The sequence below is a fragment of the Muntiacus reevesi genome, chromosome X, assembly GCF_963930625.1.
Source record: "Muntiacus reevesi chromosome X, mMunRee1.1, whole genome shotgun sequence".
Taxonomy (NCBI): domain Eukaryota; kingdom Metazoa; phylum Chordata; class Mammalia; order Artiodactyla; family Cervidae; genus Muntiacus; species Muntiacus reevesi.
In genome coordinates this window covers 122,267,316-122,411,494 of record NC_089271.1, presented here as the reverse complement: position 1 = coordinate 122,411,494, position 144,179 = coordinate 122,267,316, and positions in this window count along the sequence as shown.

The following is a 144,179-nucleotide window of genomic DNA, read 5'->3' as shown; positions in this document are numbered from 1 at the left end:
CTGTCACCCCCTTCTCCTCCTGTCCTCAATAAACTCATTTAATCTTCACAACAACCATATTTGCACATACTATTATTATATTCATCTTGTAGAAGAAGAGACTAGGGCACAGAAAATGTCAAAATATACCTTAGGTGATCGAAGTGGTAAGAAGATAGAGGTGGAACAGAGGCTATGCTCACATCCCTTATACAAGAGGTCAGCGAACATTTTCTGCAAGTGGTTTGGATAAGGCTTTGTGTACCACATAAGTCTCTGCTGCATACTATTCTTGTTTTTGTTTCTATAACTCTTTAAAATGAAAAAAACACTCTTTGATCATAGGCAGTACAAAAACAGGTTTGGGGGTCAGATTTAGCCTTCAAATTGACTGTTGGATTATACCAGTTTGCTTCTTACAAGAAGACTGGTGAGTCATCAAACAACTTAATTAGAAAGTCACCAGAGTGATTACTTCTTCTAACTCCATCCTTTTATAAATGAGGCACTAAGATATCAACTCATTTGCCAAAGGTCATACTAGCCACCAGATTAAGACCCTGGTCCTCTCACTCCTCATCCAGTGCTCATGGAGCACTATATTTTAGGTGCATCCTGAGGAAATTCAAACTATGCTATTAACTTCTATTTGCATTTATGACCACTGAAAACTGATAACTGACTTTCAATCAAGCTAGAAAGCAAGACTTACACAAAAGTTTTCAATAACAAGTGTCACAGTTATGTATTTAGCTATTTAAATTCAAATCAATTCAATATCTTTCTGCCTAACATTGAGAAGAATAAAAAGAACCAAGTGGACTCCACGTTAAAAAAAATCTTGTGGAGAAAGATGAAATTGTGAGCAAAGGACAGTAAATTGAGATGGAAAGGGATCAATGAGGGTTTCAGTGATCCCAGGAGTTTCTAAAATACATAGAAGTGCAGATAGAGCTAGAAGGAATGAGGCAGGCCCTTTGGGGAAGCTCCTGCAGCTGCAAGGATTTCAACTCAACCAACATCAAACCAAGCCTAAGTGAAAGTATATCTATGGGATACAGTGAGAAAGAAGATGCTGTCTCTGCCTTCAAGGACCTTAGTATATGGTGAAGCCCATATTTTTATTTCCTTAGCAATTTGAACACATGCCTTACAGTAGTTTTCCCAAAAGCTAGTTACTTGACATCTAATACAGAAGACAGACAGACCTAAAAGAGGAATGAAATTTACTGGTTGCATAGGAAAATGGTGACTTCAAATAAGATTGATAACCAAGTTATCAGTAGCTCCCTCCAGGGCCAGATCTAGCTGACTTTTCAGGGTTGTTTTCTCTGAGACAGGAAGAAGTGTACAGATAACAGAGAAGTTAAGTATCTAGTCCAGTTGAGCTGAATCTCCTGTCACTATGTAAAATTCAATGTGATGTATATTTTCTGTCTTGTTATTTACTTCCAGTATAAATATCAGCTAATTATACAGAGTGAAGTAAGCCAGAAAGATAAAGAACATTACAGCATACTAACACATATATATGGAATTTAGAAAGATGGTAACGATGGCCCTATATGCAAAACAGAAAAAGAGACACAGAAGTACAGAACAGACTTTTGGGCTCTGTAGGAGAAGGCAAGGGTGGGATGTTTCGAAAGAACAGCAGATGAATGGATAAGGAAGCTGTCGTACATATACACCATGGAATATTACTCAGCCATTCAAAAGAATTCATTTGAATCAGTTCTAATGAGATGGATGAAATTGGAGCCCATTATACAGAGTGAAGTAAGCCAGAAAGATAAAGACCAATACAGTATACTAACACATATATACGGAATTTAGAAAGATGGTAACGATGGCCCTATATGCAGGGCAGAAGAAGAGGCGCAGAAGTACAGAACAGACTTTTGAACTCTGTGGGAGAAGGTGAGGGTGGGATGTTTTGAAAGAACAGCATGTATATTATCTGTGGTGAAATAGACCACCAGCCCAGGTGGGAGGCATGAGTCAAGTGCTCGGGCCTGGTGGGCTGGGAAGACCCAGAGGAATCGGGTGGAGAGGGAGGTGGGATGGGGGACCGGGATGGGGAATACATGTAACTCTATGGCTGATTCATATCAATGTATGACAAAACCCACTGAAAAATAAAAAATAAAAAAAAATTAATTAAAATAAATAAATAAAAGAGAATGAACTGGCTAAAAAAAAGAACAGCATGTATATTATCTATGGTGAAACAGATCACTAGCCCAGGTGGGATGCATGAGACAAGTACTCGGGCCTGGTGCACTGGGAGGACCCAGAGGAGTCGGGTGGAGAGGGAGGTGGGAGGGGGGATCGGGATGGGGAATACGTGTAACTCTATGGTTGATTCATGTCAATGTATGACAAAACCCACTGAAATGTTGTGAAGTAATTGGCCTCCAACTAATAAAATAAAATTTTAAAAAAATAAATAAATAAAATAAAAATATTACTTTAACACATTACAAACATTTAAAACTTAAAAAAAATAAAAATAAGTAAATAAATAAATATCAGCTGAGCATATTAATATATATCAAAGCAATGTTTACCTATCACAGTCCATTAGCTTTCTTCAGCCTTACTTTGTTCAAAACTTAACCCCCAAATTATCTTAATGCTGACAGTAAAATTGATGTAATATCAAACACACTAAAATATTCATTAGTTGCTCTTATCTACATGTTACTGTCATGTTTTGTAGCCTTACAGTAGTCCTTGTTGGAGAAGGAAATGGCAACCCCCTCCAGTATTCTTGCCTAGAGAATCCCATGGACAGAGGAGCCTGGTGGGCTGCCGTCTATGGGGTCGCAAAGAGTCAGACCCGACTGAAGCGACTTAGCAGCAGCAGCAGCAGTCCTTGTACGGTGTAGAGATGGTACCAATATTTAGTAGCAGCAGCAGGAAGCAAAGTGAAAGAGTCAATCTGGTGGGTAAAAAGGGAGAGGATGGGAAAGTGTTAAGAGCTTTGAAATGAGTGCTGTTGAAGTATGAGAGTATGATACAAAAAAAAAAGACTACATAAAAATGAAAAGATCCAGGTTTTGGTCTTGGTTCTGCCACTAATAGGAGCTCCCCTGATGGCTCAGATGGTAAAGAATTCACCTGCAATGCGGGCGACCTGGGTTCGATCCCTGGGTTGCAAAGATTCCCTGGAGAAGGGAACAGCTACCCACTCCAGAATGCTGGCCTGGAGAATTCCATGGACTGTGTAATCCATGAGGTTGTAGAATCAGACATGACTAAGTAACTTTCACTTCATTGCCACTAATAAGATACAAGATGATGACAAAGTAAATTTTGTAGCCCTCAACATTCTCATCCGAAAATGAAGGGCTGGATGAAGTGACTGCTAAATGCCCTTTATTTTCTAACAGTCTCTTATTCAATGGATTATGCACATGCTGTGTAAATATGAAAGTTGAAAGTGAAAAAAAAGTGTGTCCATTAAAACTACAACAAATCAACCAAGTACTAGAATTTGTAGACTGTCAACCTTGAAAATGACCCAACTGGTCACTGAGTCCATCTGAGACTGCCAAACTCTGTGAAGAACAAGATAGTAAATATTTTAGGCTTCAAGGACCACCCAGCTCTCTCTCAAATAGTTCTGCTTTTTATTTTTAAAATAAATCTTTAAAAAAAAATCCTTATCTTGCAGGTTGTACAAAAAGGCCAGATTTAGCTATGAGAAATATTACCAACTCCTGGTCTAGTCTAACACTAATTTTATAGATGAAGAGATTGAGGTCTACAGACGATACGTGACTTACATAAAACCACAAAGCTAGTGAATAACAGAATCAGGACTTGGTGTCAGGGTTTATAAATCCCAATCTAGTGTTCTTTTCTGCCTGCCTGAAAAACAGACTTATCATAGACTTTAAAAGCATTTTCTCATTGTAGAATTTGTTGGGTCTTTTCTACACTAATCTCCCTTTCGGCACAGATCTTCATGACACGTGACCTCATGATACTTTTTGATTACCTAGGATCCCCATATGGTACTATATCCACACCTGCCCTTTCCCAGACAGTACCTTTTGAATCAGATTTGGATTATTTATTCACTATATCATATCTAAACTAACCCACACAGCATTCCTTTCTCTCAAGGTACTATTTTATACAACAGGATAAACTTAAGATTACCATTATGAGAATGTGAGTTACAAAGACAAAGTTGTTTACTTTCAATTTGCTCTGACTACAGTTGTAATGGTAATTTGAATACCACACACATAGAAATATCATCTGATGCTCCCAGAAAACTCTATTAGATAAATACTATTATTTTCATTATACAGCTGAGAAAACAAGAGTTTTGGTGAATTGTCTAAAGTTACACAACTAGTATATGGTGGAACAAGGATTTGCAACTAAGTCTGCCTGACTCTAAGCCTCTAAAGAAATAACGCTTGTAGATTCAGAGCAATTCACTGACAGAAGGGTGGTAGGGTATGTCACAAGGAATAGCTTCTCTAGAACCCCCAGGGAGCATCAGCAGTAGTTCCAGTTTCCTTTCCTTAAGAAAACATCAATCGTGAGGCTGAAACTTTGGCCTGAATAGTTACCATGTCACCCTTGTCCCGGTCTGGATTTCCCAATCAATATGGTGGGTCCAACAACCGTGAATTGCCCTAGTCTAACCCAAAGCAGTGATGGATAGTGATGGCCTGTGGAAATGGAGTGCACTGGGCCGCCGAGTAATAGAATATCCATCAATTAAAACAGAGGGATTCTAGCCAGTGCAGCATTTGGAAATTAAAGTAAACCACTGAGCAGGTGGTGACTGGTACTTGATCATTCCCATCTAATGTCGAAATTTAATCATCTCCCCAGCTGGGCCACCCACGGCAGATACAGTATAGAAGGTCTTCTTGTTTACAGAGGAACACAGTGCCCTGTGGTACAGCTCTTTATCAAAGCAGTCATTACCAGGTGTTTGTTACCCCCACAGCCCTCAGGCATTACTCCTGAACATCTGTTAGTAAGGAATTCAGTCTAATGTATGACTTGCCCATTTAAATAAGTATGTAATACCTAAAAGTGCAAGTACCATTCTGACCTCATCTCTTTCATGATATAATGGAAAAATACACTGGACTACTAATCAGAAAGCTTCAGTTCTCTTCCCAGTTATGCTGTAAACTGGCTGGGTAAACATGAGCAAGATATTTCTTCTCTCTGGGTCTCACCATCCTATTCCAAAAAAAAAAAAAGTCAGAGTCAGATTTCATGTCATGCAGAATACTTAGCCAGGCTCGAAGATGTACATCCTTCCCTTACACCAGACTCTCTATAGATAAAAATCAAACCTGATCTGGTAGTCAAGTTCTCTATGAGTCAAGCTAACTTTGCTTATCCTGTTCCATCTTCCCACCTTGTTTGAAAACAAGGTTCACATGAAGCTGGCTGCTCTACTTCTTTGACATACATCCTATGTTCACTGCCATGGCCATGCCTTAATTCAGGCTCCTCCCCCAGTCTAAAATGTTTCCTATAATCCAAAGTCTGCCCACCTTTCAAGGCCAAGCTGATTCTAATGTTCTCATGAAGGCTTTCCTTCAGGAGAAAGTAAGAAGAATGTAACAGTTAGAGGACCACCAACACAGAGTTCATTTGGAAGCCTATAGCCCCATATTGCACTGGCTTTAACTCAACTCTCTGACTGCTCAAAGTTAGCAAAAAGTAAACAGATCATAATTGTGGATAAATCTCAGTGTGTTTCATGTGGTGATACCCTGATCTTACAAAATTTCCCACAAACTTTATGGTATACCTTTTAAAATATGGTATAAATTAATCTTAAAATCCTCAATATAATAAATCTGTAAGAATACTAGGTTGTAGATATTATAATACAGTATTCTCACAAGATCTCAGACATCATAAAATATCTGAGTTCAAAGGATTCCTAGAGGTCACCAAAGAAACATTACTAGCTAATGCAGGACCTTGTGGATAGATGGTCATCCAACCTCTACTGACCTCTACTTAAACACTTACAGAGATGAAATCCATTACTTCACAAGATACCCCAGGAAACACCTGTGAAATTATTAATTTATTAATTCATTCAATAGACAATTATTGAGAATCTACCATGTGCCAGGTACTAGTTTAGGTACGATGGAGATATAGCACAAAACAAGACAAAAAAAATCTTTAAATTCAGGGAGCTTCCTTTCAATTTGTAAGGACATAAATAACAACCAAGCAAGCAAGTACAGTAATAAGACCAAAAATGTTCTGTAATAAATAACAAAAAGTGGAAGTCTTAGGGATTTCTTTGTCAGGGAAGATCTCTCCAAGCTGGTGACTTTTGAGTTAAGATCTTAAAAACTAGTAGGAGAGAACTATGCAAATATCCTGGCGAAGAGTGTTACATGGAGGAAGAAGAGACAGCAAATAACAAGGCCCTGGGGTAGAGGTGCAACTATTGTGCACAAAGAACTGCAAGGCACCAGTGAACCTGAACAGCAGTGAGCAAGAAGGAAACGTAGGCAATGAGGTGAAAAATAGGCAGAAGCAAATCATGGTGGACCCTGTAGGTCACAGTTAAGAACTTGGTATTTATTCTAAAGGCAATACTGGAAATAGAACTGCCATATAACCCAGCAATCCCACTCCTGGGCATACACACCGAGGAAACCAGATCTGAAAGAGACATATGCACCCCAATGTTCATCGCAGCACTGTTTATAATAGCCAGGACATGGAAGCAGCCTAGATGCCCATCAGCAGATGAATGGATAAGGAAGCTGTGGTACATATACACCATGGAATATTACTCAGCCATTAAAATGAATTCATTTGAATCAGTTCTAATGAGATGGATGAAAATGGAGCCCATTATACAGAGTGAAGTAAGCCAGAAAGATAAAGACCATTACAGCATACTAACACATATATATGGAATTTAGAAAGATGGTAATGATAACCTTATATGCAAAACAGAAAAAGAGACACAGATGTACAGAACGGACTTTTGGACTCTGTGGGAGAAGGCGAGGGTGGGATGTTTCGAGAGAACAGCATCAAAACATGTATATTATCTAGGGTGAAACAGATCACCAGCCCAGGTTGGATGCATGAGACAAGTGCTCAGGCCTGGTGCACTGGGAAGACCCAGAGGGATCGGGTGGAGAGGGAGGTGGGAGGGGGGATCGGGATGGGGAATACATGCAAATCCATGGCTGATTCATGTCAATGTATGACAAAAACCACTATAATATTGTAAAGTAATAAGCCTCCAACTAATAAAAATAAATGAAAAAAAATAAGAAAAATAAAGGCAATAGGATGTTCTGCCTTTCAGAATAATAGAGACCAATGTTCTACCTCTTCCATGTGACAACCCTTTACATATTTTAATGTGTTGTCTATATCCCCTCTAATTCCTCTCTTTTATAGACCATAAGTCATCAAATTCTTCAACCACTCCCTCCTAGATTGGTTTCAGATTCCTTACTATTCCCTTTGTCCCCCTCTGGTCATGCTCCAGTTCGCTAATGTCTTTCCTAAATTGTATAGTGACACATAACAGGTGAAATATAAATGGTACTTGAAGTTATAGACAAACAACACCACACTCAATACAAAGTACAGAGGATAATTTCTTTCCTTGTACTGGACACTATGGTTCTGTTATTTTAACCCAAGTAGTATTCATTGTGAACATAACACACTTCATTTCTCAAAGCATCAACAACCTGTTTCATGTGTATCAAAAACAAGATGGAAGCTGATTTTCATTGGTATATGAACCATCAACGACATCCATGGATCCTCATCAATTTTGCTTCAAAAGATTTTACCATTTCAAACTCTACTCAGTCCCCTCTGCTGACCTTTTTTGGAATAAAATAAAAAAGGGGGGTGGGGATATATGCATACATATAGCTGATAACACTTGGCTATACAGTAGAAGCTAACAGAAAATTGTAAAGTAACTATACTCCAATAAAAATTAATTTAAAAAGAATATAAGAGAATACTTCCAAATTAAAGTTCTGTTTCAAAGCAACAGTAAATTTCTAATCATTCTTTATGGATCTACTTTGAAATTTTGCAGACATCATATCTTTTTCATTATTTATATTTGATGCCCACTATTGGTTCAGTTATGTCTATTTGTAGTATACTAATACACCTTTTAAATATTAGGACAAATAAAAGTTTAAAAATTAAAAGATGTTAACTCTTTATACTTAGTCCCCCAGATGTTAGTTCTTTATACTTAAAGAACATGGTAGATGGATTGCAAAAAAAAAAAAAAATGGCTTAAATACTTCACCCATCAGTGAATCCATATACATTGCTATGGAACATTGTGGTATGTGCCCACTTGAGGGCATGTGTTCTTTCGCATGCCTTCATTTTGTGTTTGGAGCTGTAACTTCCTTTCCAAATAGATTAGTAAATGTGACACAAGAGGAGTCTTTACTCATTTATATTTTCTCTAATAGACCCTCATCATCTTATGAAAACACCAATGCAAGAGAATGTGGTAAAGAGTCCAGTCATCTAAACTGAAGTCATCCTAAACAAACCAACCTCCAGAAAACTCATATAATTGCAGATATATAAATGAGACCAGACTAAGTGCTCCACCAATTAATTTACTAACAAGCCTACAGCTCTTGTTTAAAGCCACTAATGTATAAGGTGTTTTGTTACACAGCAATGACTTCCTGATACAAAGGTTTTTATTCTATGGTGTTCAGTCTTAAATCCCCTTCCTCTAACACATGTATGCCCATACATACATGTTCCAACAGAAGAGTTCAAACTTTGGTACATCAGGGTTGGAAGGTTTTGTACTTTTGGTCTGAAACATCACAGATATAAAGGGATTTTGTGTCTGTGTAATATAGGTCATATTCATTAAGTTATCTAAATATCACTACCTCTCTTGAACTCAGCTGAATCCTCATTCTGTATAGCATGGAGACTTGTATAGTATGTAAAATGCTAAATAAACCAAAACTAAAAACAAATTTACATGCACTAAGCCTACACCTCCTAAAAATGTGATTTTTCTCTATTTACCCTCAGATCTATATGAAATTATGGACCAATTGCAGAGAAAAAATGATTTCTTGGAAGAGCTTGGTTACCCATTGTATCTAAGGTAACAGAAAGGATATTACTGCTCTGCTAAATCTTCCTATAGCTGATTTGCTGTGAATTGCTACAGTAAAATAAAAGAAAATTATTAGGGTTCAAAAAAAAACAAGCTGTTTTTTTTAACAAGTTGTTTTAAATAAAGTTTACATTAATCTGCAGACATTCCACACCACAAAACTCATTTACAATTCCCAATAGTTGGTCAGGACTTAATAAATATTTTTATATCTGGATTTACACAGTTTAATACATTTTTACTTTTGGTTATTTTGTCTCATTGGGAAATAAATTTAAGACAAATTAAATTCAATCGTGTTGCCAGTGATGTGTCTGGACTGCAATAATGGACTTTTAAAAAAAATATATGCCATAAGAAAATAAAACAAGACAGCTCCATCTTAAAGGTTCTTTCTAGCTATAAAAATGGGAAATGTGCCACAGAAGAAATAAGGACATGTGTTCTCAAAACCAGCTTGTGAAAAGTACATACATTTTATTATCTAGAACTCTAGGATCCATTAGAAAGTCATGAGTATGATGTGGAGACAGACTGCTAAGAAGGGATTAGAAATAGAAAAATCACTACTTAGAGTAAAAACGTAGAGTGTGGAAGAGGAGACCTATGCTCATTGCACTGTTCTCCTACATCAGAATGGTGAATCCTGGGAAATTTTCAGACAGGAGGATGTAGTCAAGATGACATATTTTTACTTAGAATACTACCACCCATGACTAGGCTGGTTCCTTAAGACATGCTCTGCTCTGCTCCTCTTGGGAGGACCAAGAGGTCCAGCCTGCTCTGATCCTCTGGGACCCAAACTTCCTAAGGATTTTTACCATAAAAATCCTTTTTATAAAACCTAGTTTAATATTCAAGCATCCCACCATTAATCCACCTTTACTAGTCATATTTGATCTCTGGTCCCTCTGCCTTTTCTAAATCCAGCCTGAACACCTGGAAGTTCACGATTCACGTACTGTTGAACCAGGATCAAATTGCCAACATCCACTGGATCATGGAAAAAGCAAGTGAGTTCCAGAAAAATATCTATTTCTGCTTTATTGACTATGCCAAAGCCTTTGACTGTGTGGATCACAAAAAACTGGAAAATTCTGAAAGATATGGGAATACCAGACCATCTTACCTGCCTCTTGAGAAATCTGTATTCAGGTCAGGAAGTAACAGAACTGGACCAAATAGAACAGACTGGTTCCAAATAGGAAAAGGAGTACGTCAAGGCTGTATATTGTCACCCTGCTTATTTAACTTATATGCAGAGTACATCATGAGAAATGCTGGACTGGATGAAGCACAAGCTGGAATCAAGATTGCTGGGAGAAATATCAATAACCTCAGATATGCAGATTATACCACCCTTATGGCAGAAAGTAAAGAACAACTAAAGAGCCTCTTGAAGAAAATGAAAGAGGAGAGTGAAAAAGCTGACTTAAAACTCAACATTCAGAAAACTAAGATCGTGGCATCCAGTTCTATCACTTCATGGCAAATAGATGGGGAAACAATGGAAACAGTAAGAGACTTTATTTTGGGGGGCTCCAAAATCACTGTAGATGGTGGTTGCAGCCATGAAATTAAAAGACGCTTGCTCCTTGGAAGAAAGGTTGCCAACCTAGACAGCATATTAAAAAGCAGAGACATTACTTTGCCAACAAAGCTCCATCTAGTCAAGGCTATGGTTTTTCTAGTAGTCATGTATGGATGTGAGAGTTGGACTACAAAGAAAGCTGAGTGCCGAAGAATTGATGCTTTTGAATTGTTGTGTTGGGGCAGACTCTTGAGAGTCCTTTCAACTGCAAGGCAATCCAACCAGTCCATCCTAAATGGAATCAGTCCTGAATATTAATTGGAAGGACTGATGCTGAAGCTGAAACTCCAATACTTTGACCACCTGATGCGAAGAACTGACTCATTTGAAAAGACCCTGATGCTGGGAAAGATTGAGGGCAGAAGAAGGGGACGATAGAGGACGAGATGGTTGGTTGGCATCACCAACTCAATGGACATGAGTTTGAGTAAACTCTGGGAGTTGGTGATGGACAAGGAGGTCTGGTATGCTGTAGTCCATGGGGTCGCAAAGAGTCCATCACGACTGAGTGATTAAACTGAACTAGTCATATTCTTATCACACAGCCCCAGTCTAGGGACTGAACTTCTTACTAAATTCCTCTGTGCCTCAGTTTCCTCACCCAAAAATATGCGATGGTGGGAGACTTAGTGCACATGCCTGACACAGAGTAAGAATGCAACAAAAGACACCAGCTTCTAGCATACTCCTGTTACTAGTAGTGTGGTGATAAAATTTCTCTCTAAAAAACATTTTTTAAGCCTTAATTTATATTGTTTGCTCATCCTCATGATTCAAGTACTCTCATCATAGCTGATGTCAAACAACTAATATTGTTAGGGAAAAACACTGACTGAAACTGCCCACCCCGGGCAGACACCACAGTAACCATTTGCATGAGTTATTTTATGAAAGGAGTTTCTGGTAAGGAACTTGGAACTAATAAGCCATCACCAACCAGAAGAATTTGGCAAAGATCAACAAGAGATGACAGTTCATATGTTCTACCAAGTGAAAGTGTCAGTCACCTTGTTTTGTTCAACTCTTCGTGACTACATGAACTGTAACCTGCCAGGCTCCTCCATCCATGGAATTCTCCAGGTAAGAATACCAGAGTGGGTAGCCATTCCCTTCTCCAGGGGATGTTCCCAACCCAGGGATCGAAACGAGGTCTCCTGTATTGCAAGCAGATTCTTTATCATCTGAGCCACCAGGGAAGCCTTATGTTCTAACAACCTCCCAGAATCCTCCTAGCTAGACACCAGGAAGGACTCTGAATCAGAAATGATTGGCCAGAGACAACCCAGAAACTAATCCCATCACATGAAACCCAAGACCAAAAGCCATGTGGCAGAGCAGTTCTCCTGGGTTCCCTTACCCTCCTGCTCTGCACCTGGGTGCCCCTTCTCAATAAAGTCTCTTGCTTTGTCAACACATGCGTCTCCTCAGACAATTCATTTCTGAGTATTAGACAAGAGCCCACTCTTGGGCCCTGGAAGGGGTCCCCCTTCGTGCAGCAGTGGGAGGCCACTGGACAAGGAGTCCACAAGAAAAGTTCACACAATCAGCCCTGGTGAGCCACTGCCAGCCAGCTCCTCACCAAGGCTCCACTTTGAAAACCACATCAAGTAATGGCTCCTATTATTTTCCCCTGTACCTTACTCCTGATCAACAGAAAACTTTGGCCTTATCTTGTTGTCAAACTAAAGTCCCTTTCTTGAATCTCAGAAGTGACCCCAGAAGATGCTATCTATCAGAAATCCCTGATCAGACAATGTCCGTGCTCATTTGGGTCTTAGCATACCCGTTGCTTCCAAAATTTCTGTCATCATGCCTCCATGTTTGCCAAGCTATTCTATCCTTGAGGGATGTGTTTATATTAATCTGTGTGGACTGTCAGCATCTTCAAGTTATGGTTTCAGTTAGGGCTGTATCTGGGGCCAAAGACAGGGTCTACTGAAATAGGGGTACACCTCATGACTAGAAATAAGGAGTTCACTCACCTGTAGAAATAAAATCTACTCCCTTGGTATAATTAGCACCTTGTTTTCATTATCTAGATACTAAGCACAACCTCCAGGTACAAGTCATTGAACATACTGCCATAAACACAACCTGGAGTTTCAGGATGCTCTAGACACAGCCCACTCATAAGTAAGAGAGCAATATCTATTTAACGAACAACTTATAGCATATAATCACATGCATACCATGAACTCTGAAGTTGCTTCATCATATAGACTAAAGCAGTGCCAGTAATTCACTCATACACTCATATGGCTGTCAAGTATCTTACTTGGTAACTGGCAAAGCTGAAGGCATATTGATGTAATTATCTGTGTGAGTGGGTAAGTGATCCAATTATGTGTATAATTATGGCACAGCATTAATGCTGATAATGATGAAAAAGATGATTCCATAATAACTACGCCAGAAAAGAGAAAAAAGTAATTTGATTTGGAAAACATGAAGCCACTGAGAACATCTGTTGGCAATGGACATCGCTTGAATATTCACAAGAGAAAAAGGTCAAGAGGCAAAGAAAAGGACTCAACTAGCCCAGTAAATTTTATATCTCAGTAAACAGAAAGCTAATACCTTACAGATTATATAACAATAAATATTTGACACTTTGAAATGCATGTAGAAGAGAATTCGATTATGATCATGCTAGTCTTCTTCTAGCATCTTGAAAGTTCTTGGAAATACCATATGTATCTTGAAAGTTCTTGGAAATACCATATGCTCAGGAGTTTCCCCCTGAACTGTAACAGTAGAAATGCTGAATGATTACAAAGCTCCTGGATTTCTCTCTCTCCTGATAATATATGCATATATCCAGCGTGTTGCATCTTTTAAGACAGCACACTAAAGTGATGAAGCTCACTGAAGTCCACATAAAAAGAAGGCTCTTATAGAAACATAACTAAGTCTCACCCACAAAAGACATCTTAGCTTCTCCTATTTCCACTACAATTTATACTATTTCCACATGGTCAGTCTCCCTCTTCATTTATCTGACAAGCCAACCTCAGCCCTGAGCCTGGATCACGCACTTGATTGCCTATTCCTCCACCTATTTTACTGTTTCTTAAATAATCATTATTGAACATCTACCAAGAATTGATGCTTTTGAGCTGTGGTGTTGGAGAAGACTCTTGAGAGTCCCTTGGACTACAAGGAGATCCAACCAGTAAATCTTAAAGGAAATCAACCCTGAATATTCATTGGAAGGGATGATGCTGAAGCTGAAGCTCCAATACTTTGGCCACCTGATGCAAAGAGCTGATTCATTGGGAAAAACCCTGATGCTGGGAAAGATGAACACAGGAGGAGAAGGGGATGACAGAGGACAAGATAGTTGGAAGGCATCACCAACTCAATGGACATGAGTTTGAGCAAGCTCCGGGAGATAGTGAAGGACAGAGAAGTCTGGTGTGCTGCAGTCCATGGGGTCGCAAAGAGTTGGACATGACTTAGCAACTGAAAAACAACTATGTGATAGACACTAAAATGCTTGGGATTAAATACATACATACACATAAACATACATATCAGGGTCAATGTCCTCAAAGCACCAACAAATCTAGTGCAAAAGCAGACAGGTAAACTGGCAATCATAAAGGACTGTGAAAACTCTTTTTTGAGTCATCATGGGGCAAAAAATGGAGCCCAGAAGAGAAACACTAATCCAGAGGAGTCAGAGGTTTTCTGGAGGAAATAACATTGGGGACAAAGGACTAGTAGGAGGTAGATAAACAATACTGCAGTGGACAAAGCAAAGGCCTTGCCTATGTGGATCTTCAGTGTAGGGAAAGTTAAATAATAAAAACTGCATATTGGGTTGGCCAAAAAGTTCATTAGTGACTTTGCCTAAGATGTTATGGAAACCCCAAACAAACTCTTTGGCCAACTCCATACATAGTAATGTATCACTTAGTATCTGGTATGAAGAAAAACAGACCAAGGTGTAGAGATAGCCTAATGGGGGTGCACTTCAGATTGAAGGATCAGAGAAGGCCTTGTTGAGACATTTGCATAGACTTGAATGACATGAGGGAGCAATACATGTGGATATCTTAGAGAGGAATATTCTGGGTCCTGAAGTAGGAGCATGCTGAAAGAGTTTCAAGGACTGATATAAAAAGCAATGTAGTAAGTTGGCACCTTGCTAAAGCTAAGTATACAAGGTAAAAGAGGAAGAAAATTAAATCAGAAGGCAAGCCAAAAGCCAGGTCACATAGCACGTTACAGGTCATGGCAAGGTATTTGTTTGGGACTTTTCTTAAACTTTGGGTGTACAGAATTTAATTAATCCTAATTCCTAGTTCAGGTTATACTATGATTGCTTTACAAATTATTCATCTATTTTAGTGTCTTAAATATCCATGAACCTGCTGCCCAAGCCTGAAACTGGATCTTACCTGTATTTCTCCCCTAATTCACAGTCTATGGCACGTTGAAGGTAACCACTATCCTGAATTTTATGTTTATTATTCTTTTTCCACTTTACTAAATTGATCAAGTATGATATGTGTATTCTTTTATAATATTTGTTATAAAATATCTTTTATAATATTTGTTTTCCTTTTATTCGTTTTGCAAAAAGGTTGTTATATTCTATGCTGTCTTCTAAAAAGTGAACATGCTAGTCGCTTAGTCGTGTCCAACTCTCTGCAACTCCATGGACAACATCCCGCCAGGTTCCTCTGTTGATGGAATTTTGGGGCAAAAAATACCAGAGTGGGTAGCCATTCCATTCTCCAGGGGGTCATCCTGACCCAGGGATCACACCTGGGTCTCCTGCATTGCAGGCAGATCATTTACCATCTGAGTCACCAGGGAAGCCCAAAGTAAATGCTATAGTTACCCCCAGTATCATATCACAAAGGTTTATTCACATTGCTTTACACTGACATATCACATTATGTGACCATACCACAAACCATCCATTACTCATTTTCTTGTTAATGAGCATTTAGTAGATTCCCCAAATTTTGCTATTACAAATAATGCCACTACACATGTTTCCTTGGGTACATGTGTTAAAATCTGTCTTGGAATATGTTAGGTCATAGGATATGCAAATGCTTGACTTTACAAGATAATAACCAAATTGTTTTCCAAAGCAGCTATAGCAAACTATATTCCCACTAGCAATGCAAAAAAGAACTCACATATGCATTCTCCCTAGCACTTTGCATTTGCAGGCTACCTAAATTTTATCATTCAAATAGATGTAAAATGGTTTCTCCCTGTAGTCCTGATCTGTATTTCCCTAAGGAACAGTGGGGTTATCTCTTCCTACTCATTAGCCATGTTGCCATTTCTCTGAAATGCTTAGTCCTCTTTGTTTCTCCATTTACTTCTTTTATATTTATTAAGATAATGTTGGTTTATAACATTATGTGTTTCACGTGTACAATATAATATTTCTGCTTCTGTATACCTTACAGCATGCTCACCATCCAATACTTATTTTCCATCGTTATGCAACCTGTCTTTCAATTTCGCCTGTGGTGTTTATTGATAATCAAGATCTTTAACTTATCAACCCTTTATACTATGGCCAGGGTCTATTTTCTCACTCCAAAGTGAGAAACATAATCACCCACATTTTTTTTGAAAGTCTTAAAATTTTGCTTTCGGCATACAAGTTCTTAATTCTTCTAAAGTTGATTTTTTAAAATACAGTATAAGGTAGGCATCAATTTTCATTTTCCCCTATATGTAGTTTTCCCAGATTCACCTGTTGGATAGTTCCTCTTTTTCCCCGTGATCTGCCAAATCTCTTCTGTTATGTGTCAAAGTTCATTGCATACATAGATCTATTTCAGCAATGTTCTATTCCACCATCAATGTGTCTGTCCATGTTCTGATTCTATACCTAACTCTTGTTTGAGGTCATATCTTCTTGCCAAACATGACCCACAATCAGTTATTAGCAATCTTCTGTTTGGCTGGCCATAGAACCCCCTTCTTTTTATATACTTCTTTATAAAATAAATGTAATATACCCTCATTGGTTGTAAATGGCCAGGTCATGGCAAAAATCCAAGTATCAGGCTCATATAGTGTATGCGTCCTCTCACAGTGACATGTACTATTAAAAGAAGGGGCATTCCTTTCCCTTCCTTGCCCCTTTCTTACTTCCTACAGCCTGGAATGAGGGTGCATTATCTCGAGGTGAAGCAACCATCCAGGAATATGTAGAGACTTTGGGAACAAACACTGCACACAGCTGAGCAACAAGATAGAAAGATCCCTGGTCTTAAGACCGTGGAGCATTCTAACAGCTCTGTAAGACCTAGCTCCAATGTCTCAGATGACTGAAATTATTCTTGTAGTTGTAAGCTACTGTCTTGGAGTTTGGATTTCCTGCAAATGGCAGCCAGACCTAATCCTAAATTAAATAATTCCCATTAACTAAACTCATGCACCTTGCTTTATTCAGCAATACAAAACCTCTACTGGTGAGACACTTGCCAGATAGCTCAAGCTTAAATCAATAGCTATCCAATTCCTGCCAAAAGCCAAGTTAAAGCAACTAACAGTCAAGAACTGAACAAAAGACGTGCTACTCATCCATTCCTCAAGGCCTTCTACACCACCTACATCCACCTAGATCACCAGAAAGGAGTATATAACCTGACTGCAATTTCACCTCTCTGCCAAAATGTTTTAACTGAAGTATGAGTTAATAATATGATCTCTCATCTGGGTGAGTAGGGATCAAAAGGAACTGCATATTAAGCCTCACAACAAAGCAGGAGAATTCTTGTTTTGTTTTTTTTTTTACAGATTTTTTTTCTATGTTGGTTGGATCAGGATTGCCTGTGGTACTGATATTTAGGGCAAATACAATTTGTTTCCAAGTCACAACACTTTTAGTAGTGAAAGAAGATGCTACTAACCCGTACATCATAAAAACAGGCATAAGCCAGGAATTTCCTGGGCAAACAGATGTATGGTCACCCTGGTATGGATAGTTAGCTTTCTTGGTCAAACTTAGATCAAGTGAGTATACATTTTTTAAGTAAGATACCAATGACAATACCTTAGATACTACCTGCAATTCTTATACTCTTACCAAAACACTGTAAACCAAAACTACCAGGAAAAATGATCTGGTCAGTCAGCAAAATCCAAATGAGATAGGTTTCACTACAACTGTTACATAACGAATGATTCTAAGGTTGAGAAGAGAGGCTTCTCACATGTATGACTGATGCAGTATAAAGACTTAAGCATTTAGCATCTCCAACAAGCTATGCAAATTCATTCAAATATTATTACATTCATTTACTTGCTATTCTGAAACTCCCTCAGAAGCTACTTACTAAGGGCCTGAGGGCACTAGTGGTCAATTCCACACAGGGTGAAGTGAAAGAAGGTTCCACAGCTCTTGGCTGCAACACATGTTTATGAAGTCATCATTTCTTCTTTATTCTTCCCCTTTTTTATCCTTCCCCTACTCTTCCTTCTTCATCCTTTTTTCCCTCTTCAGATGGGTCCAGTTTGAGCTTATTTCTTTTTTTAATGCTATCTAGCATAATCTGGTTATGACCACTTATTAACTCTATCTTCAGAGACTAAAAAATAGGCTTATGAAACGTGTTAGAGGGGTTATATGATTCTGGGTTTATGCCCAAGTAGGCTGCTGTCCAATTGCATTTTCATCTTGCCCTACAGTATGGCAGAAAATCATCCACAGACACTGATGTGCATGTTTCTGCTGATGAGCTCATCAGCAGATACAGCTTTGTCAGGCTTTATTCCCTATTATCAGCAACCCTCCATTCTATCCATACATATTTGGTAACCAGAGTATCTTATGTACAAATGTACACACTCCTAACTATCCCATGTACAATGTTTTTGATTGAATCTATACTTAAAAGTCCTTACATAAAGACCTGTGAAACATACTATGATTAACTCACAATTCAAAGCACCTCTTGTGTATTTAGCATCATTTAGCCAATATTAATAGTGGAAGCTAACCCATTTGATAGTTTATTATTCACTCTTTGGAAATAGAGGCCTCCATAGAGCTCAGGCTTCAGGCCCACAGAAAAATAATTTAATGGGAAATATTTTCTGATGCTTTAACTTTAAAATGCTCTCCTCTCAACCCCAGCCTGTCAAGCAGTTAATGATCATAAACAAATGCTTGAATGCACTCAGAAGATTGCTATTTAAAGCAAAATTACAGTCAATCTTCCGGTAGAGCAAAAGTTTTTCTTGAAATGGGAATAATCATTCCCTAATTCATATGTTTTCCAAAAGTTTTGTATCTATGGTTTGCAAAAGCTCCACTCTTCCTTCAATTCAGGTCAACAGGCATTTACTAAGTGTTTAGAATAATCTTTTCTCTCTTGCTCATGTAAGTGAGCAGAGGAAATCTCCCACCCTGGATTAGATGCCAATCCTTCCAACAATCCACAGTGTCCAGGAGGTGAGATCCCATGGTAACAACATGGTGATTTCTGTAGAAACCATGTAGATGTGGGTGGGGTAAGGAGAGGAACATATTCTAGAAAAGAGGGTGTTCAAGGCATAAAACAATAGTTGCCCACTGCAGCATAATGCACACAAGGTTACAACACAGTTTGTCTTTGAGAAACTTTTATCATTTTCCTATGCCAGAGATTTTAAAATTTAAAAAAAAATCATAGTCAAAAAGGCACATATCTTGACTTGTTCATTGGTAGAATCAACTTTAGGCTCTTCCAAAATTCAACAAGGTGGCTATTTTACCAGGGATTCACTTTCTCATCCATCAAAACAAGGAGGTTGGACTATATGATTTTTAAATTCTGCACCTACTTAATGATACTGCACCACCATCTACCTAATGGCTCATGCCAGGAACCTAGGAGTCACCCTGAATTATTTCCTTTCTCTCACCTTCTAAATCTAATAACCCTCCCCACCAAAACCACTGCCCCCATTCTCCCTCCTCTTAGCCTGTAACAACTCTAATTCCTTCTGGTTGCTCAGACTATATCATCTTTGACTTTTTCCTTTCTCTCATGACCCACATGAAACTGATCAGTAAACCCACATGTAATTGATCAGTAAACTCTATAGACTTTACCTTCAAAATTTATACAGAACCTAACCATTTCACAGTACCATCACTACTGCCACCCAAATCCAAACCACCATCATCTCTAGCCTAGATTATGTAATATCCTCCTAAATGGTTTCAGTGCTTCCTCTCTTGCCCCCTTATTATCATCAACAGAGCAGCCAAGATGATCCTGTTAAAATGCAAACCGTTATATAAAACTCTCTTGCTCAAAGCCCTCCAAGGGTTTCCCATCTTATTATCTTAAAAACCAAGGTCCTTACACTGGCCCACCATGAGTGTCCCCACTGCAGAACATCCCAATCTCAGTTAACTCTCCCCCTCACCCACTCTAATCTACACACACTGCCCTCTCCACTGCTCCTCAAGCTGCCAAGTACCTTCCTGATATTTTATTCACCTAGAATTCTTCCCCAAGATAACCATACAGATTGCTACCTGATTTTCTTCAATATCTGCTCACATGCGACTTTTAAGAACACATTCCCTTAAACCACTCTCTGTATAACAAGAATCCCAAAGGCATCCCAGTGTTCTCTAAAAATGGCTTGCTTTATTAGTGTCTATCACTCTTATCACCCTTGGGCATATTATATTTTACTTATGTGTTTATTGTCTGTATCTTCCCACTAGACTGTAGGCTTCACGAGGGCAGAGATTCTATTTCGTTTATTTCTCTATCCCCAGTACTGACAACAATGCCTGACACAGAGGAGGCACTCAAATTTGGTAGATGAATAAATGGAAAATCCAGTTCATCAACAATCCTGTCAATTCTACCTCCAAAATAGAAGTCAAATTGATTTATTTCTCTCCTATACACTGTTGGGATTTAAGTTCATATCGTTCTCATCTGAATGGAAGCAGCAGTCCTCTACCTGCTCTTCCTACCTCCACTCTCACTCACCCACTGCGTTTTTCAGAGCACTCTTCTAACAATGTGCAGTGTATCAGATCACATTCTCTTCCACGTAAAACTCTCTAAAAGTTTTCCATTGCTTTCGGGATTAAACTCCTTCAAAGCCTCCTTCAAAGCCCTTTAATTTCCACCAAACTTTCCAACTTCATTTTATATTGCCCTTGTTAACACTTATGTGTTTCCATTCCTCCTAGAAAGAACCATCTCGAAATTTTGCATATGCAAAATTTTGTTCTATCAGTCTATCTTTAACTTTTCATGTTTCCATTTATCACCTGCTTCCTAATGAAATATCTTCACTTCCTCTATTAGCAGGACTTTTTACATCATTTTCTCACAAAGAAACTTCTTTTTCTTCTTCTTAAAATGTAATAAAATTTGTAACAATAATTATATCTCAATGTCCAATGCCTGCCTGCCCAGTTTCTCTAATCTCTCTGAGGTCCTTATTTGGAACTTATTTGCTTTGGTCACCACAAGATACCCAATGCTTAGCAAAGTATTGGGAATACACTGAATGAATAAGCATGAAATGATTTTGTCTAAGCCAATAAATTTAACTCTCTATTATTTGTTCACGTATATAAATATGTTTCTCTTTAAGTTTCCGGTTTTGAGGTAGAGCTCCAGATAACGTCTCATAAACACAAAAGAACTATAGCTTTCTTATTTGACCCTGCTCTTCACAGATAAATAAAGACCCTTCTGGGAAATAAAGTGCAATATTGAAGGTAACAAGCAGTTCAAACTCTTAACTCTTTAGTCAGGGCCATCCCTGGAGTGTGAAAAAGACTGGAGTTTTTGTGTTTTTCTTTCTTTTTTTTTTTTAAATGTGGCTTCTGTCCATATAAACCATTTAGTTTAAAAAATAGATCACAAAATTAATAGGCCAATGTGAACTATAGTGACATATCAATGAAGATGTAGAATGATGGGTAGAAAAGAGGTACTTGTGTATTTTTATATTCTTATCTAATCTATGCACATGAAGATTCTTCTTAGTGTTTGGGCTCCATCTCCTCATGTACTTTATTGTCAAATATGCCATTGTTGGCTAATTTCATATTGGCCACCATGAGAAAAACACAGTGATATAGTTCATAATGCCACAGCTCTTCAGAACCCATTTGTATTGAAATGATGTAGATCTTGCCTCTGCAGCTCCTTTAATGTTGATGACATCATTACTTATGGCACACTATCCATGCTCCACACCCATTGACACTCATTCCCTTTGATGCTAACTCTCAATTACTCTCAGAAGTTTTGTGTCTCATTCATGATGACTACAAATGCAAACCTTGACCAGCACATGCAATAAAATGTGAATGATGATTTATTTTCTCTGGTTGCATTAAATTTTTTACTATTTGGGGTTTCATAGCGTAAATGTAGAACAGCATATCTTCCCATCAAGTCTTTTGAATATGTTCAGCCATAATTATTGCATTCCTAGTATACGCTTGCTTTCAGTGCTGACCACATCTCTGCTTTTATGCACTCCCACCAGCTGGGGGAATATGCAAGGGGCACATGGACAGAGAGTGAGAGGAGCTGTTCTACTTATGCAAGGAATGTCGGCCCCTCATCTAGCACAGCTTGAGGCCCACCACAGAGAGTGTGACATCCCTACCTCTAACCCCATCAGAGCCAAGAGGTAATGTCCATGGGAAGAACCCATTGGCAGTATACAGCAATAGTCTCAAAAACCCTGAGAGATAGGCATGACCAGCCAGAGAGGACTGTGTATCACAAGACACAGAGCCTACGGAAAGGGAAGAGGTAGTGACTGTCTCAGGTGCCAGCAGTAACAGAGGGGTTAAAAGATACCTGAAGCTACTACCCTCACCACTCTCTGCTGATAGAGGCAGAAGGCCGAGTCATGGTTAGAATGGAACTAGGAGAGCCAGCACTTAGGTCAATGGAAACATGCTCCTCCCATGTTCAGTATGACTAAGTAAAATGTAAAGGTAAAGTGTTAGTCACTCAGTTGTTAGTCCGACTCTTGTGACCCCACTGACTGTAGCCTGTCAGACTCCTCTGTTCATGGGATTTTCCAGGCAAGAGTACTGGAGTGGGTTGCCACTTCCTTTTCCAGGGGATCTTCCTGACCCAGGGATTGAACCCAGGTTTTCTGCATTGCACACAGACTCTTTACCATCTGAGCCACCAGGGAAGCCTATTGGGCTGAGAGTCATCCCAAATCAACATTGCAGTAGGAGTCTGGCAGCCTCACAATCCTGGGAAAGAAATATTGGTTTGTCAAAAAAGTTCACTCTGGTTTTTCAGAAAGATGTTGCAGGGAAACCTGAATGAACATTTTGGCCAACCCAATACTTTAGCAACCTAAGGGAGCTAGTGGCTTACTAGGCCACCCTCTTAGGCTGGGGTACCATTCACAGGTCTGTGAAAGGATTTTATAGGAATGAGTCCTGGTGCTCCTTGAGGCATCTGATCAACCCCATGCCCAGACCAGAGAAGGAGGAAGAGTCCTAACCTAGAGAAACAGTGACTGAGATTCACAGTTACCAGCCTACACTGAAGACAGCTCACTGGACAGCATTCGGGGTGCTGCCTCAGAGAACTGTGAGGAACTACAGGATCCCCTGAGGTGTGGGCTGTAGCAAGGGTCCTACTTGCCTGGTCTAAGCGGGTTGGGGGAGGCTTTGTTACATACATATGTCACACACTCACACACACACACACACAAGCTTCTTTTTCTCTAGTCCTTGACTGTCCTTATTTCCCAGTGGCAATGGTATTCTTCAGGGTAGCCCGTTTCTTCAGCTAGTCCCTTGCCTAGTAGCCTGAAGCAAAGCCCAAAGGCTTTCACTGTCCCAGTTAAAAAATAACAGCAACTTTCTGACATATATATATATATATATATATATATATATATATATATATATATATAAAATATACATTAAGTACTGTGCCCAAGAGACACTAGGGTTCACTTGTAGGTACATATTATAGATCTTTGATATTGTCTTTTAGGAAATATACCAAAGGTGACAATAGGCAAGAAACCACCAGGATCTTCTTCATTTCTAATTCACAGGCCTTCTTTTGAGCCCTCAATAGTTGGACAAGGAAAGCTGCTCCTTCGTTAACAAAAAGCCAAGGACGTGGGGATGGAATGATCAGAGACATCTATACCAGTTTAAAAAAACAAACAGACAGAAACAAAGCAAAGGAACTAAAAAGCTTGGACACCCCAATCAGATCGCTTTCTTTCCAAGATCACCGCCTACACGGTAAACTTATTTTTATAAAATGTTAAGATTAGCAGAAAAATCAAGCTGTCCCTTTGAGTGCATTTTCCTCTTTTGTCTAAAGCCTATGAATTAAAACCACTATTTTGGGCAGATTTGAAAATAGGATGTGAGTATTAGAAAAGATGCCATGGGTTTTCTTCTTGAACCATTTGAAAGGAAGTGCTGAGGAAGGCATCATTTTTAGTGTGCTCTTTTAGCAACTCGGGAAGAATTCAACTGCTTTACTGCTTCTGAACACACAGGCCCCAGGGCCCTATATTCTTAGGGTAAAATGAGCTTTGGGACCTGAAGAACCTCCACAGAGGCCTCTTTTGTAGCTTCCAAGCTTCCTCTGTGATTAAGATCCATCCTAGACCTCAGCAGTGAGGTAGCACAGACGACCCCCGCATCTGCATATCTGCTAGTCAATTTCCTCTCACATAGGGGTTCCCAGACAAGTACTAGAATTGGGTGGTTTTATTCCTTTCGGAAATGAACTGTAAGGTTGATATCCGGAATCTATTATAATGAACACCTTAGGTCGGCTACATAATGGTTCTTTGTAAAGTGGTTTCTCTTTTAGGCAAAGGCAGTTGTGGCTTTAGAAAGTGTGGGTTTTCTTTTTTTTTTTCCTTCTGTATATATACCTTTGCAATATACTATGCGAACAGGAGAAAAGTAGAAATCTTGTTTTAATGCAAATGAAGGAAGAGGAGCAGGGTGGTGGGGGAGGGGAATGAAGTCTATACTCTCTTATACCAGCATCTGGATGCTGTGAAAATACTACACACTTGAAAAAAGAAAATTTGCATTCCACGTGAATTTCCATGCCTCACATGTGAGTCAGAGATAATAAGAGGTAACTTAGCTTTCCTCAGGAAGACAAATATAGAAGTGAGTTTCTTTAAAGAACTATTCAGCAATGAAAATGCTAACAGCATTTCATTAAAGGCAGGTAGAATTCACTAATCTATGATTAAATTTTAACAAAGATAACCAAAGGGTATGTGATTTGATTGAATTATAAATTAATTAAAAAGATCAACTCTCTTCTCTCTCAAGCCCGTAAAATTTTGTTTTCTTAGAATGTGTCTACATGGGTACTGAGTCAGTGTTTGCAAGGTCATCCAGATAAGCCGTGGCCCTTCCTGTCTGTGACACAACTTCACATGAGCAGTGGAACATTTGCTAGCATGGGTATGCAAGATCAAGTCTTATTTCTTCGTCCAAACTGATCATGACCTCATCCCCTTTGCCAATTTTAGAGTAGGGTGGGTACAGAGGACAAGGGAGCATCTAGATCCAGGCAATATGGCTCTGTCCTCACCTTTCCAGCAAAGCAGCTGTGATCAAAGTTCTCAATGTTATCTCAATTGCTAATTCAACTGAAACCCAGCTGCACTTGAAGTTATTTCTGACTGCTTCACCTTTGAAACTCTTTTCCCTTAGCTGTAGTTAACACTTACCACTAATTTTTTTCCATCATAACTTCAAAAAAAATTATTTATTTGGCTGTGCCAGGTCTCAGCTGCAGCATGTGGAATCTAGTTCCCTGGCCAGGATTTGAACCCGGGCCCCCTGCACTGGGAGCATGGAGTTTTAGCTACTAGACAACGAAGGAAGTCCCTTGCCCTCATAACTTGACTCTTCTGAATTTTCTTTTCCTTTATTCTTCTTCCTTTGCCTGTCCTTTAAATGTTGGTGTCTTTGGATCCCATTCTCAGTTTTCTTATAGTTTTACATGCTCTTTTTGGATAATCTCACCTAATACTATTTCCTCGAGTACATTTTCATCAACCACAACTTATTTCCATTAGTTTCACTAAATCAGGAGAGACAGAGAGAGAGAGAGAGAGAGAGATCACACAGGCATATAAACTTGACAAAACTTCTCATAATGGACTCAGCAGTCCTCAAAAAACTCCTCCCGCACCTAACCTCTTATAATCCATATTTCAGTTAAAGGAATCACCATTCCTCCCGAACTCTCAGAATCATCTGTGATTTCATCTTTGACTTTAATTGTTCTTACCTCTGTGAATCAAGAGCTCAGAGGACAGTCCTCTAAATTTCATTGAGCTCATCCCCTCATAACTTCCCTGTTAAAGAAAACAATGATTCTGACATTTGTTCATTCATATAGTAAGGCAGACTATTCAAAACTATTGCAAAAGGGGTATTGTGATAGAGACAGAGATCAGAGTCAACTCTAAGTGCACCAAAGACAGGTGGGGATTTTTAGTTCATGAGCAGAGTCGGGGGTGGAGGGGGAGGCAGCAAATGGAAATAACTAATAGGAAACATCAAGGGTGGAGAGATTATTGCTGAAGGCAGGCCAGGGTGACCAGATATCAAGGGTGAGAAACTCTCTAAACTGGCCTAGCAGGATTTTTACTAAAACTGAACTTCACAAGTATGGTCATGGAAGTTCAAGATTGAAGCCTAGTTGAGAACAGGGATCAGAGAAGCATAAGTAAAGTTTAGTCAGAGACAGCATCTTTGGTACTCTGCCCCCCCTTTTTGTCCAGGCCATTGTTATCTCTTTCCTTAACTGTTGTAGTAGTCTCCTACTATGAACGTTGCCTCTGGTTTCCAACCTGTAAGATCATTCCTCCTCTTTCTAGCCAGAATGGTCTTTCTAAAATAAATATCGAATCAAGTCCCTCACCTTCTCAAAAATCTAAAGCCAATAGATTTCAATTGCCTAAATATATAATTCAATCTCCTTTACAAGAAAAACAAGTGTTTCAACTTATTGAACATGTACTATGTCTCAGGCCTTACGCTAAGCACTTGGCAAACATCATACTTTACATAAATTAATCCTCAGTATAATCCCACAAAGTTGTTACAATTATTATTCCCATTCTATAGGAGAGGAACTCAAGACAGAGGGATTCATTAACTTGCCCAAAGTCACACATCAGTCACTTAGCAGCAAGTGGCAGTGCCCAATTTGAACCTGGTCCATCTGATCCAGTAACATATGGTTATGCAGTTGCTCTCCCTCACCATCTGGCTTAATCTGTCTGTCCATCCTCACCACCATGATATTCCCCTACATACTGTCACCACTCCAGATACCCCAAACTAGTCACAATTTATTTCTTAAGGACACCTTATGTCCATCTTTCATGTTTCTCTGTCTTTATACATAATATCCATTCTGCCTAGAATGTATTCTTTCATCTCCTGAACTTTATGAATCTCTACTCATCCTTCCAGATCCAGCTCAAAAGTCATGATCAGTACATAGCCCTGCCCAGCCCTTCCAGTTAACTCATTCCCTCTTGGGTCGGATAATACTGCCTTCTACACAGAAGAGAATGTAAGGTCAATGAGCTTGTCTTCTTTACTCATTGCTATTTCTCTGGTATCTAGTCACAGGGCTTGACAGATGGTAGGCAGTCAATAAATACGTGTGGAACAAATTAATTAAAAATACATTTCTCAGGAGACAGGAGGGGGCTCAACAGGGAGGGGATATATATGTAATTATGACTGATTCACATTGTTCTATGGCAGAAACCAGCACAACATTGTAAACCAATTATCTTCCAATTAAAAAATAAAATAAAAAGGAACACTTAGAACTCAAGAATTAGAGAAGGTTTTAAAAATACATTTCTCATAGTGCTTCTAATACTACATAGAAATTTTTTCACAGGGCCATCCCCATGCTACACTGTAAGCACCTAGGGTGGAACCACATTTTATTATCACATCCATTATTCCTAATGTAGTAAGCATGTATTAAAAACTTATTAAAAGAATAAATGTCTGATATTCATACCATAGAGATCCATGCCCTGGGATAAGGTTTCATGGTGCTAACAATTTTCTTATCAAATGCAAATATGCCTGAGGGAAAGAATAGAAGCCGCACTTTGGCAATTATCAGGTATTAGGACCATAGCAGAGATTGATTTGCCAGACTGATTTCTGTGACAACTGCCAGCAGGTGAGTACTTGGATAATACAGAATACGGTGCAGTACAACAGGTCCACAACCATGGACACGGTTTAAGGTCCCTGAGCTGTCTGAGGGTTGCCTAAAGGCACTCCGTGTGTTGAGGAGGAAGAAAGGCCCATGTACTTGTAAATGTCTCCACGTATAAGGTGTCTGAAAGTGGAGAGTGAAGCAGATGGTCAAATAAATTGGTTGCTAGTTGGATGAGGAAGATATTAGTCTGGAAAATTCACAGATGGAGAAATAGTCTCCTAAGGCTTTCCCACTCTGCACAGATAATTCTTACATGGAAACACAGACAGCATGCACTGAAGAACAGATACTAAGTGGTTATTCTGAATAGAGAGTAAAGTGTCTCCATTTTGCTTTTGCGGATAGGGCTTTGTGCCACGTTAGGCTCTGCATATGGTGAGCACTCAGGCCTGTGATTACTGGCAAGGGCCCCAGACACTGCTTGAAACCAACAGGAGCATTGATGCAGTCCCCACTCCCTAGAAGGTGCCTATCAAAAAAAGCCCCCCTTGACATTTACATTCCTTAGTGAGCACCTGGAGTTCTTTGGCTAGGAGAAAGAAAATAGATGGACAAAGTCAAGTTTCAGCCAGTTCAAGAATTAGATTTATCTGATTATAGAGTTTTTCATGCAGAGTTAAAACCACTTAATGGGTCTATTTTCAAAGCTTCTTTTCATTGATTTGAAGGAGAAGTACCTTTCTAAGGCTCTTTGCAAGATTTAGCTTATTTATGCCTCAAGCAGGCTGGGAGATAAAGTTTCTGAAGAGAAAAGAAAGAAAGAAAGAAAATAACCACACAATTCACAGAGACCTAAATAGATGGGCCAGAGAGTGAAAATTCAAGAAGTTGCATGTTGTTGTACCAAAAAAGTTGGGGTGCCATTACATCTAGGCCACAGGGAACGAGGGCTAATCCCAAATGCTCTGGGAAACAGAATCAGTCTTGCACCTTAGTGAAACCAGAGGCAGTTGAATGTCTTGCTGGTTTAATTTGAAGTCCAGGAAGCCCTTTCTTCCTTTTCTTCCGCCTACTCCAGAGCTTTCAATTCCCATCATGACAGTCTGGTTTTTTTCTTTGGGGTAAGGCACTCAAGTGAAATGGAAAAACCCCTGGGAGCCTGAAGACATTAACTTCTGATTAGATTTAACTACCTTAGCACTGATTCACTTAATAGCTACCAGGGGAACAGCCTGGGAAGAAGAGAGCAGGGCCTTGAAGGCACAGAATCAGGTGTCAGAATCAAGGAAGGAAAAAGTTTAGAGCGGAGTTTGACCAGGATTTGGCACAACCCTGGTGAAAGAGAAAATGTTTCCAGGGCCATAAGCACTTTGCCAAGAGGCAGCAGCACTAGGGGCACCTAGAGAAAAGGTGAAGAAATACCATGGACCATGAAACAACCCCGCCATGTCCCAGTTTTTCAAATCTAACTCTGAAGGAAACCTTCCAAAGTGAGGTTGGCCCCTTCTCTTCACCCCTATAACTCCACAGTACTTCTTTTAAAATACATTTTTATTTGTGTTTACACAAAGGCATTGGAAGGCACTGCCAAACCAGAGGAGTAGGGAATCCATTCATCATCAGAAATAGGATGGGGAGGACTCTTTGTCCTTCTCTTTGAAAGAAGGCCTTGGATGTGGGATGTCACCACTCACAAAAGTTATGCTGTCAACATGTCAGGAGCCCACACAGCCGTGTGAGCGCAGCCCTGAGCCTCACCAAGGTCTCACATGAAGTCTAGTGAGCTCTAATCAAGGACATGAGTTTCCATCCTTCTGGGGCAGGGACTGCCTCCCCCCCAACTGGGTCCCAGTGTGAAGCCTGAGGACCCTGTGTCCCTCATCCCCATTAGTCACCATCACGCTCGCTCACAGAATTGATCTGTCCCCTATGGCGCCACAGTCCTGTGCTTCCTGTGGTCCACTGGGGCCCTTGCACTCTGCCCTCTGGAGGCCTGTTCTACTGTCAACAACATTTATTCTACTTTCTACCTTTCCCCCAGATTTGGATTTCTACCAAATCCCTTCTGCCCTGGGATTTGCCTACTGCCTGCTGGCTTCCCCCCTGAGATCCCTGCTTCCCTCATGACCTATTCAAGAGGCTCTTCCTCTCCCTCTCAGGGCCAAGAGAGTAGTTCTATCAACTCCTCACTCACCCCAGCTGTCTGCTTTCTGTTGTTCTATCACCTACCTTTGACTGCCACACCTTTGAAGCTCACCCTGTAATCCAAGCACATCTGCGTCTTCCTGTCCTCCACAGTAGCATCACTCCTCCTCCACACTGTTTTCTAATAATATTTTCTTCCACACAGACTCCTGTTCAGGGTGATGTTAATTTTTAAAATTATTTTCAAAACTATTTTGTATTGGCGTATAGTCGATTAACAATGCTGTGACAGTTTCAGGTGAACAGAGAAGGGCCTCAGCCATACATATACATGTATCCTTTCTCCCCCAAACTCCCCTCCCATCCAGGCTGCCACATAATATTGAGCAGAGTTCCCTGTGCTAGACAGTAGGTCCTTGTTGGTTATCCATTTTAAATTTAGCAGTGTATACATGTCCATCCCAAACTGACTACAGGGTGACATCAATTTCTAGATGACTAATCTATATCAAACCCTGGCCTAGCAAATCCTTAATTCATTCTTCTCTGAAGATGTTCACTTCCACTATCTTTGAACCACACTCTCTTTTGACAAAAATCTGTAACTCAACCTCACCTGGAACTCTAAGACCCATCCTCTCCCACACCTCTGGACACAACTTACTTTGCTCCCCCTATCCTGAGTCCCACCAAATCTGTCTTGAACTTTATCATGAGCCCCACTCTCAATTGCTCTCCATCTTCCCAGTCTGTGAGGGCCCTCCTGCTTGCTTTTCTCCTCCCTTGCCTCCCAGATCCCCTAACCCTCCAGCTCCCAGGGAACACAACTCAAAAAGACACCGTAAGACAAATGAAGACAAATCGATGTTTCCTTTCTTCAGCTCGGCTCTCAATGCTTCCAGTCGCTTTCTTTCTTACTTGCTGCCTGCCCCAACCCTCCCAGCTTATACCCCACTCTCCTCAAGCCCCTAGATTCACCTCATCTTCACAGTTAGAAACAAAATAATGATTTTTTCAAAAAAGACCTTATGTGAACACTGCATTCTTCAAGTAATTCCCCATTTCTCATTCCTTTTACTGACAAAAATCAATGAGTACATTTCATTTTGTATACCTCTTCGCTACACACTCCCTTATTAACTCTAACCACTATACTTAAACTGTTCACTCAAAGGTAACTAATGATCTCCTAATTGCTGAATGCATCAGCCTCTTCTCCAGCTACATCCCACTCAATCTCTCAGCACCATTTGATAGTTTATCACACCTTATTTGTTAAAAAAAAAAAAAAAAAGAGACCTCTGTATCACCTCCTGTTCTTCCCTCTCCTCTTCCCTCTCTCCCACTAGAAATAGCCTTTGATATCAGGAAGACAAGGCCATCACCTTCTCCAACCTTGCCAGTTATTTTGCTATTCTCCTTCCCCAGCCCTGAGCACCCCCTCACCAGGCATTCCCACCAGATCTTCAATGATTTTACTTCCTTTGCCTTCTGCTGTGTTTGCCTTGCCAAAGCCCAAGTTTGGACACACACAACTCTCTTTTTTTCCCATGCCAGCTTCCAGGCCAAAAAGCACAGCAGGCAGAAGTCAAGCCCCAACAATAAGTATCTCCACGGCTATGTGAAGAACTGACTATGGATAAATAAGTTACAGGATGCAAGATAAATGAAGGTAGGTCATTTCTCTGTTCCGGAAATTGAAACAGTTTTGATATTCTCATATATAATGTGAAAAGTCGACTGTGATTAATTTCCCAACATATCTGCCTTAGAAACATTTTTCTCATTGTCTCCCGAAATAATATTCTGAAGGATATCATTTACTAAAATACTGCAATTTCACATTCAGCATTTTCCATTTTCTCTTCTCAAGTTTGCTCCCTCAACCCATTCTCAAATTACCAGAGGTATTCCGGGTTTCCTTGCTCTTAGCTAATGATTTTTGCATCCTGCCTCACTGAGAAAAATATATTTAATGTACATGAAATTCCCAACTTTTACATTGATAATTGTTCTCTCTCCAAGGTCTTGCTTTGCGCTTCTGATCTCTCATCATTTCCATAATACTGGTTCTCCCCACTACTACCACATTTTTTTCCTTCATCCTCCTGGGACTTAACACCTTCTGACTTAGACATGGGCTCGTTCAAGTTCTCCTGTCCCTGAAATAACCAAACCGACTTGCCCTGCAAGGTAGCATTTATTTCCTGTCATTGCCATCTGCCAGCTCCTTAACGGAGTAGTCAGTCTCAGGGCCCTGCCTCCTTTTCATCATCTGCTCACTCTTTTACTCCTGCAGTTTGCCTTTTGCCCTCACCATGACCACTGTGCTCATAAGTCAACATGGTTTTCATAACTGAAAGGCCTCCTCTCAATACCCATCCCAATGACTATTGTAAAGCATCTAACAGCTGTCATCATTTATTCCTCTCAAGGCTTAGACAATCCTGCCTTCTTTCAGTTCTCCCCTTAAATCCTTGTCCACTCCATTTCAGTCTCCTTTGCTGCCTCCTCTCACTGAGCCCCTTCCTTTAGTGTAGTGCTTTCCCAGAGTTCTGTCATTCCCTCTTCTATTTTCTCCTTCTACAACTCCCCCCAAAAGTGAGCTCATTCTGTCATGCTTCTCCTTGTGACCCTTCTTCTGAGCTTCAGACTCGACTTCCAAATAGCCCCTAAGTATCTAAATGTCATTTTCCTAGTCAAGGTGCTAACAATTTCCCACATCATTTTTGACTCCTCCCTCCCTCATGATCTCCAAACATGATCCCACCCACATGCAATCCAAAGAGTCACTGAATTCTAATTCTACCTCCAAAATGTCATTTGTATTTGCACTCAATTCCAAACCAATTTCTAGGACTCTAGGTTAAGTCTCCATCATCTCCTGCATTATGTGAAGGCACCCCAATTCAGGTAGGAGTGGTATGCTATTCACATCACAGGCACTCAGTTCATTTTGTAATTTAAGTGCACTGAACAATGTGATGAAACTGAAAGGGCAGGCTGTGGGCTCTAGACATGGAAGCCATTTTGACCCCTGCCCACCCCACCCCCCATTTCTTGTAGGTAAGATTTCAGCTGGCATGATCTTCTCTGAGTTCCAAAGGGTGAATTCTAACAGTTGCTAATCAAGAGAGAGGCAGCCCCAAGCCTAGATGGGAGGGGAGTTTGGGGGAGAATGGATACATGTGTATGCATGGCTGAGTCCCTTCACTGTTAACCTGACACTATGACAGCATTGTTAATCATCTATGAAAGTGAAAATGAAATTAAAGTCACTCAGTCGTATCCAACTCTTTGTGACCCCATATACTGTAGCCTAACAGGCTCCTCAGTCCATGGGATTTTTGAAGCAAGAATATTGGAGTGGGTTGCCATTTTCTTCTCCAGCAGATCTTCCCAACCCAAGGACTGAACCCGGGTCTCCCACATTGTAGGCAGACCCTTTACCATCTGAGCCACCAGGGAAGTCCCTCTATACCCCAATACAAAATTAAAAGTTGTTGTTTTTTTTTTAAGAGGGAGGCACAGCCAAGAAACACCTGAGGCAAGATTAAAGGTATCAGAGAAGCTCACCAAGATTAGGAGAACAACCAACACACAACCTGCACACACACCCTAATCTTGTCAGCAACCCCACCCTTATAAAGCTCACCAAATCCTCCAGGGTTGAGGGAACAGTTTTGCAAGGTAGGATTGTGCAGGATCCCCCTTTGCCTGGCAAAGACTATTCTTCTCTACTTCACCCCAAACTCTGTCTCTGAGATTCAATTCAGCGCTGGTGCAAAGGTTGAGCTTTCGGCCTCAAAAGTGTTAGCTGTTCAGTCACGTTGAACTCTTTGCAACCCCATGGACTGTAGCCCACCAGGCGCCTGTCCATGGAATTCTCCAGGCAAGAATACTGGAGTGGGTAGCGATTCCCTTTCTCCAGGGGATCTTCCCAACCCAGGGATCGAACCTGGGTCTCCCATATTGCAGGAAGATTCTTTACTGTCTGAGGCACCAGGGAAACCCTTAAAAACATCTGCAAAGAAAGCCCATCTAGTTAAGAGAAAAGGCTTTGGAGCCAGGCTTGCCTGAATTCATATTCTGGCTATGAAAGGGTAACTTATTAGCTTTTTGAGCAATTTAAAGAACTATTTCTTTGTAAAGTTTCCTCATCTGTACAATGAAGATAATAGCACCTACCTCATAAACTTATATGGATTAAACAAGTTAAAACATTTTTAAAAATGCTCTAAAACACATGGCAAACAAATAGTAAGCAACCCAGAAGTGTTCATAGTTATCATAATTACTTCCTTACACATTCATTGCAAAACAAGCTGATTCATAAAACATTTCCAGAGAGTCTCCAGTTCCTATTTAGTATTGTCCCTGCCACAGGCTGGTATCCACTTTAACAGAAAAGTCTCAGAACAAGCTAATCAAACATACTGTTTCTGTCAACATGTCACTTAAAGTGACAACATCAATACTGATTTGAAAGCAAGATTTGGCCCAGATAATTTCTAATCCACTCAAACTACCACTAGAGGATCCACTGTTGAATGCCATTAAGAATTGGATTAAATTCTTTGTGTGATGTTGATTTATCACAGAACAGAACAAGAGTTTTTCCAGTAGTCATGTATGGATGTGAGAGTTGGACTACAAAGAAAGCTGAGCACTGAAGAATTGATGGTTTTGAACTGTGGTTTTGGAAAAGACTCTTGAGAGTCCGTTGGACTGCAAGGAGATCCAACCAGTCCATCCTAAAGGAAATCAGTCCTGAATATTCATTGGAAGGACTGATGCTGAAGCTGAAACTCCAATACTTTGGCCACCTGATGCGGAGACTTGACTCATTTGAAAAGACCCTGATGCTGGGAAAGACTGAAGGTGGGAGGAGAAGGGGACGACAGAGGATGAGATGGTTGGGTGGCATCACCAACTCAATGGACATGAGTCTGAGTAAACTGCAGGAGTGGGTGATGGACAGGGAGGCCTGATGTACTGCAATCCATGGGGTCACAGAGAGTTGGACACAACTAAGCGACTGAACTGAACTGATAACAAGAGTTGACTAGAAAGACCTCTGGGTCAGTGTTAAGGTATTGAGGATGGAAATTAAGGATAAGCAGCCCAGTGGTATGGCTCTGAGTCTGTGCAAGACCAGAGGCAGAGCCTGAGGGCAGACTACTAGCAGGGAAGTCAGAAGTCTACTAGCAGGGAAGGAAAAGAGGTATACAGTCAGAACTGGACTCTAGATTCAGATGGCCTAGTTTCAAGTTCTTAATCTTTGACTTGGTGAAGTGTGACATTGAAGACACTGCTTCACCTTTTGATGTCTTATCTACATCATGGGATTACAATATAATGGCACCTCCTTCATAATGTAGTTGTGAGGATGAAATGACAAAAATCTATGTGCGCAGCTTGGCACAATGCCTGACTCAAGGTTTACCTTTAGCGTCATCATCATCATTTTATTAATGTAGTTTAAGTGCAAAATGCCAGCCCATAGAGATCCAAACCAGAGTCAAGGGCAAGAAGCAGCTCTAGGGTTCTTATGACAGAATATGCTATCTTAAGACTGTATTGGACTTCCTTTATCCTGCTTTGTTCCCACTGTCAGTTCTTTTAGAAGTTAGGCTCTAAAAAAAAAAAAAAGAAAAAGAAAAAGAAGAAGAAGTTAGGCTCTTATCGTCATGAATGACTACATTGATTTGCCCTCCACAGTGGAATTCTCAAGAGTTCAAATGCCTTAACAAGGTCCTCCATGACCTGTCCCCCTGCTTCCTCTTTAGCCTCATCTGCCTTCACTCTCATTTTTACATATTATCCTCTAGGTACACTGAGTTGTTCATAGGGTCCCCGTACTCCATCATGCCTCTCTGCTTGAGTTCAAGCTCTTTCATCTGCTTAAGAACCCCTTGTCCATTTAGCAAATAATTGAGAATGTTCATCAGCATTGTTTCAGATACTGGGGACACAGCAGTGAATACAACAAACAAAACTCAATTACCTTCATGGCTCTCATATTCTAGGTGGGGGGTTGGTAATAAATACGTGAATAAAACAACACAATGACAGATTGTGCCAGTGCTATAAAAATTGGAGAAAGAGTCATATAGAAAATAGGATATTATTTTCAACAGTGGAGTCAAGAAAGGGCTCTATGAAAGATGCCGTGGACTTATTATTAGTATGATTATTATTCTAATCCTTTAGGTTTCTATGTCAATTTTCACCTCTCCAAGAAACCTGCTCTAAATCACCAACTCAAGATAAATACTTTTCTTGTGGCCTCTCACAGAATTCAGGGTAGGCTGCTCACAGTGCCTGAGTCATAACAACTACCTGGTAGAACAGGGGTTCCTAACCAGAGGACAATGGACATTTTGGGAATCCACAGGAAGAGTAAGTTGCACTCCAAAGTGAGTATACACATGCATTCATGTATTTTTCTGGCCTGAGTGGTCACAGGTTTCATATTCTCAAAGAGCAGATGACCTCATCAAAGGGTAAGACCTACTGCTATGTTGATGGTCAGTGAACCATCAAATTTCACCATCTCTTTGTGAGCTATGCATTAGCTGTCCTTGGATGAGCTCTGTCCTGTGGTATGTATGGTTTAATGCTGAATTACTCCCTACACTAATTTGTTTCTTTAATGCATTTAACATTCTTTTATTGAGGGGCAAAAATACAGCAGGCCCTCAATAAAGGGATGTTAAGCACAGTGGGGGCTGAAGAGATGAGATCCAAATATTCAATAGAAAGCAGAGCAAAGGCCTTACACCATTCCCACACATAGATCCATTTTCTATTTGGTCATAAACTCCTGTAAAGACAGAACCTCTCGCTGTGCTTTTTTCCATATCTCCCTTTAGCTCTTAATGTGAAGTCCTCATGTAGATGGTACTCAGTCAAAGGCTATTCATGTCTTGGTCATTTGTCTCAGAAGACAGGGCAATGAGCTGAATTCTATTGTATCCAGTTAACAATGGGTCTGACTGTACTTTCAGAAATGTGATTACATATAATGTATAAAAGATAACAGCTCAGAAAATACCAATCCTTCTGAACTAATGGCATGACCTCCTCTGGAACTGGAACGGTGACCCATGTTATGTTCTATAGGAAAATGAGTGAGGCTCCAGGGAGGGAACTAAAATAGCCAGAAAAATATATCTTTGGGCTAAATTTATACCCATTGGAGGTCACAACACAGCATAAGGGCATAATTCAGAAAGGAGCAGGATCATTCAAACCAAGGACAGTTTGCTAGGGGAGAGCTCAACAGCTAGAACAAGGAAGGATGTCAGGAAGGGAGAAGAAAGGAAGGAAAAAGGAAAACCTGCATTGCTGGTGACCACAGAGTATCATTTTGGTCCTTTGTCAAATGTGAAATGGTTTCATTCCAGTCCGTTAAAACTGCCTCTGACATGATAATTCTAAATTCTTCTCTCTCTGCCTAATTCCTTTCTAACACTCTGGGTCATGCCTAGATAAAAAACAAAACAAATTACATTCCTTCAGTGAGGAATAGCCTTCCTTAGAAGGATAATTAAAACCATGTCTAAAAATATTTACCTTTTTTTCTTAGACTTCACTAAAATATCATTTTTGTCTTCTCTATTTTGTTAAAACATCAGTTGGGAGGATCCAAGAAAAGGGGTATTCAGAGACGCCTTCTGTAAGAATAAAGCTTTGCCAAATTATATTATTTAGGAATAGGGTTAAATGAAATTTGTGCAAAGTTTACCTTTTGGAGAAAAATCAAAGAAAAAGAATACTATCAAGTATTATGCACAAATGTAAGCTAATTGCTAATAAACTGCTTTAGTAAAAGACTCCCTTGGACAAGCTTTAATTAAGAGATATGACTCATTTGTAATTAGAATATTATTTGTAGGAAGGCAGGTGTAAAAAAAAGGCAATTTGAGAACTGTTTTTCAAAAAGTTTAATTGCTTAAGTAGACTTGGCATGCTTCCTTCAATTTTGTTTTACTGTTTATTTGTGCATGCAAAGAGAATCAAAGCCTAGTGTTTGCCAAATGATCATGAATTCTAAAATTTAGAGGAGAGGGCTTATATATCATAGCACTAATTTTTATATCTGAAAAGGAACATGGAACCCTAAATGCTCAAGAAAGTCACAAGCATCTGTGGAACACTAACCTTCACATGGATGGCAACATTTCATACCAGCTCTTACAGGTAGCTTTCCAAGTGTAAGTTCCATATACAGGGGATGGGCAAATGGCAAATGTTCCAAACTGACAAATGTGTAGATATCCAGATAGATTTCTGTAATTCATCTCCAACCTAGACCAATTCTTTAAACACAGGATTTATGGTTAAAGTCTGTATCTTATAAAGCCATTATCAGGGGGCCCTTGTGGGTCTGTTTCTATTATTAAATATATGTGCTTTACCTTAGGTTTTTGTCACATGGTCTTACTTCATTCTATGCCTGATTACTTTTAACTAAATGTCCAGAACATCATGGGCAAAAAATTAAAAACTAATTTGAGATTTTAGATAATTTTATCTTCCTTTAGAGTCAATTAACACTTGTTTTTGGCAGGCACTAACAGTCTAAGGGCATTAACTACCACAGATCACTTTTAATCTGATCAGATGTTGGAGTGACTACATGCTAGCCTTGAGTCCCTACAAGAACTAGCCTATTTCTGGTTTGCCCTTACACCCAGGATACTGTTCCTCAGGGTCACAACCCCAAACTGGAGACTTAACCAGAAACCCTCTTCTTTGATGTGCTCTGACATTCAACTGTGGCTCCCCCAGCCTCTGGAGCTGTAATCTCTGCTCAGTTTCTCGGCCTCTCAGTTACACTTCTGGAATCAAGAAATATGTTGAAGAAAGATATAGCACCAAATGTTGGATTCCCCTCTTTGGGCTTCTCTCTTCCCTTGATCTTGGGCCACTAATTCTTCCTGGCTTGGTGTGATCTCCAGTGTTTAAAGTAGGTATTGTCTACATTTTGAACAGCTTTGTTGTTTGTTTTCAGCTGAAGGGTTGGTCCGAACTAGCAATAATGACTTGACTTCATTAGGAACAACAGACGCTGGACCAAGGCTCACAGTACTTTATGGGCCCACAAAAATATTTTCGTTTCTTTTAAAAATCAAAAGAAAAAAATGAACTTTTAGGTTAGATAAAATATTTTAACATGTAATCTTAACATATCCATCTTTAGAGCAATGAAATCATAAACTGCTGCTGCTGCTAAGTCGCATCAGTTGTGTCCAGCTCTGTGCGACCCCATAGATGGCCACCCACCAGGCTCCTCCATCCCTGGGATTCTCCAGGCAGGAACACTGGAGTTGGTTGCCATTTCCTTCTCCAATGCATGAAAGTGAAAAGTGAAAGTGAAGTCCCTCAGCTGTGTCTCTTAGCAACCCCATGGACTGCAGCCTACCAGGCTCCTCCGTCCATGGGATTTTCCAGGCAAGAGTACTAGAGTGGGTCGCCAGTGCCTTCTTTGGAAATCACAAAAAACAATGTTTAATATTTTCTTATGGAGGAAAAGAATTCATGAAGTCAAAAGTACTCACAGTCCACAAAAGTCTTAATGGCTGAAAGTCATAGTAGCCATGGCTGAAAGCAAAACTTCTTTAAAGGTATTTCAAAGGCATTAATACCACTGTATAAAATGACATGTAGATGAGATTGCCAAAGATTTTCTTATCCACCATCTTCTATGAAACTCCTGAGAATCTGGTAAGGGAGGTGAGGTAGGTGTTAGCTGTTCTATTGAGGGAAATGGGACACATAAAGTTTAAGTGAATTGCTCAAGGTCACACAACAAGTCAGTAATAGAGTCCAAATCAGAGCCCACATCTGAAACTGAGGAATGTTCCAGAAATGAAGTATGCAATATAGCCACAGAACCCTTGAATATTTTGAGAATAATATGACATGATAACCTTTTATCAAAAAGTTATGAAAACACTTTTTTACTTTAATAAGCATACTGTTCCAAAAGTCAGAAGATCTGAGTTCTAATCCTGGCTCAACACTAACTTATTGTGTGCCCTTGAACAAGTCTTATCTTGGTCCTAGTCCTCTTCTCTAAAATGAAGCACTTGGAGAGCTCAATCTGAAATTCTCTACCAGCTCTATTTTATTTATTTATTTTGATTCGCCAAGCCAAAACACTCATCCTAGAAATGTTTTAAAGACTGCTGGAAATAAAAAGATTGTGATTCTTTAAGTCAACATAAATAACCTGCTATCTAATAGCCAAAAGTACCCAGTCTTCTTTGATGCCACAAATTAAAACATACAGGGGAAAAGAGAGCCCCTAACAATGAAAGACCATATCAGATAAATACCATTTCCTCTCTTATCTGCAGGGTCTCAGAGACAAATCAATATGTGTGGAGCCAGGTCCCTGTCCGCATTTCCACTGCCTTTATTAATATGGCTTTCTTCGATTCCATTAATATTGCAGATACCAGCAAACAATTTGTGTTCAAACTTTCCCCACCCTCTTTTACTAACAGATGGCAGTTCAAAAGCAGAGAACTATGTTTGTTTAAATCCTGTGTATTTGAATGTTAGAACAGTCCTCGACAGCAAAGTCACTTTCTAGCCTCATCCCTGGGTTACTCAGGTCACATTTTGACCTCAAGAGAACGCAGAGTAAACAAGTAGAAAGAAAATCAGGTAACCACACTTTAAGTGGGGCTGCCTATGGTGAGAGTTACATTCAGTCCCTTTCAGAACTGCACACGGCTTATGTTTCGGAGGTGAGGAAACAGCACTCCTCTAGGAGTGAGGCCACCAGGGTTTAGGGCCTACTCTGCCACAGACAGCCATAGTGTAAGTTCAGTAAACCTCTTCCTTCTCTGCACCTCTGACTTCTGTTTATTACAGAGAGGCAATTGGATTCATGATTTCGAAGAGTCTTTTCGTTCTAAATGTGTATGACTCTGTTCTGGGTGTTGCAATGTAGGGAGGGCTCGCTACAATCTTCATCAGTTCCCGGCCACCAGAACCCCTCAGTCTCCTGTCCCCCTGGCTTTCCTCAGTGCGGCTGTGAGACACCAGGTCGCTGACAGGACTAACACAGACAAGACTGCCCGACATTTTCCAGCTGTGCTGCCCACGTGGGCAGCTAAAAGGATTTTAAGAGCATCATCTACTGACAAGTCCAGATCTCTCGGGGGATGGAAGTGAGAGTGGAGGAAGGAAAGAAAAACCTCAAGACACAGGGCTTCATTTTAAGCAACATACAAGCCACACATTTTCCTTTCACACTATCAAAGCCTCGCTTTGTAAGGAGCGGAATGCTGCTGGGGCGCCTGGTGGTCCCTTTTCTGAGAATACATTTTCTTTGCACACTGACGGCCCTTTGTCGTCTTTAAAGACTCAGACAGCATGGGCTGTCCACTGCCACGGCAGGGAACTGCGCCAGTTTCGGGAATGTAGCCGCCCAGAGTAATCTACATAAAGAATCTCAAGTAGGGTCGGCAACTACTAAGGGGGCTGCAGTGGCCAGGCACGCTGCTGTGGGATCACAATGGAAGAGGAGAGGAAAGAGACGAAAAGGCGAGAAGGAACAGGGGGAGAAGGAGAAAGAGCAGAAGGGAAGACGGAAAAATAATATCCTGAAACATGAAAACAAATGTAACCGATTCTTTGTTAGTAAAAGTAATACCTCTTTCTGTTCACATTAAGGGAGTTATTAAATGCAATTTGGGGAACTAGAAAATTTATGGTGAGGCATATTAACAGTGCTTAAAATTTAGACAGGAAAATGACTCACTCATTCCTGGCACACAAAACTAGACCATTGCTTATTCACTTTGGGCAACTGTCTGTTCTGAGGATTGGTGACAAGGCCTCTGTAGTGCTTCAGTCAACTTGTATGCATTGTTGCTAAGTTACTCAAGAGATATACGTGCAATCTGGCAAGGGGTTGTTTGCGTTTTCGACCAAGCCTCTGTCTGCTTTGGGAATCTTGCTTTTGGAATCCCCGGTGGCTCAGTGGTAAAGAAGCTGCCTGTCAATGCAGGAAATGTGGGTTCAATCCCTGAGTCAGGAAGTTCCCCCAGAGAAAGAAAGGGCAAATCACTGCAATATTCTTGCTTGGAGAATCCAATGGACAGAGGATCCTGAGGGCTAGAGTCCATGGGGTCACAAACAGACATTACTGAGCAAGCAAAGCACCACCATTGTCTGCTGTGGATTATGCTGTGTCGTGTTAGTCACTCAGTCTTGTCTGACTCTCTGTGACCCCGTGGACTGTAGCCCACCAGGCTCCTCTGCCAATGGGATTCTCCAGGCAAGAATATTAGAGTGGGTTGCCATTTCCTCCACCAGGGGATCTTCCCAACCCAGGGATTGAACCTGGGTCTCCTGCATTGCAGGCAGATTCTTCACCATCTGAGCCACCAGGGAAGCCCCTGCTTTGGATAGGGTGGAGCCAATGGTAGGTGGGTAGGTGGGTTCATGTGAGGAAAGCTGCGTTAAGTGGCTCCACACTTCCACATTTTCCGATGCTCCACAAAAATTAAAAACTTCTGCTCTGTGAAAGACTATATAAAGAGAATAAAGAGGACAAGGCACAGACCAGCAGAAAATATTTTCAAAAGACACATCTGATAAAGGACTGTTATCCAAAATACACAAAGGACTCTTAAAATTCAGCAGTAAGAAAACAAGTGCATTCTATATGTAACTGAATTACTTTGCTGTACAGCAAAAATTAACAGAACATTGTAAGCCAACTAGACTTGAATAAAATAAAAAGAAAACAATATTTTCCAGCACAACACAAATACCCCATATAGCCTGATGTTTCCAGGGAATTCCAAGCACACTACCTCTATGACATGACCTTTTGCCAAATGGGCAGAAGAGTCTAGTTAAAAGTAGGGAATTCCCTGGCAGTCCAGTGGTTAGAACTCTGACCTTTCACCGCAGTGGCCCAGTCACATTTAATCGCTTGTCAGGGAACTATGCTCCTACAAGTGGCACAATGCAGTCAAAAAACAAAAAGTGCTGAAAATAATATTACTCTGAACAGTAATAGACTTGAGGTGAATCTGGGCTCTACAATAATCTAGCTCTGTAACACTGGACAAATTATAGCTGATGATTCATGGCATGCATACCATTCATTCATATCTTGCACCCACCAGATAAACCAATGAATGTAAGGTCCTCTGTCCATGGGATTCTCCAGGCAAGAATACTGGAGTGGGTTGCCATACCCTCCTCCAAGGGATCTTCCCGCCCAAAGGATTGAACCCACATCTCTTATGTCTCCTATATTGGCAGGTGGGTGCTTTACCATTAGTACCACCTAGAAAACTCAATTAAGGTAAGCCCCTAGCATAGCGTAGGAGTTCAGGCAATGCTAGGTGTCACATTATTTGTTCTAACGCTAACAAATAATGACAATTGTTGCTGCCATTACTCTCTTATGGCTATCCTGCCACTAGCCTGGTTCAGCTTGTTCCTGTAGCCTACAGTGAAGTCACCCCAAAGCCTCTGCCTCATCAAGAGGGTACCGCTGTTCCCAGATCCTCTCCCATCCTGCCTCTCCTGTCCTCCTACCCACCTCCTACCAACAGAAGCTTGAGGCTTCAGTTCTGACAAACAAGTGGGCCATAAGCCAGAACTCACCAGTGGGGACAAGGAGCTAATGGCCCTACCAGCTGCAGCACCTAACCCTGGGGGAGGAAAGAAAAACGAGGGCACCAAATATATAAATGGCCCCTGTCTTGACTGCTCACGAGAATTATCAATTAAGCCTGGAGGCTGCTTTGTATGCTCATGTCTTCTCTGTTATGGGAATGATGGCTGCAATGTAACAGATCACCCTTAATCGCTCCAGCCCATCAATTACCTGAAAGGGAGGGGAGGGAGCATGACCTGCTGCCAGGGGGGACCTGTAATTGATGGTCACCTGAACAGCAGGGATCAGGTCTTGCATTCAATATAAGCAATTAAAAAGAAAGTTACACTGGAAATGGGCGGGTACTACATTGACTTGGACTCTCTCTCATATTTCAGAACTTGACCTTAGCCCTGCAACCTGGTAAGGAATTATTTGATATACTCATGGACGAAGCCATACTCGCTTAGGAGGGCTTGGGCAGCCATTGCTTAGGCCTCAAGTTTAAAGGCTCCTGACCCCTACAAAATCTTAAGCCCTGAGGTTTCATCTCAAATCATGTCTCTGGAAGGAGCTGTTGAGAAATAGGAGATGCCACATCTTAAGTGTGTGTGTGTGTGTGTGTGTTAGTTGCTCAGTCATGTCCAACTCTTTGCACCCCCATGGACTGTAGCCTTCCAGGCTTCTTTGTCTATGGGGATTCTCCAGGCAAGAATACTGGAGTGGGTTGCCATGCCCTCCTCCAGGGAATTGTCCTGACCCAGGGATTGAACCCAGGTCTCCTGCATTGCAGGCAGATTCTTTACCAACTGAGCCACCAGGGGCTTATATACATTGTAAATGTCCCCTCCCTAAGCTAGCATGCTAGGTTGCCAAATAGACCCTTATCTGTCACAGTCACCTGTATCAGGGCATCAAAGGCTCAGAATGAGAACCCCACAGGAAGCAATGTACTCTTACATTCCAATCCCTTGCCTGGCTGATATTATTTCCCATAAAATATCCCTTTAGAGCTCTTGGTGAACTGAACCAATGTGCCACCCCTTCCTTATCTCATCTTTTCTCTTCTGTCACTGCACCCTCTTCTGCCCTTGGTGCTCAGCTCAGTCTTTTACCACTTCATTATACAGCCATGTATAGCAATAGATAGAACAAGTCTGGGCCCAGGCGGCACCAGCAACCAAAGAGCACATTGACCCTCTCTGAATTCTAGCATCTGTCACAAAGAGGGGATGTTTTTCCTCCTGGGGCTATGAGCTGCTGAAGGGCTGGAAGCATGACTTTAAAAAGCCTCTACAAAAGGTTATCTTGAGCATTAGCAGTCAATCAAAAGTTTCCCCTAAGGTCTTCATGGTGTCTGGCATGGGTTAAGTGGTCTGAAATCATTGTGTATGTCATCATCACCCTTGTCCCTCCTCATAGTCCCAGCACCTAGCACAGTGCCTGGCATTTGGAAGGCACTAAATAAATATGTACTTATAGGTCCAGAGTCATCTATCTAAAACCTTTGGGCCCATGAGTACTTCCAAATTTTAAATACTCTTCCGATTTGAGGAAGATAAGAGGGGGGACATGCTGTAAAGTGTACCCCAGCAAGTTAAGGAACAGCATACCACAAATACATGAATCTATCTGTAGTGAAACAAAGAAAGAATCCCCCAACTTGGATTAATCAACATGATAAAAGCCTGTGAATATCAGATCAGAAGAGATTTTGTTTTCCAGTGAGTTTGCATACCAAATTTGCCAAAACTCAACTTAATTTTCAGACTTCCAACTTTGGAATAACAGATGGGAGTTTATGGATCTGCATGAAATAATGAGGGGAGGAAAAGTCTTTAGCCTCAGCACCCCATTCCAGGTAGGGAGACTTTACTCACTATCCTCCTCTAAGTCCTCAGGTGAGTTTGCCTTCCATGTCTTATAACATGGGCAGACCCTGTACAACCGAACTTCTAAGGAAGTCAGTTCCCTCCCCCTATCCTGTTCTCTTAGCTTCCAACATTGCATAAGCAAAGGAAAGAGGGGCATATGTAGAGCTAGTAATTCTGTCACTCACAGGGCTGCGACCTCAAGCAAAGCCTTTACCTCTCTTATTTGCAATCTCTTCTTCTGTAAAACAAGGAAAGGGTAAATTGAGGCAGTAAATGCTAATATTACTGAGAACGTTCCAGGGTATGATTATCATCTGTATTTTACAGATGAGGTAACTGAGGCTGAGTTAGGGAACCTTGGCCCTTTTCTCCTTGGTTGGGAGGGAGACGATTGAGAGAATGGAGGGGAAAATTATAGAAGCCAATGAGCTAAGTATACACATGCAAAATCCTCTAAAGATAATACTAGGGTAAGGAATTGCTAACCGGATGCCTCTGCCCACCTCCTTGCTACCTTCGTGTGTCACAGCAACTGTAACAAGGACAAAGTGGGAAATTAAAGACTAAAAGGGGAAATCAGTGAGATGGCAACACCCCCATGTGAAGGGGAACCAAGGGCCACTTAATTGCAGAAATCAAGGTACTATATTTTACTCCTAGTTGAGAATGCAAATGATGGCATCATCCATTATTCTTTGGCAATATTTCTTAGCATTCAGAGTGCAGTTGTGTGGTCTGAAAACAATTTAAACTGAACAAAAACTAGTGCTGCTTAGACTGATTCTGATACTGGATTCTCCCCTTTCCCTACCCCCAGCCCCTGCCCAACCAAGTCTCTTCTATGAATACACAGTGAGTCAATCTGGTATATCTTGATGGTTGAATAAGCTCTTTGATTTTTGAATTATTTTGAGATTAACTGAATTTGAAATGTGGGCTGCCTGCAATGTCTTGCTGGCACAAAAAGATGAGCTTTGTTATTGACAGAGAGACTTGCACATGACATTTTTTTTATCATTATTCGCCTGCACCGAACTCCTGTTCCCTTTAGCCTGGCCTGGCCGCCTGAACGGGTGCTGCAAGGCCAAGTTCAAAAGTGCAATTTACAATCTTCTCTCTCCTGTGAACTGCCACGTGACATGGGGTGACTTCTGCCTGGGAGACCAGACACATATTTCTGACCGCAATCAAGTAACACTGCCCATTATATTACAGTTTTTGAGAACTTGCATAATGTCCCGAATGCATAAAAGCTATCATGCAAGAATCATATTATGGGTAAGTTGAATCAGAATGTCACTGGAGCTGATCAAGGGTTTGTGTGTGTGAGCCCTCCAATCCTGTCCTTGGTCCCAAAGGAAACCTAGCAATTTCACAGCAGCCTTAGGGACTCAGTCTGTGGACTCCATGATAAACAAGCATCCTCTCTCTTCTCGATTCCCATAGTAACTCTCACTTTTTCCTTCCCTTTTATTTATCCCCTGTATTTTCTCGACCCAGACTTTGCTATGTACTTCACAGGATGACTTTTCCATCCACCCTACTATCCCTCTCCCTGGCCATTCACTCTTCATTTTTTTTTTTTTTTTTTTTTTTTTTAAATATTATTTTATTAGTTGGAGGCCAATCACTTTACAACATTTCAGTGGGTTTTGTCATACATTGGCATGAATCAGCCATATAGTTACACGTATTCCCCATCCCGATCCCCCCTCCCACCTCCCTCCCCACCCGACTCCTCAGGGTCCTCCCAGTGCACCAGGCCCGAGCACCTGACTCATGTATCCCACCTGGGCTGGTGGTCCGTTTCACCATAGATAGTATACATGCTGTTCTTTCAAAACATCCCACCCTCACGTTCTCCCCCAGAGTTCAAAAGTCTGTTCTGTACTTCTGTGTCTCTTTTTCTGTTTTGCATATAGGGTTATCGCCACCATCTATCTAAATTCCGTATATATGTGTTAGTATACTGTAATGTTCTTTATCTTTCTGGCTTACTCTTCATTTTTATATCTTTTCTTTTTCTTATCCCTTCTGGGCCAGCGTGTCCTATCCTATCCTTTCAACCTTCAGTTTTTCTTCAACTTATTTCCCTAGCCTTTTCATCTTCTACTTGCCCCCTAGCAAAAAGCTGCCTTGACCGGTCCTACAGACAGTGGCTATAGCACAACACATACAAAAGCACCCATGAGGTAGGCATAGCCACCTATTAGGAATTCTGCTTTAAGGCACAGGTAACAACGATTTTAAATGACCATGCAGTAATTTGCAGAGTCCAGTATTTCTGAAGTGATCCTAGTTTTGCCCTCCTATCATACAGGGTAAACTTTATACATGAAGTGTTTATAGAAACACCAGCCTAGGGATACAATGGTGCTTTAATAACAACAACAAAAAAGCAAAAGCCAAGAGGCCTCACAAAGCCCCCTTGGGAGACAAACCGGCAATCAGGCAATTCTTGAATGTGATGACAAGCAAGAGGGCAGCCTAATGACCCACACTGGATAACAATCCCGAGACCTACTGATATCCCAGCTCTTCCAGATGTCTCCCTATGTCTCAAACCTGGGGTCAGGAAGAGTCATGATGGCCCTGGGCAAGTGACAAACAGCAACTGTCCTGCACATTTCCACAGGATCTCTGGGTCAGCACTGCTGCCCAGCCTGTCTGCACACCACAGGGCCATGCTTCCTTCCTCCTCAATCTGCCCTAGCAGGCCCAACAGGCGCCACGGTGAAATCAGTAGGGAGAAATCCTTTTTCTCTACCGGTTCTATTCTGCTTTTAGCTCACACAACAGCAACAACTTGTGCTCCTAGGGCCATCCATAAACTCTCAAGATATGACGATTTGGGCTATGATCCCTACCATTAGTAAAATTGCAAGCAGCTTGAGGCAAGAGCTGTGTCATTTCTCTATCTCCTGGTGCCTCTAAATGTGATGCCTATCACACACTAGATGCCCAATAAATATGTATTGGATTGAGTCGTACTACTCAGTACCATTATCAATATTAAAATATTCCGTTTTCCACTTTATTCACTACAGACATCTGTAGCCCTCTCCTTCTACCTGGTCTGCACTTCACGGCAAGACAAAAAATGAAACTGTTACTTTAAATTCAGTGTCCTTCCCTTTATTGAAAGTTAATCATCCACCAGGTTTTTCTTTCCCACTGATACCTTATGAAGAAACAATTAGCAATACTTTTTCTGATGTCAGTAAATGACCTCAATATTAATCTTATCAGGCTTGCTTCTTTAGGGAGTTTATTCAGAAATCAATTCAGGTTGAACTATAAATCAAAAAGAAGAAAAAAGCAATTCCTAGCTTTCTCATCTACTAATGTGAGCACATCAATTAGGTAATATCCTGATTAAAATCTCAGGATTGTGTCACCAATGACATGTCTACAAATATGGGTACTATTTTTATGCCCGTGTATTTTCACATTTAATAAAAATATTTATGGTCAAAAAAAATCTCAGGATTGTGTCACCAATGAGCCTTTCAATTTTTTTTTTCCTTTTCAGACAAATACTTAATTTGCTAATCTGCTGAAATCATTGGTTCCAATAACAGCTGCTATATTTTCTGTCTGTTCACTCACTCATGCTCTTTTTTTTTTTTTTTTGGCCCCCAGAAACTGGACACAGGGACTCTTATCTTCATTTCTGCCTATGTACTTGCCACCCAATAATGAACACATCTTTTAAATACAAACTCAGTTCTCAAGTTAGGCACTTCATTAAACATTTTCATTGGAAATCCCATTTCTTTCATCTTCCTTTCAGCATCAGCCAATAATCATGGTGACTCTGATGACCTGCATAACTAATCTCTAACCCAGTTACTTTCTTTTACACATGCAAGCTCAGAATATAAAAGCCCCAACTGACTTTTGTCAGTGCACTAAATTTAGCAAATTTTCAGCCAGGTTTCTTCTAGTTATTCATCTGGATGTCCATGACCTCTGTGATTCTTTCCACAGCAGCATGTTCTACTTCAAGATTGAAATGAGCTCAGGGTATACAAAGACATAAACTGTGCACTCTCAGAATCATCTAATTAGTTAGTAATGATCCTGTTTATACCATATCCATAGCCTGTCCTTCTGCCGGGGTCCCTTTCTCCTCAACTTCTTGGCCTCTGACATATAAGACATTTCACTTCCTTAAGTCGTATCAGAGAAAGTCTATTTTTGATGACTTTGTACATTCTTTCCCTTCTCTGATCAATGTCACAACGAATTAGATCAACCTTCCTGGAGCCTCGTCCATTTGTCAAGAACTTTTGTCCATTTGTTAAGCAATAGATTTGGTAAACAGCCAAGTAGTCTATACAATAACTTGGTTAGAGACTTCCCAGTCACTGTTACGTAAGAATCCTGGATCAAATAGCTCAGCCATTGAAAGATTTTGACCCTAAGGGTTTTATGATTTTCTTTATGTTCTAACAAGATCTCTGCTTTAAGGAGAATAGATCACACAGAAGGGTATAAACAGACAGACAAGTTAATAAGCTTTGTAACAATTCAGGTAAGAATACATTGTGTTCTGCATGAAAATGCTAGCAGTAGAGGTGGTGAGAAGTGGTTAGATTTGGAATATATCTCAAATGTAAGGACCACAAGATATCTAATCATCTTCAATTACTGAAACAGGGAGAAGTATGGAACAGGAGCAGGATTCAGAGTAGGATTTTTAATATTTGAAATTCTTTTTGGAAATTCAAGTGAAAAAAAAATACTAGATGCACACATGCATGCGAACTAAGTCACTTCAGTCATGTCCAACTATTTGAGACCCTAATGGACTTTAGCCCGCCATGCTTCTCTGTCCATGGGATTCTCTAGGCAAGAATACTGGAGTGGGTTGCCACGCACTCCTCCAGGGGATGTTTCCAACTCAGGGATAGAACACAAGTCTCATGTCTCCTACATTGGCAGGTGGGTTTTGTTTTTATTTTTACCACTAGCGTGACCTGGGAAGCCCCCACTATTAGGTAGTTAGCTATTTGATTCTGAGCTTCAGGGAAGAGTCTGACCTAAAGATAAAAATATCTGGGTAGTCAGCATGTATAGATGGCAGTTAAAACCATGAGGCTGGATGAGATCATCCCAGGAATGAGAACAGATGGAGAAGAGGTCAAAGGAATGAGGCCTAGAACCCTCCAGCAATTAGACCTCACAGAGATAAAGAAGAACTATTAAGGAAGACTGCTAATGCATGACTAAAGAGAAAATAGCAGAGAATTGTATCTTGGAAATCAGGTGATAAATTGTTCCATGGAGGAAGGAATTATCAACTGTGGTGAATACTGCTGAAAAGACGAATAAGATGTGGACTGAGAATTAACTACTGGGTTTGGCAATTTATTGGTTATTGGTTACCATAATAAACCATTTTGGTGGAAAGGTGAGTATAATTGGAGTGGGTTCAGGAAAGAAGACATTACTTTTCCAACAAAGGTCCGTATAATCAAAGTTACGGTTTTCCAGTAGTCATGTATGGTGTTAGAGTTGGACCATAAAGAAGGCTCATCACAGAAGAATTGATACTTTTGAACTGTGGTGTTGGAGAAGACTCTTAAGAGTCCCTTGGACTACAAGGTAATCAAACCAGTTAATCCTAAAGGAAATCGACCCTGAATATTCATTGGAAGGACTGATGCTGAAGGTGAAACTCCAATACTTTGACCACCTGATGCGAAGAGCTGACTCATTGGAAAAGACCCTGATGCTGGAAAAGATTGAGGGCAGGAGGAGAAGGGGACGACAGAGAACGAGATGGTTGGATGGCATCACTGACTCAATGGACATGAGTTTGAGGAAGCTCCGGGAGATGGTGAAGGACAGACAAGGAAGCCTTGTGTGCTGCAGTCCATGGGGTCACAAAGAGTCGGACATGACTGAGTGACTGAACAACAAACAGGAAAGAAGCTTCCCAGAATCCCTCTCCTTTCCTTCCAGTATCCTGGTTTAGAAGAAAACACTTCTCCCCTCTTATGGGGAGGCTTGCTACTGCTAAGTCACTTCAGTTGTGTCCGACTCTGTGCGACCCCATAGACGGCAGCCCACCAGGCTCCTCCATCCCTGGGATTCTCCAGGCAAGAACAGTGGAGTGGGATGCCATTTCCATCTCCAATGAATGAAAGTGAAAAGGGAAAGTGAAGTCGCTCAGCCATGTCTGACTCTTCGCGACTCCATGGACTGCAGCCTACCAGGCTCCTCTGTCCATGGGATTTTCCAGGCAAGAGTACTGGAGTGGGGTGCCACTGCCTTCTCCGATGGGGAGGCTTAGCAGAAGATTAATTCTTAGCTTCATTTCTCTCTCCTTGCCTCTCATTATGAATATCCAGGAGTCCGGATCCTTTTTCTACCAGCTCCTGATACAGCCAAGGAGCAGTCATGTGACAAATTCAACCAATACGATGTCTCATCAGGAGTTTGCATTTTTCATAAAAGCAGCAAGGACATAAAAGTTAACAAGTGTGGCAGAAGTTGTGGTGAAAGTGGCAGGGTCCTAACCAGGTAATTTTCACTGTGATACAGTGTTTTTATGTTCACTAGAGCGTCTTCAGTTTCTATCTACTCTTTGCAAACTAGGTTTCCCAGCCTCCTTTGAATCATATGAGTCCCTGATGTCCTTCACAAATATCTCCTTTAGTTGCATATAGCCTGAGGGTGTTTGCCTTGCTCGTGGCCTAGAACCTCACCTTACAGTCATACAATCTCCTCAGGGAGCTGGACCACTAGCCATAATGGTAAGAGTTGTTATGGAAACTCATATTTTAGATAATTAGGTCCAGTTCTTTCATCCTCAAGAGGCCAATGGGTCAAGAAGTTTTTTTTTTCTCCTTAAACTTTTTGCTGAGACAGCAACAGAGTCAGCTTAGAACTAAGCATATTCTATACCATTCAGTTGAGTAAGCATGGAGTATACCACATACCTGATAACTCCAGTGAAAAGAAGAAATGAAATTAAAGAGTGACAAACACTGATGGAGGAGTGGGGGAAGATCATAAGGGGTGGCCAAGTGGAATGCAAAACAGGACTTCATCTACTCATTTTCCCTAACATGTTCTTTGGTCAGATGACATTTTTTTTTTTGTTTTAAATACTCCTGATGGAGTTAGATTTTTAGTCAATCCTTTAAAACAAAAAAAAGGAAGAAAGTAAAACTCTGTCCATGGAAGATCAATGGGAAATGAAGACAAAGTAGCTCTGAAATGGCAATGTCAATCAGCAGAGACGGATAATCAATTTCCATAGGACTTTTCAAGGCCACATTCAATGCTCATCGCAGGCTAAACCTAGGTTTAAACTGTCTATTTTATCTTCATTTCCTGGGACTATACATCTCTGTGTTTACTCTAGAATAGCTCTCAAATCTGGGGCCTATAACTGAAGACTCTATTTAGTAAGTCAGTGTGATAAACTCTAAGCTTCCTGAGGGCAGTTCTCAGAATGATGCCTGACCTATGGTAGGTAATAAAAATCTGTTTAGTGAATAAATAAAATAGACTTTAAAAAGCTTCTCCAGGAACATAAAGATGATTTTGCTTTGAATTTTCAATGTGCTATCATTTCTTAATTTGGGGGGAGGGATGTTTGCACTTGATTCAGAATAGTTTATAGTTTAGACTTTGTTAACATGAACATGAGAAGTTGACAACTTTATTCCAGCCTGAAGCAAAAGAGAATTTTTTAAATCCAAAGAAACTCTTCTTTAAAAAAAAAGAAGGAAAAGAAAGCATCTCTGCTTCTATCCCATGTGTGAACCAGCAGATATAGAAGACAGTGTTGGTTTGAGATAATAATTATCATAGGTAGAACTTTTTGAATGCTTAACTCTGTGCTGGGAATTGTTCTAAGTGCTTTACATTTAGTATTTGATGATCTACTCCAAGCATGAAGAGGAAAAGGCTAATAGGAAAAAAGATGAGAGGTGATAATAACTATTATAATAGTAATAATTGTTACAATAATACCTACTGGGCACTTACATGCAAAGAATGTTGTGTTTTGCATAATTATCTATCCCATTTGATCCTCATAAAACCCTATGAGGTAGGAACAATTATTATTTCCACTTGGATGGGGGGATAACACTTTGAAAGGTTAAGTGACTTGCCCAAGAGCATACAGCTAATGAGTGGTGGAATCAGGGACTCCAAGTACATCTGCATGACTCTAAAGCCTAAATTCTTTCCCACTGTGCTACAATGCCTCCCTTTTGGATAGTTGTTTGTCCTGAATCCAACTCTACTGATTCAAGTAAGACAATAAACGGGAAATAACTTTACAAATAGTTAACTGCTTTAAAATTATAAGCGTGTATTTTCAACATTCCTTTGCCTACTGAGCACTTCTTGCATTCTTTTTCAGTTGCTAGAGATGGAGCTGTGAGCAAGGAAAGCATGCCCCTAACCTTAAGGGGAACACAGTCTAATGGAAGAGCAGAGATATAAATAAGGAACTACAATCAAATGAGAGATATGTGCACAAATTATTATGGGACTGCAAAAAGGAGGTATTAACCTACCCTGGGAGTGGGAAGGGCAGGCAAGGACTATTTCCTAAAGAAGATAAATATAAGGTGAGCTCAAAGCTATGTTCAATTATACAGGGCAGGGAGGTATAAGCACAGGAAGGCAATCTTGACAAAATGGATAGTATACACAAAGTATAAAAGCAAAAAATGGCAGAGTATAGGGAAGGAATGAACAGCATTTCCAAGCTAAGCCTGAAAAAATAAGCAGGATAAGATCCAGAGGCCTTACATGCCATACTGGGGAGGTTGAGCATTATTTGGTAGGTAATGAGGCGGTTTTACAGAGTTTACGTCACAGAGTTAACAGAATTAGTGGTCAGATTTTCTTTCTTTTTTTTTTTCAGATTTTCTTATAGAAAGATCTTGCTGGTGGCAGTGTGGAGAATGGATTGGAAGGGAGAAGATCAGAGGTCAATTGGAAAACTATTTTTATAGTCCAGAATTTAAAAGAGAAGAAAGGACAAATGCAAGGAATGTTTAAGAGAGAGTCAACTAAACATAGTGATTTATTAGAGGTATGGCAAAATAAAGGAATGAGATAGGACTTTTCAATTGGGTGACAAAATAGAGACATCAAAAGAAAGGATGGGTGTGTGGTGGGAAATGATGAGGTCTGTTTTGGACATAAAGAGTTTGAATTGTCTATGAGACATCCAGTTGGAGTTGCTGGCAGGCCATTGAATATATAATCCTGACATTTCAGGGAGACGTTGGGGCAAAAACATCATCTGGGAATAATCAGCACATAGGTGATGAGTGGATGGCATTGCCCAGTGAGAATGCTGACCTTGACAAGAGTAGTTTTCATGGATAAAGGCAGCAGAAGACAGTTTACTGTAGAATGAAGAGGGAATAGAGGTGTGAAAGTGGAGACAAAGAATGCGATCTACTTATAAATTAGGATAAGAAGAAAAAAATAAAAAGGAATAGTACTATGAGAATCAAGGGTGAAATTTTGTTTTTAGAATAAGAGACTGAAACATGCTAATTGCTGCTTGTAAATTCTTTCAAGGTCACCGTTGAGATGGCAGCTCTATTGGAAATGGGCAAGTCAGAATCCCTAGTAGTGGATGACAAGAAAGAGGCCTAGCTCCTCCAATGTTCTGAGAAATTCAGGAATGACGATTCTGAAAGATAAAGTTGACAGGGGTTATTTTAGAATAAGACAAATCAATTGGTGATCCACTTATTGGTATTTTTGGATTGTTAATAAATGTTTAACAAAAAAGGGCTCAATAATTCAACATCACATTAAGGCAGAAAAATATTTTAAAGCTGTCTGTAGCTGCCCATAAATTGAATTGTGCAGCGTGTGATCGACTTCCTGCCAAGAACATTTGCTTGTTCCAACTTCGTCTGCTTTATCTAGATACAGTAATTATTTCATTTTGGCAAAGATGCTTGTTTGAAATTAACACTCACTGACCCCTCCATTTTCCCCTTCCTGAGTTCTCCTCATCTCCCATTGTCTGCCTAATAACTCTGTTTATGACAAGGTCTCAGCAATAAAGGCATTCCAGAAAACACTGGTCTCCAGATAGAGAGTGGAAAGGAAATAACACAATCAGAAACAAGAACTGGGCTGTCATTCAAAGGAGGCCTCCACCACTACCCTCCTATAGAGTGAAAATAATTAAACTTCAGCTGTATTCATCATTTGCATCTTACTCCCAGTGGTCCTTTCCCAAATAAGGGCAAGCAGTCAGTTGGTTTCCCTGGAAAGTGGGAGACAGTTGTGGAAACAGGTGATCTAAGGTTGGAAGAGAGAGCAACAAAAGCAGTCTTCCCAGGCTTCATCATCTTGTACTGTGCTCGGCACACCAGTGCCTCCTCTCACAGGGGTGGGGGTGGGGGTGACCTCTTCCATTAGTGACTATAGGCACAGGGCCTGAGGCCTACAATAACATTTTGCTTTCTTTTTAAATCAAAAAAAAAAGCGTGAACTTTTAGGTAGAGTTTTAACATATCATATCCCTGATGGCTCAGTGGTAAAGAACTCGCTTGCCAATGCAGGAGACGCTGGTTCAGTCCCTGGGTCAGGACGATACCCTGGAGGAGGGCATGGCAACCCACTCCAGTATTCTTGCCTGGAGAATCCCATGGAGAGAGGAACCTGACGGGCTACAATCCATGAGGTTGTAAAGGCTCGGACACGACAGAGCCTTTCACGGTGTGGTAGCAACACTTGTAGAAGGGAAGGAAAGGAAGCAGAAAGGAATAAAAGGGGAAAGCAAGCTGTAAGGCACATTCAAGGGCTGACTGGACTGGCTCCATGGGAGTTCTGAAGCTAGAATGGCCCTTCAGTGTTGTTCCAAGTGGGCTGAGATGATGGGCCTTTTATTCCCACATCTGTCGTTGGCTACAGGATGCTCCCAGGCCACATGACCCTCTGCAGCTAAAGCACACCTTGAAGGGCCGACAGCTGGAGGCTCTAAACTAACCTCACCCCCAAGTGGCTGAGCAGTGAGTTCTCACTAGATGGAGGATCTGGGCAGTGTTTCCCCAACGCCTCTTATACGCACATCCACACCACCTCTGCTGGCGGAAAGTGAGGCCATCATAGCCCCACTTCCTTCCAGTCAGTTAAGAACAGCCACAGGAAAGACATCATAAATTAAATCAAACACATTATGTTGTGCATTTATTTTTATCTCAGTCTACAGCCCTTAGGTTATTTTTATCACCTTTAAAAAAAGAAAATTCAGGTCTCCCTGGCCATCCCATCAATTTGTCAGGTTTGAATTCTCAAATCTATATATCCATATAAAATTTACACCCCCTCCAAGCATATTTTTATCCCCACATAAAGTTTATGTCAGCAGTCTTTTGCCAATATGGCTACCATAAAAGTTTTGTTTAGACTGAGAGTGAGCTCTATACATTGTAGATAACGATTTCCTTGGTGCAGAAGAGCCAGTGATATAAGTTATGGGCTAGAGCTCTTGGCTGTCTTGTGCACACATTTATTAGCATAAATGTGTTCATCTTCTGATGAGATGAGAAATGGTCCAGGTCTCATCTTATCTACAGGCCTTTCTCGAGTCTCTATTGTACAGGTAACAAAACCCAAAGAAGGGAAGAAAATCAACATCAACCCAAACACAATAGCCAGTTGAATAAAATCGGTTTGAGGAATGACAGAGAAGGAGGAGGTGCTGCATTTCGAAGTTTGGACAAAGGTGGAGGCTTTAGGGAAAATCACCTACTGTTTTCCCATTTGCAAGTGGTAGAGGGGAGATCTCTGGCTAGATTTTCTTTTTAATATGACTATTATCCCCATTATTTCAGGGAAGAAACAATGAGATGGAAATGCCTGTTTTCTTCTTTAGTGAAATACCTGTCACTTCACGCTTGGCTCCTCTCCTCCCTAGATCTGATTATTTGGAGATAACTTATGAAAAGCAATTTCAAAGTCTGTACAGTATACCAGGCTCATTTTCCCAAGTATTCTTTTTAATGGGTTTTGCACGTCCTGGGTTTCAGATTATGTCATCGTAGGCAAACTCCCATGATCTGACTCTAGCAATTGACAGACAGAGATTTGATTATACAATCCTGAACAGCTAGGGAAAGCTTTTATTCTTCTTGCAAAGGCATAATTGCCTGAGCTTTCCTTTGCAGCTGCCTGCCTCTCGGCAACCCAGTTGGGTTTCAGTTTGCAGACTACTAACTTCTAATCACAAACTCCAGTTTTTGTGATGAGGAAAACATCCATTTGGCACTAAAACAAAATGATACAACTACCCTATCCTGCCATAAAAATGGTCCAAATACCAAGTCCTATTTCTGCCTCACAAATGTCCCTATCTGGGTTTTGTGTGGCCTACTTAGTCTATATTTTTTTTTTATTTTTGGATTTTTTTAATTGAGATATGATTGACATATAACATTCTGTTGGTTTCATTGGTACATCATGATTCAATATTTGTTTTTTATTGGAAAATAATTACAATGTTACATTAGTTTCTGCTGTATAATAAAGTGAATCAGCTATATGTATACGTATATCCCCTCCCTCTTGAACCTCCCTTCCGCCACCCAGCCTACTCCTCTAGGTCATCACAGAGAACCCAACTGAGTTCCTTGTGAATGCTATTTTATATTTCATAATAAAAATTCCACTATAAGAAAATCCAAAAATTTTTTTTTTTCCGAAAATCCAAATTTATGAAGCCCTGGGGGTAGGTGATATGAGTGAAGTTAAGTTAGAAGATAAAACAGATGGGAAGTGTAAAATCACATATTTCCTTTAAATAAAGGCTCACATAATAATCCTCTTGAACAAAAACACTCCCCAACACTCATACCTGGTCCATTTAAGTGCATCCACACTTCTTGACAAGTTACCTTATAAATTTCAACCTGAGCCTTTCATTCATTTTATATAACTTTAGTTTCACCAACACAGTGCCCATCCTAGGGCATGGTAGAGTAGCCTGTACACAAAATGGAGCATAAATGGGGTCATTGATAACTAAAAGTGAGGCAATATATGTGAAAAAATGTAACAGAAGGCCCGGCACTTAATACATACTGTTTTTACTTTTTAGTGCAAAATACACTACAGACATAATTGATGGAAGAGAAGGTACAATCAGAACTTCAAATCTGATTGCTAAGATGCTCAATATTTTCTCCAAAATAATTCCAAACTAATCAGTAAAACCAGGGAACTCATTATATGAACATGAGTCATCTACCTTTCTGGTATCTTAATTTAATTGAGGAAGATGAAATAATCTATTTAAGAACACTTTAGAGACTGAGAACAATATCTATGTATAAACACATACATACACACGTGTGCACACATGCACACACACACACAACTGAACAAAAGGGATAGAATTACCACCACAAATTCAGATTCAGTATGATAAATTACATTTTCCATCTTAAAACAAGGAAAATAGACCTCTTAATCCAAGTATTGTATCTATGGTCAATTACCCATATTCTCTTAGGAAGACACTGATTACACAGGGCAAGCAGTGATAAGCAACTGCCTAACAGAAGGAGAAAATCTGCGTGAAAACTCTACATGGAATGGCTAGTGTTCTCCTTTGTCCAGTGGTTGCTGGGAAGAACAGAGATTACATAAAAAGTGAAGCAAGGTGCAGCCAGTCCACTGTTCAACCTATGAGTTATCACTGACATCTGGTTAAGAAGAGTCCTTTTCTGATATTTGGAGTTACTTAGACTATGGAAATAATATTCATGTATGCCCCACCACAAAACTCTGGACTTCCTACAATATTAAAATTTTAAGATACTGTAACAATATTTGAATATCATAGCCTATGTTCAGCTGTTAAAATAAAATATCAAACAAGAGACAGATTCTCGTGTCTACTGATTCACTAAACTAATATTTTCATGACCCTAAGATGCTAGCTAGTTCTTTCCCTGGCTGCAAAGCTACAAAGATTGATGAGATAAACCTGATGCTCGACTTTGACATTTGTGAAAGTAAGTTAAGTTTGAAGCTTGTCAAAAGACTGACAGTTCCTCTTTAAAAATAAATTGCCCAGAATATTAAATGATGTTTTATGTACAGGCGCAATTTTATTTTTGCAATATCAAAGAAATTACCAAGGATGGTGTTGAAGGTTTGGGGGTGGGGGAACCTTTCAATATTTATTCTGAAGTTGGATTCTGAACCCCTGAGGGTGGCTCCTTTTGAAATTTTTTCCAGTTATAAAGGTCTTAAAGGCTTCATTAATAATTCTGCTTTGAAAGCATAAAACATCATCCTTGGCCTTGAATCTAGTAGGCTCTCAAGAAAATTGTTGAAGTGTGCTGTGACTTTGTCTTCTTTGGAAGATTTATTATATGTGGGGAGTACAGGGAGAAAGACCTCTTGGCTCCAAAAATAAGAGATCCATTAAGGAAGCTTTGACATGAGGAACAGACTTGTGGTTGCCAAGGGGGATGGAGGTGAGGGAGGGATAACTTGGGAGTTTGGGACTAGTAGATGCAAACTATTATATATAACATGGATAAACAATGAGGTACTACTGTCTAGCACAGGGAACTATATTTGATATCTTGTGATAAAGCATAATGAAAAAGAATATTACAAAAGGAAATATATGTATAACTGAGTCACTGTGCTATACAGTATAAATTAACACAACACTGTAAATCAAACATATTTCAATACTTTTTTAAAAGAGAAACCTTGACATAGCTTTCCTATTTTACAGTTCCATGGAAGAAACAATGCTGGCAACAGTGTCAGTGTTGGTGAACCAGATGGTTCTCAATAGCAGCTCCAGAACTGAGACCTAAAGTTGAATGGAATTAAGGAGCATAGGCCACTAGGCTATGGATGGGAGAGCTCTGAACCAAACTAATGTTTACTTTATTGTGATCCATGGACCACTGCATCAAAATCACCTGAGGAGTTGTTACAGAAGCAGATTCCTGAGCCATATCCCCAGTCTACTGAATCAGATTCTTGAACAGGGAAATGCCTTGAAACTGCAGTTATACCCATCACCCCCAGGTGACTGTCATGAATAATAAAGCTCTGTTGTTTTTCAGTCACTCTATTGTCTCTGACTCTCTGCGACTCCATGGGCTGCAGCACGCCAGGCTTCCCTGTCCTTCACTGTCTCCCAGAATTTGCTCAAACTCATGTTCATTGAGTCAGTGATGCCATCCAACCATCTCATCCTCTGTCATCCCCTTCTCCTCCTGCCCTCAATCTTTCCCAGCATCAGGCTCTTTTCCAATAAGTTGATTCTTCACATCAGGTGGCCAAAGTAACAGAGCTTCAGTATCAATCCTTCCAATGAATATTCAGGACTGATTTCCTTTAGGATTGACTGGTTTGATCTCCTTGCTGTCCGAGGGACTCTCAAGAGTCTTCTCCAACACCACAGTTCAAAAGCATCAATTCTTCGGCACTCAGGCTTCTTTATGGTCCAGCTCTCACATCCATACACTGGGAAATATTAAATTGATGCTTCTGAAACTGGGCTGACATTCCAAGGTATAAATCTTCCAAGAATTCAACATTTGAAAAGTACTTAACTGTTCATAAAGTAAAACATAAAAACAACAACCAGGACTACAGAAATATATTTGAGTAGATGCATAGGAATTTGAGAAGAAGTTTCAGCACTACAGGTTTTCTTATCCCCATCAACCCAGTTTATAGATTACCTAGTGTGTTTTTTTAAAATGCTTCCTGGAATTCCCTGGTGGTCCAGGGGTGAAAACTCAAGAGCTTTCACTGCTGTGACCTGCATTCAACCCCTGGTAGGGAACTAAGATTTCACAAGCCATCCAAAAAAATGAATAATTTTTTTAAAAGCTTCCACCCATTTAAACAGAGAAACTCAGGACTATGGCTGAAAGTAGCTACCACATGACCCACCCACTTAGTGGTGGCTTCTGAAAGCTTCGTGGAATAGCTAATGGAAAGTGGGGGCTTAGGGTCACTTGTAATTTCTGGTTAAACACAGATTAAGAAGATCTAAATTAAGAATTTAGATTCAACCTCCAGTGTGGAATATATTTCTCAAATGTGATTTACTTTTTCTATCTGAAAAAAGTCTGGAGTAGTGAACAATTAACTGAATGACTCCTTGAGTCCCCACAACTTTGCTGGGCCTCAGAGGCTCCTGAACATTTCAATGGTCAGCAGCACAAGTCTACATCGTATCACAGACAGGAGCCAGGGCTAAATTACTCTAGCCCCAAAAATTCCACAACCACATAGCTGTTGGTTTTAATTCAAACAATTCTGAATGTTTTTATATCACCTATCTTTACTAAATAAAAATGTTTTCTTACAATTTCTCTTTCCATAAAGTGGGTTCGTGACAAGATAATCAGAAGGGGACAATCCAGCACAGACATTCTTGTCATTACGGGGTCTAAGTAATTGGGCTTCAGTTAAAAACAGACAGGGCTGTTTCTGAGACCTATGTGGCTGCCCTGTCACACGTTGTCCACTGCTTTCCAAAACACTCCTCCTTCCCTGGGATAGGTATTACACATAAAAAAAAGTTGTCAAATATATCTAAGAGACACTGAGATGTACAAAATTAACTGACTTCTTTCCTGCAGGACTTCCAAGAGTTTTTCTTTTACTAATCTGCATCGAGAATCTCCATGAGAAACATAGCATGCAGCTTTTCACAAACTTACATTGATTTGTTGATTCCTTTTTCATAGAGTAGCTTCAATGAGCAGTTCCCCACCCCTTCCTCACATGCCACCCCAGCCACCCAAACAAGTCATGCTCAAAGAGACTGACCTGACCATTTTCTCCAAGGGAGCCCTGATCTCATTCGGCTCTATCCATCTAATTGCCTTTATTTGCTTCCTGGCACTTACCACTACCTAATAAAAATATGGGGTTTTTAGATTATTTGTCTGATTTAGTCCATCTCCTCTACTAGATGAGAAGCTCCAGAAGAGCAGGAGATGTATCTCTTCAACACAACTGCTTTGGTTCTAGTGTCTAGAACAGTGTCTAACATATAGTAAGCACCTCATCAACATTTGTTGAAAGAAAAAGCAAACTAAATAGTTGACTAACTACCTTTTGGTCACCATACACCAAGAAACATTAATGTTGATATCAGACGACCAAACCAATATCACCACCCAGTATCATACAGAGCAGGTGATGTGAAAGAGGGAGGTGGCCTGTCCTAACTGCTTTCTGGGCAGCTCTGAACTATGCAGCTCAGCAATGTCAGCTGAATTCTCACATTTTCTCAAATCAAACTTTTGAGATTTAGTCTGTCTTGAGAAGATAGGATATTGCCTGAAATATTTTGTGTCTTACATCCTGGTACTGTATCATTTAGACCAATGGTCACCAACCTTTGTGGCACCAGGAACTGGTTTTGTGGAAGACATTTTTTCCATGGATGGGGTAGACGTGTGGTTTCGGGATAATTCAAGTGCATTACATTTATTGTGCATTTTATTTCTATTATTATGTCAGTTCCATCTCAGATCATCAAGCATTAGATTCCCAAGTTTAGAGACCCCTGATTTAGACAATAGGAAAATAAGATATTTCCATGTTCGATAACAGAAAAATAAATTGCATTGCCTGTACTATTAACTGAATTTCTAGCAGCTAATCCTCACATATCAAGGCCATCCTGGCATTGTAGTAAGTACCCTAAACCACATCACAGATTAGATAACATAGGTTTTTAACTACCCTGGATCAAGGGAAAGGGTGAAGACAAAGAACCAAGAATTACAGCATTTCATTATTAGAAATGAAGCTAGATAGAAAAATAAAGACAATACAAATGAACTCAAAGGATAAGGTGGTAGAGTTGGGCTTGTTCACACAAAATCTGTTCCCAATATTTCATGAAAACAACAATAATAAACATAAATAAGCAGCAAACAAAACAAAGTCACACATTCACGCCACAATAAAACTGAAGCTAACAGAAATGAGAAATGGAAGATTCTCAGAATTAATACAGCTCTCACCAAGCTCCTTTCTCCCATGAATTAGCACAGTGGAAAGAATGTGAGTGTATAAAAATCATGAAAGTACACTGAAAGGCAAAGATATGGAATATCTTTCAAGAAGAGAAGTTACTCCTTACCAGCTCAGAATCTTGCCAATTTACAGAGGAAACAGCAGGAGAGTCAGTAAGGCTTCATTCTGGGTTTTGTGGGCTAGAGTAGACGCAGGAGTGAGAAGACAAAACAATCATCATCATCGACAGATCATTTTTTTCTGTCAACAACTGAGACTGGACAGAATAGAAAACAAACAAGCAATTAAGTACAATGAAATTGGAGTAGTTAGGAACTCAGAAAGAAGAGGCACATGGACATGACCTGATGAATTTCCCCCTCCAAGTATGCAAGAAAGTAGTGCTGTGGCCAAAACCCAAAGGTTTGTATGCTTTATCTCTAGGGTCTAAGATGGAAGGATAGAGTGGGAAAAGTTGATTTCTGGCATTAAAGTACTTTTTGAAAGGGAAGATCCTAGGCTTCATCTTGAGTTAGATGACAACCTGGAGCTGGAGACATCAACGTGGAATAAATGGTTCTGCCACTTGGGTCAGTGGTTCCCAGTCATTAATATGCAGAGGAAATCATCACACTATATACAGAACATTTCTGAGAAGTCTTTTAACTTAAACATGAATACAATGAAATTGTGTAGAATAAAAACTCTGCAAAAATACTATAGGAAAGAGATGGGGTGGGGAAAAGCAAGGGAAAGAAGGAGGGAGAGAAGGAAATACAGATGATGAATCTGTGCCTGAAGAAAACATTCCCACTAAAGAAAAGATATATTTCCAGAGCACATAGAGTCATTGAAACAAGACATCAAAGACAAATGATAAAACAATGGAATGATAAGAATGAGATGAAAAGGGAGACTACAGAGCTAAGAAAACAAATTGAAAACCAAAACAGCATTACTGAACTATGAAACATATTACATACCATAAAAATGATGAAAGAAGAAAGCAGAGGTTATGATATTAATAACAGAGAAGATTGAATTCAAGGAAAAAAGTGTTTTGATAAAGGACACCATCCACAATAAGGATATAACTGCCATAAATATTCATACACCAAATAACAGAATCAGAATACACAGAACATAAACTACATAAAATGCAAGGAGAAATCCCTAAAAACCCATGGTAGTAGGAGTACATCTTAACACATTTCTGTCATCTAAGACAAAATACACTCAAGAATAGCAAGGAACATTCTGAAAGAAGTATAGAACAAAATTAAGAGCACTGTGAAGCTGCGAAGATTAAAAGAATTTAATAAAGTAGAAGAAACAGGTAAATCAGTGGAATACAGTACAGTTCAGAATTAGACTAATATGCATATGAAGGTTCAGTGTTTGACAAAGATGACATTTCACATCAGCAAAGAAGATATGTATAATTCAATTAATATGTTGGGAATATGTGACCATTTCAGGAAAAGGCTGAATTTCTTCTGCATTTATTATAATAAAATAAATCTTCTCTGGATTAAATATTTCAACAATGAAAAAAACAAAATCATAAAATTGCTAGGTAAAATCACAGGGAGACTAATTCATAAACTTGAGGCTAGAAGTACTTTCAAAACAGAATAGAAATCTCAGAATCCAAAAAGAAAAAGACAAATAAAACTGACTCCAAACAAATGTAAGGCTTATTTTATTGACAATTCCAGAAACAAAAGACAGATTGGAAGAGTGTTTGCAGCATATACGACAAACAAATGACTGTCTCTTCATTCACAATAAGATTGTAAAAATCAATGACTAAAGGATGAACAGCCCCCAAAGAAAAAGAGGCAAAGAATACTATCAGGCATTTCTCAGAAAATGAAACATAAATGGCCATTAAACATTTGAAATGATGCTTGACCTTATTCATGATTAATGAAATGCAAATAAAGACAGCTATGAAGGTGCCTTTTTCACCCATCAGATTCTCAATAATTCAAAAGCTCACCAAGATAAGAAGTAACAGGCACTCTCATACGCTCTCACACACTGTTGGTGGAAATGCAAATTGGTCCCACCTCTGGGGAGGCTAAATGAGCAATAGAGAAATTCTATGTATCCAAGAATAATCACTACTGGAAAAGGGGCCACTTAAAGGAAAGCTATTGGGTTGGCCAAAAAGTTCTGTCAGGCTTTTCTCAGCAGCCAGAAGAAAAAAATCAAACGAGCTTTTTGGCCAACCCAATACTTAAAATGAGAGCCAGATATCATAGACTTTCACTAAATTTAATTGGAATTTTATTTTTTAAAAATTAATGAAAACTGAGTCTGCTCAATCTTTTTTTTTTTTAAAGAAAGATTTCATGCAACTATACATGAAAATTACAATGTAATTTTCTAATACCGGTTGCAGATTTCCTTGCTGTGACTTTTCTAAAAAAAAATGGCATGATATTGCAATAGGCATCTTTCTTATTTTACAACAGGATCATAAGCAATAAGCTTTATGATTACCTCAATTTTCCCAAGGACCCTATTTGTATGAATTTGTTCTTTTCCTCAAAAATAAACTTTGCCAAGTCCTTACCTGTCAATGGCTTTTTAAAAGTCAACCAAATCTCCACTTTCAATAACTTCATTAAACTTTGTATCTTTTACAAAATTTGATATTTCACTTTGTGATTGATCTGTACTTTCAAAAATACAGAAGTGGTGCAAAAGTAATTGTGGTTTTAGGCTTTGAATTTTAAATCATTATGAAAAGTGAAAGTGAAGCCACTCAGTCATGTCCAGCCCTCTGCAACCCCATGGACTGCAGCCTACCAGGCTCCGCTGTCCATGGGATTTTCCAGGCAAAAGTACTGGAGCAGGTCGCCATTTCCCTCTCCAGGGAATCTTCTCAACCCAGGAATCAAACTTGGGTCTCCCGCATTGTAGGCAGACGCTTTTACTGTCTGAGCCACCAGAGAAGTCATTATAACTAGGCTCAAACACACGTTTACTAATCAAAATAGGAACCATTACAATCAACACATTTTTGCCAATGAGAAATATGTTTGTTTATACCTGTAGTGTAAAAATATGTGCTTCAAGATTTGATGACCTCTTGGAAAGCATTTTCTGCATCCTGCTGGTTATGGAAGCATTTTCCGTGCAAAAGATTGTCTAGATGCTTAAAGAAGTAGTAGTTGGTTGCCAAGAGGTCAGGTGAATATGGCAGAAGAGGCAAAACTTCATAGCCCAATTCACTCAACTTTTGAAGCTTTGGTTGTATGACTTGTGGTTGGGCATTGTCTTGAGAAAGAATTGGGCCCTTTCTGCTGACCAATGCCAGCTGCAGGCATTGTAGTTTTCAGTGCATCTCATCGATTTGCTGAGCATACTTCTCAGATGTAATGGTTTCACTGGGATTCAGAAAGCTGTAGTCGATCAGACTGGCAGCAGACCACCAAACAGTGACCATGATTTTTTTTTTGGTGCAAGTTTGGTCTGCGGAAATGCTTTGGAGCTTCTTCTCAGTCCAACCACTGAGCTTGTTGTCACAGTTATCATATACAATCCACTTTTCATCACACATCACAATATGATCGAGAAACGATTTGTTGTTGCATAGAGTAAGAGTAGATGACACTTCAAAATGATGATTTTTTTAATTTCTGGTCAGCTCACAAGGCATCCACTTTTCCAGCTTTTTCACCATTCCAATTTGCTTCAAATGTCAATGACCATAGAATTGTCAACACTGAGTTATTTGGCAATACCTTGCATAGTTGTAACAGGATCAGCTTTGATGATGCTCTCAACTGGTCTTTGTATACTTCCAATGGCTGGTCACTACGCTCCTCATATTCAAGGTTCTCATCTCCTTTGCAAAACTTCTTGAAACACCACTGCACTGTATGTTTGTTACCAGTTACTGGGCCAAATACATTGTTAATGTTGAGAGCTGTCTCTGCTGTTCTATGACACATTTTGAACTCAAATAAGAAAACTGCTCAAATTTACTATTTGTCTAAAATCATATCCATAGTCTAAAATAAATATAAAATAAAGAGCAAGGATTAAGTCATTAGCAAAAAAAAAACATAAAGCAAGAGGTGTGCATTAAAATGATAACCACATTTATTTAAGAATGTATTCTGATATCAAACAGCAAATTTCAACAATGCAAAAACCACAGTTACTTTTGCACCAACCTAACAGAAACTGCTAAAGACATTTATATGATGTGTAATGATAGGAACCAGTATAAAATAAGGAGCAGTATTAAGTAAAACTTTCCAATTGACCAATTCACTGAAGAATGAAACACTGTTTGCAGATGACATGATCCTATATACAGAAAATCCTAAAGCCCACCAAAAAACTATTAGAGTTCAATGGATTTAGTAAAGGTTACAGAATATAAAATTAATATACAGAACTCTGTTGCATTTCTATATACTAGCAACAAACTATCAAAAAAAAGAAATTAAGGAAAATATCCCATGTACCACCATATCAAAAAGAATAAAATACCTAGGAATAAACCTGACTATGGAGGTAACATAACTATACTTAGAAAACTATAAAACACTGAATAAATAAATTGAAGATAACACAGACAGATGGAAAGATTTGCTGTAATCTTGGTTTGGCATTTTTCACAGAACTAGAGAACAAATAATTCTGAAATTTGTATGGAAACACAAAAGACTTTGAATATCAAAAACAATATTGAGAAAGAAAAACAGAGCTAGAGGAACTGCACACCCTGACTTCAGACTATACTACAGAGTTATATTAATCAAAACAGTATGGTACAGGAATAAAAACAGACACATAGATCAATGGAACAGAATAGAGAGCCCTGAAAGAAGCCCACACATTTATGGTTGATTTATCCATGACAAAGGAGGGAAGACTACATAATGAAGAAAAGACAGTCTCCTCAATAAGTGGTCCTGAGAAAACAGTGCAGCTTCATGTAAAAGAATGAAATTAGAATATTCTTTAATACTATGCACAAAAATAAATACAAAATGAATTAAACATCTAAATATAAGACCAGATACTATAGAACTCCATAGGAAGTTTAGTCATTGGAAGACATAGGCAGAACATTCTTTGACATAAATCATAGAAATATTTTTCTGGGCCACCTCCTAGAGTAGTGGAAACAAAAGAAAGAATTAACAGTTAAGTTCAGTTCAGTCGTTCAGGCGTGTCCGACTCTTTGCATCCCCATGAATCACAGCACACCAGGCCTCCCTGTCCATCACCAACTCCCGGAGTTTACTCAATCTCATGTCCATTGAGTCGGTGATGCCATCCAGCCATCTCATCCTCTGTCATCCTCTTCTCCTCCTGCCCCCAATCCCTCCCAGCATCAGGGTCTTTTCCAATGGTCAACTCTTGGCATGAGGTGGCCAAAGTATTGGAGTTTCAGCTTCAGCATCAGTCCTTCCAATGAACACCCAGGACTGATCTCCTTTAGGACAGACTGGTTGGATCTCCTTGCAGTCCAAGGGACTCTCAAGAGTCTTCTCCACACCACAGTTCAAAAGCATCAATTCTTCAGCGCTCAGCTTTCTTCACAGTCCAAATCTCACATCCATACATGACCACTGGAAAAACCATTAGCCTTGACTAGATGGGCCTTTGTTGGCAAATAACGTCTCTGCTTTCTAATATGCTACCTAGGTTGGTCATAACTTTCCTTCCAAGTAGTCAGCACCTTTTAATTTCATGGCTACAATCACCATCTGCAGTGATTTTGGAGCCCCCCAAAATAAAGTCACTGTTTCCCCTGTTTTCCCATCTATTTCCCATGAAGTGATGGGACCAGATGCCATGATCTTAGTTTTCTGAATGTTGAGCTTTAAGACAACTTTTTCACTCTCCTCTTTCACTTTCAAGAGGCTCTTTGGTTGTTCTTCACTTTCTGCCATAAGGGTGGTGTCATCTGCATATCTGAGGTTATTCAGATTTCTCCCAGCAGTCTTGATTCCAGCTTGCGCTTCTTCCAGCCCAGTGTTTCTCATAATGTACTCTGCATAAAAATTAAATAAGCAGGGTGACAATATACAGCCTAGACATACTCCTTTTCCTATTTGGAACCAGTCTGTTGTTGCATGTCCAGTTCTAACTGTTGCTTCTTGATCTGCATAAAGGCTTCTCAAGAGGCAGGTCAGGTGGTCTGGTATTCCCATCTTTTTCAGAATTTTCCAGTTTATTGTGATCCACACAGTCAAAGGCCTTGGCATAGTCAATAAAGCAGAAATAGATGTTTTTGTGGAACTCTATGGCTTTTTTGATGGTCCAGCAGATGTTGGCAATTTGATCTCTGACTCCTCTGCCTTTCCTAAAGCCAGCTTGAACACCTGAAAGTTCACGGTTCACGTATTGCTGAAGCCTTGGTTTGGAGAATTTTAAGTATTACTTTACTGGCGTGTGAGATGAGTGCAATTGTGTGGTAGTTTGAGCATTCTTTGGGATTGCCTTTCTTTGGGATTGAAATGAAAGCTGACCTTTTCCAGTCCTGTGGCCACTGTTGAGTTTTCCACATTTGCTGGCATATTGAGTGCAGCATTTTCACAGCATCATCTTTCAGTATTTAAAATACCTCAACTGGAATTCCATCACCTCCACTAGCTTTGTTTGTAGTGATGCTTTCTAAGGCCCACTTGACTTCACCTTCCAAGATGTCTGGCGCTAGGTGAGTGATCACACCATCGTGATTATCTGGGTCATGAAGATATTTTTTTGTACAGTTCTTCTGTGTATTCTTGCCACCTATTCTTAATATCTTCTGCTTCTGTTAGGTCCATACAATTTCTATCCTTTATCGAACCCATCTTTGTATAAATGTTCCCTTGGTATCTCTAATTTCCTTGAGGAGATCTCTAGTCTTTCCCATTCTGTTGTTTTCCTCTATTTCTTTGCATTGATTGCTGAAGAAGGCTTTCTTATCTCTCCTTGTTATTCTTCAGAACTCTGCATTCAAATGGGAATATCTTTCCTTTTCTCCTTTGCTTTTCGCTTCTCTTCATTTCACAGTTATTTGTAATGCCTCCTCAGACAGCCATTTTGCTTTTTTGCATTCCTTTTCCATAGTTCATCAGGCACTCTATCAGATCTAGTCCCTTAAATCTATTTCTAACTTCCACTGTATAGTCATAAGGGATTTGATTTAGGTCATACCTGAATGGTCTAGTGGTTTTCCCTACTTTCTTCAGTTTAAGTCTGAATTTAGCAATAAGGAGTTCATGATCTGATCCACAGTCAGCTCCTGGTCTTGTTTTTTCTGACTGAAAAAAGAGCTTCTCCATCTTTGGCTGCAAAGAATATAATCAATCTTATTTCAGTGTCAACCATTTGGTGATGCCCATGTGTAGAGTCTTCTCTTGTGCTGTTGGAAGAGTGTGTTTGCTATGACCAGTGCACTTTCTTGGCAAAACTCTATTAGCCTTTGCCCTGCTTCATTCCATACTCCAGGGCCAAATTTACCTGTTACTCCAGGTGTTTCCTGACTTCCTACTTTTGCATTCCAGTACCCTATAATGAAAATGACATCTTTTTTGTGTCTTAGTTCTAAAAGATCTTGCAGGTCTTCATAGAACCATTTAACTTCAGCTTCTTCAGCGTTACTGGTTGGGGCATAGGCTTGGATTACCATGATACTGAATGGTTTGCCTTGGAAATGAACAGAGATCATTCTGTCATTTTTGTGATTGCATCCAAGTACTGCTTTTCGGACTCCTGTTGACCATGATGGTTACTCCATTTCTTCTAAGGGATTCCTGGCCACAGTAGTAGATATAATGGTCATCTGAGTTAAATTCACCCATTCCTGTCCATTTTAGTTCACTGATTCCTAGAATGTCGACATTCACTCTTGCCATCTCCTGACTGAGAGGAACAACCCCACATCCAATGTAAGGAGCAGCAGCTATGCTTTGCTGGAGCAGCCGTAAAGAGATACCCCACACCCAAGGTAAGAGAAACTCAAGTAAGACGGTAGGTGTTGTGAGAGGGCATCAGAGGGCAGACACACTAAAGTCATAACACAGAAAACTAGCCAATCTGATCACATGGACCACAGCCTTATCTAACTCAATGAAACTAAGCCATGCCGTGTGGGACCACCCAAGATGGACAGGTCATGGTGGAGAGGTCTGACAGAATGTGGTCCACTGGAGAAGGGAATGGCAAACCACTTCAGTATTCTTGCCTTGAGAACCCCATGAACAGTATGAAAAGGCAAAATGATAGGACACTGAAAGAGGAACTCCCCTGGTCAGTAGGTGCCCAATATGCTACTGGAGATCAGTGGAGAAATAACTCCAGAAAGAATGAAGGGATGGAACCAAAGCAAAAACAATACCCAGTTGTGGATGTGACTGGTGATAGAAGCAAGGTCTAATGCTGTAAAGAGCAATATTGCATAGGAATCTGGAATGTTAGGTCCTTGAATCAAGGAAAATTGGAAGAATTAACAAATGGGACCTAAAAAAACCTAAAAGCTTTTGCACAGCAATGGGAATCATAATCAAAATCGAAAGACAACCTACAGAATGGGAGAAAATATTTGCAAATAATGTGACTGATAAAGTCTTAATTTCTAAAATCTACAAGCACCTCATACAGCTCAATACACACACACACACACACACACACACATAGACACACACACACACACACATATATATATATATATATATATATATATAACAACCAAATCAAAAATAAAAATGGCCAGAAGATCTGAATAGACATTTCTCCAAAGAAAACTTATAGATGGCCAAGAAGCAAATGAAAAGATGCTCAATGGTGCTAATTATTAGAGAAAAGCAAGTCAAAATTAACAAGAAAATGAAGTATCATCCCACACCAGTCAGAAGTGTCAACATCAAAATGTCTACAAATAAGAAATGCTGGAGAGGTTTTAGAGAAAAGGGAACCCTCCTACACTGTTGGTGGGAAGGTAAATTTGTGTAGCCACTATGGAAAACAGTAAGGAGTGTCCTTAAAAAACTAAAAATGGAGTTTCTGTATCATCCAGCAATCCCACTGCTGGGCATTTATCTGGAAAAGATGAAAACTGTCATTCAAAAAGATACATCCACCCCAAAGTTTATAGCAGTACTACTTACAATAGCCAAGACATGGAAGCAACCAAAATGTCCATCAACAAAAAATGGATAAAGATGTGGTATATATACATTTGGAATATTACACAGCCATAAAAAGAATGAAATAATGCCATTTGCAGTGACCTGGAGAGACCTAGAGAGTATCATACTAAGTCAGAGCAAAATAAATACATGTCACTTATATGTAGAATCTAAAAAGTACAACAAACAAGTGGATATAATAAAAAAGAAACAGACCCATAGAGAACAGACTAGTCACTACCAGTGGGGACAGGGAAGGGAGGTGGGCAAGACAGGCATAGAGGATTAAGAAGAACAAACTATTAATATTATGTATAAAATAAGCTACAGGGATATATTGTACAACACAGGGAATATATTAATAACCAATATTTTATAGTAACTATAAGTAGGGTATAACCTTTAAAAACTTTGAATCACTATATTGTATACCTTTAATATACAACATTGTACAACAGTTATACTTCAATTTAAAAAAAAAATGATAAGCAGCCAAAAAAAAAAATGTTGTGCTCTAATGATTTTTGCTTCTCCCTAAAATCTTGTAACCTCAGTGACTCAGATAATGAATATCTGGATAATAAGGATTTTTCTGTTGTATATCAGTATTTAAAATGCATCTACCCTTAGTACTGTGCTGAGAATATTCTTTTCTCTTCTTTACTTTGATAACTGCTACTTATCTTTCAGTAGTCAATTCAAGAATGAATTTCTCAGGAGAGCAGTTCTTGGCCTCCCTGATAAGGTCAAACACCCTATTTCAGGTTGTCAAAGCACCTCTGGAGCATATGTCATGGTTGCAATTCTACTCTTCTACAATTTAATGATGATATTTCCCATTAGATCATTGATTTTCAAGAGGCAGAGATTATGTCTGGCACATAGTAGTCCCTCAATAAGTCTCAATTTAAAGAATGAATAAAGAGCTAGAATGTACACAAATGTCTATATAATGGAACAATGTATTAAGCAGTCATAAAAAAGAATGAAATATGTTCTGATAGAGAATTATTTCCAAGATATTACAATGAAAAGCAGCAAAGTGCATAACAGTCTGTAAGATTCTGCTTGTTCATATTTGCAAAGACTACATATGGATGCTTGTAGGTGCATACAATATTTTTCTGGAAGAATTACTATCAGAGGTTACCTTTGGGGAAATGGACTAGGAATTATGAGAAGGGGGATTTTAAGTTTCCTTCCCTGGTAGCTCAGTTGGTAAAGAATCCGTCTGCAAAGCACAGGAGACCCTGGTTCAATTCCTGGCTTGGGAAGATCCCCTGGAGAAGGGAAAAGCTACCCACTCCAGTATTCTGGCCTGAAGAATTCCATGGGTCACAAAGAGTTGGACACGACTGAGTGAATTTCACTTCACATATACACATATGTACTCTTTGAATTGTTTTACTATATCATGTGTTATTTTTCATTTAATAAAAGTATATTGTTTTTTAATATAGGGCAGAAGTGCTGAGCAGCAGAGTGAGACAAGAAGTTCAAGGTCCATGTAAACAGTCAGCAGCTGGAAGCCATGCCAGAGTTGAAAAAACTTACTGTATTTCCTATCTTGGTTGGTGATTTTCAATTCCCAGTAACCAAGCAGAAAACCAAGTCATCCTCTGCTGTTATTGTTTACTTGCTAAATTGTATCGGACTCTTTTGCAATCCCATGGACCGTAGGGTGCCAGGCTCCTCTGTCCCTAGGATTCTCCAGGCCAGAATACTGGAGTGGGTTACCTATTTCCTTCTTCAGGGGATCTTCCTAATCCAGGGAATGAACCCACAACTCCTGCACTGGCAGGTGGATTCTTAACCACTCACCCACCAGGGAAGCCCAAGTCATCCTGTTTTTTTTTTCTTAGCCCTCGGATGTCAGTTATTAAGTCCTATTGACCCTATCACCTAAAGAGCTCTCACCATCCTCTCACCATCACCATTACCACTGCCATTGTCCTAAATCAGCTCATCACATCTCCCGTGGACTACTGCAAGCTCTCGTTTTCTTCCTCCTTCTAGTTTCCACTCTCACAGTTCATCCTCTAGTCTGCTGCTACAATTATCTATCGGTCTAGTTAAACCAAAACAAACAGACAAAGACTATCAAACCAACCCAATCCCTCATCTACTACTCTTTCCCATGGCCTTTCACATTTCAGCCATCCTGGTGTACCATCATGTACCTGAAACAACCTAGTTAGCTTCTCCCTTGGGGATTTTGTGTCTATCCCTCCTTCTGTCTTTGATACCCTCCTTTCTCCATTTGCTTCATTAACTCATATTTTACATTAACTCATATTTTATAAGTAGTAGTATACTTCTTCAATCCTCACCCCTCCAGACTAGATTAGATCCCATAGAATTTTACCCTTATCCTTCAGAGCACTCATCACATATTTGTTTTTCCCTTACCTGTCCTCCCTACCTCCATCAAGAGAAAGATTATACCCGCAGAGCTTCACAGAGAACTTGGCACATAATAGTGACTCAATTAATTCTTATTAACTGGCTGACAGCCTTAATGAATAAATGAATGCAAACTGGTTTACTTAACTTTCTTGTTTAAACCCCATCACTGGCTCCTTTCCATATGAAAAATAGTCTAGGACACACTTCATGAGTGGGTTCCTGCCTGCCTTTCCAGGCTCATCTTCCCTAACCCAAGCCTTTGCATCTCATGCTCCAACAGTCTGAATTATGTAGAGTTCCTGTAACAAACATTGCTATTTCCCTTCCCTTTGGATCTGCCAATCCTGCCCCATCAATTACTTCTCACTCCTTCTCCCTTATGTATATCCAGTGAATACCCACTTATTCATTAAAAGCCAGCCAGAAATTCTCGAGAATTCTTCCTTGATCTCCTTAGTAAAGTTCATTCATCCTTCCTCTGTATCTTGTATGCTCTATTTTATGCATTTATCATTCTGTGAATATTCTTCACATAAAGATTTCTGTCTTATTTTTCCCTAATGTCTAACACATAAGTAGCACATAGTAAACACTAAATATATGAAGCTAATTGAACATGGATTGGTTTGTGAGTATAAACTATTAATAGTATATCTATAATACCTACAAGTCTATGTATAATTTTCCTGGGCAATTGAAAATATTATCAAGATTTTATATGCAATAACTCCATTTATATGTAGCAACCTGAAATAAGAGCAAATGCATAACTTTTTTTTACATTAAATAAATCTTCATGCTGCTGAGCAAAGAGCAGCATAAAGCTTTGTTTCCCTGGGACACTACCAAATCTAGGGCAAACGGGTCTTTTTTCCCTCAGATCTAAGGTTTCAAATCCACGTGGTAAGGAAGGAAAGTAAATGGACTTCACAGACTATGCAATTTAACAGCAGTAAACAAACCAGCCATTTGGTGCCCATATAAGCACTCCATGCCATCTTCTCAGGTCACATGAAGGAAAGTGGGCCTAGCAGATCTAATGACATGAAAAAAGAAAAGAGAAGAGAAAGTTTTTCCTTCTGCACAGGAACTTTCAAAATCACAAATACCAATTCAGAGTTAGCAATGCCTAGCTAGCCACTGCCATTTAATCCCACCATTTAGACTGAGAATCACTGGGGTCATCCTCCAGGTGCACAGAGAGGTTCATAAAATAATAACTACAGCTTATTCTTCAGCTTCCTAGGGCTCCTCCAAGGTGTTCCACATTATTCATCACTATTAGGCCCAGTCAGCATTGGATAATTTCTGTTCAAAGTTCCTTTTGGCACAGTCAAGATACAGCCCATTGAAGGATCCTTATCTTTAGTGATTCTGAAGTTGCTTGGATCTCTGCCAGGATCATAATCATCTAGACTTATCTAGGGCCTTTGAGGTCTGCAAGGGGTCCTTCTGGAAACTTTCTTTTGGAACACCATAGGTCAAAGGCAAACTCTACCTATTCTTTGAGGACAAGCCAAGTTCTGTAACCTTCAGGAAGCTTTTCCTGGTTAACCCCACTCTGACCTGAACAAACTTTTGTCAGCATCCCTATAATGCTAACAGTCTACATCCCAAGACTGGAGGTTTGATGACATGGAGCTGTGTATTGTTATCCAAGGTTTTCACATTGGTTACTTTTCTTCTTCCTAAAGTAGAGTGGTAGGAAGCTCCATTAGAGCAGAAATCAAGACTTCCCACTGGAGCCCAGTTCAACAAATGTCATCTATCACTTACTAAACCCTAGACTGTATTGGTTAGAACTCTTTTAGTGGGAAGCAACAGAAAACCAGTTGAGGGGCTTAAGCATAAATGGTGACTTAATTATAAGATATAGAAATGAAAGAAATATAGCTGGGTCTGAGGAATGGACTGCTTTAATACTCCTATTGTTCTTTTCAAATCCTATTTAGGGGAACAAATATGTTAGAAAACATAGCTTCAGGTAATCCCTAAGCACATGTTACTGATCCAATCATACAAAGGCAGAATCTCTCTCAAAGTCCCAATTCAAATTCATATGACATGGACTCTAGGCCAAGTTAGGCCAGATGGTCACCCCTAAGATTGTTAACTGTGCTGCAAACATAGGTGGGGAAACAGACATATAATTAAATAATATTAATATGCTTAAATGTTTTAAAAAGAGCTAAACATATGGTGTTATCAAAAAAGAAGGAAATTGGGGGTTTGAAGGATATTATTGAAAAAAAGAGGTAGGTAGGAAGGCATTTCTTGAATAAAGAAAGAAATGGACACACAAAACAGAAGCACATGTCTGAGAATCTACAAGCAGCATAAAATAAGACATAATGTGTTTAGAAAGAGCCTAGAGAGGTAGACAGGGGCAAGATCAAAGTCCTTGAATAAGAGATTAGGAAAACTGGTTCTATGTAGAATGTGGTATCATCCAATTAATGTTCTAGATGGCTCTGACAGCTGTTGGAGAATGGATTGGAAGAGGATGCACTGTGCCCCAGCAATACAGCATGGGGTACATTTTGGTCACATTGTATTAAAATCTGGATGAATGAATGCAATTCATATCATCTTGGTTCTGGCAAACAATTAACTTCCCGACAGATACCCATTTATCTAATCACTGCTACCCCCACATTCCCTACCTCCCAAGTTACAGGTGGGTTTGCTTATGAATCCCAGTAACTGAGTCACTAGTTTTGGAGTCCAGGCTGTTTTAGAGACTTCCATTGGGGCAGGACAAAACCATAATTAGGAGTCAGTGACCTATGGCTTGAGAAATGATCTGTAGCCTGGGGCAATGTGAGCTCAGATTGAGACCAGTTAGCCTGAGACATAAAAGAAGCTTGTCAGGTCACCTGGTAGGATTGGGTAAAAAGCTACATGATTCCCAAGATCTGCCTTTCATAGGTGCACTGCCAGTCATCTCTCTCCCTCCTTCCCATCCCACTACCCACCATCTCCACCCCATTCACCTCCATATAGCTCCAACATTCCTTTGGTAATCTAACCTCTGATGGTCAGTGGGTAACAAGAAAAGAAAGGGACACTAAGATAACCTATGCCCAGATTGAGCCTATGGAACTGGTTTGTGAGTGGATTCTCATGTCATTCTCCCAATCCCATCAGCTAACATGTTCATATTCAATAATAGTTACTGTTTTTTTTTTCCTGCCCCACCACATAAGATTGCAAGATCTTAGTCTCCCAACAAGCATTGAACCTGGGGACGGAGTAGTGAAAGCACCGAGTCCTAACCACTGGACCATCAGGGAATTCCCCACAGTTACCATTTGAGAAACTATTTTTAGCAAAGCAAACCTGGCCCTCCAGCTCTATCTGCTTAAAAAGTCTTGAGGATCGTATTCACCTCTCTCTCTTCTTCTCTAATTATCTCAACAAAACAATGTTTTATTTGAGGGGAAAAGAAAACAAGTCAGACTTCTATTAAAGTTTATTATTCAAGGGACACATTTAAATGTCACCCAAAGTTAGGGCCTGGCATTTGCTGTCACAGAGAGTGGCTTTCATGTGGAACCACACAGTGTTTTTAGGGTTTGCACTGTCTGTGATTCTTTCAAATCCCCATTTCCTGGAATAGAGTCCTGAGGACACACGTAAGAGTCCAATTCCCCGCCTGATTGCCCTTTTGCTATCTGCCTTCCTTTCTCTCCCAGGGTCATCTACCCACTGCTGATGAAGGTTCCAAGGATCTTCCTTTCACACTATCCATCCACCCCGACTCCCACCCTCAGCCACTCCTTTCCTTCCCGCCTACTGTCTCCAAGCTAGAATGGATCTCCCTCAGCAGAGGAGCTGTTTCCTCTCAAAGACAATGGCAAGAAATCCTCAGCTAACTCAGCACCCAAGTCAAGAGCTAAATAATTAGACACTTGCAACACTGTCCCTCCAAGAATAGAAATACATATGACCATGGAAATGCTGATTATATGTGTGTATACTCATGCAAACACATAATCACTATTTCTCTGGCTATTTCACAGTAAATAAATTAAGAACTGATTCGGAGAGAGAATAAGACGAGGCCAATCTAGGGATGTGGATTCTCACAGTGGGTAGTAACTTATTCTCAAGGGAAACCTTTGTTCACACAGAAAAGCATGATTCTAAGCCTACCTCTCTTCAAGATAAGTACAGGCATCTCATTGGTTAGTAATTCAAATATTTTGAGCTGAGAGCTGGCTCACATTTCAAGCCAGAACCTGGGAGAGCCTCCCTGGCAAGAGTATCCCCACTGCTTCCTCCTTCCCCCTCAGGTGCTCTAGGGAAGGCCTCTGCCCTGAAGGATGAAAGGAACTAATGAATACCTTCATCATGAACGCTTGATGACAACATTGTATTCTTTCCTAAAGTATTTACACTTCAAAAGAGAACAGAGAGTATAACCCTAAGGAATGAATCTCAAAGAGTGGAATTGCAGCAATATGATACTTGGAGAAGGAAGTTATAAGTGCTGAGAAATCAGGTTGTAGGGGGCTTCCCAACTTCCTTCAAATTATAGATACAGTTTTTCTTCCTTGCCAATATGTTAAGACAAGGTATTAACACCTTGTCAAAGTACTTCATTTATCCTCACTGTCTACAGGGTCAAGTAAATGCTCCTTAGTCTAACATTCAAATCTCATTTTTTCCTGCCTCCTCTTCCAAGGCTCCCCTATACTTCACTCATTCTCTCCCAAACATACCTTCCCTTAACAAATTTTGCTCATGAAGCATCTTCTCTCTGGAATTGCCTGCAACTCTATATATTCTTCCAACTTCAACCTCATTCATTCTTCATGGGGCAGCTCAAATCCTACCTCCTGTATCAAATCTCCTCTGAACATCCCAACCAAAAGTAATCTCTTGCCAAATATTTACTTGAATTCCTGCATTATAACTAAAATGAAGAAAAATTCAATACTACACAATAATTGGAATTGGATGGACCTGGTTTCATAGCCATCTTCTATCATTTCTACAAATTGTGTGAACCTGGGTAAGTAGCCGATCTCTTTGGACCTTATACTCCACATGTTCAAGACAGAGACAGTAAGGATAATTCATAAAAAGCGCTAACCCAGTTCCTAAATGAATAATCACTATTGTGTTATGCACACCCTCACAATAATTATTAAATGGGTTAATGCATAAAAAGCACCAGCCCAGTGCCTGAATGAATAACCACTATTATGGTATGCTCACCCTCACAACAACTCAGTGAGGACCCTGGAGTCTTTCATCAAGTCCTCTTTCTGCTTCCTTTATCTACTGCCTCCATGTTTCTTCCAGCTTGCCCTCCTAATTTGAACTACCAGAGTATATTAGACGTTATTAGCTGATCACCAAAATCTGTTCAATTTTTTCTGCAAATATGAAGAGATTGCATTATTGAAACTTTCTTACAGTTAGGTGTGGTTTTGTGACTACACATACATAAGATATGTTCTAGTTTCATCTTTCTCAGTAAATTTCTTAAAAACCTTGCAAAACCACTTTACTTCCATTTATTATAATACTCTCATTTGGGAGACAGAGGTAATAAATTAGAATTATTACAGTATCTGAAATAATCTTTTCACTTTACTCTGCATCCAAATGCAAGGACCAAGTATTTTATTTCCTAAAGACTCCCAAATATATAGAACTATTCCATAACCAATAGGGGCTCTGTAAATTTAGCCAAATAATCAGAGGCCCTAGATGACACAATGACCCTGCATAATCAGGAAAGAAAGGCAAGAACCTATCTGACTTCACCTCTAAAAGCCTACAGAAACCCTGAAGTATTGTATGAAAATGAATATCCACAAAGGTCAAACCTAATTATAACTCAAATAAATATTATAACTGGATCATAAGCTAGTCCTCTTTTTTTAATTGTTTGAGGAACTTCCATACTTTTTTCTTTAGTAGTTCTATCAATTTACATTTCCACTAGCAGTGCACAATGGTTCCCTTTTCTTCACATCCTCCCCAGCACTTGTTATCTTTTTGATGCTAACCAGTGTAACAGATGCAAGGTGATAACATACTGTGGTTTTGATTTGCATTTCTCTGACACCTGTTGATATTCAGTACCATTTTCATTTATTTGTTGAACATTTGTATATCTTCTTTGGAAAAAATGTCTATTCAATTATTCTGCCCATTTTTAATCAAGTTGTTTTTATGCTATTGATTTGTATGGCTTCCTTACATATTTTGGACATTAAACCATTATTATATATGTAGTTTATAGAATAAATATTTTCTCCCATTCTCTAGACTGCCTTTTCATTTTGCTTTGCTGTCCCGAAGCTTTTAGTTTGATGTAATCTCAATTGTCTATTTTTGGTTTTCTGGCTGATTCTGTTGGTGTCATACCCAAAAAATTGTCACCAGCACTAATATCAAGAAACATTTTCCCTATATTTTCTCCTAGGACTTTAAAGATTTTGTGGCTTATATTAAAGTCTTTTATTTATTTTAATTGGAGGCTAATTACTTTACAATATTGTAGTGGTTTTTGCCATATATTCACATGAATCAGCCATGGGTGTACATGTGTTCCCCAGCCTGACCCTCCCTCCCACCTCCCTCCCCATCCCATCCCTCAGGGTCATCCCAGTGCACCAGCCCTGAGCACCCTGTCCCATACATCGAACCTGGACTGGCAATCTGTTTAACATATGATAATATACATGTTTCAATGCTACTCTCTCAAATCATCCCGCCCAAAGACAATTCTCTACATCTGGGTCTCTTGCTGTCTCGCATATAGGGTCATCATTACCATCTTTCTAAATTCCATATATATGTGTTAGTATACTATATTGGTGTTTTTCCTTCTGACTTACTTCACTCTGTATAATAGGCTCTAGTTTAATCCACCTCATTAGAACTGATTCAAAAGCAGTTTTAATGGCTGAGTAATATTCCATTGGCATATGAACCACAGCTTTCTTATCCATTCATCTGCCGATGGACATCTAGGTTGCTTCCATGTCCTGGCTATTGTAAACAGCACTGCAATGAACACTGGGGTACACGTGTCTCTTTCAATTCTGGTTTCCTCGGTGTATATGCCCAGCAGTGGGATTGCTGGGCCGTATGGCAGTTCTGTTTCCAGTTTTTTAAGGAATCTCCACATTGTTCTCCATAGTGACTGTACTAGTTTGCATTCCCACCAACAGTGTAAGAGGGTTCCCTTTTCTCCACACCCGCTCCAGCATTTATTGCTTATAGACTTTTGGATAGCAGCCATTCTGACTGGCGTGAAATGGTGGTTTTGATTTACATTTCTCTGATAATGAGTGATGCTCAGAATCTTTTCATGTGTTTGTTAGCCATCTGTTTGTCTTCTTTGGAGAAATATCTGTTTAGTTGTTTTTTGTTTTGTTTTTATGTTTGTTTAGTTCTTTGGCCCACTTTTTGATTGGGTCTTTTATTTTTCTTGAATTGAGCTGCAGGAGCTACTTGTATATTTTTGAGATTAATTCTTTGTCAGTTGCTTCATTTGCTATCATTTTCTCCCATTCTGAAGGCTGTCTTGTCACCTTGCTTATAGTATCGAGTATTTTCTCATGGCCTTTCTTTTTGTCTTCTTTTTCTGGAACTCCTATGATTCAAATGTTGGGGCATTTAACATTGTCACAGAGGTCTCTGAGGTTGTCCTCGTTTCTTTTAATTCTTTTTTTCTTTTTTCCTCTCTGCTTCATTTATTTCCACCATTCTATCTTCCACCTCACTTATTCTATCTTCTGCTTCATTTATTCTACTGTTGGTTCCCTCCAGAGTGTTTTTTATTTCAGTTATTGCATTATTCATTATTGATTGACTCTTTTTTATTTCTAGGCCCTTGTTAAACTTTTCTTGCATCTTCTCAATTCTTGTCTCCAGACTATCTGTAACATTTTTACTATCATTATTCTGAATGCTTTTTTAGGTAGACTCCCTATCTCCTCCTCTTTTGTTTGGTTTGGTGGGCATTTATCATGTTCCTTTACCTGATGAATATTTCTCTGCCTTTTCATCTTGTTTAGGTTGCTGTGTTTGGGGTGCCCTTTCTGTATGCTGGAAGTTTGTGATTCCTCTTTATTGTGGAGGTTCCTCCCTGTGGGTGGGCTTGGACGAGTGGCTTGTCAGGGTTTCCTGGTTAGGGAAGCTTGCTTTGGTGTTCTGGTGGGTGGAGCTGGATCTCCTCTCTGGAGTGCAATGAAGTGTCCAGTAGTGAGTTTTGAGGTGTCTATGGGTTTGGTGTGACTTTTGGCTTCCTGTATTTTTGTGCTCACAGTTATGTTCCTGCTTTGTTGGAGAATTAACTTGGTATGTCTTGTTCTGAAACTTGCTTGCTCTTGGATGGAGTTTGGTTTCAGTGTAGGTATGGAGGCTTTTGGATGAGCTCTTGTCGATTAATATTCCCTATAGTCAGGAGTTTTCCAGTGTTCTCAAGTTTTGGATTTAAGCCTCCTGCCTCTGGCTTTCAGTCTTATTCTTACAGTAGCTTCAAGACTTATCCATCCATACAGTGCTGACAAGGTTAATGGTGAAAAGATTCTCCCCAGTGGGGGACACCCAGAGAGATTCCCAGAGTTACATGAAGAAGAGAAGAGGGAGGAAGGAGATAGAGGTGACCAGGAGGAGAGGAGGGGGAATCAAAAGGGGAGAGAACAATCTAACCAGTAATCAATTACCTATTTTCTCTCCTCAGTCTGGAACACTCAGTGAGGTTCATGGAGTTCCATAGAGAAGACAAGAGGGAGGGAGGAGATAGAGGTGACCAGGAGGAGAGGAGGGGGAGTCAAAAGGAGAGAAACCAATCTATCCTGTGATCAGTTCCCTAAGTGCTCTCCACCACTTGGAATACCCAAAGAGATTCACAGAGTTAAGCAGAGAAGAGAAGGGGGAGGGTGGAGATAGAGGTGACCTGGGGGAGAAAAAGGAGAGTCAAAAGGGGAGAGAGCAATCAAGCTGGTAGTCACACTCCTAAGTAAAAAATGGGTACTGAAGATTGGATTCTTAAAGGTACAGAACTGATAACAAATACCAAAAAGCAAAGATTAAAAATCTAAAGTAGAGGTTAGACTCTCAAAAATACAATATAAAAACAAAATAAAATTGAAAAAGTTATAAAATATATATATATGAAATTTGCTTTAAAAATAGGGTCTCTTTTTTTGCAAGGTAATAGTAGGTTTTAAAAATGAAAACTAAAGGAGTAATAAAAAAACTTAAAAATAAAAAAGATTTAAAATTTTTTAAAAATGATAATAGTAAAATATATCTAGGAATTTCTCTGGAGCTGTTGAGGGCAATGTGGAATCAGTTCAGTTTCAGATAGTTCCTTGTTCCAGCTTATACTACTTCTCAAGGTCTATAGGTCCCTTCCAATGTAGCCAGTGCTAACCACAGGGCTTTAATCTGTTGCACCTGTCACTTCCAAAGCAATTCCCTCTTCTTTATTTTGGCTTCCTCTGTTTGCAAGTCTCTTCAGTATCTAACATCCGCCCTGACACAAGGGGGCAAAGATGATCACTTATTTAGGCTCACTTGTTCAGTCGTGCTGTGGGGAGGGAGGAACACTGCAAACAAATCTCACTGGCGTGTGGGGAGTGCTCGCAGTGTCTCGGCCACATTGGGTTTGCCCCTGCTCACGGCGTGTGTGCTTTCCCAATCTACACTGCTCAGGCTCCAGGTTGCTCTGCAGGGGACCTGTCTAAGGCAGGCCCTGGGTTGCGTGCACTTCCCAGGTCTATGCGGCTCAGGTTCAGGTTCTCAGGTACTCCACAAAGGCACAGACTTGGGTCTGCGTTTTGTGCTCTTCCCAGGTCCGAGCAGCGCGGGTGACCAGGTGGTTGGCGAGTGCACTCTTCCCAGCTGGGCAGTGCCTCTTATCACCTCCATGGTCCCGGTCGCTCGGTTTCTCCAGGTGCGCAGTGGGGGTGCCATCTCAGGTGTGCCATGTGTCTCCTCTGGGGAGCTGATCTCTGGCTGCATCCCTCCTGGAGGATGTCAACCATCTAGTATCCCAGGAAGACTGTGTTAGCAACTGGGAGCCTGCTCGCAGTTTCGTAGAGGATGCCATCTCTAGGGTAGAGTTTGCCCCTTGCCTTCTGGCTCTGGCTGTTACCCACCTGCTTCCCTGCCTCCGGTGGGGGATGGGCTGGTCCGCAGCTGGCTAGCTCCCTCTGATATTCATTTAGTCCTTTGTTCTGTGAGCAGGCCCGGCAGTGCCTTAGGTTAGAGCTTTCGCAGGAAAGTTCTTTTTTTTTTTTTCCTCTCTGGCTATCCCTTGATTTGAGTTGCTATCTCAGGTTAGCTCCCTCATATTCCCTTCAGGGCATTCAGGCCCAGTTCTTACACTAAGCAATGCAGCCCATGCCTCCCTGTTCAGCCCCACTTGCTGGTGGTGGAGGCCAGCATCTGGGTTACTTCTCCACTGGAAGTTGCAGTTAGGTGCATAATCTGTGGGTTTTATTTATTTATTTTTTCCTCCCGGTTATGTTGCCCTCTGAGATTCCAAAACTCCCCACAGACCCGCCAGTGAGAGGGTTTCCTGGTGTTTGGAAATTTCTCCTCTTTTACGACTCCCTCCCCAGGATGGGTCTCTGTCCCTAACTCTTTTGTCTTCTTTTTTATATCTTTTATATTTTGTCCTACCTCCTTTCCAAGACAATGGGCTGCCTTTCTGGGTGCCTGGTGTCCTCTGCCAGCATTCAGAAGTTGTTTTGTGGTAGTTGCTCAGCGTTCACATGATCTTTTGATGAATTTGTGGGGGAGAAAGTGGTCTCCCAGTCCTATTCCTCCACCATCTTAGGACTGCCCCCTACATTTAAGTCTTTAATCCATTTTGAGTTGATGTTTGTGATTGGTGTGAGATAGGGATCTAATTTTATTCTTTTATATGTGAATATTCAGTTCTCCCAAACACCATTTATTGAAAAGGTTATACTATCCTCATTGATTATTCTTGGCTTCCTTGTAAAATATTAGTTGACCATATACACATGGGTTTATTTCTGGGCTTTCAATTCTGTTCCACTGGAATACGTGTTGCAAACAACCAGTTAAGACTGAGTTTCCATCAATGTCTGCTCACTGAACTTCCCTAATTAGCTACTTGTGTCAGCACCATATTAAGATAGTATGGCCACATCCTTGCTCTTTACTGTCTGAAAATTCAAATTGATATGAATCAGATGAATTGTACCTTTATTCTGGATCATTCAGCAGCACAGGGTTACAGTAACCAGTTTACCTTAGATTACCAATGTCTGGCTTCTGAGAGTGAAGGCATTGTGCAGTACTGACTGAACTATGGTACATTTGATCCAGCCCCCGTTTCCCCTTCCAAAACAAGGTTCAGGTGTAAATAAAGGCAATGCTTGAAAAGTGGGCAAGTCCAAATCACACACATTTAATTTACATGTGGGCTATGACCTCACTGCCATGCAGGGTCCATCTTACAGACTGCTATGTCTAAAGCTCCCACCATGTAATTACATAATTATATCTAAGCAAGGGATTATTATCAAATCATACGCATTCATTATGACAGTAGCTTGATTATGTAATATCACATTACCTACCTCTTTAACCTTGAAGCATCTTTCCATTCTTTCAGTTAATAAATATTTAATAAGAACTAAATTCAAGTTCTTTGTAAGGAATATTGATTAACACTTAGGGTGGAGAGTGAAGGAACTGGAGTGGGGACCACCACTTGAGGAAGGCAAGCACAAGCAGGACAGCACAATTAGAGCAAAAAGAATCTCTAAGTTAACCAGCTGGTGAAGATTTTGTAGTAATTTATCAATTATTACTCAGTGTTCTACTCAATGAAGTCCACTGAACAGATCCAAAGTTCTGCCAGACCACTATAATGGCAAAGACATGGGGCCTGACATAGTACCTGACACAGAGTAGGTACTCTAAACTTAGTATTATAATTTCCAATAAGTAAATGCATCTGAACTTCATGGAACACGTGAGAACTTATACTCGTGGAAAAAGTAGGGAGATACCTTTTTAACAATATAGACTAAAAAACTGTAGCCATTTTCCAAAAGAGCATTTATTGGAGGTTATATGAGATGCATCTGAATGGCTAATTAATTTTAAAATACTTATGTATATGTATATATGTATGTACATATATACATATACATATATATATATATATATGGTCGATTTTATACATACACACACAGAATCAGCCAATTTGCCGAAGACACATACATCATGTTTCAAGCCCAGTATCTTATTTTTTCCAATGTAAACTGTGCAAAAAGGGAAACTTCAGGGAATCAAGCCTTAAATATTACTCCTACTGGGAGTTTCAACAATTTATTGATAATATACCAAATTGTATAACTAACATAGAGAGCCAGGGACCAACATTTTTGTAAGGGAAAATGTAAGAGAACCAAATTTATGAGCCAACTTGCTCTTTAAAAGCTGAATGAGCTTCCATCTTAACTACTGTATCCCACCCCCCCCACCCCGCGCTACCAACTAGCAAACACCTTCCCCTGGTGTTAATTGTGCATATTGTCAAAATAAGTGTTCTGCCACAATTCCAGCCAGCAATGTACTCTGGTATCAATGTCGGATGAATATCACCCGGCCACCACATTTAGAAAAGAAATGTGGTTCATTCTTCAACTGCTTCTAATCAATACCTTCAGAATTTATATTCTGTAAACATCCACACTTTGCTTCTAAACAAATAATTTCATCATAAGCTAGTTCTCAGTAAAAACTACAATAAGTTTTCACAATATATTATGGGAGCTCTGGCTATTCAGTTCTAAATAATGGCTCCTTTTGCTGGACAAGTAAATTGAAATTGATTTGTTTCAGCCGCCTGTGCTAGAACACACAATGCCTGCTTACAACAAGCCTATTGACTCCTGCAAACACTACTCCAAGCCTGTTTCCTCAAGGACTCCCAGCAGGATTTTTAAATCATCCCACCTTCTCTCCCCTAACCCCGAGAACAAAGCATCTATTTAAATAGGGACTTGGCACAATGTATCTGAGAAAGGCAATGTAAGCGAACTTCCGTTGAGATCAACCGAGCAGAGTCCAAGGTGGGGAGTGAGCCATCAGATCAAAAGTGAGGGACACAAAGAGGAAGAGTGATTAAAAGTCAAATCGGGGAGAGTGAGACAGAGAGAGAGAGAGAGAGAGAGAGATGTATACTCTTTCCCCCTTGGGATAGTGAAATCATGGAGACAGTTGAGGATACAGAAAAAAAAAAAATCTCCTGAGAGAACTTGCACTTCTGGATGACCATGATTGACTGAGGAACAGTGAGGGCTTCTGGTAAATGATTTCCAAAGATGTTGCCTACAAAGTCCATGATGCTTCCTGTGCTCCAGTCATTCAGGAAGGAAGGCTCACCAGGCAGAACAGGAATTTGATTTTTATACCGATTGCACAGGAGTGTGGGATTGGATTTTGGACAGAGGTTTCCTTGTAGAAGAATCCATGTGGGGGCAAAGGCCAGCTGTAATGACCCTCCATTAATAAGCTCCAGAGACACAATTATCTTAGTAAATGCCAAAATGGTCATCCATGGTCAACCCAGGACTTCTCTATGCATTTTAGAGTTTCCTAACAGATGTTTCTTTTAATACAGTGATTTTTTCCCACAATTGTGTGACGGTGGTAGGGCAAATATTTTTATTTTCATTTTAAATATTAAGAAAATGAGGCCCAGGTAGAGAGGAGAGAAATTAACAAAGGTACAAGAGCTTGTAAATGTCAGCCCTGAAATTTGAACCTAGATCTTATGACTTTAGATTTAGTGCTTTCTTCACAATATTTGTATTTTGTTCATTCATTAAATTATTCATCCATTCATTCAGTGAACTTATATCAAGTGATGACTCTGCCAGGTAATGGGAGCCCCCACATTTTTTATTCTTTACCATTTCCTCTCAGGACCACCTCTTGGTGCTACAGAGGGATCTAGGGGAGGGATGTTCCTCTGTGGATATTAATCACAGCATAAGTAAATTTCTTCCATTAAAGCCTAGCAGGTTATTTCTTAATCCCAACAGAAACATCAAGTTATGATACGAATCAGTGTTCTTTTCACAAAAGCCTAATGGCTGGCAAGAAACGTCTCAAACAGCACACACCACCAGCCTTTTCTCATTAGAAAAGTGTCACTCACCAGACCTTCAAATGTAAGACTTCCTAAAACATTGCTGCCCTTCAGGTGTGGGGCTGCTGTGATCTGACACCTGGCAATGGCTCATAGGTCCCTAGTCCCACCCACATTGTCATCTAGAACTTTCCTGCTTCACCTTACCTCAACTTACTGGCCCCTACATTCCCATTCCCTTGAAGTGCTCTCTATGCTAAAGCAGGTAGTAAAAGTCATTTCCACTAAAGCTACTTGTCTAGACCTTACGCACTTGATTTTTCAAAGGACCCTGTGGCCTTCACCGAATGGTTTTCATAGTGAGAGTTCCAGGCTCCCTGGTGGACGAAATTTGGGAGAGACTTAACAGCTTGTCAACAAGGAGAAGGGGCTTTGGGGTGCCATGTCAATTTACAGCCCAGGAATGGGGCTTATGTCGCTTACTTTTCAGAACAATGAAATGAACACAGAGGATAGTTACATATGGAGACATACTGTAGGTATCATAAAGTACAAGGATCATAAGATCAATCAAGCGTGGGCCTCACAAATTCTGAAAGGATAAAACTTACCATTATTTCTTCCTCTTAACCTTTATTCCCACACCATATGAGGCCTTGTTCTCAAATAGCTTCTGGATGAAATCTATATTTATAGCTGAGCTCTCGTCAGTATGGTCTCCAGTTACATGTTCCTTGTAGGCAAAAATCCAGCCTAAGTTGCTGGCTTCCCTTCTGGCTCCTCCGAGCTCTGTCTCTGACCTTGTGTTTCCGCTGTGGTTACTCTCTTACAATGTTTCTCAGCAACCATTTGTCCCATCTTCCAGCATCTTATATACCATTTAGAATGTCACCTTTCCACCCGTCTGGCAATATAAGAAAGGGTTGCTTCTCCCACAAGGTCACAACAGCCATCTCGCTTTATAGTCTGCTTTTTAGGAGTTTTAACAGTTGCTTCAAAAATGCACTGGTCCCACAGCCTCACAGGCCTTCTAAATGAGGATCTGATGGAGCAGCAGGAAGATACCAGAGGCCCTTCAGTCACAGAGTCCTGCTGTTTCCCAGTCTGATGACTTGCTTTCCAAATTCTATTGCTACCCTGATCCAGGCCCCATCTCCTCTTATCAATCTTACTGCAGTTGACATTTACCATCCTCCAAAATTATCATCCCTTTATTACTTTTTTTCATTGAAGCATACTTGATTTACAATGTTGTGCCAATCTCTGCTGTATTAGCAGTGATTCAGTTATAAATATATATACATTCTTTTTTAATATTCTTTTCCATTATGGTTTATCCCAGGAGACTGGATATCCATCCTATGTACTCCTGCTAAGATTAGTTCTTTTGCAAACACAGCTTTCCATGTGTTATTCCTCTCCTCAGAACCATTCATTGACTCTGTTTACAGGACAAAGTCCAAACTTTCAAGTCAGCATTCAAGACTTTTCATGCCATGCACCCACTTTACCTATGACCCAACCCTATCCTCACCTCCTTCCTCAGATGAGACTACTGTCCTGCCAAGATTAGCTTTTCATTGTCCTTGGCAGAGATTGTGCTTACCACATCCTCAGTGCCTGTATTGCAGACTGCCTCTCCTACCCATCACACCACAGAAAGTCCCCTCACTCTCTTCTCTGACTGGCAAAGCCTTACCTTAATGCTTAATGTCCCACTCAAGACATACCTCTTCTGTCAAGCCTTGCCCAACTGCCCCGACCCAACCAGGAATGCTCAATATCAAACCTCTTCCCAGACCTACAGAATCAGAATGTGTATTTTAACAAGATCCTATGTATACTGCTGTATACATAGCAGGAGCGTGGCAGCTGCAATGGCGGCACAGAAGTGCAGCCAAGAGGAGCTACCCCACATCCAAAGTCAGGTGCAGTGGCTATGCTTTGCTGGAGCAGCCGTGAAGAGATACCCCACGTCCAAGGTAAGAGAAACCCAAGTAAGACGGTAGGTACTGAGAGAGGGCATCAGAGGGCAGACACACTGAAACCACAATCACATACAACTAGCCAATCTGATCACAGGACCACAGCCTTGTCTAACTCAATGAAACTAAGCCATGCTGTGTGGGGCCACCCAAGACGTATGGGTCATGGTGGAGAGGTCTGAAAGCATGTGGTCCACTGGAGAAGGGAATGGCAAACCACTTCAGTATTCTTTCCTTGAGCATCCCATGAACAGTATGAAAAGGCAAAAAGACAGGACACTTAAAGATGAACTCCCCAGGTCAGTAGGTGCCCAATATGCTACTAGAGATCAGTGGAGAAATAAGTACAGAAAGAATGAAGGGATGGAGCCAAAGCAAAAACAACACCCAGTTGTGGATGGGACTGGTGATAGAAGCAAACGTCAGTGCTGTAAAGAGCAATATTGCATAGGAACCTGGAATGTTAAGTCTATGAATCAAGGCAAATTGGAAATGGTCAAACAGTAGATGACAAGAGTCAACATTGACATTCTAGGAATCAACGAACTAAGATGGACTGGAATGGGTGAATTTAACTCAGATGACCATTATGTCTACTACTGTGGCCAGGAATCCTTTAGAAGAAATGGAGTAGCCCTCATAGTCAAAAAAAAAGAGTCCAAAATGCAGTATTTGGATGCAATCTCAAAAATGACAGAATGATCTCTGTTTGTTTCCAAGGCAAACCGTTCAATATCATGGTAATGCAAGTCTATGCCCCGACCAGTAACTCTGAAGAAGCTGAACTGAACAGTTCTATGAAGACCTACAAGAAATTCTAGAACTAAAACCCAAAAAAGATGTCCTTTTCATTATAGGGGACTGGAATGCAAAGTCGGAAGTCAAGAAACACCTGGAGTAACAGGCAAATTTGGCCTTGGAGTACAGAATGAAGCAGGGCAAAGGCTAATAGAGTTCTGCCAAGAGAACGCACTGGTCATAGTAAACACCCTCTTCCAACAACACAAGAGAAGACTCTACACATGGACATCACCAGATGGTCGACACTGAAATCAGATTGATTATATTCTTTGCAGCCAAAGATGGAGAAGCTCTATACAGTCAGCAAAAACAAGACCGGGAGCTGACTGTGGATCAGATCATGAACTCCCTATTGTCGAATTCAGACTTAAATTGAAGAAAGTGGAGAAAACCACTAGACCATTCAGGTATGACCTAAATCAAATCCCTTATGACTATACAGAGGAAATGAGAAAGAGATTTAAGGGACTAGATCTGATAGACAGAGTGCCTGATGATGAAGAATGGATGGAGGTTCATGACATTGTACAGGAGACAGGAATTAAGACCATCCCCAAGCAAAAGAAATGTATAAAAGCAAAATGGCTATCTGAGGAGGCCTTACAAATACCTGTGAAAGAAGGGAAGTGAAAAACAAAGGAGAAAAGGGAATGCAGAGTTTGAAAGCAGAGTTTGAATTTGAACTCTCCATTTGAATGCAGAATTCCAAAGAACAGCAAGGATAATAATAATAAAAAAAGCCGTCCTCAGCAATCAATGCAAAGAAATAGAGGAAAACAATAGAATGGGAAAGACTAGAGATCTCTTCAAGAAAATTAGAGATACCAAGGGAACATTTCATGCAAAGATGGGCTCAATAAAGGACAGAAATGGTAGGGACCTAACAGAAGCAGAAGATATTAAGAAGAGGTGGCAAAAATACAAAGAAGAACTGTACAGAAAAGATTTTCATGACCCAGATAATCACAATAGTGTGAACACTCACCTAGAGCCAGACATCCTAGAATGTGAAGTCAAATGGGCCTTAGGAAACATCACTATGAACAAAGCTAATGGAGGTGATGGAATTCCAGTTGAGCTACTTCATATCCTGAAAGGTGATGCTGTGAAAGTGCTGCCCTCATTATGCCAGCAAATTTGGAAAACTCAGCAATGGCCACAGGACTTAAAAAGGTCAGTATTCATTCCAATCCCAAAGAAAGGCAGTGCCAAAGAATGTTCAAACTACTGCACAACTGCACTCATCTCACATGCTAGCAAAGTAATGCTTAAAATTCTCCAAGCCAGGCTTCAGCAATACATGAACCATGAACCTCCAGATGGTCAAGCTGGTTTTAGAAAAGGCAGAGGAACCAGAGATCAAATTGTCAACATCTGCTGGATCATCAGAAAAGCAAGAGAGTTCCACAAAAACATCTATTTCTGCCTTATTGACTATGCCAAAGCCTTTGACTGTGTGGATCACAATAAACTGTGGAAAATTCTGAAAGAGATGGGAATACCAGACCACCTGACCTGCCTGTTGAGAAGCCTGTATGCAGGTCAGGAAGCAACAGTTAGAACTGGATATGGAACAACAGACTGGTTCCAAATAGGAAAAGGAGTACGTCAAGGCTGTATATTGTCACCCTGCTTATTTAACTTATATGCAGAGTACATCATGAGAAACGCTGGGCTGGAGGAAGCACAAGCTGGAATCAAGATTGCTGGGAGAAATATCAATAACCTCAGATATGCAGATGACACCACCCTTATGGCAGAAAGTGAAGAACAACTAAAGAGCCTCTGGATGAAGGTGAAAGAGGAGAGTGAAAAAGTTGGCTTAAAGCTCAACATTCAGAAAACTAAGATCATGGCATCCGGGTCCATCACTTCATGGCAAATAGATGGGGAAACAGTGGAAACAGTGGCTGACTTTATTTTGGGGGGCTCCAAAATCACTGCAGATGGTGATTGCAGCCACGAAATTAAAAGAGACTTACTCCTTGGAAGGAAAGTTATGACCAACCTAGACAGCATATTGAAAAGCAGAGACATTACTTTGTCGACAAAGGTCCATCTAGTCAAGGCTATGGTTTGTCCAGTGGTCATGTATGGATGTGAGAGTTGGACTATAAAGAAAGCTGAGAGCCAAAGGATTGATGCTTCTGAAATGTGGTGTTGGAGAAGACTCTTGAGAGTCCCTTGGACTGCAAGGAGATCCAACCAGTCCATCCTAAAGGAAATCAGTCCTGAATATTCATTGGAAGGACTGATGTTGAAGCTGAAACTCCAATACTTTGGCCACCTGATGCGAAGAGCGACTCATTTAAAAAGACCCTGATGCTGGGAAATATTGGGGGCAGGAGGAGAAGGGGACGACAGAGGATGAGATGGTTAGATGGCATCACCGACTCAATGGACATGGTTTTGGGTGGACTCTGGGAGTTGATGATGGACAGGGAGGCCTGGTGTGCTGTGGTTCATGGGGTCGCAAAGGGTCATACATGACTGAGCGACTGAACTGAACTGATGATATACTGGGTTGGCCAAAAAGTTCACATGGAAAGCCTGCATGAACTTTTTGGCCAAATGAGTATTATCAGTGGAGAATCACTGTCCTAAACAACACTATGATTAATACCATTAAAAGGAATGATGTAAGTGACTTGTGACTGTGAACTGTGAGAGACAACCAAACTCCCCTTTGCTTTTTCTCCCAATTCCATCTTCAATCTTTGTGATATACTCCTACCTTGTGCAGACACAAGGTGTGAAATAAAATTCCTATTTTATGGCAAAACAGGAAAAAATTAGACATAAAAAGTTTTCTCTGCCCTTCATCTCCTCTCTAACCCTTCCTATGCACTGTGAATCTGCATTATGCATCAACCAAACCTCCCTTGTCACCTCATCCACCTACAGAAATACCTGCTTGACCATAAAAAGGAACATTCTCCTAGCATCAACCAGACATCAACTCCTTAAAGACAACATTCCTTCCTGATCTTGTAAGGGGCCATGATGACCCTTAGATCTCGATTGTGTGAATGGTCAATACATCATTTGATGTACAGCCCTGTGTCTCAAAAAACTTACAGAACCCACTGAAAAATAAAAAATTAAAAAAAAAAAAAAACAGAACTGTGCCTTGACTTCTAACGGGAGGAACTGTTTCCAGAGCTTTCTAAGATACTCTTCTCAGGTTATAGTCCTCAAATTTGATTAAAAATAAACATTTGCATTTCTTTCTTAGATGAACTGATTAATTTTTCTTTGACAAAGGGAAAGTTTGTACCTTCTCAACCATATACATCCCATAAGCTGTCCCTTCTACTCCCTTGGTATCCTTTAAGGGTACAAATTCCCTAATTTGGATTTAATCAGGATTTTCTCTTCTGGGATCACAATTTCAAAGAATTAATTTGACTGCCAGCTGATTATAGGTATATTTGTCTACATCATCTCCCCTCCCCCAAAGGCAGAGTGGACTGCTGATAGGTCCTGCACACCTCAGCTTAGACATAAGGAAGTAGTCAGTAAGCCAAGTCCCTGTGCTCTGTATGAGGAGAACTACACTCAGGGTAAGGGAGGGACAGGTTTAGGATATGCTGAAAAGCAGGGGGTAGAGGATTTGCTGGGATCTGGCTGGCTACTCCTCCATTTCCAAATCTTCCTATATACTTTACCCTGGGTCTAGACTCTAAGATAGGATGTCAGGGCTGGAGAACGCTGAGGAGGAAGTCCCTAACGCATCATCACCAAAGCAACAGAAACCAAACACCTAGAAGCTTGTTCAGGCTCTCTATAGCTCCCTTTGATAATTTTTCTCCATTTCTTCTTTGCTCACTCCCAGTCCTTCTCTCCCTTTTCCTCTTTTCTGGATTTTCATGCTTTGAGCTTGATGAAAATGGAATTTTCCAGGCATGGGGGGCGTGGCACAGGACTGTAGAGATCTCTATATCAAGAAGCACAAAAGTCCTTCGGTGAAAGCCCATCTTTCTTTACAATTCAAGTACAGTTCTCCCCTGTACACCTGCCATTTCATGATCTATAATTCTACTACAGTCAAAAATTAGGCATTTCAAAAAGCTGTAATGAAGTCAATCTAGTTAACCTAAATTGTGGGCTTTTAAAAAAAACTAGAAGAGGATGTTTATTCTGCTATTCAATATTAACTTAAACTTGAAAATGAAGCACAGTATATTGAGAGGCTGTTATGGAATTTACCACAAAGGAAAAGACTTATCAGAAATGTACATAGAGTGCTAATTTTTAGTATACAAAACAATAATCAAAAGGTGCTTCCAAATGCCTAGTTCTCCTAGAATCCAAGTGTTCTCTTATACAGATAAATCATTCTTATTTTAAACTTGCTTACAACGTTCCACTGCTAAAGTGACCCACTCATCACAGACCCCAATAGAAATTGCAGGTCAAGTCACATTAAAAAAAAAAAAACCACCAAGTCCAATTCAAAGAATTTTGAAACAATAATTTGTTTCTGCAGTAGTTTCAAGCACCAGTAGCATCAGAACAACCTGAGGCTCTAATTAAATGCACAGATTCCTTGACCGCACCCTAGATGGAACAAATCAAAATTTCCACCTTGAAGGCAGCCATCAGTATGTATAAACAACTCTCCAGGTGCTTACTTAAGCCCCAGTCCTCCTGGACTGCCTGATTCTTCACCAGAAACTTGTTAAGCTGGCAGCCACTACAAGTGCTCTTGAGGAGGTATCCCCTGGCCCACACCAAGGGCATTTCTCATCTTCTTTACAAAGTGGCACTAGGCATCTGTGGTGACACTGAAGTTAAATGCCTTTAACAGGGTTTTCCTCTGAGATTTTTTACCTTCTCTGATTATCACATCCAGCAGCCACTGAGACTGGTCCTCTCTCAGGCATGAGGCCTGGCAACACACTTAGACCTTCAGGTTAAACAGCTACATGCCCTGACTGAAGTCTCCACATGCAAAGGGGTGAACTACCAAGGAGACCAAGAGACAACTCAAGATGGTTCACACTTTCAAGGTAGCCTTGGTTTCAAGGATGGAGAGGACAAACATCACAGCTGTCACTGCACAAGTGATATTCCAAAACTGCCTCCTCCTAAAATCCTATCCAAGTGGCTCAGTGGTAAAGAATCCACCTACCAATGCAGGAGACTTGAGTTTGACTGCCGGGTCAGGAGTCAGTCCTTCCTTCCTTCCTTCCCCCTAGAGGAGGAAATGGCAAACCCACTCCAGTATTCTTGCCTGGAAAATTCCATGGACAGAGGAGCCTGGTGGGCTACAGTCCATGGAGTCATAAAAAAGTCAGACACAACTTAGTGACTAAACAACAACAAAAATCCTTCAAGCAGAAGTGGGGATTCTACAGAAGATATGAAAAAAGAAGTTGTAAAGCAGATGAGGCCTGTTTCTGGTGGTTCTACATCTGCACATTCTGCTCCTGCATGGGTCACCTGGCAGGTCTTGATGCCCTTGGACCTTTCAGAGCAGCACATGACCCATGTGTTGCCCTTGTCCAGATTTGCTTCTGACTTTCCCTTCCTTCTGTCTTTTCCCTCTATTTTCCAGCTTGGCTCTCTTCCCTTAAGGCTGTGCTTTGAGTAGAAAGTGTTGGATTAAGTAAGTAAATGTCCTTTTGGGTTTAAGGACAAGTTCAAACTGGGGGTTAATCTGAACTAACCATTCCACCAAAGGTAAATGATTCAGGTTATTTTCACTATGTCCCCTGGTACCTAGCTAAATCTGGCCCTACACTGAGTGTTAACCCAGGCCATCTGACAGGTATGTATGGTTGGATACTAAGAGGACCAAAAAAATGTATGATTGATTCAGAGAAATGCCATGCCCCACCAGTAGAGACACAATTCAAAGGATACATCCTGTCTAATTGACTATAAATCAGCAGTGTTACTTTGCTGTAGGAAGCCTATCAGGTTATCAACTGTAATTTATAATCCACCAGTAAAAGTCAAGGGATGGGGGTAGAGAGAGTTAGCAATAGAGTCTATTATGTAGGTGAACAAAGTGAATTAAGCCGAGCCTACTCTACTGAGACCCCAGAGCCTCCCGGTCAGTAACATCAAGGTGTGTTTTTTAGTGTGTTTACTGACATTACCCTGACTCTGCTCATATTGGAAAAAAACAGGAACTGAGCCATGGTGCCAGAATACGCATGAAAGTAAATATTTATAAGCAGAACAGACAATAAATGTCTGAGAGCAACAACCTTAGAGGCACCCAAACGTGAAACATCCAACATCATTGCCATTTGTTGTAGCTTTGAGCTGTAAATAATAGCCCTTAAAATAAATTTCAGTCTCCTAATGGCATCATATTTGAAATATAGGAAAAAATATTTGAATGACCTCAAGGTGTTTCTGAAACAACTGTTAGTTAAGTTTCGCCTTCTATTAACTGTTGGAAATTCATTCAGGTGTCTTTTCCTAACTACCTCGAAATCCAGTCATTTCTCAGTTATTCCACAGATGCTAATCACTACTCCCAGTTCAGTTCTCCTATCATGCAACCTGCTGCTGGGAAGCCTCCCTAGGGAGCAGGTGCATCCCTGTCGCCACCAGCCTCATATGCTTGATGACAGATGAACTCAGAAGCAGAAACCATCAATGGTGAAGGAAACTACACCATGCTCCAGGACAAGAGTGGCAATTGCAGCCCTTAGTGAAACTGGGAGGGAGGTGAAGGCTGTTTTTGCTGGCATCATTGGCCTCATCTCCACACTCTTCTCAGTCCCCATCTCCTTGGCCAACAAAACAAAGTCTTCCCACCCCCCACCTCCACCTGCTCCTGCATCAGAGCAGGGTCCAAGTATAACCACAAACACGAACAAGGAAACAGATTTGTGTTCTAATCGGGACTTTAGCTCTGTGACCTTGGGGAAGTCACTTCGTGGTCTTTGTATCCTCGTTAATAAAATGAAAGGAAGGAGATCCAGGGCAGTAAAATTTATAGAGCTCTTACCATGCACTAGACACTGTGTTCAAGGCAGTTCATATCAATCATTCCCTTAATCTTCCCAAGCAGTTATTATCATGCTTACTTTACAGATAAGGAAGGTTAGGTTCTGAAGAGTTCTGTGACTTTTAATCTGCAAAGCTCAGTAGTGGTAGAAGAGGGAATTGCATTCAGATTTGTAAGTCTGACTGCACTGCTCCCGGGGGGTTTGGCACAGGTGTCTGTGAAATACTACTAGGTATTCATCTGTCCCCTCCAACTTTTTAAGGTTCCAGTTCTATAAACATTTGTTTTTAAAAAACAAAAACAGAAGACACAAAAAATAAACAGAGATACTGAGCAAAGGGCATTTGGTGTTCAAGTGTAACGGTGAGTAGACCTGAGAGAGGACACCTAAATAGCTCTTTAAAATATAATGTGTCAGCTAACTTTAAAAATAGTTGAGACATGCCCACCTCTGCCCTGTAGGAGAAAGGGAAATAAACTATAAGAGGCTAGTATTCTATAAATCACAATCCCTACCACCATTAGAAGAAGAAAGGAATTGGTTTGTCTGCAGGAAGCTTAATGAACCAAAAGGGGATACTATGCTCTCCCACCATCTGAAACAAGATTGAAAACCAGGGGCCTGGAAGGAGTAGGTTTCTGACACATGGTAATAGAAGGACGGGAGAACCATTCCCCAAAATTGGGAACATTGGACTGAGTGTCAGAGTTGGAGGGAAATTCATAAGTTGTCACAGGAGGGGAGTCTGTCCAAAACACTCCTCCCGTCCTGAGAGCCTCCACCAAAACGACTGCAAAGTCGTCACTCATGTGGGGTTTAAATCTGTAATTCGGGTCCACACTTTCTCTCCCTAGAACTATTATAACAACTTTCTAACTGGTCTTCCTGCCTCTAGCCCTGCCCTCTTCCAATCCATCCTCCACACTGTTGCCAGAGAATTCTAACTCAAAGGCAAATCTCTTCATACCACTCCCTTGATTAAACACCCTCAGTGGCTCCCACTACCCTCAACATGAAGATTCAGCACCTGAAAGTGATATACCAAGCACTTCATGAACCATTTCCACATACTTCTCCAGATTCACCTCTCTGAATATACCAAACAACTTGGAATTCCCAAAGCACATGAGAACATTTCCTGGTTTTGTGCCTCTGTTTATGCTGCTATCTCTACCAAAAATGTTCTCTCCTATACCCTCATTTGCCTGCTAAGCACCTATCCCTCATTTGCTTGCTAAGCACCTATCCAAAACTTACAAATGCATAGCATGTTTAACTTCTCTTTCAAGCCCTTCCTGACATCTTCACCATGACCTAAGCTGTGCCCCAGAACCAGTACATGATTCTATCATAATGAAGTGAAACTCGCTCAGTTGTGTCCGACTCTTTGCAACCCTATGGACTGCAGCCCACCAGGCTCCTTTGTCCATGGAGTTTTCCAGGCAAGAATACTGGAGCGGGTTGCCATTCCCTTCTCCAGGGGATCTTCCCAACCCAGAGATTGAACTCGGGTCTCCTGCATTGACAGGCAGATTCTTGACCATCTGAGCCACCAGGGAAGTCCACCGATTCTATCACAACACCAATACAATTAAGAGCAATAAAATGTGATATCAGTACTATGAGAGAATCATGTACTGGTTGTGTGGCACAAATGAGGTCACCGTATCCGTGGTGCATTGGTTCCAAGACCCACCCCGGATACCCACATCCCCACATACTCATTTCCCATAGTTAGCCCTCTGTATCCATGGTTCCAAACCCTCAGATCTAACCAAAGATCATATATTATTGTACTTACTATTGAAAAAAATTCACATATATGTGGACCTGTGCAGTTCAACCCATGTGGTTCAAGACTTAACTGTATAGTCTTCCTCCCTTACCATGGTGGCCCTTACAGACAAGCACTACACACAGAGCTTGGCATAGTTCATTCTCAGTAATAGTCTATTGAATTAATGAATGGTTGGATGATAAAACAGGTAAGCAAATGAAAGAATTGATAGAGTATATAAAAAAAGAATGAATATATGTGTATGAAGCAGGTGGTGGCACAGACATTTAACAATCTGCCTGCAATGTGGGAGACCTGGGTTTGGTCCATGGGTTGGGAAGATCCCCTGGAGAGAGAAATGGCAACCCACTCCAGTATTCTTGCCTGGGAAATTTCATGGACAGGGAAGCCTGGTGGGCTACAGTTCATGGGGTCACAAAGAGTCGGACACAACTGAGCGACTAACACAGATGACAGATATGTGTGTATAACTGAGTCACTTTGCCATACAGCAGAGATTGGCACAACATTGTAAATCAACTATACTTCAATTTTAAAAGCAGCAAATGAATGGATTTATGAACAAATGGAGGTAATACTAGCAAAAATATGTAATATAGCACATTACACGTTCACAGAGAATCACAGTTTAGAAAGCACTTTACAAGTTTCTATCTTAGTTGTTCCTGATAATACTTTGAGGCAAAAAAGACAAACAGATGACATCACCTCAACATTATACAGATGAGAGATCTGGGTGACTTTTGAAGGTCACAGATCTAGTACGTGTCAGAGTTAGGACTAGAACTCATGTCATCTGAGTTATTCCAGAATTCTCTCTCCAGTGGCTACACACATGCTCTGAGAAAGAAAATTATTAGGTAATAGGAATTTGTCTTTTAGGACCTTTTTCTTCCCCACATAAACTGTTGTCGTCATGCATTCTGGGAAACAAACTCACTCAGAAGGACAATGCAGATAGTGGAGTGCAGTCTGTTACACCGGCAGGCCCAAGGCAGTCTCCTTTTAGCCAAGGACTCCCACCAGTTTTTGTGAAAACCTTATATACTCTAAGTGTACATGCACAAACCCACCTCCCCAAATTCCCTGACAATCAAAGTTAACCCATGATTCAAATGCCTTAAGCCTAGGTAGTTAACAGTGGACAATTATCAAAAGGCCTGTAGTCATACCCCAATAAGCATAATAGAATGTATGATTCTATTCAGTTACACAGATAATTAGGGTATTCTTCCTTCCAGGGGCCTGGCTTTCCAGTTGGTATGTCATTTCCATAGATACCGGGCATATAGGTCAAAGTCCACAGTCCAGCCCAAGATGGCGTCCTATTTTCAAGATGGAGCCTGTTCTGTTTCCTCCTTCATTCCCCCCTCTTGATGCTCTTAACTCATAGTATGAGCATCATTCATAGGGATATATTGCACCCTGCCTCTCTGACTGCCAATTTGGGGGAATGACACCAACCTTTGGGTTACAAAGTTCATAATACATTGTAAAATGCAGGGTCCACAAAGCAGAACGATCAAGGCAACTATAACAATGTTCCACCAATCACCCTTCACCAAAGATAGTACTGAAGTCCAGAAAGGAATGTTTTCATTTGACATTGCTTTTACCTCGTTTCTCATGTCATCTAAAGCAGCTGATACATTGCCAGATAAATCAGGAATATATATACAATATTCAACCTTAATTATAGCATAGGTCCCTCCTTAAGCAGCTGTGAGCATGTCCAAAACCATTCTAATTTGAATTACCACTTCTGCTACTTTTATGAAACTGGTGTTTACATAATATGTAACCCCATGACCCGAGTCTATTGACTGTAGGTCTGGCTTACACCAAGAGAGCAGGGAGAGATTATGATTGACAAGAGAAAAGTCTCATTTTGTTGTCCTAGGAAAAAGAAGAGTGGTTTAAAATCTCGGTGGAGTGGTGACACCCACCAGGGAAGTTCATCCATCACAGACAGACGAATAGCCCCACATACCCAGCAGTTGGAGGTATTGTGAAGTCCATGTAGGAATGTGCACATTGATGAGACCAAGCAGCAGGAGTTGATTATGTGGCTTCATCCTGAAGGGGCTCGTCCAGGATCTTCTTTTCCCACTTCTTCTTAAGGATGATCTTAGTTTCTCGAGGGTCAATGCGGTCCCTCTGTGCAGTCCACTCAGTGTTTTTTGGGTTTGTGTGGTATGTTCTCTTCACCCTCGTATGATGGATCCAAGGGACAACACCTGCCTCTTTAACTACAGTAGGGGTAGTTAGAATAACATAAGGGCCCTTTCACTGAGAGGTTAGCAAATCATATTTCCAATCTTTGACCCATACTTGGTCACCAAGAGTAAACTCATGAATCTGTTCCCCAAAGGGGAATGGCGTCCTTTCTTGTACAAACTTAGTTACCCGATTTATTACCTTACCCAGTTCCATCTGCTGTGAAATCCTATCCCCCCTTACCTGAGGCAAATTTGTTGACACCTGTTTTATTATGGGAGGGGGCCTCCCATACACAATTTTGTATGGAGAATAGCCTTGGGACTGTGGGGTCATCCTGAGTCTGAGCAGAGCCGTTGGAAGCAAGTCCACCCAGGAGCAGTCAGTCTCTGTGATCCACTTGGAGAGTCTCTTTAAGTGTCTGGTTGGTTCATTCCACCATCTCAGAACTCTGGGCCTATATGCAGTGTGCAGTTTCCATTTGATGTTTAAAGTTTTGCTTACTTGCTGTACTAAATCAGCTACGAAAGCCAAGCCATTGTCCCATCCAATGCTGGTAGGAAATCCAAATCTGGGGAACTATTTCCCTAAGCAGGCACCAGGCTACTTCTGATGCTCTCTTAGTCCGGGTAGGAAAAGCTTCTATGCATCCCGAGAACGTCCATACCATGACCAGCATGGTACGGTAGTGTCGGTGAGGTTTCATTTCAGTGAAGTCCACTTCCAGGTATTCAAAGGGCAGCGTGCCTTTCAGCTGAATCCCTGGAGGTTTCTATCTGTGCCGAGAGGCAGCGCTGACCTATGAGCAGGCAGTGCAGTTCTGAGACTCTGTCCTGCATAGGGAAGAGAGGCGGGGAACCGAGAAATATTTTCAAATTAGCTCTTCCAGTTTATCATGGCCTAGGTAGGATGCTTGGTGTGTTTGCCTTACCAGAGTGGGTGCCAGCTCCTCCAGTACCAACAATTTGCCACTTGGCAATTCCCACCATCCCTTTTCAGTCTTGATGGCCCCTTCCAATTTGGCTAGTTGGTTTTGGGCTTCAGTGTATTTTGGAGAGTCCAGCATTAGCTCAGGCAGCTCCGCCAATACAAGAGCTTTAATAGGGGCTTCACTTGTTACCCCCAAGCCCTCGGCTGCTTGTTTAGTGGTCTCATCTGCCAGTCTGTTTCCCCGAGCCTGGGGGTTATCTTCTTTTTGATGTCCTCAGCAGTGTATGACTGCAACCCTTTCTGGTTCCCCGACAGCATCTAATAGGGTCAGAATTTCTTCTTTATTTTTAATATCTTTTCCACTAGCTGTCAAAAGGCCTCTTTCCTTATACAGAGCCCCATGTACATGTAGTGTGGCAAAAGCATACCTGGAGTCAATGTAGATGTTTACTCTCTTGCCTTTTGGCAGTTGGAGTGAATAACTCAGCTCATTGAGCAGACCAGTGTTGTGGCAAGGAGCCAGTTTCGATGATAGTCTTTTCTGTGACTTCAGCATAACCTGACAGCCATTGTCCTTGTTTTATCAGGCTAGTGCCATCAGTATATAGGACCCAATCAGGGTTGGGAATCGGTTGGTCTCAGCAACTGCAGCAAAGCTCGCAAGCATCTGGGGCACCCGGTGGCAACACTGTCAAGCCACCTTGAGAGATAGGCCACAGGTCTGTCCCACGTTCCCACAGTATGCTGGCCCAGGTCTCTATCGGTAGTGGGTACTGGTTCTTTCTAATCGGAAAATGGCGCCTGGCTTGAGTTCTATTATCACTGGGGCTTGATGTTTAACCAGCCTGGGCGGGCAGGAGGAGGGGGGCAGTTGTCTTCCACCCAGACCTCAGGGAATAATTGAGTTAGCTTTCTCTCATGCTCTTCTGGCCCACCTGGTTCTTCATCTTGGTGGGGGGGGGTGGGGGAGGTACTGAGAGAGAGAACAAATAAGTCGTAAGTCTCCTCTCCTCAGGGGAGAAAGTCACTTGTGCTCCCAGTTTGGAGAGCAAGTCTCTTCCCAACAGGAGTATTGGGCACTCAGGAATGTAGAGGATCACTTGGTGCCCCCCGTCTGACATTTCCAGGATAGGCTTGAGACACAAAGGCTGCTCACCGTCTGAGACCTAGGGGCCTCTGGATCTATTGGCTTATAAAGTCTATAGGTCTCACACAGTCTTTCATAGCATAGGTTTTTGGGCCCACCCTCTTGAGGCCTTGTAAAATAGCCACCCAATCTCTCTCCAGGTGCCCCCCCTTCCTCTGTGTTATGGTCCAAATTAGGTTTACCAGTGGGGAAGGCTTGCTCTATCCACCTTTCTAGGTTTGCAACACCTTCTGGAACCATCTCTCATAACCATATTCTGGCCTCAGTTAGGATCCTGTGTCTGTCCTCAGTGCTGAAGAGGGAGACTAATAGTTGGATTATGTCATCCCACGTAAGGCAGTGGGTTCATAAAATAGTCTCCATTAGCCTAATCTGGTAATAATAGGCTACAGGGGGGCTGATGGTAGTGGCCGTCTGCCCCCTAAACCAGAGGCTGCTGTAACTCTGAGGGGCATTTGTAGCAGGGCCCTTTTCTCTGGCTCCTTAGTGGAGCGCAGTCTCTATTTGATTATGGTGTCTCCTTTCCCCTTCCTGTCAGTACTCACCGGGAGAGGTGGGTATAACTCAGGTAGTTCAGCTGAAGCCGGATTCTGGAAGAGTTGACCAGAGGCTTCTGCCACCAGGATCAGAGCCTGCTGAGGTGGCAGCTCTGGGAGAGCTGGTGGAGGAGCATCAGCTGCTGCAGGAACTTCACCTGGCCCTGGTTCGGGCATTAAGGCAGCCTCCGGTCCTGGTGGAGCACTGGGCAGTGGGTGCATCACCATCCAGTATCAGGGAGGGGCAGGTCATCCTCGTCCAAATCCTGCCAGATCCCAGAGGGAAAAGGGGGATCGGTGTGTCTTCGCCTGCCAGTCAGCACAGCCAAACCAGAACACCATGTGGTCCAAGACTGTGTCTCCCTTAAAGTCCGTTCTGCCTTGGTGGGCTTGATCAGGTGCGGATGAAAACACAGATGGGCTAAATATCCCATGTCCCAGGCCATCTCCGGAAAAGCCAATTCGTGCTCACTTATGTATCCCCCTCCTTCTAGCCTGATAATACCGAGGGAGTCAAGAATTCCACAGCAGTCGGGACACCTCCTGGGTGAGGGCAGAATATGAGCACACAAAGACCAAGTTTCTTCTCCTAAAAATCTCCTGGCGATCATTTGGTAATAATTTTCCACAAGATGGCGTGGACACACCTCCTAAATGACCTTCACAAATTTCCTTCCTAAGCCCTAACACACTCGTCAACCTGTGTACCAAGCAAACGTTGCCACCTGCCTACTCCAGGCTCCTGTGGGTCCGTACCCCTTCTAGTCCCTCCCAGGGGGGTGATCAGGCCCCCACTTCCACCCTGCTGGGTGGGTTCCTCCTCACCTGAGTGTTCAGTTCCCCTGCTGCCATCCACTACCTGCTAACGTAAAAGGTCTGGGTGTTGAGTAGAATCCTTCCAGAAGGGCAAAGCACCTTCCCCCCTCTAGAAGATTCAAGCTGCAAGGCCTTGGAGTAGTCCCAAATGGGACTTGTCTCCTCAAAGTGAGGAGTTTCCCGGCCAATGCACCAAATATTGTAGCCACGCATTCCGGGAAACAAACTCAGTCAGCAGGACAATGCAGATAGTGGAGTGCAGTTTATTACACTGGCAGGCCCAAGGCAGAGTCTCCTCTTAGCCAAGGACCCCGACCAGTTTTTGTGAAAACCTTAAATACCCTAAGTGTACGTGCACAAACCCACCTCCCCAAATTTCCTGACAATCAAAGTTAACCCATGATTCATATGCCTTAAGCCTAGGTAGTTATACCCCAATAAACATAATAGTATGTATGATTCTATTCAGTTACACAGAAAATTAGGGTATTCTTTTAGCAAAGGGCTCTTCCTTCCAGGGGCCTGGTTTTCCAGTTGGTATGTCGTTTCCATAGATACTGGGCATATAGCTCAAAGTCCACAGTCCGGCCCAAGATGGAGTCCTAGCTTTCAAGATGGAGCCTGTTCTGGTTCCTCCTTCAAAACTTCCTCTGTGCCCTGAGCAGCCATCTCTTCCATTTCACCTGAAATTGTTTACACTTTTTGACATTTGATGCAAAGTCAGGTCAGTGTTCCTGGGCCTTGTCAGAACTCCCAGAGCACAGCAGCACAGGACTTGTGAGGAACCTCCAATGTTAAAAGGCCCATTGCAAGGCTCATCAAAAAATCAAATACATAACTCTAAAAATATCCTCCGTGATCTATGCATGTAGCCATGGTGTCTGACAAATTCAATTAAATCTGTCATACATCATTCTCCACAGTGTTATTGAGAGAGACATAGTAGTATCGAATTTTAATTATTCAGCTCCTATTGATCCTACCATAATCTGGTGAGAATCATTTGCAAACTGACAGGCCCCTCAGGAGATAGGCACTATTATCTAATTATAAATCTCACAGTGTCATTTGATACAGTGTTCGGGTTTTTCTTTTCCACAAGAAGAGTCCCAATATTTGCCAACAAATTCCTATATAGAAACCCAAACAATGCACACCAATCTTAACTTCAGCTGAGATAACTAGAGCCTGGGTTGTGGCATCAATCCCAGGGCCCTGCCCCATCACCCCATCCCCAGAGTTTGTTATAGGATTTCTCCACCAAGTCCCTTCCTCCCCCACAATACCTGACTGGCCATTCATCCCAAAGGGCCCTGTGATCTAGGCTAAAACCTCTTTGGTGCTAATAAATCAGTGGCCACTATTTTTGCATTTTCACGGGTGTCTTCCAATCCTCAAAAGACAGGAGTAAGGAATGGTGGGAATATCAGGTCCCTGGCCCACAGCTGGAGAGACACTGGGAAAAGAAATACCTCAAGATGCAACTTAACCCCACCTCCCAGAACACCCTGAAGGACTAGCCCAGGAATAAACAGTCACCCAGCCAGTTAACCAACAAATATTTTCTGAACACTGAATCTGTTCCAGGAACACTGGTAGGCCCTGTGGGGATACGGTGGTGAACACAATACAAATGTACCTTAACAGAATAAATGGCTACAATGAATTCATTAAGTGGTGCAAACATGTAACAGGCTATAAAGAAATAAAAAGGCAAATAAAATAGGGTTTTGAATGGCTTGAGACACTCCTGATTAACCTGGGAAATGGTGAATTGGCATTACCTGGGTGAAGAGTGAGGCTGGGAGAGACAAGGCTTGTAAGGCTGCCTGCAGTAAATACAGCTGGTAAGTATGGTTGCTGTGTGAAATCAAACTATCTCCTGCCACATCAACAAACAAGAAATGGCACACCCCTCAGCGACTTCTGGCCTCCAAATGTGAATGAGGGCTCCCCAAACTGTGATCCAGCATATGCTGCCACCCCCCATGGTGACTGCTGAGGAGCCTGGGGAATGCAAGAAGCAGCCATCTGCCACTCCTTAAGGGGAGCAAGGAAACAGGATTTGGCCCCAGAGAGCTGAGGTACATATGAGAGGAATGAACTCAGTCAGCCCAGATGCTTGCATCTTCCCACACATAGAATGCTAAATTCCTTAACTTGGGATATCTGGTTTCCTTTAATTAACAATAATATTTTGATGTTCAGACTATCTGCTCTTTGTTGCAAAACTTCTGTATAACCTGGCTCCTCCCCTCACCTCCTTGGAGCAGTTTTCTCAGAGTTACTGAGATGCTGTCTCCATGGGTTGGAGTCCTAAGCATTCCCACCAAATAAAATAACTCTCCACTGTCAGGTTGTGACTATAGTTTTTAGTCAACAGTGGCGATGGGAAAGGGCAATAGACAGCTGCTGGTGATAGCCTAGGGTGTGGGATCAGATATGAACAATGGGTTTTGGCTTCTAATTGGCATAGCAATTCCCAGCAGGTGTAGTAGGAGTATCGTGGCTCTGTTGGCAGACATCACCTTTGGCAGTGGGCACCACTGTTGGTAAATTATGGTGGGGGCTGAATTCCATTGGCATAGACAGTAGGACTCCAACCCAACTTTTCCCAGACATCTACCCAACTTTACCCATTTATATCATTTATTGGGGGAAAAAAAAACTTGCTTTCACCTCTGATCTGAAATGCCATATTTATTATGTGCTAATATGTTTTAGGGTCTATTCTTGGCTTATTTTATAGTTTTAATTACTGTAGCTTTGTAATCAATCCTAATATCTGAAAAAGTCAGCTCTCTACTCTTACTTATCCAGGTTCTTTCATGCTATTCTTGTGCATTCATGTTTTCTATACAGACTTCAGGTTCCTAACAGACATCTTTATTTAGATTATGTTAAAGTTGTCAAATCCACATCTTTATGATGACAAGTGTTCCAACCCAAGAATATGGTATGGGTTTTCCATTTGTTCAAGTCTCCAATTAGATTGTTCCTCTCCATGTTTTAAGTTATCTTCAAAAAGATCTTGCATGCTCCTGGATAAATCTATTCCTAGGTCTGTTATCATTTTTGTTATAATTAAAAATAGGATTCTCCCATTATGTGTTATACTTGGTTGTTTGTACATAAAGGGAGCTTGTCGATTTTGTATATTAATATTCTGAGAAGTCTTTCTGAATTATGCTTACCATATTTAAGTTGATTCCCTTGTGCTTTCTATGTATTGAATTACATCACATAAAAAATATCAATAATTTTGCCCTCTATTTTACCTTTTTCTACTTATTTCTCTATTCTAATTGAACTGACAAAAATTTCTAGAACGAATTTAATTCTTAACTTCCTTCCTGAATGGAAAATCCTTCTAATGTTTCACCTTTTAGCATGGTATCAGCTTTTAGAGATTTTTAGGTAGATAAGTTATTATAAGGACTATTTAGCTATTCAATATCTCAGTTGGTAAAGAATCTGCCTGCAATGTGGAAGACCTGGGTTCAATCCCTGGGTTGGGAAGATCCCCTGGAGAAGGGATAGGCTACCCACTCCAGTCCATAGGGTGGCAAAGAGTTGGACACAACTGAGCGATTTTCATTTTCAGCCATTAAAATTTTATTGAGTTATTTTTAATTGTGAATAATGTTAAATATCATATCTTTTCAGCATTTCTCATGATTGTATGATTTTTTTTTCTTTTTTTCTAAGTATGATGGAAGAATAGGCAACAGAGAGAGGAATAACAGTTGGTGATGATTTCAAGGAGAATGTCACAGTTGAGCTGAGATCTGAAGGAAGACTAAGATTTCTGGTTTTGAAATGGCAAACTAAATGCACATGGTAGTTTCCCTACCTCCTAACTCCAAACCCTCTATTCTTAAGTTTTTAAAAACAAAGCTAAGAAATGGGCTAAATAGCTGGGATCAAAATCAGGAGACATTGTTAGACGATTAAAATTTGAGAAATCTTTGAGAAACTGACAGCCAAGCTATCCAACTAAGGAGGAAAACAGCAGCCTAGAAGATGCACAAATTAGGTACCATGTTTTCACAAAACAGAGAAGCAAAGTGAAGGGCACACCATGTTTGAAGTCAATGAAACCTGAGAAGGAGTATGGAAAAAAGAGAAACCAATAAAAAAGATTAAAAGTGGGGGAGGGTTGATACTGAGCTTCTTATAGCAAATAAATTGTCCAGATTGAGGTTTGAAGGCAGGAGAAGAGAACAAGAGAGGATGAAGTGGCTGGATGGCATCACTAATTCAATGGACATGAACTTGGGCAAATTCTGGGAGGTGGTGATACACAGGGAGGTCTGGCGTGCTGCAGTCCATGGGGTTGCAAAGAGTCAGGCATGACTTGGTGACTGAACAACAAAGTTGTCCAGCTTCTATGCAGTCCCCTGCCCTGACCCCTGTGAGTCAGGCTCCAGCATTTAGGCAGGAGCAAGTACTTGAGTCAGGGAAATGCAATAGTGTCTCCAGAGGCTGGCAACTTCTGGAAGGAATGCGAAATGGTCCTGTCCCAACTGCTACAATATCCTGCCCATCAACAACAGACCCCAGTGAACAACTCCTGGGGAACTGCACAAACAAGGGCAGTGAAGAGTCTAGCAAGGAATCATGTCAATAAAAGTAACTTCATAATCAGAAATCACACAATAAGCTGAAGGGTAAGGAAGAAGGACTTTACCAGGTCGAGATGGAGAGAGATGCACCAGCTTCTGCCTGCTATGTATCAAAAACACAGGAGCTCCTATTTGAGTTTCCTGAGCCATACAGCAAATTCCCATTGCCTATCTATTTTACATATGGTAATGTAAGTTTCCATGTTATTCTTTCCACACATCTCATCCTCTCCTCCCCTCTCCCCATGTCCATAAGTCTGTTCTCTATGTCTGTTTCTCCACTGCTGCCCTATAAATAAGTTCTTCAGTACCATTTTTCTAGATTCTGTACATATGCCTTAGAATATGATATTTATCTTTCTCCTTCTGATTTACTTCACTCTGTATAATAGGTTCTAGGTTCACCCACCTCATTAGGACTGACTCAAATGCATTCCTCTTTATGGCTTTTTATTCCTTTTTCATTGTGTATATTTACCACAACTTCTTTATCCAGTCATCTGTCGATGGACATCTAGGTTGCTTCCATGTTCTAGAGGGGTGGGATGGGGAGGGAGATGGGAGGGTGGTTCAAAAGGAAAGAGATATATGTATACCTATGACTGATTCATGTTGAGGTTTGGCAGAAAAGAATAAAATTCTGTAAAGCAATTATCCTTCAGAAAATAAATTTTAAAATGGTATTCAAAGGGAAAAAAAACACAGGAGCAAGGAAAAACAGGATATGTTTCAAATACAGAACACTGGAGGCAAGAGGGAGATAAGCCTGGAAAGGTAGGCTGAGGCCAGATTGGTGATGGCTTCAGATGCCAAGTGGTGATGTCTGGGTTTTTTTTTCTATTAACAGTGAGGATGAAGACAGAGGTGTTTATGAAGAAGAGAGTGAAACAATGACAGCTGTGTTTTAGAAAGATGACTCTGATGGGCATTTGGCATGCAGATAGAAGAGAGTAATTTAAGGGGTCTGCAACAGACTAGAGATGATGAAGGCCTATTTGAGGACACTGGCAGTAGGAGAGGAAAGGAAAGAAGTGAATTGTTGTAAAGCACCTGTAATTGATCACATTTAAGGGAACTGAAGCAGACACAGGCAATGTGAAGTTGCATTTCTTGTACCATTCCCTGAATGGGGGAGAAAGAAGACAACTACATCAGGTACTTGTTTCTTTCATCAATATTGTTGTTTGGGGGATAAGAAATTCACATTGTGACAGTTTGAGTTTGAGTGAAAATATCCCATAAGTTGTTGCAAGTTAAGATCCAAATTTCAGGGGAAAGGCCAAAACTGAAATATGTAGATGTTAGAAGTCTTTTGCAAGATTGGATGAGATCATCCACCAGAATGGATGAAGGGAAGAAGTAACAAGGAGACTGGGACAAAAGTTATAAGTGTGGAACAGTTATCTTGGGGACTGACTTGAGTCATTTTCCATAAAGCACTATGTGGAATTTGTTTTTGTTTCTACTCATCAGAACCAAATGTGTTAGCCAAGTGACCCCGAGAGTAACTCATTAGAAATAAATTGGTAGAACAAAGAGTATGTTCTCTCAACAAATAAAGATGTATTTGTTGAGTAATGTTGACATATTTAAAGCCATGCATAATGTTAGAGTTCAATCCTTCTTTTTCAATTGGGGAGACTCAAGTACAAAAAAAGTGACATGATGCCTCCAAGATCAGAGTCAGCAAGAATCAGAGCATGACTAGCATTCAGTTCTTTTGCTTTATAGTCCAGTGATTCATATTCTCCCCAAACACCCCTCCCACTAAGTCACACTGTCCTCTCCTACCACAACTAACAATTGACATGGTGGATTATTGCACTTGAGTCTAAGAACTGCAACCATAATTGAAGGTGTTTGGTGGGGACAAGGTGTCATGTACTAGGTTGATAGCTGTCAATTTAGTATGTAGTTAACTAGCAATTATTTCTGCCAAAAGGGAAGCCATCTCAAGAAAACTCCAAAACAATGGATACATTTCAAAATTATTTCAGTTTAACACATGCAGTATTTCAATTTTATATCATTTAAAGTAAGCTGTGTGTTCTTGAAAGGTTGTCTGCAAAACAGCTGTTTGTAAAGTGAATCATCCTTTCTCCCTTTACTTATAGTACAATTTCTAAGGTGTAGACTCAGAAAAAAAAATACACTGTGTTTTCAAGATAACTTGATTCTTCCAAATTATTATGAAGTCTTTAATATATGAAAAAGACTACAAAAACACTTCTTAGAACCTGTGGACAAAATATTTCACACCCCATAGCATGTCAAAGTTTCCAACCTCTTTCTCGATTCATCTGTTCCACACCTCTATATCAACCCCTTCTTCTAATGACACTAAACCATTAGCTCTTCCCCAAACATTCCATGCAAAATTGAGTTTTTCTCTATCCCTTTGCTCACACTGTTCTCTAGTTTTGAAAAGGACTTCTTCCATCATCTCTTGTCAAAAGTCCTAGCTGTTTTTCAAAATCTAGTTTGAATTTCATTTCCCCATGAAGCCTCTTCCTCACCATTCATTCCATATAGAAGTACTCTCTCCATCTCCATACCTCCCATAGGAAAAGAAAACAGAATCAAAGGGCATGTTAGTTCTGGAGCCCATTTAAGGTATTCACGCCCATGCTCAGCCTTGTCCAACTCTTTGCGACTTTTTGAACTGTAGCCCACCAGGCTCCTCTGTCCATGGGATTTCCCAGGCACAAACACTGGAGTGGACTGCCATTTCCTCCTCCAGGGGATCTTCCTGACCCAGAGACTGAATCCACATCTGTGTCTCCTGCGTTGCAGGCCGATTCCTTACCCACTGAGCCTATTACTTCCTCATAAAATGTAGGTCAAATTTACCATTCATTCATCTGTCCTAGAAATGTGCTATGAACTAGAGATCATGCTCACTGTTAAGAATATAACAATGAGCGAGAGAGAGTCCATGCTTTCAAGTTCACAGTTAAGCTAGAGAGTCAAACCACTAAATAGGCAATTGTAATTAAATATGATTGGTGCTATGATAGGGGTGAGCATTGGACTCGCTCAGAACCTGTCACTTCTTTCTTCTCCTATTTCTCCCTTTTGCAGTGGGAACATTATGTCCTATGACTGTCCTAACATTGTACGTTGGAAACATATAACTTGTTTGATTTCACAGAGTCACAGCTGGAGACCAGTTTGTCTCAGGATGAAAATATCTAGAGTCTCATTCATATCCAATTTAGATGATATTTTGGTGAGACTTCAGAATTCAGGCTTTTAAGTTAATGGTGGAACAAGACTGCCAGGGTTCTTGAGATGGAATGAACGTATTTTGCATATGAAAGGAACATGAGTCGGGGCAGGCTGTTATAGACTGCATAATGTATGTGCCTCCCCCCTCAAAAATTTTATTTTGAAACCTAATCACCAAAGTGATGGTATTTGGAGGCGGGGCCTTTAGGAGCCCTCATGAATGTGATTAGTGCTCTTATAAAAGAAACTCTGTTATCTTTTATAATGCTCTTATAAAAGAAACTCCTTCCCTTCTTACACCATGAGAAGTTTTAGTGAAAAGATTGTGAACAAGGAACTGTACTCTCACCAGACACCGAATCTGCCAGCACCTTGATCTTGGACTTCTCAGTCTCGAGAACTGTGAGAAATCAATTTCTGTTGTTTATAAGCCACCTAGTCTAAGGTATTTTGTTGTAGCATCCTGAACAAAGACAAATGGTGAAGGAAAGTGAAAAACTAAGGATTACCCTTAGGTCTCTAGCTGGGACCACTGGAAGTCATTTACTCAGATAAGAAACACCAAAATGAATTAAATTACAAAGTCAGAGTGAGAAGTCAGAGAAGGTAATTTTGGTTTGAGGTATGTTGAGACTGAGATTCTTATATCACTGAGCACTGCATCTGGCATCCAGGAAAGGTTCAGTTCACATTTGTTATGATTTTTGTAAATAACTGATGTTAAACAGACACGTACAATCGAAGCTGAGCTCATGAAATCGACTGAGAAGGGATGGGATGCCAGTGAGAATGGAGAAAAACCTGAACAGTGTGTAATTTGACAAAAGTCAAAGGTAGAGGGTATTTCAGGATGAGAGGCCCAGTCTAACGGAGTCAAATGCTGCCAAGAGTTCAAATTAAAGGATTAGAAATGATCCCCTGAATTTGTCAAAATGTTGTTGGTTTCTCCTACAAGGGCAGTTTCAGTGTCATGAGTATAGAAGCTGAAGTTGAAAGAATTTCAAAGTAAATGTTGCTGGGACTTTCACTTCTGGCTAAGATGGAGTAACAGGGACTGAACATACCCTCCTGGAGGAAACAACTAACCAAAAGAATGGAACAAACTCTATAAACTAATAGTTTTCAGACACCGGGCACCCAAGCAACAAATGACAATGATCCTTGAGGGATGGGAAACAAATGAGGTGAACCCTACACCTACGATTGCCCCAGTTTACTACCTGGAAAGAGTGTTTAGGCCATGACAGAGGAAGGGGAACCCAGACCTAACTTAATAGAATCTTTGAGTTGATAAGATGGAGCTAGAAGTCTAGAGAGGTTAGGAGGTTAAACTTTGTTGAGCAAGTTTCTGAACAACAGAGAACTCCACAGAGAGAACACTGGAGATCTGTGGAGAGTCTTTCTTGAATATTCAGTTAAGTATCAATTAGCACATACACGTGAGGAAGCTTCCCAAACCTGGAAGAAAATAATTTTGTTTTCCACAATAATAAAGGATTGGAGGAAACAATAATTATAGCTCATGTAGGGTAGAAAATAACGTCTGTTCACAGAGAAGGGGAAATGAAAGGCTTTTCCTAATGATAAATTCATCAATTTAAGAGGGTGTAATAGTCTTAAACATCTACACACTTAGAAACAGAGCTATAAAATATGTGAAGTAAAAACTGACAGCTAAAGGAGAAATTTGTAAAACCTTCAATTATTCTTGAGAACTGTAACATCTCTCCCTCAGCAACTGATAGAACTACCAGACAGAATATCAGTAAGGACAGAAAAGAACTAAATAGCACATAATCAATATAGATAAAACACTCTACCCAACAACAAGAGAGTCTTTTTTTAAGTGAACAAGAAACATTTACTAAGACAATATTCTAGGCCATAACACAAGCCTCAAATTTAAAATGATCCTAAAATCACACAAGGCATGTTCATTTTTTCTACCAGAATGGAACTAAGCTAGCATTAACAGAAGGATCTCTGGGAAATCACAACTACTTTTATAAATGGAACAACACATAAATGATCAGTGGGTTCAACAAGGAAGCAAAAGGGGAATTTAAAACTATTTTGAATTAAATGAAAGTGGAAAATACAGCATATGAAAATTTGTAGGGTGTAGCTAAAACAATAGTTCAGTTCAGTCACTCAGTTGTGTCGGACTCTTTGCAACGCCAGCCATGAACCGCAGCACGCCAGGCCTCCCTGTCCATCACCAACTCCCGGAGTCCACCCAAACCCATATCCATTGAGTCAGTGATGCCATCCAACCATCTCATCCTCTGTCCTCCCCTTCTCCTCGTGCCTCAATCTTTCCCAGCATCGGGGTCTGTTCAAATGAGTCACCTCTTCGTATCAGGAGTTTCAGCTTCAACATCAGTCCTACCAATGAACACCCAGGACTGATCTCCTTTAGGATGGACTGGTTGGATCTCCTTGCTGTCCAAGGGACTCTCAAGAGTCTTCTCCAATATCACAGTTCAAAAGCATCAATTCTTTGGTGCTCAGCTTTCTTTAGAGTTCAACTCTAACATCCATACATGACTACTAGAAAAACCATAGCTTTGACCAGACAGACCTTTGTTGACAAAGTAATGTCTCTGCTTTTTAATATGCTGTCTAGGTTGGTCATAACTTTCCTTCCAAGGAGTAAGCATCTATTAATTTCATGGCTGCAATCACCATCTGCAGTGATTTTGGAGCCCCCAAAAATAAAGTCAGCCACTGTTTCCATTGTTTCCCCATCTATTTGCCATGAAGTGATGGAACCGGATGCCATGATCTTAGTTTTCTGAATGTTGAGCTTTAAGCCAACTTTTTCACTCTCCTCTTTCACTTTCATCAAGAGGCTATTTAGTTGTTCTTCACTTTCTGCCATAAGGGTGGTATCATCTGCATATCTGAGGTTATTGATATTTCTCCCAGCAATCTTGATTCCAGCTTGTGCTTCATCCAACCCAGCATTTCTCATGATGTACTCTGCATATAAGTTAAATAAGCAGGGTGACAATATACAGCCTTGACGTACCCCTTTTCCTATGTGGAACCAGTCTGTTGTTCCATGTCCAGTTCTGTTGCTTCCTGACCTGCATACAGGTTTCTCAAGAGGCAGGTCAGGTGGTCTGGTATTCCCATCTCTTTCAGAATTTTCCACAGTTTGTTGTGATCCACACAGTCAAAGTTAACACAGTAGTTAGGAGCAGTTTTATAGCATTAAATCACATATTTGAGAGAAAAAATATGTCTTCTACTAACGAAACTAGAAAAAGAAGGACAGATGTAACCCAAAATAAGAAGAATAAAGGAAATAATAAAAAGCAGAATGTAAACCTATGAAATAGGAAACAGAAAAAAACAATGAAACCAAGAATTGTTTCTTTGAAGGGACCAATAAAAATGATAAACTTAAAGCCAGGCTGATCAGGAAAAATGAAACAAAATTAACAATATAAGGACTGAGAGTACTGACATAACTATAGATTCTATAAATATTAAGTGGTTATTAAGATAATATTAAGAACTTAATAAAAAGTTAATAGCAAATAAAAATTTGTTAATCAAAGCAACAACTTAGGTGAAATTGGCAAATTCCTTCCAAGACAGCAACTACCAAAGTTCACCCAAAGATAGACACCCTGAATAGATTCATATCTATTAAAAGAATTGAATATATAATTTTAAAACATCCCAATAAGTAAACTCCAGGCCCAGATGATTTCACTGAAGAATTTTAGCAAACATTTAAAGAATAAATAATACCAATTCAATACAAACTCTTCTACAAAGTTGAAGAGGAAGGAATAATTCTCAACTCATTCTATGAAGTCAACATTCCTATTACCAAAGCATGGCAAAGATATTACAGGAAAAGAACTATAGAACACTTCCCCTCATGCAAAGTTACATTCTTAACCAAGTTTAACCACCCAAACCCAATCATATTTAAAAGGGATAATACATCATGACCAAGTGGAGTTTATCCTAATATTTCAAGTTGGATTTAATACTTGAAAAAAATGTCACCATAGACAAAAAAGTAAAAAACTGGAAATAGAACTGCCATATGACCCAGCAATACCACTTCTGGGCATACACACTGAGGAAACCAGATCTGAAAGAGACACGTGCACCCCAATGTTCATCGCAGCACTGTTTATAATAGCCAGGACATGGAAGCAACCTAGATGCCCATCAGCAGATGAATGGATAAGGAAGCTGTGGTACATATACACCATGGAATATTACTCAGCCGTTAAAAAGAATTCATTTGAATCAGTTCTAATGAGATGGACGAAACTGGAGCCCATTATACAGAGTGAAGTAAGCCAGAAAGATAAAGAACATTACAGCATACTAACGCATACATACGGAATTTAGAAAGATGGTAACGATGGCCCTATATGCAGGGCAGAAGAAGAGACGCAGAAGTACAGAACAGACTTTTGAACTCTGTGGGAGAAGGGGAGGGTGGGATGTTTCAAAAGAACAGCATGTATATTATCTATGGTGAAACAGATCACTAGCCCAGGTGAGATGCATGAGACGAGTGCTCAGGCCTGGTGCACTGGGAAGACCCAGAGGAGTCGGGTGGAGAGGGAGGTGGGAGGGGGGATCGGGATGGGGAATACGTGTAACTATATGGCTGATTCATGTCAATGTATGACAAAACCCACTGAAATGTTGTGAAGTAATTGGCCTCTAACTAATAAAATAAAATAAATAAAAATATATATGATATCAAAAAGATGCAGAAAGCACATTTGACAAAAATTAACCATCCATTCCTGACTTTAAAAAAATACTATTAGCTAAGTTGGTAAAGAAGGAAACTTCCTCAACCTGATAAAAGGCACATTAAAAAAATAAACTACAGCTGACAATCTACTGTTACATGCCATAACATGGATGAACCTCAAAAATACTACCCTTAACCAAAGCAGACGTAAAAATGTATGTTTTATTCTCCATTGACTTCATTGATGTGAAACTCTAGAAGAAAGAAATCTATAGTGACAAAAAGCAGAACGTCATTGCCCAGGCCTGGAAGGTGGACAACTGACTAGGAAGAGGCAACTGACTTTAAAGGTGATAAAAATGTTCTATATATATCATGATGGTAGTAACGGTTACACAAGTCGTGCATAAATTTGTCAGTGCTCATTAATGTACACTTAAAAGCATGTATCTTATTATATGTAAGTTATACTTCAAAAAGTTGAAATTTAAAAGTAAATGTAGGCTAGGAAGTATAGATAATTCACCCTATTCTTTGGGGCATTTTGGTTGGGAAAAGAAATACGGGATTAAAGGACAGTTTCTGTTTTGCTGGAGAAGGAAATGGCAACCCACTCCAGTATTCTTGCCTGGAAAATCCCTTGGACTGAGGTTCCTGGTAGGCTACAGTCCATGGGTTCACAAAGAGTTGGACATCACTGAGCGAATTCACTTTCACTTTTCTGTTTTGCTAATATGTTAAGGAATCAACTTACTTGAAATTGAAAAGAGAAAAGAGGAAGAGATTAGAGATACAGAAGACAGCCTTTAGTAGTCTCACTATCTTCTGCCCCGCCCCCTGCAATCCAAATCTCCTGCTTCTCTACTAGACAAGAGTCTCATCCAAACAAGAAGTGTTAAAATTTGAAAATCTGTGCTGTAATACCTAGACTTCAAAAGAGACATCTCAAGCACACCAAAAGCTTTTCTCTGGGCAGCATATGTGAAATCCTCTACTTTCAAGCAAACCTCAGTCAATTACCTAGGCCTTGACTATAGTCCAAAGAGGAGGCAGGAGATATATGTATATGTATGGTTGATTCACTTCACTGTACAGTAGAAACTAACAACATTGTAAAGTAACTATACTCCAATAAAAATTAATTTAAAAATAAAAAGTGGAGAGTCACCCCTTCTTTTCCCTGCTATTGACATGATTGCGCTTTGATGATTGAAAGTTAGCTTCTCCCTATACTTTCACAAATTTTTGAACTTTATAGTAATTATTTTTTAACTATCAAATGAGATTTACTCCATTCTAAGTCTTCTTTGTCCAGTTTCCAGTTAAACCTCTTGTTTACCTACCTTCAGACTGCTTTGAATTCTGGAGGCAGTTTACTTGGGTTACTCAAGATAGAACTCATTTCCCAAATGCATTTTAAAATCTCAGCATCTATACATTTCAGAACTTTCCCAATTAAGATCTGTAATTAAGCAGGGGCTACCAATGTCAAGTTAGTGGAGTTGATGGAATTCCAGTTGAGCTATTTCAAATCCTAAAAGATGATGTTGTTAAAGTGTTACACTCAACATGCCAGCAAATTTGGAAAACTCAACAGTGTCCACAGGACTGGAAAAGGTCAGTTTTCATTCCAATCCCAAAAAAAGGCACTGCCAAAGAAAGCTCAAACTACTGCACAGTTGCACTCATCTCACACACTAGCAAAGTAGTGCTCAAAATTCTCCAAGTCAGGCTTCAACAGTGTGTGAATCGTGACCTTCCAGATGCTCAAGCTGTATTTAGAAAAGCCAGACAAACCAAAGATCAAATTGCCAACATCCATTGGATCATCAAAAAACAGGAGAGTCCCAGAAAAACATCTACTTCTGCTTTATTGACTATACAAAAGTCGTTGTGTGGATCACAACAAACTGTGGAAAATTCTTAAAGTGATGGGAATACCAGATCACCTGACCTGCCTCATGAGAAATCTATATGCAGGTCAAGAAGTAACAGAACTGGACATGGAACAACAGACTGATTCCAAATTGGGAAAGGAGTACATCAAGACTTTAATTGTCACCCTGCTTATTTAACTTATATGCAGAGTACACCATGAGAAACGCTGGGCTGAAAGAAGCAGATTGTCAGGAGAAATATCAATAACCTCAGATATGCAGATGACACCACCCTCATGGCAGAAAGTGAAGAATAACTAAAGAGCCTCTTGATGAAAGTGAAAGAGGAGAGTGAAAAAGTTGGTTTAAAGCTCAACATTCAGAAAACTAAGATCATGGCATCCGGTTCTATCACTTCATGGCAAATAGATGGGGAAACAATGGAAACAGTGACAGACTTTATCTTTTGGGGCTCCAAAATCACTGCAGATGGTGATTGCAGCCATGAAATTAAAAGATGCTTGCTCCTTGGAAGAAAAGCTATGACCAACCTAGACAGCATATTAAAAGGCAGAGATATTACCTTGCCAGTGAAGGTCCGTCTAGTCAAAGCTATGGTTTTTCTAGTAGTCATGTATGAATGTTAGAGTTGAACTCTAAAGAAACCTGAGCACTGAAGAATTGATGCTTTGGAACTGTGGTATTGGAGAAGACTCTTGAGAGTCCCTTGGACAGCAAAGAGATCCAACCAGTCCATCTTAAAGGAGATCAGTCCTGAATATTCATTGATAGGACTGATGTTGAAGCTGAAACTCCAATACTTTGGACACCTGATGTGAAGAACTGACTCCTTGGAAAAGACCCTGATGCCTAGAAAGATTGAAGGCAGGAGGAGAAGGGGAGGACAGAGGATGAGATGGTTGGATGGCATCGCCGACTCAATTGACATGAGTTTGAGTAAGCTCCGGGAGTTGATGATGGACAGGGAAGCCTGGCGTGCTGCAGTCCATGGGGTCACAAAGAGTCGGACATGTCTGAGCGATTGAACTGAACTGAACCAATGTCAAAACCCAAAGGGATGGTTGTAATGTCACAGGTCTCTGATCCTTGGGCACACCAGTAGGGTAGATGATTCGAGTATAAAAGAAGCTTTTAGTTTCAGGTGCCATTTTCACAAGTGCCTCTTGTAAACATTGGCCTTGGGATCTTAAATATAAGAAAGCGGAACAAGACAAACTAGAAAAAAATGGGTGTTTAGTCTCTAACAAATAAAAAGAATGCAGATACATGTGCAGAAAGACCTTATACTTTTATCCTGGCCTTATCCCAAGAACTAGGGGCAACCATTCTTATACCTTCATGTCAGCCCAAGTTTTCTAGACTAAAAGCATGTATACTGCATTTGTTGTCATATGGAAACAGGTCACTCTTTTCCTATTAGAAAAGTAAGCACTTTTGTTTTTTAGTATAAGTGATGGAGATATACTGCAACATCCTTACCGTATTTTCCATTTATGACCCATAATACATGTATCTGAGAGTTAGAGGTTCAACCTATGACTGGGGTTAGGGACTCAGCTTGTGACAAGGGTTAGCTTACGATCAAGGTTTGGGCCTCAGCCTGAAGCTAAGACTTGAAACTATATTTAGGGTTAAAACATATGTCCTGGATTCAATCAGTAGCCAGTAAAGCAAGCAGAGTAAAGCCACCTGGTCCAAGTTATCAACAGAAGAAACCTACAACCTTGGTCTCATTAGCACAAGACTCTGACCAGCCAAGTTAAGCAGCCAGTGTCTGCTTTGCAAGAGCGTCTGCGAGAGCACCCTGGGAGCCACTGCTTGTGGGTCCTTCAACCTCTGTTGACAATTAGCTGAGAAACTCATTTCCTCTCACCAGGCTTCCCATTACCCAATCTTCCAAGTGCAGAACGTGATCATTATTTCTCACCATGGGATGAGGAGGTAGGGCGGGAGGAGAAAAGGAAGGAGCAATGAGCTTGAATTAATATTTGCAGCTTCTTTTCTCCCCTGTCCAGCAAGACTCTGTCTCAGTGGGGAAAAAAAAAAAAAAAAAAAAAAACAAGTGCCCTATTCTAACCCTCCAAGCTTTGGCTCCTGTCTATTTCTCCTACCTATAATTTTACTATTATACTTACTGGTTTTCTGAAATCTGAGTATCTTTTTATCAGCCCCTATACTGCCCTAACTGGTTCTTTTCTCTGTGTTCCTTCCAGAGGCCCTACCTCTGTATGTGTACATATGCATGCATGCACACATACACACACACACTTTGCAGTCAGAAGTGTTAAGGTTTGAAAAAATCTGCGATAATATCTGGATTTCCAACTAGAAATCTCAAGCAAGCCAAGAAGGATGCACACTGCTTCTGCAGGATAATTAAAGGGCAGCTTAGTCCCTCAGAAACAAATTCACTGAACAACACTTTTGCTCAGGGTGATGACTGTACCATATATTGAAGTGGGAGGAGGAGTGAGGAAGACCTGGCATCATTTGATCGCCCTGAGGGTGGTTTTGCCTGCCCGGGCCACCTACTCCCCCTGATACCACACCACACCCTAGAATCTCAATAGCTCCTGGGAGTAAGATGGCATGACCAGATCTAAAAAAGCTTCATCTTGGTCCTTGAGGAGTAAAACTCAAAGTGCACATAATACACCAAGAGGAGCATTTAGGTAACAAAGAATAAAAACCACTACTGGTGCTACTCATCACAATGATCTTTTAGGTCATTTAGGTTTTTTAATATTTATTTCTTTGTTTGGATGCCCCAAGATTTAGCTGTGGGATCTTTGTTGAGTCATGCCAGAACTTCCATTGCGGCACGGGGACTCTTGGGGCATGGGTTTAGTTGCTCCAAGGCATATAGGATCTTGGTTCCCTGACCGGGGATTGAACCAATGCCCCCTGCATTGCAAGAAGGATTCTTAACCACTGGACCACAAGGGAAGTCCTGATCATTTAGGTTTTAGATATTGGAAATCAGTTTTCTCTTGGTAGTACAGTTTCTTCCCCAAGGACCATGTCTTCCCCCAGCTCCGTCACTTCAGCAGTTCATTTCTTCAGGGTGGGGTAACACCAAATAAAAGAAAGGAAAACAATCTTTCAACCTTAGTGTGCAAAAGATTAGGGTCTGAGGGCACTAGAGAGGATAGAGGGTAAAGAAACATGTTTACTGAAGACAGAAGTATTTCTATTTCCTCATGCTAGGAAAGACCCTTCACTGTGATAAGGGAAGAGGCAGAGAAATATTAAAACTAGACTCTTTAGAGCCCCTTGGACAGCAAGGAGATCAAACCAGTCATTTCTAAAGGAAATCAACCCTGAATATTCACTGAAAGGACTGATGCTGAAGCTCTAATACTTTGACCACCTGATGTGAAGAGCCAATTCATTGGAAAAGACCCTGATGTTGGGAAAGATTGAAGGCAGGAGGAGAAGGGGACGACAGAGGATGAGCTGGCTGGATGGCATCAACAGCTCAATGGACATGAGTTTGAGCAAACTCTGGGAGATGTTGAAGGACAGGGAAGCCTGGCATGCTGCAATTCATGGGGTCGCAAAGAGTTGGACACAGCTTAACTACTGAAGGACACCAACAGAAAGCTAAATTTGTCGGCTGAGATTTGAACATACCACCTGAATATGTAGAAGTTGACTACATCCCTGAATTCATCAACTTTATGGGTTCCTTAAATTTAGCTGATAATTGATTCTTTGGTGGTGGTGGGTATTAGTGAATGGAGTCAACTTCCAAAATTATATCATATAGTTGATTAGGAAAACAGAGGTCCCTAAATAGAGCCTCACAGTTGCACATAATATCAACTTCTAGCTGCATGTAAAAATCAGACAGCAATTAAATGAGGACCACAATGCCTGTGGATGGTACAACTTTCCACAGGAGAAGCTGTCTGTCACATTTTAGCTATATATATATGGAGGTGACATCAGATACTTGTACAGTATAACTCATTTTCTTGCCAGTCAAATATCTGATCTTAGGCATACAGCAGTATGTTACTTAGAGTTCTAAAGACACAGAAGCCCCAAAACATGTGTGCATGTCACATAGCTCAAAATCAAAGCCTCAAACCAATAAGGACCTACTGTAAGGCACAGGAAACTCTGCTCAATAGTCTGTAATAACCTAAATGGGAAAAGAATTTGAAAAACAATAGATACATGTATAACTGAATCACTTAGCTGTATACCTGAAACTAACATAGCATTGTTAATCAATGATACTCCACTATAAAATAAAAACTAAACAACAACAACAAAGCCTCCAGATGAAGGCAAATATCCTGTCCTCCAGATCTTAGCTTATGCAATTCCAGGTATACTTTTAACATACTAACTTCAACAGCAATCATAGGTTTGCCTGTTGATTAGACATACGACTCTCTGTTCAATATTTGTCACAAAACCTCCTCCCAGAACGATTTTGAGGGGCTTCCTGCTGTTGTCACTGTCATTCTCCCTCTTCATGGCTTACCTCAACCAAACTCTCTCAAGTTTTGTCACCTTCAGTCCGGAAGACACAAGGCAGACCACCCCCAACTTCTGATGAGACTGCCCTACTTTTCATTTCCTCAATTCTGAAAAGGCCACTTTTCCATACATTCCTCTTCTGACCATTTGTCAGTCTTCCCCCACAAAACAACCAGCACTGGGAATTGGGATGATTCATAATGCTTCCACCATGGCTTTCAAATGTCTGCCTCTTATTTTTTCTGATTGATAAGGTTCAACCTAAGGAGGAAGCATAGTGTAATGATAAAAAGCATAAGACTTGAAGTGCTTACACTCTAAAAGCCTCAAGTTCAAGTCTCTTTCTGCCATTGACTAGCTAGGAACCTTTTGATCAGTCACTTCACAGTTCTCAGGCCTTAGCTTCCTCATTGATAAATTTGAGGGGTGAACTAGATCATGAGTTCAGAAGCTCGAGACCTGAGTGATGAACTGTGTAGTGCTTCATTTTATTTAAATGACTGCAGAAGGATAACACTTGCTCTAATTTCCCAAAACACCCATCACTCTTTAATGCCTTCCACCCATGGGCTTCACCCAAGGGCATTTGCATTCAGGAGTGCTTTGTACCTAATATTCCTTTCACTCTGATGGTTCCTCATGCCTTATCATTCCTTCACTCTTCCAAAAGACACCTCCCACTCCACAGCAAACTAGGATCTGAACTAGGTTTTAGCAGATGATAGTTAGGACTGCAGATGACTGTCTGGCCATCATTCACAAAGAACATACCCCATCCACACTGACTCACAACTCCATTCCATCTCCCACCTCCTCTAGATCACCAGTCTGTCACTGTGCATGGCACAGGCCATCCCAGAACACCTACTATCTCAGAACCCTCTGGAATTCTGAAGCCAGAAACAACAGGGAATATCACACAGGTTTCAATCTCTTCAAAGAGAAAAGCTTTGAAATGTTCACAAAAAGCAGCTCAGCAGGCTTTTCAGATGTCAAATCTCTCTTACAAAACAACATTTTGATGTGTTAAATGTAAATCAATTGGATGCACATGGATTCAATAGGTCCTAAAATGTGCCCAGGCTTAAAAATGAAGGCAAGCATCTTAGTGCAGCATCTGGGGACATTTGCTAGCTGAGAAATAACAGAGGGGCAAGTGTGTCTTAATAGTCCATAGAATCACAACCACAATGAGGTTTCTGGCCCCTATCTGGTCCCATACCTTTGCTGCCTTCTCACTCCAGTGAAGCTCAACAGTAATACCAAGTCACTAACCAGTAATAAAAAGGAGGGTACTGATGCTATCTATGTCCTTGGGGAGACATAAAGTCCAGTGGCAGAGACATAGCCACCTATCAGATAGCCCCATGTTGGATGGCAGACTCTCCTATAGAGCTGGGAAGACATTCTCTTCGATAACAAGTTTCATATCTAATGGAAAGAAATTCTTTCTCTCAGAAACCCCCTATCCAGCTAGTAAAACAGAAAACAGTATCAAGAGCATAGTCAATAAGGAGATCATATATATTATGCTCCTAAAGCTGGTACTGACAAAGAAAATGTAAACATAATTCAGACTATCTTGAGATTCATATTCTTTGCTACTTAAAACAATATAATTTAGGGGTAACAATAACAACAGTAGTACTACTACTACTAATAAGGTCTTCCATTTTTCAGTGCCCTTATGTGATAGGCAATGAACTAGGCATTCACCTATGCAATGGACATGAACTTGGGCAAATTCCAAGAGATGGTGAGGGACAGAGGAGCCTGGGGTGCTGCAGCCCATGGGGTTGTGAAGAGTCAGAAAAGACTTGGTAACTGAATAACAACAACAAATATACATTTTCTTATTTAATCCACCCAGTAATGCTATAAGGTAGATTTATTAATAGCATTATTCAGAAGGTATGGAAACAATCTCTAATGACAAGCTTATATGCAGTTCATAGACATTTAGGTTCTTTCTGGTCACATACTCTATTGAGTACTGTATTTTGATTCCCCTTTCTTCACTGACAAAGCCAGATAAGCAGCATGTGTGTCCCCTATTCTATATTCCCTTTCCAACAAAAACTTATATTCCTTACTTGGCAGAAAGCCAAGCCACAGCAGACTCTAATCACCCTGGGTGTTCAATCCATAGTGGTAACTAAATGACTTTGTCATTCAGGCTTGACTCTGTTAGAGCCATACTTAAGCTGCATTGCTGGTGCTCAGGTGTCATATGGAGTTTTACATGAACCAGTGCTCTTGATTTTGTGTGTACCTCCCTCCCAGTCTCCACAGCACTGAGGCATGAGTCCATGGTTGTCTTGGCCAGGAGACAAATCTGGAATAAAGACAACCATGCTGCACAGTACTTAGTTTCCCTCCCATCTGACGACTGTGGCTTTCTCACTGGTGTGGCCCATCACTCCTGCATAGTCCCTACTTCCCTGGGAAAGAGTCCTCCCCAGGAGGCCCACACGCCCCACCGGTTCATCAACTGTGTCCAACAAGCCCTAATCCCAGTTGATGCTCAAACTGGGTGGGACCAGGGGATGAGCTGGTTTGTGTGTGTAGAAATGGTGTGGGAAGAGAGTCAAGGGCCAAGGACTTAGGTAGGTAGGGAAGGGGGAAGGTAAAAGTGTTAGTCACTATGCTGTGTCCGACTCTTTGTGACCCCATGAACTGCAGCCTGCTAGGCTCCTTGTCCACGGAATGCTTCAGGCAAGAATACTGGAGTGGGCTGCCATTTCCTTCTCCAAGCTACCACTTACCCTATCTGTGTGACCATGGACAAGTGTCTTCACTTCTCCATGCCTCTGTTTTCTACCACCTGTAAAATGACTAATAACAGTTCCCACCTAAGAGCACTGCTTTGATAATTAAATGAATGAGTAAACAGGAAGCTTGAAAAACTGCCTGGCAAATGCTTAATAAATGTTGGCTATTGTTATCATAACAGATGGACACTGAGTGGCTCAGATTAAAGGCAGGGTAAGTATGAACATCCCAGAGCCCACTCCCTCACTCAGCACACTTTGAAAATCATCGCTTCACTACAACCTTCCACTCAGTTCCAGAGACCCCTCTTTAGCATCTGACATCTTAACACTTTCAAAAATGAGGGCCTCATTACCTTAAAAATATGCTACCATCTCTAATTATCTCAGACATCAAAGTTTTCTCACACTGACTCAAAATTTACAACCCAATTGTGTGGGAGGTTCCACTAATGCAAGAGGCAACTGGATACAGCAGAAAGCAGTTGCCCTTTCATCACATAGACCTAGGATCCCATCTCTGCAATGTCTTAGCTGGGTAACTTTGGAGAAGTCACTTAACCTCTCTGAGCCTCCGTTTTCTCATCTGGAAAATGAGAATAACATCATCTAAGGCACAGGCTTGCTGCTATGGACTGAATTGTCTCCCTCTCCCTAAAATTCATATGTTGAAACCATAATTCCCAATGTGACTGCTTGGGAGACAGGGTCTTTAGGAGGTAGTTAAGGTTAAATGGGTGGCTCAGTAGTAAAGAATTCGCCTGCCAATACAGGAGACCCAGGTTCCATCCCTGGGTTGGGAAGACCTCCCTGGAGAAAGGAATGGCAACCCACTTCAGTATTCTTGCCTGGAGAATCTTACCGACAGTGGAGCCTGGCAGACTACAGTCCATGGGGTTGAAAAGAGTCAGGGACAACTGAGCATATACACACATACAAAAGGTGAAACGAGGTCATAAAGGTGGCATCCTAACCTGGTAGGACTGCGGCCTTACAGGAAGAGGAAGAGAGAAAGTCCCCTTCCTCCTTCCTTCCTTCCCTCCATGAGCATAGAGTAAGTAAAGGTCAAGTGAGCACACAAAGAGAAGGCCACTCACCGCCTCAAGCCAAGAAGAGAGCTCTCACCAGGAACTGAATTGACTGGCGCTTTTGATCTTAGACTTGCCACCCTCCAAAACTGCGAAAAAAATAAATACTATTGTTTAAGTCATCCGGTTATGACAGTCCTAGCTGACTGATACCATTTCTGTGAGGATTAAATGAGGTAATGTGTGTAAAGTCCCTGGCACAAAGGCAACACTCAAGAAGTGGACTTATTTTTAGTTTTAGTTCTCAGTTCTACTTTGGCTGGATAATTAAAGGCAGATGGCATGAAGGACCCACCACAGCGGTTTGCCAGAGGCAGTCAGTACTTGTCTCTTAATTTGGACTCATTACATGTGCCTGTCTCCATGACGACTGTAAGCTCCCTGAGGGCAGAGAATATGTCTTAGTCCTTTCTGTAGTTCCCTGCCTATAATAGGGTGGATGCTAGGGGTAAACACCAAGCTGATGAATGGATGAACACTAGGGGTAAACAGCAAGGTAATTAATGAGTGGATGAACACACAATCATACCTAATAGTGGGTATTTTGGAAGCCTCCTTGCCACAGAGACCTTGATTCACACACAGAAGCCTGAGAATGATTTGTTCTTACCTGAGGCTCTTTAACTGACAGCAAGCTTGCTGTCCCTCAGCCACAGAGAACACTGTAGCAGAAAAAAAATAGCCAGCCACAGTTACCAGGCTCCTTTAGCAACGGAGCTCACAAGATTCCCACAATATTGATCCCACGTTTGCTAGTTTTCTCAGTTACTGGGAGACATAACGTGCTCCTACTTAGGACACGTCCCCCGTGTCAAAAGTGGCAATTCCCAACAATGAAAAAGGATTGAGTTAGTTCAACACTAACTTTGCAAGGCAGGTCTCCTCAGATTTATCATCTTAATCCATTACTTTACGTGAAATAACTGCAGCTGTTTTGTTGTTTTTTTTTTTTAACAGACTTATCTCAGAGTTGATGGGCAGCATATTAGGAATAATTGTACTAAATGATTTTCTAAATCTTTTGGAAGAATGGGAGTCAACCGGGACCCTTATTATTGTTTGTGCATGTGTGTGTCGTTAAATTAGTCTTCTTTGTGTGAAATGAAGTTTGATTTGGAATGGTAGGTAATGAAGTTTGGCCCAGCGGGGCTTAGTAATAGAATGCAAATCCTTTAATAATAAAATGTGGCACTATAAGGCAGACACTGCCTCAGACCTCTGAAAAGTTTTCCCTGAACACAACAGGCAGAAGGGAAGGAGAGAGACAGAGAGAAAACATTGGAATGAAAACAGCAGTTTGATAAAAGAAAAGCCATCCAGCACCTAGAAAAGGAGAGAGGATCTACGACCTGGACATGAATATTTTTATCCAACAGCCAGCACTGGGTTTTCCCAGAGCCAATGACATTCTTCTGCCCAACTGCCCATGGGATCTATGGCAAACCTGGGAGTAGAATAATAATAATATAAATAACAACAGCAACAGCTAGCATTCATCAAATGCTTATGATAGAGCAATCACCTTGCAAAAGTTAGTTCATTTTTAATCCTTAATATCCTTGTGAGGCAGGTATTATTCCTGAGTTAGAGACAGGGAAACTGAGGCTCAGAAGGGTTATGTGAACCAGTCCAAGGTCCAACAGCTTAGGCACAGAGCCCTGATCTGAACCCACATTTGACAGAATAAAGGGAGGTGGTCTGTTCAACTGCCTCTCACCTTATCTATTGATCAGGCTGAGGCCAGTACAGCTCTTGTCTGTCTTTCTCCAATCCCATCAGTGACTGTATAAACTCTGATCATGCCCTTTCTTTCTTTGCCTTTAAAAAGAGGCAGCTTCTGCAGTCTGAAATCTGTTTTCATAAGGCTAGGCCCATCCCTTTGAACATTTCCACTAAATATGCAGCTCCATGGGTGTGGATTGGGGGGTGCTGTGTGGGAGACAGCAGTGGCGGAGGGAGGGAAGATTGGGGTGGGGGTTAAACAAGGCTTAAACAAGGGGTGGGGGTTCAAAGGCAGGGTTGGATGCAGATCTCTGTAGCTAGATGTGGCATGGCATTTCTCTTTGTTAGCCAACTTTCACCCTACAGACTCCAGAAGCCCCCAGGGCCTGCAATCAGGGAAAGAGGAGGCTGAAATGGTCTTGCAAGCGCCTGATGCCTGCTCCACTGGATGGGAGACTGGGATTCAGGGCAACTCTGAGGCTTCCTTGGAGCCCTCCCAGGGAAGAGGCTCCCTTTGGAAGAGAGCTTGCTTCACTGTAGGTCGCTGGCTCCCCCTGCAGGCCGGTCCTAGGAATGACCTCTGTTTTGAGCTCTGCCGGTCTGTTCTTTCCCGTTGAGATGAAAGATCAACCTGGGGCTGTCACCCTCCCCCTCCCACTTCTGCCCCCCTTCTAGGTGGGCGGAAGAAGAAAGAATTATCGAGAAAAGGGCCTGCCCCCTTCCGCTCATGACCAATTACTCTGAGCCTAAGCAGCAACCCTGTTGGAGGAAGGTTTGATGAACTATTCATCACACTTCTAAATAATTCATTTCCCTTTGAGATCCAGCAGCCCACAGGAGTTATAAGGTTTTCTTTAGTTGACACCTTTTGAGAGATGAAAAATAAAGCAAAAGCCCACTTTTAGAGAAACCACAGTTGCTTTATATACCATTTCCTGCATCTCCCTTCTGCTGTTTCAGGACTCCTCAGCTCTGCCCTAGGTCTCCAGATTGGTCTCCTATTGTGTTTTTTGCTTTTTGTTATTCAAACAACTCTACTTTGTAGGATCCCCTGTGCAGACCCCTTCTAGCATTATCTCTCTCTCCAGGCTCTTGGGCTTGCAGTGTGTAACAACCCAACTGCCTTTCAATTGAGGATAGAGTACAAGATTGCGCGGGGGGGGGGGGGGGGGGGGGGGGGGAGTGGATGAGTCAAATGAGATGTGGCCAGAGCATTTCAGGAGCTCTCCTTTGTTCTGACTCTGGCTGCCCTGACACAGCTTCACTACTTTCATTCTGCGAACATCTTCCCTCCCACATTCCTTGATTTTCAGCAAAACTTCCAGAGGGCTCTTCTCTGGGCCAGCAACGGCCAAACACATGCTATGCAGCTTCTCTGCCTCTATCCCCAGCCACCCACGTACCCCAGAGACCTATTTTATACAAAGGGAAGCAGGCTGCAGGGGATTGTGAGGGTGGGTGATGGCAGGCTGAGACTGATTATCTTCTCTGGTACTGACCCTTGACTCCTCCTCCTGGCCTTACGGTTCTGGCGCTCTGACTGTGCCCTGACAACCAAGGTACCTGTCCTAATTTGCCACATTCCAGAGGAGACTGAGCAGAGCAGTTCTGAGCAGGAGCCTGCAGGCCCCCCAATCCACACTGACCTTTGCCTAGTATCTTTCTTTTTTCTCTTACCTGCACTTTTTAGAGAAAATGTAACAGATTTGGAACCAGAGCAGATAACAGGATTTAGGATGAAAAATGAAATGGACACATGCCCTGACATAGTTTAACCTTCAAACTCACCCTGCTTCAACTAAACAGCACCCAAGAAAATTAATACAATTAGAAATATTGCTTACTGAATGAACAGACATCCTCACTGACCAGGGTGAGCAAGCAGAGAGCTTGAGAGATGCCTCCCTTTAAGCAAAGACAATAAGGAAATCCAGCTTTCTCAAATGCTTGTCTCGGTGTCCATTGCTCTAGTTTTTTTCAAAAACCATTTCAAAAATGCTTGTATTCATCAGCAAGATTTCTGTTTAAGACCAGGATTGCTTTAGTAAGAAAAGTGGATTGATATAAAACAAAGTTCATAAAAACTGAAGCACTCAAAGCACATAACAGTATAGAGTAGGTAGCCCAGGACATAGAGAGTGGCTTGGGGCATGCTATGAGCAGATCGAGAAAGCTGTAAACACTGGATGTCCACCAGCACCTCCGTGTTAGAGTTTACACTTCAGCATCCATGTAAGACTATAATTTCACAACAGCACAGAAGACAAAACAGATTTACCTAGTAAGAGATATCCTGCCAAGTGATGGGTAATTTTATGTATCAACATAACTGGACCACGGGGTGCCCAGATATTTGGTCAAACAGTATTCTGGGTGTGTCTATGAGGATATATTTTGATGAAATTAATGTGAGACTGAGTAAAGCAAATGACATGCATTAATATGAGTAGGCCATGTCTAATCCGGTGAAGGTATACTAAGAAGAGAGAACTCCTATCTGACTGCTTAACCTAGAGTATTGGTCTATTCCTACCTTCAGACTTGAACTAAAATATTGACCATTCTTGGGGCTCAGGCCTGCCAGCTTCTGGACTGAATTTACATCACCATCTCTCCTGGTGCTCAGACCTTCAGACTTGACTTAAATGTATACAATCGGCTCCTGTATGTCCACCTAGCTACAGAATCTGGACTCCTTTAGCCTCTGCAATCATGCAAGCCAATCCCTTACAACAAATCTTTCTATTATATATACCTCCTATTGGTTCTCTTTCTCTGGGGAACCCTATCACAGTCTCTATGTTATAGATCAGGGCTCTCCACACTGTGATCCCATACCCCACATGGAAATATTTTCAGTATGTTCAGTGGGTGGATATTTGACACTGAACTGCCTGTAATCAAATCTTGACTCTGTCATTCATGAGCTCATGATGTTAAACACGTTTTTCAACCTCTCTTTACCTCAGTTACCTAATCCAAAACTGTAAATACTAATAATATTATTATAAACACCAGGAGTCACATAAGTGTCATTATAATGATTACATGAGATTACAAAACTAAAAATCTTAACAAATGTTAAGTAAATAGAAATAAAAATTTAAGATTATATTCCCATATGTCTCTTGACAGACCACTGATCAAACCATGTATAAGCAAAAACTATAAGCTAGGGGCCAAATCTGGCCCACAGCTTATTTTTATATAGCCTATAAGCTAAGAATGGCCTTTATAATTTAAAATGGTTGGAAAACAATCACAAGAAAAAAATTTTAGAGGATTGTTTCAAGATGGCAAAGTAGAAAGACCAAGAGCCAATCTACTCTCATAGTGCTGTCACTCAGTTGTGTCTGATTATTTGCGACCCTGTGAACTGTAGCCTGTCAGGCTCCTCTGCCCATGGAATTCTCCAGGCAAGAATACTGGAATGGGTTGCCATTTCCAGTTTCATAGGCACACCAAAATTACAACTATTTACAGAAAAACTTTTGATGAGAAAGATCTACCAGAAAATATCTTCTACAACTAAAGATATAAAGAAGGAATCACAAGGAGACAGGTAAGAGGGGTGGAGGTACAGTACAGTCAAGACCCACAACCCTCAGTGGGCAAACCACAAATGCGAGAATGAGAACAATTGCAGAGGTTCTCCCCAAGGAGGAAGGGGTCTGAGGCCCTCCTCAGGCTCCCCAGCTCAGCCTAGCAGTCCTGCACCAGGAAGATGAGCCCAAGAACATCTGACTTTGAAGGTTAGGTCTACTTTCAGGAGACCCAGAAGCTGTGGGAAATAGATTCTACTCTTAAAAGTTATGACCAACCTAGACAGCATATTTGGAGAAGGAAATGATAACCCACTCCAGTATTCTTGCCTAGAGAGTCCTGTGGACGGAGGAGCCTGGTGGGCTGCCATCTATGGGGTCTCACAGAGTCGGACACGAGTGAAGCGACTTAGCATGCATGCATGCATTGGGAAAGGAAATGGAAACCCACTCCAGTGTTCTTGCCTGGAGAATCCCAGGGACAGAGGAGCCTGGTGGGCTGCCATCTATGGGGTCACACAGAGTTGGACACTACTGAAGCGACTTAGCAGCAACAGCAGCAGACAGAACATTAAAAAGCAGAAACATTACTTTGTCAACAAAAGTCTGTCTAGTCAAGGCTATGGTTTTTCCAGTAGTCATGTATGAATGTGAGAGTTAGACTATAAAGAAAGCTGAATGCCAAAGAATTGATGCTTTTGAACTGTGGTGTTGGAGAAGACTCTTGAGAGTCCCTTGGACTACAAGGAGATCCAACCAGTCCATCCTAAAGGAGATCAGTCCTGGGTGTTCATTGGAAGGACTGATGTTGAAGCTGAAACTCCAATACTTTGGCCACCTGATGTGAAGAGCTGACTCATTTGAGAAGACTCTGATGCTGGGAAAGATTGAGGGCAGGAGGAGAAGGGGACGACAGAGGATGAGTTGGTTGGATGGCATCACCAACTCAATGGACACAAGATTGAGTAAACTCAAGGAGTTGGTGATGGACAGGGAGGCCTGGCGTGCTTCAGCCCATGGGTTTGCAAAGAGTTGGACTCAACTGAGCGACTGAACTGAACCTAAAGGGTACACACAAAATATCACACACTCCAAGTCTCAGGGCAGAAGCAATAATGTTAAATGAGCCTGGTTCAGACCCACCTGCTGATCTTAGCCTCTCAGAGAGGAAGGAGGCAACTGAAGCCTCACCCTGGGACATAGATACTGGCAGCACCCATTTTGGGGAGGTCCTCCTACCACACAGCACTGGTGCTGGCAAATGCCCTTTTGAAATCCTCCCTCTGGCTTGATAGCCTCGGGACCCAGCCCTGCCCACCCCCATCAACCTGTAGATACCAGTACTGGGAAGCCTCAGGCTGAGCATCTAGCTGGGCAGGGACATAGCCCCACCCACCAGCAACCAAGCTGAGACCACAGCCACCCTTCAACATGACCCTATCTACCAGAGGGCCCAGGACTCAGCCCCGCACATCAGTGCACAGGTAATACACCTGGGACCCTCTGGGCCCTGCAACCAGAGACCCCAGGACCCAGTTCCACCCACCAATGGTCAGGCACCAGCCCAATGACCACCACAACCCTGCAGCCAGTCATGGAAGGACACAACCATTTCACCAGCAGGCCAATACCAGTTCTAACCCCAGGATCTGGCCCCACTCACCAACCGGCCAACACAAGTATCATGACATCCTGGACCCCACATCCAGCTGTGTCAGGACATAACCCCACCTACCAATGGTCTGACACCAGATCTGGGACTCCTGGACCCTGGAGCCAGAGACGACAGGACCAGGCTTTGTTCACCTGGCACTAGCCCCGGGATGCATGTTGACCTACCAATGGGTGGGCACCAATCCCAGGATCTCTTGGACCCAGATCCACTAGCAGAAGGACTCTGGCCCAAGGAACACTGGAGCTCAGAAACCTGCCTTGTCAATACCCAGTCAACACACCAGAGGTGTGGCACCAGTCAATCAAGTGGGTATAGAGGAAGCATATCTCAACAAAATAAAGGCCATATCTGGTGAGCTCACATCTAACATCATACTTAACAGGGAAAATCTGAATGCATTTCCTCTAAGATCAGGAACAAGGATGCCCATTCTTATCACTTTCATTCAACATAAAACTGGAAGTCCTAGCCATACCAATCAGACCCAAAAATGGAATAAAATAAATTCAAATAGGAAAGGAAGAAGTAACTGTAGACAGTAGGATTCTATACATAAATCCTAAAGACACCATAAAAAAATGACTAGAGCTCATCAGTGAATTCAGCATAAAATTGTAGGATACACAATTAATATACAGAAATCTTTTGCATTTCTATATACTAACAACAAACTATCAAAGAGAGAAATTAAGGAAGCAATCTCACTTAAAATTGCATCAACAAGAATAAAATAACTAGGAGTAAACCTCCCAAAGAGTTGGACATGACTTAAGTGACTTAGCATGCAAGTATGCAAGGAGGTAAGAGCTGTGCTTGGAAAATTATAACACTGATGAAAGAAATCAAAGATGACACAGACATATGGAAAGATACACAGCGTCATGGTTTGGAAGAATTAAGATTGTTAAAACAACCACATTACCCAAGGCAATCTACAGATTGACTACAACCCCTATTAAAATGCCAATAGCATTTTTCACAGGACTAGAGTAATATTAAAAGTTGTATGGAGACATAAAAGATCCCAAACTGTCAAAACAATCTTGAGAAAGAAGAACAGAGCTGGAGGAATTATACTCTCTAACTTCAGACTATGCTACAGAGCTAAAGTAACTGAAACAGTAAGGCACAGGCAGAAAAAAACTAGACACACAGATCAATGGAACAGAAGTGAGAGCCCAGAAATAAACCCACACACTTAACAGTCAATTCATCTATGGCAAAACATTCAAGAATACACAATGTGGAAAAGACAGTCTCTTCAATAAGTGGTGCTGGGAAAACTGAACAGCTACATGTAAAAATACAATAATGAAATTAGAACATTTTCTCACATCATGTACAAAAATAAATTCAAAATGGATTAAAGACCTAAGTATAAGACCAAAGACCATAAAGCAGCTAGAAGAAAACATACATAGAACACTCTTTAAATAAATCATAGCCATAGTTTTTTGGATGTCTCTTAAGGCAAAGGAAATAAAAGCAAAGTAAATAAATAGGATCTAATTCAATTTTAAAGCTTTTGCAAGAAAAACCACTGATGAAATGAAAAGACAACCTATGGTACAGGATAAAATATTTGCAAATGATATGACAGATATCCAAAATATATGAACAGCTCATACAACTCAATATCAAAACAACAATTCTATTAAAAATGGGCACAAGACCTGAATATACATTTTTCCAAAGAAGGCATACAGATAGCCAATAAGCATATGAAAAGATGCTAAACATCATTAATCACCATAGAAATGCAAATCAAAACCACAATGAGATATCACCTCACATCTGTTAGAATGGCTAACATCAAAAAGACCATAAATAACAAATGGTGATGAGCATTTAGAAACAAAAGAAACCTTGTACACCATAAGTGGGAATGTACATTCATGCAGTCACTGTAGAAGACAATATGGAGGTTCCACAAAAAACTAAAAATAAAACTACCATATGATCTAGCAATTCCAATCTTGGGTATATACTGAAAGAAAATTAAAATAGTAATTTAAAAAGATACATAAACCCCAATATTCACAGTACCATTATTAACAGCCAAGATATGGAAGTAACCTAAGTGTCCATCAACAGATGAATGGATAAAGAAGATACATGATTTGTGTGTATACACACAGTGGAGTACTACTCACCCATTAAAAAAAAAAGAAAATATTGCCCTGGGCAGCAACATGAGTGGATCTGAAGGGTGTTATGCTTTGTGGAACAAATCATACAAAGAAAGACAAACACTGTATTATATGTGGACTCTTTAAAATAAAAATGAATATTCAAAAAAAAGAAAATATTTTATGACATGAATATTATATACAATTTAAATTTCAGGTTCATAAATAAAATTATTGGAACAACAGCTGTGGTCAAGCATTTATATGCTGTTTACAGTTCCTTCCCTGCTACAGTGGCAGGGCTAGGATAGAATATATAGTCCAGAAACTAAAATATTTACTATCTGGACCTTAACATAGGTTTGCCAAACTCGCCTAGATTTCTTTCTCAGTGTCAAAATCATCACCTGGATCATGTGATAGAATTGCAGAGTTCCAGATCCTGCCCTAAATGTTCTAAATATGTGATAGAGCCTAATAATATCCATTTTTCTAAATTGCCTTAAGAACTCCAGTTTCACCAAGTCCCAGGCTTTAGACATCACTTAAATTCTAATGACACTTAAGTCTATCTCTAGTCTAGAGTTCTCTCATAACTTCTAGACTCATAAATCCCAGACTTTTTCACATTCCACATAGATGACTAATTGACATCTTTGACCTGGCATATCTAAAGCTAGACTTTTGGTTTTCTACCTCATATGCTCTGCCCATCTTTTCCACCTCCAATCTTCCCCACTTCATTTAATGGCACTAGCAGTTACTTAGGCAAAAACCCCAGGAATCTTTCTTGATTACTCTTTTCTTGATCCTGTGTTCCATCAATCAGAAATCCTATTCTTTGCCTCTAACATATAAGGAATCCAATCACTTCCACTTATGTTCACACACCAGCACCCTAGTCTAAGACATTGTCAAGGCTTACCTAGATTACTGCAATTGCCCCCTAACTGTTCTGCCTGCTTCCACTTGTTAAAGTTTAATATTCAGTAAGATAAACCTGTGATTCAAACAAACATATGTCAAAGATTTGAGCAATGCATTAATTAATGCAGGAACCAGTAAGATCTTAAATCTGATCCAAAGACCATTTGAGAAGCTTATTATTTCTAGTAACGTCAGGATATTATTCATGGATTAGATATAAAACTAATTACTATCTGATAAAGCCATAACTGTAAACTTTGGATTTTTTTTTACAGTGGGAATTAAATCATTTGCCTCTGTAGTAGGCAACAACCTACAAGTTATACTCTGTTTCAAAAGGTTATACAATAGTCTAGACAATAGAAAGTCAAGTCCAGCACTGTACTGAAAAAAGTCTCAGTAACTTATTTTACCAAGTTTCAAGTTTTTTATAAACTTTTCTGACACACCCTCATCCTTCTCTGTATAGATTATTATTCCACACAACAGCCCAAATGATCATTTTAAAGTGTAAATAGGGTCATAAAACTAAAATACAAACTCCTTAGTACAGCCAAGAGATGGCTATGTGACTAGACACCAGCCTAGCTTTCTGACCTCAAGTCCTACCACTCTCACTGGTACAGTAGGTTTTGGTTTCTCTGGCCACAGTTTCACTTCCTGGAATACATGAGACTTATTCCTACCATAGGGCCTTTGCAGTTACTCTTCATCATACCTGAAACTATCTCTACCCAAATCTTCTGCTGGTTGTTTCCTCATCACACAGGACTCAGCTTGACTATCACCTCAGAAGACCTAAAATACCTACCTAATTCACCCTATTAGTCCTTCATTCACCCTACTTCCCTCATAGAAATTATCCCTTTAGTTTTGTTTGTTTGCCTATACTTTTGTCTGTCTCATTCCACCATTAAAAAGTAAATGGCATGGAAGGATCAGACTCTGTCCTGGTAATAGATATGTCCCCAACAACCAGCACAGCAATTGACACATAGGTGCTCCATAAATGTTTTAACTCACTGATCTGGAATGCATTCCAAGTTCTGCCCCTGTATCTGTCACTAACTGGCAATTCTGGATTTGGGCAAGTCCTTCCCTCTCCCTTAAACCCCAGTGTTACCATCTAGAAGATGATGGTGTGGAACTAAATTTTCTGCAAGGTACATACCAGCTTTATAATGCTACAAAATATTTTGCAAACTGATATATTGCAGCCACTTTCCAAAAGCAGCCAAGAACAGAGCAGCAGGCATCATCATCACCATCATCACTGATATACACAATAAGCATTTATTCAGGCCCACTCTCAGCTAGACTCTCTGCTAAAAGTTGAAAGATAGCAACTGATTAAAAAAAAAAAACATATTCTTCCTACATAGAGATGGTAATCTAATTTAATTAGGGAAATATTCCATATATATGCAAAGCAAAGTAACAATACAAAGTACTATGTGTGTGTGTGCTCAGCTGTGTCCAACTGTTTGGGACCCCATGGACTGTAGCCTGCCAGGATCCTCCATCCCTGGAATTTTCCAGACAAGAATACTGGAGTGGGTAGCCATTCCATTCTCCAGAGGATCTTCCCGACTCAGGGATCAAACCTGCATCTCTTGAGTCTCCTGCATTGGCAGGCAGATTCTTTACCATTAGTGCCACCTAGGAAGCCCCCACAAAGTACTATGGGTGCATAGTGCTAACTCACTTCAGTGGCCAACTCAGTGCCACCCTATGGACTATAGCCCATCAGGCACCTCTGTCCAAGGGATTCTCCAGGCAAGAATACTGGAGTGGTTTGTCATACCTTCCTCCAGGGGATCTTCCCAACCCAGGGATCGAACCCACATCTCTTATATCTCCTTCGTTGGCAGGTAGGTTCCTTACCAATAGCACCACCTGGGAAGCCCACAAAGTACTATGCAATTGCCAAATAAGTTGTAATCATAATAATTTTGATAGCTAAAATGTATTGAGAGCTTACTATGTACCAGGTATTAGTCTTAAAATGTATATTTATTAAGCTAGATAAACTTTATAGCAAACTTACATGATTATAATTTTTAAAGCCCTAGAAAATAGATACTAGTTATACTATATCTAGTCATAGATAGCAAGTGTTAATAGAATGTATAAGATCTCACCAAGGACTGAGTAACAGGAATTCTCAGAAAACAAAACAAAACAGAAGCTAAGCTGAGAATGGGACTTAGATCACTGAAGTGGAAGAGAGAAACCATCCCAAGAAGGCAGAACAACTTGAGGTAACATATTGAAGGGGGAATGCATTTAACAGTTTCAGGGCATGAGGAGCTGAGGGGTTTCACTAGAGTAGAACTGTCTGGTAAAACAACTGAGACACAAGTTTGAAAAGAAAGGTGGAACGTGAATTGTAGACGCCGTGCTAAGAAGTGTGGCCTTGTTTCTGGAGACACTGAGGATTCACTGGCATTTTTTGAGAGTAGAGTTTCATTTTCAAAATAACCACCTCGGAAGATTAATGGAACCATTAGGAGGCTAGCCCTGAAGTCCAGGTGTGAAGTGATAAAAGGTCTATGTTAGGATGGTTACAACAGGAGAGAGGAAATTGGGGCTGTAAAGGAAATCAGAAGAAAAATTAACAACTGCTGACTGACATGACATTAGGTGACAAGATAGACATGACAAAAATAACCCTTCTTTTTTTTTCTAGTGAGAAGAGGAGGAACAAGTGTTTTTAATTGAAATAATAGTTTACTTACAATGTTGTATTAATTTCTGCTGTACAGAAAGTGCCTCAGTTATACATACGTGTGTGTGTGTAGTTGTTGTTTAGTCGCTAAGTCGTGTCTGACCCTTTGCAACTCTATGGACTGTAGTCCATCAGGTTCCTCTGTCCATGGGATTTCCCAGGCAAGAATACTGGAGTGGGTTGCCATTTCCTTCTCCAGACCCTAGTATTCTAGTTAGGGTGTTTCTGACAGAAATGAAAATGTCTTGAGGAGTGGGAGATAAAAATGAGAAGTTAGAGAAAATTTTGGACACATTTATATAATGTCTGATGACCCTGAGAAGACACAGTAATGTAAATAAGTGCCAAGTTACTTGACTTCAATTCAACAGAATAAAGAAAATAGTGACTGCATTATCAAGTGCTCAAGAGACATTCAATAATAACTGTTATCAACGTCTAGAAAGACATAAAGCCCTACTGGAGACAGAGTTCATGTTTCCTGCTTGGCTGAAAATTGTGAAAAGCTATCTGAACCTAATCAGAGCACAGTGAGAGATGAGGACATTCTATTCATACTTGTAATTATGGGATCCTCCCTTTGTCCCTCTTGATCTACTCTCCAGTCTTCATCCTGTTCTCTGCGTTCAGAAGGTGACCTATATGGACTTTAGCAACCGGCTCCCTTCCCTTTGACTTCTGGATGGACTTTTCCAATATGATCTCCAGTTGGAGATCAAAAGGAGAAGAAAACAAGAACAGGATGCTTGATTCTCTGGCTTCCTCCCTGCAAGGTTGCTCTGGCCTGGCTGTGTCCCTTATCCAAAGGTCACTGCTCCTCTCAAGACTTTACACAAGTATTCCTTTTCAAGATCTAGTAACTGCTCCCTCCCTTCATTCATTCCATGGGTCTAGGACTGGTAATGTCTTCACTGCCACCATCCTTGAATTGTTACACAGTCCCCTGCAGCTTCTCCACACCCGCACCTCTATAAATAATCCTGTTATAAAAAAATCTTCCATGAATGATGCTAATTTTCTACTTTCTTGCAGTTGGGATCTTACCAATACAGTAAGTATTCCTTAAGTGGCCCCCTTGAAACAGATTGTCACAGTGAGATTCTGAGATTGACTTGGTCACATTGAAGATTATTGGAAAAACCTTCTTGCTGAGGGGAAAAATAGGACTAGGTAATCTACAGCATAGAGTGGCATCGTAATCATTCAAATTATTACCTATCACAGCATGGGATAATGAGGGCAATGTCTTGGGACATCAGATGGCCATAGCAATTAGTTTACAAAGGCCTGAACAACACTTCCTTCATCAGAGCATTATGACAAACATGGGGAACACCACAAACCTCTAAGAATTCTGTGATGGCTGTCCTCTTCAGGTCATGGATAATGGTAAGGGATGCTATCGTGGAAGTGTATGTCCTGTTCTCTGGAATATGAGATCTTGAAGGGCTAATGGCAGGAAGGTGTCATTTAACAATCAATCAGGGACATGGTAGGTACAATTTACACAGTAAAACCCAGGGACAAAGTGGGAATCAGAGTATCGACCTGCAGGGATCTGCAGTGATGGTTAATTGATTGTGGAGGTCTCAAAATGGAACACACAGATTGTACCAATGGGCTGCTTGCCATCCAGAGGCAGGAAAAAAAATCTTGGTCTACTAAACAGAAACTCACTGAAGCGACAATTCATGGCCACTTGTACAATTCCCAAACTTAAGTCAATTCAAGGTGTGAAGCCCTTGAGGCCACAGGAGTAAACAGTAAATATTCTCAAAGCCTTCTCCAGAAGTACTTGCAGCCATATACTATGAAAGGAGAAATAGTCAGTTCTTTGGGGGATTATTAGATATAGATTTTAATAAACCTGCACTGATTCCCAGGAACCAAAATGCCACAGTGGCTCACCATCAGAATAGGGACTTTAGGAAAGTAGATGGAGTCTTGCTTGGCCTGAGTCTAGCAGCTACTGTTAGCTGACCTGGGAGCAGCATAGCTAGTAAATGGAAGATTCTCCTCTTTTATTCCCTGACCCACACACTGAGGGCTATTATAGTATGGTGAGTCAAATGTTGGCTCCTTGGAACTGCCTCTTCCCCAAATGATGGTAAACCAAATGACATACTGCATCTCTGGGG